This window comes from Hordeum vulgare, chromosome 1H, assembly GCF_904849725.1.
Source record: "Hordeum vulgare subsp. vulgare chromosome 1H, MorexV3_pseudomolecules_assembly, whole genome shotgun sequence".
Taxonomy (NCBI): Eukaryota; Viridiplantae; Streptophyta; class Magnoliopsida; order Poales; family Poaceae; genus Hordeum; species Hordeum vulgare.
Genome location: NC_058518.1, coordinates 281435537 through 281579715, shown reverse-complemented (window position 1 = coordinate 281579715; position 144179 = coordinate 281435537). Strand labels below are relative to the sequence as shown.

General features: G+C 44.4%; 1 pseudogene; it reads left to right on the top strand.

Moving 5' to 3' along the window:
• Positions 1-37305: 37305 nt before the first annotated feature.
• LOC123398597 lies at positions 37306-138397 on the top strand (annotated as a pseudogene).
• Positions 138398-144179: the final 5782 nt, after the last annotated feature.

Here is a 144179-nt window from a genome sequence, read left to right as displayed (position 1 = left end):
GACGCGGTGGGACACTGGATCATAGAACCGGTAACCTTTGGTGTTAGGGCGATAGCCAAGAAAGATGCAAGGAAGAGACCGAGGCGCGAGTTTATGTGGGGTGGTGGATGAGGTGCTAGGATAACAAAGACACCCGAAGATGCGGAGACCATCATAAGATGGAGGCGCACCGGAAAGAAGCTGATGAGGCGTGTAGTTCCAATGCGGACGACATGGGTGGATGTTGATGAGAAGGGTGGCGGTGGCGAGAGCATCTAGCCAAAACCACGAAGGCACATTAGAGTGGAAGAGTAATATGCGAACACAGTCGTTAAGAGTGCGTAGAATGTGCTCGGCGCGACCGTTCTGTTGAGGTGTGTAAGGACAAGTGAGGCGGAATATGGTGCCGTGGGTCGCAAGAAGGTAGCGAACGACAGTGTTTTCAAATTATTTTCCGTTATCAGTTTGGAGTGCTAGGATGTTACGACCAAATTGTGTGATGACATAGGAGTAGAAAGCGGTGAGTGTGGTGAGCACGTCGGACTTGCGACGAAGAGGAAAGGTCCACACATAATGAGAGAAGTCATCTAAAATCACCAAATAATAAAGATAGCCCGTATTGCTGGCAACTTGGTGAGGGAGGTCCGGATTAAGGGGTCCTCGGGAAGTCGTGTTATCCCTCATGGGCCGATCATATGGGTCGCGTCATTGAAGAACCGGATTATATGATGACTACGTGATCAAGATGGAAAGCTCCAAAGACCGGCATGCACTCCAAGGCCGGATGACCAGTTCGGTCCATCTACTCCTGAGCTATGTCGGTAGCATGTAATCCTAGGGGCCCTAGTGTCTAAATAAACCGGGAGCCCTTATACGTAGAGAGGGAGTATCTCATCTAGGGTTAGCTCGTACGATCTCGAGGCAGATGAACTCTATAACCATCGTTCCCCATCAATATAATCAAGGAGGACGTAGGGTTTTACCTCCTCAAGAGGGCCCGAACCTGGGTAAACATCGTCTCCCCCTCTCTCCTGCAATCCATCGATCTAAGCTCCATAGTTCGTGACCCCTACCGGAGATCTGTCGGTTTTGACACTGAAATTAGTGCTTTCATCGAGAGTTCCGGCGTTGGAGCACCACAAAGATCGATTGCTCGCTTGATCATCAACGATCGAGTCCGCTACGGGGGCATCTTCGCCCCCGAAAACATCTCCACAATCGGCCGCTTCACACCGAGCACAGACCTGACTGGCCATCCTGGCCACATTGATGGTTTTGTCCCTAGTCACCGGATAAGGTTCAGAGAGTTCGAAGTCTCCACCGACTTGCGGGGCAATCTGTTCCCCGCTAACCTCACACCCTCAACCGATGAAGTGCAAAACCCTGAAGCCTTTTGCTCTGGGTCCCCTGTTCGACCATGGTCTTGGTCCTCTCCTCCTCGGAGAGGAGGCTTCGAGCTTGGAACCGACCAATGTGTTTGGAGAGTGGGAAACATCTACTGCCAAATTGGTTCCCTTCCCAAAAGTCGTGGAGGTTAACTCCAAAAACATACAAAGGATTGGTCAGGTCAGCCTCTCGATGTTAAATGAGACACTCGACCAGATCTAGTCGCTTTAGTCCTCGCTTACCAGGCGGTATACTCTTTCGGCCTCTTCTTGTTCTTCAGGAAGTTCTCCTGTCTGAAGGAATTGGATGATGTGCCGTGCCTAGGCCGGAGCCTGTGGATCGACGGGAAGGACTAAAGGCATTTCCGCTTTCTTGGGAGCACTTGCCTCTACCACGAGAACCTGGGGTTCTGCGGGAGGGAGCAACTCACTAGGCGAAACAGAACCGCCTCCAACAACTTCTCTACCCGAGGCTCCAGGAAGCTCTGTCGGGAATTTTTTTCTCGAGTTCAGTTTTCTTCTCTTCTTGGTCATCATCGAGGGGGACACGGAGGGTTGAGTGAGGTGAAGGACAAAAACCCCTGGTTCTACAGGAAGCTTTTGCGCGGCACACTTTGACACGTGACCGGCAATGCTGTTCTGTGCATGTGGCACATGTTCAGCGTGCAACCCATCAAAGCATTCTTCCAACTTCCTCGCTTCCTTGATGTATGCCTCCATCAACGGAATTTGATAATCCTTGTTGACCTGCTTCACCACAAGCTGGGAGTCGTCTCTGATGATCAACCTCTTTATCCCCAACTCCACCGCGATTCTGAGTCCCGCAAGGAGCCCTTCATATTCAACAGTGTTGTTGGTAGCTTCTTGCCTGGTAAAATGCATTTGGACTACGTACTTGAGGTGCTCTTTGGTGGGGGCGATGAGGAGCACATCTGCCCCGGCACCCTGGAGTGAGAAGGCACCATCAAAGTACATGACCCATTCCTTGGGTGTTTCCTTGTCAGGGAGAAAGGTTTCCTGGAGTTCTTAGTCTGGTGTGGGCGTCCATTCGAAAATGAACCCCGCTAGTGCTCTGCTCTGGATGGTGGAAGTGCTTTTGTATTTCAGCTGAAAACTTGACAGCTCCAGCGCCCACTCGACTATCCTGCCTGTGGCTTCGGGATTCCCCAAGATGCACTATAGTGGGAAACAGGTGAAAGCTGTGATCTCATGTGCTTCGAAATAGTGGCGCAGCTTCCTCAAGGCCATGATGAGGCCGAAGATTAGCTTTTGTACTCTAGAGTATGTTGATCTAGCCCCCTGTATCAGGGAGCTGACAAAGTACACTTACTGCTGCACCACCTTCTTCTTTGCCAACTCCTTGGAGCCCTCATTCCTAGCCTGCAGGGTTTCTTCTAAGCACGTGTTGGGCGTTGTCGTGGATATTTTGGCTTCATCCCTGGTAGCATCTGTTGCGGCGGCTGCATCCTTATCTATCTCCCGCTGTGCCACCAAAGCCACGCTAACCACTTGATTCGTTGCCGCCACATATAGCAGCAATGACTCTTGTGGCTTGGGAGTGACCAAGGTAGGAGCGGAAGAGAGGCATGTTTTCAGATCTTGTAGCGACACATCTGCTTTCGGGGTCCACTTCATCGGGCCAGCCTTCTTCCAAATTTTGAAGAACGTCAAGGTCTGTTCGGCGGATTTGGAAATGAATCTGCTCAATGCGACAACGCATACGGTCACGCATCTCATGTCCTTGACTGTCTTGGGGGCTTGTATCTGCTTGATACCTTTGATCTTGTCGGGGTTGGCTTCAATACCTTGCTGAGACACAAATTACCCAAGTAGCTTGCCATACGGAACGCCAAACACACACTTCTTAGGGTTGAGCTTTAGGTTGATCTTGCGCAGGTTCACAAAGGTCTCTTCTAGGTCTTGTACAAGGGTAGCTTCGTCTCTGTTCTTGACCACTATGTCATCCATATAAGCTTCCACATTTCTGTGTAGCTGGGGTCCGAATCCAATTAGCACGGTTGTGGCAAAGGTAGAACCAGTGCTCTTCAACCTGAAGGGCATTCGTACGAGACAGTACGTGCCGCATGGAGTTATGAATGAAGTCTTTTCCTCATCCTCTTTGGCCATGAAAATCTGATGATATCCAGAATACGCGTCCAGGAAGGAAAGCCGATCACACCTAGAAGTGGCATCAACTATCCGATCAATGAATGGCAAGGGAAACAGGTCCTTCAGGCATGCTTTGTTTAAGTCTGTGAAATCAATGCAAAGCCTACATTTCCCATTCACTTTGCTGACCACTACCGGGTTAGCTAACCACGTTGGATGCAATACTCCTTGGACCAAACCAAATGCTTCCTGCTTCTTTATTTCTTTGGTGATAAATTGTTGTCTCTCCATGGCCCGCTTTCTAACCTTCTGCTTGACGGGTCTGGCATGAGGGCAGAAAGCAAGGTGGTGCTCAATTACCTTTGTGGGAACACCGGGGATGTCAGAAGGTTGCGAGGCAATCTGATACGTCTCCATCGTATCTACTTTTCCAAACTCTTTTGCCCTTGTTTTGGACTCTAATTTGCATGATTTGAATGGAACTAACCCGGACTGACGCTGTTTTCAGCAGAATTGCCATGGTGTTGTTTTTGCGCAGAAATAAAAGTTCTCGGAATGACCTGGAAATTGACGAGGATTTTTTGTGGAATATATAAAAAATACTGGTGCAAGAATTACCTGGAGGGACGGAGCCAGGAGCCCACAAGCCCAGGAGGCGCGCCCCCATGGTCGCGCCTGGCACGCTTGTGAGGCCCTCGTGGCTCCGCCGCCTCCAACTCCAGCTCTATATAGTCTCTTTCGCCCAGAAAAAATTAAGAGAGAAAAGTTCATTGCGTTTTACGACACGGAGCTGCCGTCACCACCTGTTCTTCCTCTAGAGGGCAGATCTGGAGTCTGTTCTGGGCTCCGGAGAGGGGAGATTTACGTCGTCGTCATCATCAACCATCCTTCATCGCCAATTCCATGATGCTCTTCACCATTCGTGAGTAATCTCATCGTAGGCTTGCTAGACGGTGATGGGTTGGATGAGATCTATCATGTAATCGAGTTAGTTTTGATGGGGTTTGATCCCTAGTATCCACTGTGTTCTGAGATTGATGTTGCTACTACTTTGCTATGCTTAATGCTTGTCACTAGGGCCCGTGTGCCATGATTTCAGATCTGAACCTATTATGTTTTCATCAATATATGTGTGTTCTTGATCCTATCTTGCAAGTTGTAGTCACCTACTATGTGTTATGACCCGGCAACCCCGGAGTGACAATAGCCGGAACCACTCCCGGAGATGACCATAGTATGATGAGTTCATGTATTCACTAAGTGCTAATGCTTTGTTCCGGTTCTCTATTAAAAGGAGACCTTAATATCCCTTAGTTTCCATTAGGACCCCGTTGCCACGGGAGGGATGGACAATAGATGTCATGCAAGTTCTTCTCCATAAGCACGTATGACTATATACGGAATACATGCCTACATTACATTGACGAACTGGAGCTAGTTACATATCTCCCCATGTTATAACTGTTTCATGATGAATGTCATCCGACATAATTATCCATCACTGATCCAATGCCTACGATTTTTTCCTACTCGTCCTTGCTAAGTTGCTTTACCGCTACTGCTGTCACTTCTACTACTGTTACCGCTACTACTGTCACTGCTGCTACTGTTACCGTTGCTACCATTACTATCACACTACTTTGCTACTGAAACTTTGCTGCAGATACTAAGTCTTTCAGGTGTGGTTGAATTGACAACTCAACTGCTAATACTCGAGAATATTCTTTGGCTTCCCCTTCTGTCGAATCAACAAATTTGGGTTGAATACTCTACCCTCGAAAACTGTTGCAATCCCCTATACTTGTGGGTTATCACAAACACATTGACATTCGCCCGTAGAAAGGCAACACACGCACTTTCCTGTTTGTCACTAAGGGTGGCACTGATGGTGAATGTACCATGAGAGCCATCCTCCCTTGCGAGGACCTTCTTCGTTGTAGGGTAGGATACCTTGGACTTCCTGCTAGAGAAACTCTCCCGTAGGTCATCGACACGTGAAGCGCACTCCATGGAGGCACGCTTCCTGGAGTCCTTGCCGGTGTTTCCGCTAGACTTCTTCTTCTTCTAGCTTCTGGTAGGAGCGTATTCTCCTGCGGCTTCAGCTGCTACGGCATCTCGATAGATCTGATCTACACAAATGATGACATCCTTCTTGTCGGAAGGGGTGGAGATTACTCCCATGGGGCCTGGCATCTTAAGAACATTGTAAGCATAGTGGGATATTGCCATGAATTTTTCCAAGGTCAGGCAACCAAGGATTCCATTGTATGGAAGGGAGAGCTCGATCACATCGAATACGACCTTTTGGTTCCGGTAGTTGAGCTCTCCACCTAATATAACCGACAAGGTTATCTTTCCCTTTGGGTGGCCTATGTCGGGGTTGATCCCTTGGAAGAAACTCGTCGGCTTGAGCTTGCTGTCAGCGATCTACAGTCTCTTGACCACCTTGGGGATATCAGATTCATCCCTACCTCGTCGTCAACTAACATCTTGCTGACCTTGAGGTTGCGGACTGTCGGAGAAACCAACAGCGGCACACACTCGACCACGGTTATGCGGTAAGGGTGATCCTCTCCGTCAAAGGTGATAGGCATGCGGGACCATTCAAGTGGTCTGCGAGACCCTGCCTCTAGTTCCATGGCGTTAACTTCGTTCACACACTGCTTGAGCTGGCGATAGGAGGAGTGCAAGGATGCACCCCCGTCAACACACATGTCATCGGTTGCCTTATGGAACTCCCTGTTGTTGGAATCCTCACCATCGTCTTCGTCGTCACTTGTGTCGTCCTCTCCTTTCCTCTCGCGGCCCGTGGCTAACGGATTTCGGGCTCCGCAAAACCCTAAGGATTTGAACACAGGGGCGTGTACGAAGATCTCTCCTTGCTTAACCTTACTTAGCTCGCTACTCGATGGGAATGACAAGGACTCACTCGCTGGTGAGGGAAAGGACATAACACAACAGTTTACCCAGGTTCGGGCCGTTGTGAAGCGTAAAACCCTACTCCTGCTTTGGTGGATTGCCTCTCGTGGAGGTTGGTGGATGAACTAGTACAGTGCTCTCGAGCCTCCGGAGGTGGGGTGGCTTTGTGTGTTGCTCAAGGGTGAGAATGAACTAATCGATCCCCCTACTAAGTATCCTATCCTATCTATTTATAGTGGAGGCCCGGGTCCTCTTCCCTCATCGCTTCGGCGGGAAGGGATCCCACAATGGCCAATTTCGACGGGGACAAGGGAACATGCTTCCCCTGTTAAAAGCGGTCTTCGCCTGCAAAGTAGTTGCCAGCGTTGCAGGGGTGGGAGCAGGAATGACGCACATCCTGCCGGCGGGAGGCCATGGTCTTGTTGCACTAGAAGGGAAACCTTTAGAAGGGAAACCTTTAGAAGACGCCTTGTTGCACTAAAATGCACCGTCTGCCGCCTGCTGCTCACCTGTCCTCTCTCTATGTCAGCCTTGACTCGTGAGGTCGGGCCTCGCCTCGGAATATCTGCCGCTCCGGAGGGGTCTTGAGGAGGCCCCTACGGATCTTGATGTCGCTCCTCTTCGCGAGGCTTGGCCGCTCGTGAGGGCCTTGATACGTCTCAAACGTATCTATAATTTTTGATGGTTTCACGCTGTTATCTTGTCAACTTTGGATGTTTTGTTTACCTTTTATATCTTTTTGGGACTAACTTACTAATTCAGTGCCAAGCGCCAGTTCCTGTTTATTCTGTGTTTTTGACTCTTTTCAGATATGATTTGGGAACAGAGTCCAAATGGAATAAAATCCCTGAAATAAATTTTTCCAGAAGAGAAGAAGATCGGGAGGCTTGAGGGCCAAGCAAGTGGGCCCACAGGGGGCCCACAAGCCCTGTTGCCGCGGCCAGGGGGGAGGCCGCGACAACCAAGCTTGTGTCCCCCCTGGCACTCACCTGCCCTAGGTCTTGGGCCTATAAATTACCTAAAAATCCAGAAAAAATGAGGGCATCCACGAAAACACTTTTCCGCCGCCGCAAGCTTCCGTTTTCACGAGATCTCATCTGGAGACCCTTCCCGGCGCCCTGCCGGAGGGGACTTTGGAGTTGGAGGGCTTCTTCATCAACATCATCGCCCCTCCAATGACTCGTGAGTAGTTCACTTCAGACTTACGGGTCCGTAGTTAGTAGCTAGATGGCTTCTTCTCTCTCTTGGATCTTCAATACAAAGTTCTCCATGATCTTCATGGAGATCTATCCGATGTAATCCTCTTTGGCGGTGTGTTTGTCGAGATCCGATGAATTGTGGATTTGTGATCAAACTATCAATGATATATATTTGAGTCTTTGCTGATCTCTTATATGCATGATTTTATATCCTTGTAAGTCTCTCCGAGTCTTGGGTTTTGTTTGGCCAACTAGATCTATGATTCTTGTAATGGGAGAAGTGCTTGGTTTTGGGTTCATACCGTGTGGTGACCTTTCCCAGTGGCAGAAGGGGCAGCAAGGCACGCATCGTGTTGTTGCCATCAAGGGTAACAAGATGGGCTTTTATCGTAGATATGAGATTGTCCATCTACATCATGTCATCTTGCTTAAGGCGTTACTCTATTCTCATGAACTTAATACACTAGATGCATGCTGGATAGCGGTCGACGTGTGGAGTAATAGTAGTTGATGCAGTAAGTATCGGTCTACTTGTTTTGGACATGATGCCTATAGATATAATCATTGCCTTAGATAACGTCACGACTTTGCGCGGTTCTATAAATTGCTTGACAGTAATTCGTTAACCCACCGTCTACTTGCTTTCATGAGAGAAGCCACTAGTGAACACTACGCCCCCCGGGTCTATTCACACCTATCGTTTCCACTTTCGCTTTTACTTTGCTTTGTTACTTTGTTGCTTTCAGTTATCACTTGGCAATCAATCTATAAGGGATTGACAACCCCTTCATAGCATTGGGTGCAAGCTCTTTGTGTTTGTGAAGGTACTTATGATAATCCTTCACTGGATCGATACCTTGGTTCTCAAAACTGAGGGAAATAATTACCACCGCTGTGCTACATCACCCTTTCCGCTTCAAGGGAACACCAAAGCAAGGCTCCAAGGCCACGGGGGAATCCTTTGCATATTTGCTAAGGAAGTCCCTAAAGGCATAGCCGTAGCAAAAGGATTCGTAGTGCCGTTGCTGAGGAGTATCAAGTCAAGAATAGTCTCCCGTCAGCACGCTTGTTTCTGGCGCCGTTGGAAGGTCTTTTGTTGCAGTAGCAGAAGTATTTCTGGCGCCGTTGCCGAGGAAGGAGAGATCTATCCAAGTAGGTCTCACAAACTCATCTCTTGCATTTACTTTTTTGTGAGTTGCCTCTCGTTTTCCTCTCCCCCATTTCACATTTGCCGTTTTCATTTGCCTTTTTCGTTTGCCTTTTTCGTTCGCCCTTTTCTCTCGCTTGCTTTCTGTTCGCTTGTGTGCCATGTGCCTTCAATATGCTTGCATCTTCGCTTGCTGAAAATCTAGTGATATGGATCCTCATCCACTTGCTAATCTCTTTGAGAGATCCACTTATGTGGAACCAATTTCTAGTGAGTTGAGTGCACTTGACTTTCTCTATGGAGTTTTGCTTGAGATGCATGAATCTAAAAATCGCGATGAAGAAATTCATGAAGTGATTCACGCGGGCTCCTTGGATGAAAAGCATGATTGCAATGGTTTCACTATAAATCCAGTTAGTGACAATCATGCTAAAAATATGCAAAACCCTAAGCTTGGGGATGCTAGTTTTTCTATGACCACTACTTATTGCAATAATCATGATTGGGGTGATGATCTTTCTTATGATCTTGAAAATTTGTTTGAACCTCATGATGAATATGATATTTGCAATAGTATTGAAAGTGGGTTTGGAGAAGTCATGTCTTTAGTTGATGATAATCCCACTATTTTTGAAGAGCGCCAACTTTACATGCATGTGGATCATGAAAAGAATATCCTATGGGATAGCTATATTGTTGAATTTGAATATGGTCCCACATGTAATTGCTATGAGAGAGGAAAAAATTTTGGTAGAAACTTTCATGTTACCAAATTACCTCTCTTTATGTTGAGATTGGTATTGTCTCTTTCTTCTTCCTTGCATTTGGTAACTATTGGTTGTCTTGCCAATTTGTTTCCCTATAAAATGCCTATGCATAGGAAGTGTGTTAGACTTAGATTCTATCGTTTTTATGCCTAGCTAAGGGCGTTAAACAATAACACTTGTTGGAAGGCAACCTAACGAATCTATCCTTTTTCTTTCTATTTTGTGTTTTCCACACTTTCATAATTCTGTTATGATTGTGTTTTTGTGTTTCTTTTTGTGTTTGTGCCAAGCAAACCCGTTATGATTTGTCTTGGGGATGATCGTTTGGTCATGCTGGAAAAGACAAAAACTTTCTGCTCACGAAAATAATTTTCATTTGTTTTTCTGTAAGAGCTTTTGAGTTGATTCTTTTTGCTGCTAATTGCTACCAAAAGTATACGAAATATACAGATTGCTACAGACTGGTCTGCTGTTAACCGATTCTGTTTTTGTTGTGTTGGTTGCTTATTTTGATGAAACTATGGATAGTATCGGGGGGTATTAGCCATGGAAGATTGAAAAATACAGTAACCCAACATCAACATAAGTAGAATTTAAGTTTGCTACAGTACCTAAGGAAGTGGTGGTTTGCTTTCTTATACTAATGTTATCACGAGTTTCTGTTTAAGTTTCGTGTTGTGAAGTTTTCAAGTTTTGGGTGAAGTTCTTATGGACAAAAAAATAAAGAGTGGCAAGAGCTCAAGCTTGGGGATGCCCAAGGCACCCCAAGTTGATTCAAGGATGTCGCAAAAGCCTAAGCTTGGGGATGCCCCGGGAAGGCATCCCCTCTTTCGTCTTCAATCCATCGGTAACGTTACTTGGGTCTATATTTTTATTCACCACATGTTATGTGTTTTGCTTGGAGCATCTTGTATCGTAGGAGTCTTTTATTTTTTTTGTGTCACAATCATCCTTGCTGCACACCTAGAGAGAGAGACATGCACTCACCGTGATTTTGTCGAGCTTTACTTATATCCTTTGGTAGACAATTCAGCTCACATGTGCTTCACTTATATCTTTTGTGCTAGTTGATTTTGCTCTATGTGCTTCACTTATATCTTTTAGAGCACGGCGGTGCGTGGCTTGGTAGTTGATCTATGCTATGAAAGTAGTCTCAAAAGGGGTAGTTATCCAAAGGGATACGAAAACTTCCACCTTCATGTGCATTGAATAGTTAGAGAAGTTTGATTCATCTCAACTAGTTTTGAGTTGTGGTTATGGTAATATTGAAGTTATATTAGTAAGGTGTTGTGGATCTAGAAATGCTTATGTTGAAGTTAGTGATTCCCGTAGCATGCACGTATGGTGAACCGCTATGTGATGAAGTCTAAGCATGATTAGTCTATTGATTGTCATCCTTTGTGTGGCGGTCGGGATCGCGCGATGGTTTATACCTACCAACCCTTCCCCTAGGAGTATGCATTGAATGCTTTGTTTCGATTACTAATAAATCTTTTGCAACAAGTATATTAGTTCTTCATGACTAATGTTGAGTCCATGGTTTAGATGCACTTTCACCTTCCACCATCACTATCTTCTTTAGTGTCGTGCAACTTTCGCTAGTGCAAAAAACCCACCGTTAGCCTCCCTCAAAACAGCCACCATACCTACCTACTATGGCTTTTTCAAAGTCGTTCCGAGATATATTGCCATAAAACTACCACCATGACATGTGCCACCACGTCTACATTGCCATTGCATGATCGTAAGATAGCTAGCATGATGTTCCCATTAATGTCTATGCCATGCTAGATCATTGTCACGGTACACTACCGAAGGCATTTCATATAGAGTGATCATTTCTCTAAGTTTTGATTTGTAAGTGTGATGATCATCATTGATGGAGCATTGTCCCATGTGAGGAAATAAAAGAGGCCAAAGATGCCCACTAAAAAAAAGAGGCCAAAGAGCCCATCCAAAAAAATGAGAGAAAAAGAGAGAAGGGACAATGCTACCACCTTTCCACACTTGTGCATATTAAGCACCATGATCTTCATGATTGAGAGTCTCTCGTTTTGTCACCACCATATAGCTAGTGGGAAATTTTCATTATATAATTTGGCTTGTATATTCCAATGATAGGCTTCCTCAAATTTGCCTTAGGTCTTCGTGAGCAAGCAAGTTGGATGCACACCCACTAGTTTTCTTTAAGAGCTTTCACATACTCTTAGCTCTAGTGCATCATTTGTATGTGTTGTAAATATGCCCTAGAGGCAATAATAAATTAGTTATTATTATATTTATTTGTTAATGATAATCATTTATTATCCATGCTATAATTGTATTGATTGGAAACACAATACTTGTGTGGATACATAGACAAAACACTGTCCCTAGTAAGCCTCTAGTTGACTAGCTCGTTGATCAAAGATGGTGAAGGTTTCCTAACTATAGGCAAGTGTTGTCACTTGATAACAGGATCACATCATTAGGATAATCATGTGATGGACTAGACCCAAACTAATAGACGTAGCATGTTGATCGTGTCATTTTGTTGCTTCCGTTTTCTGCGTGTCAAGTATTTGTTCCTATGACCATGAGATCATATAACTCACTGACACCGGAGGAATGCTTTGTGTGTATCAACGTCACAACGTAACTGGGTGGCTATAAAGATACTCTACAGGTATCTCTGAAGGTGTCCGTTGAGTTCGTATGGATCAAGACTGGGATTTGTCACTCCGTGTGACGGAGAGGTATCTCGGGGCCCACTCGGTAATACAACATCACACACAAGCCTTGCAAGCAATGTGACTTAGTGTAAGTCACGAGATCTTGTATTACGGAACAAGTAAAGAGACTTGCCGATAAACGAGATTGAAATAGGTATGCGGGTACTGACGATCGAATCTCGGGCAAGTAACATACCAAGGACAAAGGGAATGACATACGGGATTATATGAATCATTGGCACTGACGTTCAAACGATAAGATCTTCGTAGAATATGTAGGATCCAATATGGGCATCCAGGTCACGCTATTGGATATTGAACGAGGAGTCCCTCGGGTCATGTCTACGTAGTTCTCGAACCCGCAGGGTCTGCACACTTAAGGTTCGACGTTGTTTTATACGTATTTGACTTATATGGTTGGTTACCGAATGTTGTTCGGAGTCCCGAATGAGATCACGGACGTCACGAGGTTTTCCGGAATGGTCCGGAGACGAAGATTGATATATAGGATGACCTCATTTGATTACCGGAAGGTTTTCGGAGTTACCGGGAATGTACCGGGAATGACGAATGGGTTCCGGATGTTCACCGGGGGGGGGGGGGGGGGGCGGGCAGCCCACCCCGAGGAAAGCCCATAGGCCTTAGGGGTGCCACACCAGCCCTTAGTGGGATGGTGGGACAGCCCTAGAATCCCTATGCGCAGGAGAAAGAAAAATCAAAGAGAAAAAAAGGGAAGTGGGAAAGTGGAGAAGGACTCCACCTTCCAATCCTAGTTGGACTAGGATTGGAAGGGGAGGACTCTCCCCCTTGCTTCGGCCGAACCCCTTGGGGAGCCCCAAGGCAAGCCCCCTCCTCCCCACCTATATATATGGAGGTTTTAGGGCTGATTTGAGACAACTTTGCCACGGCAGCCCGACCACATAACTCCACGGTTTTTCCTCTATATCGCATTTCTGCGGACCTCGGGCGGAGCCCTTCTGAGATTAGATCACCACCAACCTCCGGAGCGCCGTCACGCTGCCGGAGAACTCATCTACCTCTCCGTCTCTCTTGCTGGATCAAGAAGGACGAGATCATCGTCGAGCTGTACGTGTGCTGAACGCGGAGGTGCCGTCCGTTCGGCACTGGATCGGAGCGGATTGTGGGACGGATCGTGGGAAGGTTCATGGGACGGTTCGCGGGGCGGATCGAGGGACATGAGGATGTTCCACTACATCAACCGCGTTTATTAACGCTTCTGCTGTGCGTTCTACAAGGGTACGTAGATCGGAAATCCCCTCTCGTAGATGGACAGCACCATGATAGGTCTTCGTGCATGTAGGAAGTTTTTTGTTTCCCATGCGACGTTCCCAAACAATGGCATCATGAGCTAGGTTCATGCGTGGATGTTATCTCGTGTAGAACACAAACGTTTTTGTGGGCGGTGATGTGTGATTTGCTGCCCTCCTTAGTGTTTTCTTTATTCCGCGGTATTGTTGGATCGAAGCGGCTCGGACCGACATTACTCGTACGCTTACGAGAGACTGGTTTCATTGCTACGAGCAACCCCATTGCTCAAAGATGACTGGCGGGTGTCGGTTTCTCCAACTTTAGTTGAATCGGATTTGACCGAGGAGGTCCTTGGATGAGGTTAAATAGCAATTCATATATCTCTGTTGTGGTGTTTGCGTAAGTAAGATGCGATCCTACTAGATACCCATGGCAACCACGTAAAACATGCAACAACAATTAAAGGACGTCTAACTTGTTTTTGCAGGGTATGCTTGTGATGTGATATGGCCAACGACGTGATGAGATATATTGGATGTATGAGATGATCATGTTGTAATAGTTAATATCGACTTGCACGTCGATGGTACGACAATCGGCAGGAGCCATAGGGTTGTCTTTAAACTAACGTTTGTGCTTGCAGATGCGTTTACTATATAGCTAGGACGTAGCTTTAGTAGTAATAGCATGAGTAGCACGACAACCCGATGGCGACAAGTTGATGGAGATAATGATGATGGAGATCATGGTGTGGCGCCGGTGACAAGAAGATCGTGCCGGTGCTTTGGTGATGGAGATAAAGAAGCACATGGTGATTGCCATATCATGTCACTTATGAATTGCATGTGATGTTAATCCTTTATGCACCTTATCTTGCTTAGAACGACGGTAGCATTATGAGGTGATCTCTCACTAAAATTTCAAGACGAAATTGTGTTCTCCCCGACTGTGCACCGTTGCGACAGTTCGTCATTTTGAGACACCACGTGATGATCGGGTGTGATAGACTCAACGTTCACATACAACGGGTGCAAAACAGTTGCACACGCGGAACACTCGGGTTAAGCTTGACGAGCCTAGCATGTGCAGACATGGCCTCGGAACACATGAGACCGAAAGGTCGAACATGAATCGTATAGGAGATATGATTAGCATAGAGATGCTTACCATTGAAACTATTCTCGACTCACGTGATGATCGGACTTGAGATAGTGGATTTGGATCATGTACCACTCAAATGACTAGAGAGATGTACTTTTTGAGTGGTAGTTATTAAGTAATATGATTAATTGAACTAATTGTCATGAATATAGTCTAATGGTCTTTGCAAATTACGATGTAGCTTGCGCTATAGCTCTACTGTTTTTATATGTTCCTAGAGAAAATTTAGTTGAAAGATGATAGTAGCAAACTTTGCGGACCGAGTCTGTAAAACTGAGGATTGTACTCGTTGCTACGCGGAAGGTATATGTCCTTAATGCACCACTCGGTGTGCTGCACCTCGAGCGTCGTCTGTGGATGCTGTGAAAATCCGACATACACGTTTTTGATGACTACGCAATAGTTCAGCGCAAAATACTTGATGGCTTAGAAGCAAGGCGCTGAAGACGTTTTGAAACGTCACGGAACATAAGAGATGTTCTAAAGAGATGAAATTGTGATTTCATGCTTGTGCCCTTGTTAAGAGGTATGCGACCTCCGACAAGATTCTTTTTCCATTAAGTAAAGGAGAAAAGCTCAATCATTGAGCGTGTGCTCAGATTGTCTAAGTACGACAATCGCTTGAATCAAGTGGGAGTTAATCTTCTAGATGAGATAGTGATGGTTCTCCAAAGTCACTGCCACCAAGTTGTGAGAGCTTCGTGATGTACTATAACATATCAAGGATAGATACAATGATCCTTGAGCGATTCGCGATGTTTGACACTGCAAAAGTAGAAATCAAGAAGGAGCATCAATAGTTGATGGTTAGTAAAACCACTAAGTTTCGAGAAAAGGCAAGGGCTAGAAGGGATACTTCGTGAAATGGCAAAACAGTTGCTGCACTAATGAAGAGACCCAAGATTAAACCCAAGCCCGAGAGTAAGTGCTTCTGTTATGAGGGGAACAGTCACTAAGGCGGAGCAACTCTAGATACTTGGTAGATAAGAAGGCTGGCAAAGTCGAAAGAAGTACTCCCTCCGTTCCTAAATATAAGTCTTTTTAGATGTTTCACTAATAGACTACATACGAATGTATATAGACATACTTTAGAGTGTACATTCAATCATTTTGCTCCGTATGTAGACCCCTAGTGAAATTGCTTAAAAGACTTATATTTAGGAACGGAGGGAGTATATTTGATATACATGATGTTGATGTGTACTTTACTAGTACTCCTAGTAGCGCGAGGGTATTGGATACCGGTTCGGTTGCTAAGTGATTAGTAACTCGAAATGAAAGCTACGGAATAAACAAAGACTAGCTAAAGATGAGGTGACGATACGTGTTGGAAGTGTTTCCAAGGTTGATATGATCAAACGTCGCACGCTCCCTCTATCATCGGGATCGGTGGTAAAACCTAAATAATTGTTATTTGGTGTTTACGTTGAGCATGAACATGATTGGATCGTGTTTATTGCAATACGATTATTCATTTAAAGAGAATAATAGTTGTTTTATTTGCTTGAATAAATACCCTCAATGGTTTATTGAATCTCGATCGTAGTGTTAAACATATTCATAATATTAGTGCCAAAAGATACAAAGTAATAATGATAGTACCACTTAGTTGTGGCACTGCCACTTGAGTCATGTTGGTGTAAAATGCATGAAGAAGCTCCATGCTGATGGATTTTTGTACTCACTCATTTTTGAAACGTTTGAGACATGCAAACCATACCTGTTGGTTTAAATGCATGAAGAGACTCCATAGAGATGGATCATTTGGACTCACTTGATTTTGAATCACTTGAGACATGCAAAACATGCCACATGAAACAAGAAGAGTAACTTGTTGGGAGTAATGCATTTTTCATGTGTGCAGTCCTATAAGTGCTAAGGCACGCAGTGGATATTGTTGTGTTCTTACTTCACTGACGATTTGAGTAGATACAGGAGTATTTACTTGATGAATCACAAGTCTGAAGTATTGAAAAGTTCAAAACAATTTCAGAGTGAAGATCGTCGTGACAAGTGGATAAACTGTCTATGATATGATCATAGAGATGAATATCAGAGTTACGAGTTTTGGTATGCAGTTAAGACAATGTGGAAATTGTTTCGCAGTTCATGCCACCTGGAACACCATAGTGTGATGATGTGTCTGAACGTCATAGCCACGCCCTATTTGATATGGTACATACTATGATGTCTCTTATCAAATTACCACTATCGTTTATGGGTTATGCATTAGAGACAACCGCATTCACTTTAAATAGGGCACCGCGTATTTCCATTGAGATGACACAGTATAGACTCAGGTTTAGAGAAATCTAAGCTGTCGTTTCTTGAAAGTTTGGGGCTGCAATGCTTATGTGAAAAAAGTTTCAGTATGATAAGCTCGAACCCAAAGCGTATGAAAGCATCTTCATAGGATATCCAAAACAGTTGGATACATCTCCTATCTCAGATCCGGAAGCAAAGTGTTTGTTTCTAGAAACGAATCCTTTCTCGAGGAAAGGTTTCTCTCGAAAGAATTGAGTGGGAGAGTGGTGGAACTTGATGAGGTTATTGAACCGTCACTTCAACCAGTGTGTAGCAGGGCGCAGGAAGTTGTTCCTGTGGCGCCTACACCAATTGAAGTGGAAGCTGATGATAGTGATCATTGGAGCTTCCGATCAAGCTACTGCAAACCTCGTAGGTCGACTAAGGTCGCGTACTACTACAGAGTGGTATGGTAACCCTGTCTTGAAGGTCATGTTCTTGATCAATAATGAACCTACGAATTATGGAGAAGCAATGGTGGGCCCGGATTCCGACAAATGGCTGGAGGCCATGATATCCGAGAGAGGATCCATGTATAAAACAAAGTGTAGACTTTGGAGGAACTACTTGATGGTTGTAAGACTATTAAGTAAATATGGATCTTTATAAGGAAGACATACAATGATGGTGATAAGTCACTATTAAGAAAAGCTCGACTTGTCGCAAAGATGTTTTCGACAAGATCAAAGAGTTGACTATGATGTGACTTTCTCACTCGTTGCGATGCTAAAAGTATGTTGTAATTATGTTAGTAGTTGTTGCATTATTTGTGAAATATTGCACATAGGAAGAAAAAACATTGTTTCCTCGACGGTTTCCTTGAGGAAAGATGTATGTGATACAATCAGAAGGTTTTGGCGATCCTAAGGATACTAACAAGTGTGCAAACTCCAGCGATCCTTCAATGGACTGGTGCAAGCATCTCGGAGTTGGAATATACACTCTGATGAGATGATCAAAGACTTTGGGTGTGTACAAGGTTTATGAGAAACTTGTATTTCCAAAGAAGTGAGTGGGAGCACTATAGAATTTCTGATAAGTATATGTGGTTGACATATTGTGGATCAGAAGTAATGTAGAATTTCTGTAAAGCATAAAAGGTTGTTTGAAAGGAGTTTTGCAAAGGAATACCCGGATTGCGCTACTTGAATGTTGAGCATAAAGATCTATGGAGATAGATCGAAACGCTTAATAGAAGTTTCAACAAGATGCATGCCTTGACAAGTTTTGAAGGAGTTCAAAATAGATCAGCAAAGAAGGAGTTCTTGCTTGTGTTGTAAGGTGTAAATTTGAGTAGGACTCAAAACCCGACCACGGCAGAATAAAGAGAATAGACGAAGGTCGTCTTCTGTGCCTTAGCCATAGACTCTAAAGTATGCCATGCTGAGTACCGCACCTGATGCATGCCTTGCAGCAAGTCTTTTAAGAGGTACATAGAGTGATCCAGGATTGAATCACTGGTCAGCGGTCAAAGTTATCCTTAGTAACTAAATGGACTAAGGAATTTTTCTCGATTATGGAGGTGGTTAAAGAGTTCGTCATAAAGGGTTACGTCGATGCAAGCTTTGACACTAATCCGAATAACTATGAGTAGTGAAATGGATTCGTATAGTAGAGTAGAAATTTGGAGTATTTCCGAATAGCACGTAGTAGCAACATCTATAAGATGGCATAAAGATTTTTAAAGCTCACTCGGATCTGAAAGGGTGTATCAAACGTCACAACGTAACTGGGTGGCTATAAAGATACTCTACAGGTATCTCCGAAGGTGTCCGTTGAGTTAGTATGGATCAAGACAGGGATTTGTCACTCCGTGTGACGGAGAGCTATCTCGGGGCCCACTCGGTAATACAACATCACACACAAGCCTTGCAAGCAATGTGACTTAGTGTAAGTCACGGGATCTTGTATTAAGGAACGAGTAAAGGGACTTGCCGTTAAACGAGATTGAAATACGTATGCGGATACTGACGATCGAATCTCGGGCAAGTAACATACTGAAGGACAAAGGGAATGACATACGGGATTATATGAATCCTTGACACTGAGGTTGAAACGATAAGATCTTCGTAGAATATGTAGGATCCAATATGGGCATCCAGGTCCCGCTATTGGATATTGACCAAGGAGTCCCTCGGGTCATGTCTACATAGTTCTCGAACCCGTAGGATCTGCACACTTACGGTTCTACGTTGTTTTATGCGTATTTGAGTTATATGGTTGGTTACCGAATGTTGTTTGGAGTCCTGGATGAGATCACAGACGTCACGAGGGTTTTAGGAATTGTCCGGAGACGAAGATTGATATATAGGATGACCTCATTTGATTACCGGAAGGTTTTCGGAGTTACCGGGAATGTGCCGGGAATGACGAATGGGTTCTGGATGTTCACCGGGGGGGGGTGGGAGCCCACCCCGGGGAAGCCCATAGGCCTTAGAGGTGCCACACCAGCCCTTAGTGGTGTGGTGGGATAGCCCAAGAAGCCCTATGCGCAGGAGAAAGAAAAATCAAAGAGAAAAAAGGGAAGTGGGAAAGTGGAGAAGGACTCCACCTTCCAATCCTAGTTGGACTAGGATTGGAAGGGGAGGACTCTCCCCCTTGCTTCGGCCGAACCCCTTGGGGATCCTTGAGCCCCAAGCCAAGGCCCCTCCCCTACCACCTATATATATGGAGGTTTTAGGGCTGATTTGAGACAACTTTGCCACGGCAGCCCGACCACATACCTCCACGGTTTTTCCTCTAGATCGCGTTTCTGCGGAGCTCGGGCGGAGCCCTGCTGAGATTAGATCACCACCAACCTCCGGAGCACCGTCATGCTGCCTGATAACTCATCTACCTCTCCATCTCTCTTCCTGGATCAAGAAGGCCGAGATCATCGTCGAGCTGTACGTGTGCGGAACACGGAGGTGCCGTCCGTTCGGCACTAGATCGAAGCGGATCGTGGGACGGATTGCGGGACGGTTCGTGGGACGGTTCGCGGGGCGGATCGAGGGACGTGAGGATGTTCCACTACATCAACCACATTTATTAATGCTTCTGCTGTGCGATCTACAAGGGTACGTAGATCGGAAATCCTCTCTCGTAGATGGACATCACCATGATAGGTCTTCGTGCGCGTAGGAAATTTTTTGTTTCCCATGCGACGTTCCCAAACAGTATGGCAATCCCTACTCATTCACATTGATATTTATTGATGAGAATCTCCACAACTCATTGATATGCCTAGTTAATGTGACCATCTTCTCCTTGTTTATCTTGCAACCTCCACCACACTCCACACCACTTATAGTGCTAAAACCATGGCTCAGGCTCATGTATTGCGTGAGAGTTGAAAAAGTTTGAGAAAGTAAAGGTGTGAAAACAATTACTTGGCCAATACCGGGGTTGTGCATGATTTAAATTCGTTGTGCAATGATGATAGAGCATAGCCAGACTATATGATTTTGTAGGGATAACTTTCTTTTGGCCTTGTTATTTTGAAAGTTCATGATTACCTTGCTAATTTGCTTGAAGTATTATTGTTTCCACGTCAATAGCAAACTATTGTTTTGAATCTAATGGATCTGAACATTCACGTCACATAAGAGGAGTTACAAAGGACATCTATGCTAGGTAGCATGGAAGCATCAAAAATTCATTCTTTATCACTTCCCTACTCGAGGACGAGCAGGAGTTAAGCTTGGGGATGATTGATACGTCTCAAACGTATCTATAATTTTTGATGGTTTCACGCTGTTATCTTGTCAACTTTGGATGTTTTGTTTAGCTTTTATATCTTTTTTGGGACTAACTTATTAATTCAGTGCCAAGCATCAGTTCCTATTTTTTCTGTGTTTTTGACTCTTTTCATATCTGATTTGGAACGGAGTCCAAACGGAATAAAATCCCCGAAATAAATTTTTCCAGAACGGAAGAAGATCGGGAGGCTTGAGGGCCAAGCAAGTGGGCCCACAAGCCCTGTTGCTGCGGCCAGGGGGGAGGCCGCGGCAACCAAGCTTGTGTTCCCCCTGGCGCTCCCTTGCCCTAGGTCTTTGGCCTTTAAATTCCCTAAAAATCCACAAAAAATGAGGGCATCCACGAAAACACTTATCCGCCGCCGCAAGCTTCCGTTTCCGCGAGATCTCATCTGGAGACCCTTCCCGGCGCCCTGCCGGAGGGGACTTTGGAGTTGGAGGGCTTCTTCATCAACATCATCGCCCCTCCAATGACTCGTGAGTAGTTCACTTCAGACCTACGGGTCCGTAGTTAGTAGCTAGATGGATTCTTCTCTCTCTTGGATCTTCAATACAAAGTTCTCCATGATCTTCATGGAGATCTATCCGATGTAATCCTCTTTGGCGGTGTGTTTGTCGAGATCCGATGAATTGTGGATTTGTGATCAGATTATCTATGATATATATTTGAGTCTTTGCTGATTTCTTATATGCATGATTTGATATCCTTGTAAGTCTCCCCGAGTCTTGGGTTTTGTTTAGCCAACTAGATCTATGTTTCTTGCAATGGGAGAAGTGCTTGGTTTTGGGTTCATACCGTGTGGTGACCTTTCCTAGTGACAGAAGGGGCAGCAAGGCACGCATCGTGTTGTTGCCATCAAGGGTAACAAGATGGGCTTTTATCGTAGATATGAGATTGTCCATCTACATCATGTCATCTTGCTTAAGGCGTTACTCTGTTCTCATGAACTTAATACACTAGATGCATGTTGGATAGCGGTCGATGTGTGGAGTAATAGTAGTAGATCCAGAAAGTATCGGTCAACTTGTTTTGGACGTGATGCCTATAGATATAATCATTGCCTTAGATAACGTCACGACTTTGCGCAGTTCTATCAATTGCTCGACAGTAATTCATTCACCCACCGTCTACTTGCTTTCATGAGAGAAGCCACTAGTGAACACTACGGCCCCCGGGTCTATTCACACCTATCGTTTCCACTTTCGCTTTTACTTTGCTTTGTTACTTTGTTGCTTTCAGTTCTCACTTGGCAAACAATCTATAAGGGATTGACAACCCTTTCATAGCGTTGGGTGCAAGCTCTTTGTGTTTGTGAAGGTACTTATGATAATCCTTCACTGGATCGATACCTTGGTTCTCAAAACTGAGGGAAATACTTACCGCCGCTGTGTGAAGCGTCTCCATTGTATCTACTTTTCCAAACTCTTTTGCCCTTGTTTTGGACTCTAATTTGCATGATTTGAATGGAACTAACCTGGAGTTACGCTGTTTTCAGCAGAATTGCCTTGGTGTTGTTTTTGTGCAGAAATCAAAGTTCTCCAAACGTCCTAAAATTTACGGGGAACATTTTTGGAAAATATGAAAAATACCTGCGCAAAGATCCACGTGAGGGGGTGGGCCAGTGGGCCACAAGCCCTGCCCCCGCCACCCCCTGGTGGCGGTGGGCAAGCTTGTGGGGCCCACGTAGCTCTGCCGCCCCCAACCTCAGCTCTATAAGTTCACTTTCGTCCCAGAAAAAATAAAAAGAGAAGATTTCGTCGTGTTTGCGATACGGAGGCGCCGCCACAACCTGTTCTTCATCTGGAGGGCAGATCTGGAGTCCATTTTGTCCTCCGGAGAGGGGAAATCGTCGCCATCGTCATCATCAACCTTCTTCCCTCTCCGATTCCATGAAGCTCTTCGTCGTTCGTGAGTAATCTATTCGTAGGCTCGCTCGACGGTGATGAGTAGGATGAGATCTATCATGTAATCGAGTTAGTTTCGATGGGGATTGATCCCTAGTATCCACTATGTTCTGAGATTGATGTTGCTACTACTTTGCCATGCTTAATGCTTGTCACTAGGGCCCGAGTGCCATGATTTCAGATCTGAAATCATTATGTTGTCACCAATATATGTGTGTTTTAGATCCGATCTTGCAAGTTGTAGTTACCTACTATGTGTTATGATCCGGCAACCCTGGAGTGACAATAACCGGAACCACTCCCGGTGATGACCATAGTTTGAGGAGTTCATGTGTTCACCAAGTGCTAATGCGTTGGTCTGGTTCTTTATTAAAAGGAGAACCTTAATATCCCGTAGTTTCCTTTTGGACCCCGCTGCCACGGGAGGGATGGACAATAGATGTCATGCAAGTTCTTTTCCCTAAGCACGTATGACGACCAACAGAATGCATGCCTACATCACATTGACGAACGAGAGCTAGCCACATATCTCTCCGTGTTATAACTGTTGCATGATGAATATCGTCCAAACAAATCACCGACCCATTTCCTACGAGTTTGTCCTACTGCTGCTATTACTTGTCTTGTTCTGCTGCTGTTACTTGTCTTGCTCTGCTGCTACTGTTGCTACTAGTGTCACTTGCTACTGTTGCTACTTGCTACTGCTGTCACTACTGCTGTTCCTTGCCACTACTATTGCTCGTTACACTGCTGCTACCTGCTACAATTTTGATACGCTGGTCGTTGACGGGAATTGACAATTTCCGTCAACGAGGCAACTTGTTGCCATTGATACAATCGTTAGAAATAGTCTGCCGTGTCAACAGATCGTTTCTGACACCGTTGTTATCATACTACTTTGCTACTGATACTTTGCTTGCAGATACTAATCTTTCAGGTGTGGTTTAATCTGACATATTCAGCTGCTAATACTTGAGAGTATCCTCTCACCTCCTATAGGCGTACCAACAAATTTGGGTCGAATACTCTACCCTCGAAAACTGCTACGATCCCACGTGCTGGTGGGCCGTCAACAACATTCTTCTAGTTTCGATTGCCGGAGAGTGCTAGCAGCAGTCTTCTGGTGCCGTTGCAAGGGAAGGTGTGCTGTTACGGAGTCAGCATTTTACTGGCGCCGTTGCCGGGGAGGTATTGCTATATTCTCTGAGTTACTTGGGATTTATATCTGCTGATCACTATGAAGAATCTGAAGGATCCAAAACCAAAGTCTTGCCCTCAACTATGAGGGGGGGGGGGTAAGGAACTGCCATCTAGCTCTGCACTTGATTCACCTTCAGTTATGAGTAAGTTTGCGACATCACCTCGTGCTAGAAATCTTGATATGTCGCCTGTGCTTGATGATGCTTATGATGATACTGCTAGAGATGCTATGCTGATACTGCTAGAGATGCGATGCTTCACACTATGCCTGATGATATGCCTGATACTGCTAGAGATGCTATGCCTGATACTGCTTTGCCTGATGTTCCACTAGGGGTGTTCCTTGATGCTCATATTGCTAGAGTTACTGCCAATGCTCGTGATGCTTCTGAAACTGTCGATACTATTGAGATAGAACCTGCTTTTGCTCCTGCTAGATCTAGCTCTCCTAGATATGAATTGCCTGATATACGTGAGGGTTAAGTTATGAAGGGAGAGATAGCTGAGGATTTTCTTGCGTGTAAGGATGCCCATGACGCTGAGAAATTACTTCTCAAGTGGAAGGAAAAATCTTTGAAAGCTAGGATGAAATACGACCCGAAGTTTGCCACTTCACCTATCTTTATCACCGATAAGGATTATGAATTCTCTGTCGACCCTGAGATAATCTCTCTAGTCGAATCTGATCCTTTTCACGGTTATGAGTCTGAGACGGTCTTAGCCCATCTTGACAACTACACGATATAGCCACCCTTTTCACTAATGAGGAGAAGATCCGCCTCTACTATATCCTTAAGTTGTTTCCTTTCTCTCTAAAGGATGACGCTAAAGCCTGGTTCACCTCTCTTGCTCCTGGATGTGTGAGTAGTCCCTAGGATATGGTCTATTACTTTTGTGAGAAATATTTTCCTGCCCATAAGAAGCAAGCTGCCTTGGAGGAAATATACAACTTTGCTCAACTCCAAGAAGAGAGTCTCCCACAAGCTTGGGGGAGGCTCGTCCAGCTACAAAATGCTTTGCCTGATCACCCTCTTAAGAAGAACGAGATACTTGATATCCTCTATAACGGACTTACTGATGCCTCTAGAGACCACCTAGATAGTTGTGCCGGTTGTGTTTTTAGGGAACGAACTGTAGAACAAGCTGAGACCCTACTGAATAACATCCCGATCAACGATAATGCTTGGACTATTCCCGAACCACCTCCTAAGCCAACTCCAAAGAAAATAGGTATTCCATTCCTCAATCCTGAAGATATGCAAGAAGCCAAGAAATCTATGCAAGATAAAGGCATTAGATCTAAAGATGTCAAAAATCTACCACCTATCGAAGAGATCCATGGTCTCGATAACCCGATACAGGTAGTAGAAGTGAATTCTCTGCGTAGGTTTGGTGAGAGTGATATTCCTTTTGACAAACCTGCTAGCCTATGCTTTGATGAATTTGACAACTTTGTTGCCAAACAACAGAGTTTCAATGATTATGTTAGCAGACATTTGGAACAAAGCACTCGTATGCTTAGCCATCTAAGTGCTTGTGTAGACAAAAATGTCAATGATCTGAAGCTTCTGAGTAAACATGCCTCTATGATTACTACTCAGGTAGAACAAGTACTTAAAGCTCAGAATGACTTGCTCAATGAATTAAATGACAACTCTGTCAGAGTCATTACTAGAGGAGGGAAAATGACTCAGGAACCTCTGTATCCTGAAGGTCATCCTAAGAGAATTGATCAAGATTCTCAAGGAATCAATGCTGAAACACCCAGTCATCCTAAGGAGAAGAAGAAGGATGATAGAAACCTACATGCCAGTTCACTAAATACTGTCACACCTGAAGAACCTAATGATATTTCTGCGTCTGATGCAGAAACACAATCTGGTGATGAACATGAACCTGGTGACAATATGGACAATGATGTTCATAATAATGCTCAACCTAGCAATGATGAGGATGTGGAGATTGAACCTACGGTTAATCCTGATAACCCACAACCCAAGAAATACGATAAGAATAACTTCACTGCTAGGAAGCATGGTAAAGAAAGGGAACCATGGGTTCAGGGATCTATGCCCTTTCCTCCTAAGCCAACCAAGAAAAAGGATGATGACGATTTTGAGCGCTTCGTTGAAATGATAAGACCCATCTTTCTGCAGATGCGGTTAACTGATATGCTCAAGATGTCTCCGTATGCCAAGTACATGAAAGATATCATGACTAATAAACGGAAGATACCAGATCTTGAGATCTCCACCATGCTTGCTAACTACACTTTCAAAGGTGGAACTCCTAAGAAACTTGGTGATCCCGGAGTGCCCACTATACCTTGCTCCATTAAAGGAAACTACGTAAGAACTGCCTTATGTGACCTTGGAGCCGGTGTTAGTGTTATGCCGCTCTCTCTTTATCGTAGACTTGAATTGGATAAGTTGAGACCCACTGAAATTTCTGTGTAGATGGCCGACAAATCAAATGCTTTCCCTAACGGCATTTGCGAGGATCTGCCTGTTGTGGTTGCTAATACCACTATCTTAACAGACTTTGTTATCTTGGATATTCCCGAGGACGATGCCATGGCTGTCATCCTCGGAAGACCCTTTTTAAACACTGCATGGGCTGTTATAGATTGCAACAAAGGCAATGTCACTTTCCATGTCAACGGTAATGAGCACACCGTGCAGTTTCTGAAGAAACGATATCAAGTACATTGCATCAATGCTATCGAAAAGACTTCATCGATTCTTATTGGGAGCTTTGAATGCCCTATTCCTCGTGTCAAGATGAAGTATGATTTGCTTGTTGGCGAGATACATATCCCCATTCAGGTGACTTAGTGGCTATTCAAAAATTCTCCATTCTCTCTTGCGATTCGAGAAGGTTTTGTCATGAGGACTTGATCAACCCCATTGACGGATTTCTTTAGATGACCATGAAATGGATGAATCAAAGAGTCACGTACCTCTGTTTTGATCTTTCATTTTCTGTTGCTTAGAAGAAAAATGATAGATTTAGTTAGTTTTCCCGTTTTCTGTTTTAGCGTTGCGGAGAAAAATACCTCGAAAATAAAAGTTCTCCGATGGTCGTGAAAATTTATTTTTTCTGGAATTTTTGAAAATTACTGGGCCTGAGAGCTGGCCTGGGGCCCAGACCAGTGGGCTGCAAGCCCTGCCACCGCCACCCCCTGATGGCGGAGGGCAAGCTTGTGGGGTCCACAGGGACCCCCTCCACTCATTCCAGCTCCCAGCCTCTTCTTCCACCTCCAGAAAAAATTGTTTTGCAGCTCAAACCTGTGTTCTTGCTCATTTGGCTGTGATTTTTGATCTCCTTGCTCAAAGCACCATTCTCCGAACCGTTTTGGGGAAATTACTCCTTGGTAAGTGACTCCTCCATTGGTCCAATTAGTTTTTGCTCTAGTGCTTTATCCTTCGCGTATTCTTGCTACCTTGGTGACCCTGTTCTTGAGCTAGAAATGTTGATTTTAGCTGGTCCCAAGTAGTTTTAGCGCGTGATATGGTCTCTAGGCACTAGTAGGATTAGTTGCTACAAGGTGTGCTGGGTCTTAATTCACTTTTCTCTTGAACTTCAAAAATTTCAGCAAAAGGAAATTATGTTCAGGAGGAAGTTTCATGGTGGTTCCTCAAGTAAGAAGGGTCCTCGTCTTTCTTTTCGGGAGCCCGAACCTTTTCAACTAAGGGACGCACCGGTACAACCATGTGAATGGCCTTTCGATGAGTTCATGATCGAAGCGGGTTTCAAGGATGAGTTTGATACACTTGTCCGCAATGCCGGGTTAGAAGAGTTCCTCTCAGATAAATGTGAAGAGTATGCTATGCTCACTGCCTCTTTCATGCGTAGATTTAAATTTTCAGTTGGCCGTGACTCATCCATACTGTTTGATCTGTAGGATAAATCCTATGCCGTGGATTTGGAGGATTTCAATAGGATTTGCAAGATACCCGATGGGAGTAGTATTAATGATCCTTCTAAGTTTTTGGTCAGAGACTTTGTCTCCAGTATAACTGTTGGAGAAACTAGAGATATCACGCAAGCCACCATAGGAAGCATCCATTCCCCTGCCTTGCGCTACTTTGCCCTCTTCATAGGTAGGTGCATTAACGACAAGGGTGCACATTGTCACCTATGCGCTTCCGACCTTAGTATCCTTAAGAGCGCAGTAACAGGTGACATGAGCTTCAATATGGGAGCTATAATAGCAAGGAGGCTGAATAAAAATGCAAGTGAGGGGGATTTCTTTGGTGGAGTTTATGCTACACGCTTAGCAAATTTTCTTGGAGTATCCATCCGTCCAGAAGACCATCCTCTCCATACAACCTACCTTGAACGTGTCGCTCTAACACGCTACCAGTTCCTTGAGAGAGATCATGGATCCCTCCTATACCGCTCGATATTTAACCGGCAGCGTGTTCTCCATATTACCCTTCCTACTCCTGCTTTCTTTGACTTTCAGGTAAAACGAAGATACTACATAACCATAGGAGAGGCAGAGGAGTATGAGAGGGAGGCGACGGCTGCTCGACTTCGTGAGGCAGCTATTCAGGCAGTGGCTGCAGCACTCCCGTATAACGCCCATTATGATTTTGGCTTTCGCCAGGACCATCCATGGGAGTAGACCAAGCTAGGCCAAAAGCCTAAGCTTGGGGGAGTACGTGTTCTCACCGACCTTACATTCATGCTTATGGTTTCACTTTGTTAGCCGGTGTTTACACTTTGCCACTGTATTATCCATGCTAGTTTATTTTCGTTTTCTTGTTTTGTGTCCTTTTGAGAAAACCCAAAAAGATTTTTCTTTCTTCTTTTGCTTGTTGGGAGCTTTCCCGTATAAATAGTTTTCTTTTTCTTTGGGTCAAGGTAGAAGATATTGGTTTCAATGTTTAGTGGTTCTTGCATGCTTACCTATTTAGCTTTCAAAGAGCCATATTACTTTGTCTTCTCCTTTGTGTTTGCCTGCAGATTCAGCTTAGTACAATGCACGAGCACTCTTATTATTGTTCACATCGTTCGATCGTGCAAATGAAAGGCAATAATGATGATATATGATGAATTGACTGAGACTGGAAAAGCTGGTATGAACTCTATCTATTTTGTTTTTGTAAATATGACTAGCTTGTCGACCTAGATTCAGCTTTGTTGTGAGAGAACCATGTTTGCAATGAAAACTTAGAGATCATAGTTTCTGATGCCATGCTTATTTAGCTGAGAGCTTATAATGGTTTGTCTTGAATGCCAACATAGATTTTGAGATGACTATGATGTAGTATGATAGGATGGTATTCTCCTTTGAATGTTTCAAGTGGCTTGACTTGGCGCATGTTCATGCATGTAGTTGAAACAAAATCAACATAGCCTGTATGATGTTCGTGTTCATTGTGATTTATATCCTGTTCATGCTTGCATTCAATGTTAGTCAAACTCATTGCATCTTGATGACTGTTGTCGCTCTCTAGTTGGTCGCTTCCCAGTCTTTTGCTAGCCTTCGCTTGTACTAAGCGGAATACTGCTTGTGCATCCACTTCCATAAACCCAAAAGTTTTTCCATGAGAGTCCACCATACCTACCTATTTGCGGTATCTACCTGCCGTTCCAAGTAAATTTGCATGTGCCACTCTCTAAACCTTCAAGAAATAATCTATTTTGCATGCCCGAACCGCTCATGTGGTGACAGGGGGCTATTGGTATCTTCCATGCTAAGAGTGTTATCCTCGACATGTGTTTATTCACTGTCATTCACGAGAAAGGGGCCGGTAATTGGAATGCCTAGTTCCACGGTTAAATAGAAAACATAACTGTAAAACAAGACACCCCCCGGGTTGATGTTAGTATGGACGGTACCCGAGGATTCGGCTAGCCGTGGAGTGTGATTGATCGGTTGTGGGGGAGTTAAAACTTTACTTTTTTGTTTGGGAACCGCCTATAGCATGAGTAGCATGGAAGATATTGAGAACTCTTGGTCATTGCGTCGACAATGAAAGCATGCAACCTAAAATTATTATCTCTGTTTTCAAAGCTTGAGCTTTGGCACCTTTGCAAATCAATGCTTCCCTCTGCGAAGGGCCTGTCTATTTATTTTCCTGTTGAGTCATCCTCTTCTTTTACAAGCACCAATTAGAGAGCACCTCTGTCATTTTTATGCTTTGCTTTTGATTGATATTGAGTATGACTATGACTGGATCTTCGTTGCTATGAATTACAATGTTTAGTCAGCCCTTGATCTTTGAAAGTGCTCTCATTTATGTTTTGCGGTCTCAGAAAGAGCTAGCGAGATACCACCTATTCATATTGCTTCATGCTTGTTTTGATTGAAGTGTTGGTATTTGAAACTCACTATTATTCGCTCGTTAGCTGATTATGTCATTGCTATTAGTTTACCGTGAGACCTTTGTGTCACTTGCTTATGTGGTTAACTTGTGATCTTGCTGAAATTCTGGTTATGAGTTAGACATAGTTGCAACAACAAGATCAAACTGAGTTTGTCAAAGTTTTTCTTTCTCTCTCAGTTTGTCAACTGAGTTGCTTGAGGACAAGCAAGGTTTTAAGCTTGGGGGAGTTGATACGTCTCCATCGTATCTACTTTTCCAAAATATTTTGCCCTTGTTTTGGACTCTAATTTGCATGATTTGAATGGAACTAACCTGGATTGACGCTGTTTTCAGCAGAATTGCCTTGGTGTTGTTTTTGTGCAGAAATCATAGTTCTCCAAACGTCCTGAAAATTTACGGGGAACATTTTTGGAAAATATGAAAAATACGTGCGCAAAGATCCACGTGAGGGGGTGGCCAGTGGGCCACAAGCCCTGCCGCCGCCACCCCCTGGTGGTGGTGGGCAAGCTTGTGGGGCCCACGTAGCTCTGCCGCCCCCAACCTCAGCTCTATAAGTTCACTTTCGTCCGAGAAAAAATATAAAGAGAAGATTTCACCGCGTTTGCGATACAGAGGCGCCGCCACAACCTGTTCTTCATCCGGAGGGCAGATCTGGAGTCCGTTTTGGGCTCCGGAGAGGGGAAATCGTCGCAATCGTCATCATCAACCTTCTTCCCTCTCCAATTCCATGAAGCTCTTCGTCGTTCGTGAGTAATCTATTTGTAGGCTTGCTGGGCGGTGATGAGTAGGATGAGATCTATCATGTAATCGAGTTAGTTTTGATGGGGATTGATCCCTAGTATCCAATATGTTCTGAGATTGATGTTGCTACTACTTTGCCATGCTTAATGCTTGTCACTAGGGCCCGAGTGCCATGATTTCAGATCTGAAATTATTATGTTGTCACCAATATATGTGTGTTTTAGATCCGATCTTGCAAGTTGTAGTTACCTACTATGTGTTATGATCCAGCAACCCCGGAGTGATAATAACCGGAACCACTCCCGATGATGACCATAGTTTGAGGAGTTCATGTGTTCACCAAGTGCTAATGCGTTGGTCCGGTTCTTTATTAAAAGGAGAACCTTAATATCCCGTAGTTTCCTTTTGGACCCCGCTGCCACGAGAGGGATGGACAATAGATGTCATGCAAGTTCTTTTCCCTAAGCACGTATGACGACACATGGAATGCATTCCTACATCACATTGACGAACGGGAGCTAGCCACATATCTCACCGTGTTATAACTATTGCATGATGAATATCGTCCAAACAAATCACCGACCCATTGCCTATGAGTTTGTCCTACTGCTGTTGTTACTTGTCTTGCTCTGCTGTTGTTACTTGTCTTGCTGTGCTGCTACTGTTGCTACTACCGTCGTTTGCTACTGTTGCTACTTGCTACTACTGTCACTACTGCTATTCCTTGCCACTACTATTGCTCGTTACACTGCTGCTACCTGCTACAATTTTGATACGCTGGTCGTTGATGGCAAATGACAATTTCCGTCAACGAGGCAACTTGGCGCCATTGATACAATTGTTAGAAATAGTCTGCCGTGTCAACAGATCATTTCTGACACCGTTGTTATCATACTACTTTGTTACTGCTACTTTGCTTGCAGATACTAATCTTTCAGGTGTGGTTGAATCTGACATATTCAGCTGCTAATACTTGAGAGTATCCTCTCACCTCCTATAGGCGTACCAACAAATTTGGGTCGAATACTCTACCCTCGAAAATTGCTACGATCCCACGCGTTGGTGGGCCGTCAACAACATTCTTCCAGTTTCAATTGCCGGAGAGTGCTAGCAGCGTTCTTCTGGTGCCGTTGCAAGGGAAGGTCTGCTGTTATGGAGTCACTATGCTACATCACCCTTTCCACTTCAAGGGAACACCAACGCAAGGCTCCAAGGCCACGGGGGAATCCTTTGCATATTTGCTAAGGAAGTCCCTAAGGGCGTAGCCGTAGCAGAAGGATTCCTGGTGCCGTCGCTGAGGAGTATCAAGACAAGAATAGTCTCCCATCAGCACGCTTGTTTCTGGCACCGTTGGAAGGTCTTTTGTTGCAGTAGCAGGCCTTGTCCAGGGTGGTGCCGCGCCAGTCGATCTTATGTCAATGAAGTGGGCAGCCTTGGGCTGCAGGCAGGCAGGTCTGGGTACCCCCATTCCCAGAACAGCGACAGTAGCCCCCGGGCCCAAGGCGCGCCTGGGTTGGCTTCTCGGTGAAGCTTTGAGAGCGGCCCAAAGCGTCACGAGCCCCATTTGCCTGCGGGCCAGGCGACCCACGTGCCCCGCAGCCGCGCAGCGATGCTCTCGCTTCTCAAGGTGCCCGGGTTGCGCCAGGCCACGACGGTACAATCCCCAAGAGTCGTGCAGGCCATCATTGCTCATTGAATGACATGTGGGCGACCTGACCACACCCAACGGCCCTCGCGGACGTGACCGCTCGGTGGACTGGTGAGGCGACGTGGGCGGTAGCGCTTCCGTCGGCCCACCTCGCAACCCTCGTGGAGCGTGCAACGCCCACGCTCCCGCGACGGTTGGTGGCTAGGGCTCGCCTATAAACTCGCCCAGCCCCCGTCGGGGGTGGGGGGATCGCCACCTCGAGCTTCTTCTCTGCTTCCTGTGCCTATCTCAAGAAAACCTCTTCTCCCCTTCTCTCTTTGTCTTCATGGCGTCCCCCGGAGACGGTTCTGGCCAGGGGAAGCGTGTGGCGCCTACGGCGCCTTGTCCCCCTGGAGGCAGAGTCGAAGAGCCCACGAGGCCTCCACGTGTCCGTCACCGTTGGGCTATGGCTGACGAGTAAGTCCCTCGTTGCGTCTCCTTTACTTGTTGCTTCATCTGCTGCCCCGTGGTTGATCTTCCTTCTTCTCCAGAGCGCCTTCCTCCAAGAAGACCAAGCCTGGAGAGCTTCAGGAGGAGGCGGAGGGGCTGCGGGCCCAACTTGCGAATGCCGAAGCCGTTCTCCACGCCGCCCGTGGGGGCGAGGCGGAGGCCATGGCTGAGTTGGCGTCGCTATGGAAACAGGTCCAGGAGGCGACCTACGCCGTCCTAGCTGCCAAGGGCAAGGCGTCGAATGCCCGAACGATGGCGTACTAGCGTGCCCAACAGTTCGCTGGCATCGTTAGGCGGGCAGTCAATGCGACGCGCCGATTTGTGGGGGAGGTCCCGACGCTGCCTAACATGACAAGCGATGGGGGCTATCTCACCTTCTTTGAGAAGGTGGTGGAGACGCTAGAGACCGGCATCTCCTGTGTCGAGGAGGATAATGTGGCCGATGCACGCGAGCTCCTGGGCCTCGCCTTGACGGTTGTCTTCTCCAACCAGTGTCGCCTCGCTCCAGAGCTCGATCACGAGTACGCCATCGAGCCGGTGCCTGCTGATTCCCATTATCTTCTCTAGGGCAAAGTCCGCCCTCACGTGGACGCCCTGGTGGAGCGGCCCGGGTGCCCGTCTCCAGCGAGGAGGAGGAATCTAACACTGAGCATGTGGTCGTCAAGGGAGCCGCCAGCGACCTCTCCTCCTAGGTGTCCCCCATTTTCTGCTTACCTGTTCCTGCGATGTCAGAATAGACCCTGCCCCATCGGGCATTAAACTTTTGCTATTATTACCTATGTCATTCTCCTTTTTCCCTTCACTCCTAAGTTGATGGCTTGCACGTCGGTGGTCGTTGCGGCTGGACTGCGAAGCTCAGGGCCCGTCGCTACACGAGCCGTGGCTCGAGAAGACGGGGGGAGCGGGACCCTCAGGAGGTCCTGCCCCCCGTGGCACCTCTCGTGTCGCTACGTGCTTAGCGGTTGGCCTCGTTCTTCGCTAGAGTCGAATCCTTAGGCCCTGCATCCCTTCGTTAGTGCGCATGTTTTTAATTCACCGTTAGTCTATCGTAAAGCGAGAGGGTCCCGGTCTCGGCCTGCGGGGCACTTAGCTCGTGGGTTCGTGTCGGCCCCTTGCATAGTCCATCCTGTGCAGCTCCTCTTTCGTAGGTGGGACGAGGTGAAGACCCTTTCGGCACTCTATGTCTGCAGGTCCCGGTCCCGCATATTTCCCTGCCTTCGTGAGGCGCAACCCATTACCAAGGTGGCTCCTCACGGGGAAAAGCCCCGGCGCCCTGAGGGCCGAGTGGCTTCGCGACCAGTAAGGCCCGTGAGGCGCGCTCCTCAGGAGCCCCCTTGACACTCAAGCTGCTTTGCATTGTCAGGCCCCGGCCCCGCACATCTCCCCATTGCCGTTAGGCTCGCGCTTCACAAGGCGGGGCACGCGACTCCTGACGCCGTCCAGGGCTCCCGAACGGCGCCAACAGTGGCGAGTGGCATTACGGCCGGTAAGGCTCCTGAGGCGTGCCCAGGAGCCCCCTTTTTGGCGCCCGAGCGATTCCGCATTTCGTTCCTTCAGTCATCGCCCTAGGGGGCCCTAAGGCCTCCCGAGACTCTCTGTGGTGATATCAAGTTTCGGTCCGGACCCCCAAGCGAGGGTTGACTACTGGAAAATGTTTGCCCCTAGAGTGGAAAGTCCTTGCTTTCATGCTCCTTGACTCCTAGGCGTGGTGCAAAGCGGTTATCTCCAAACACATCCTCCGGATGGGAGGTTTCAAAGCCAGTGAAATAAGAAACGCGAGAGAAAGTTTTCCCCCTTTTTGTTTTCAAGCGTCAGACATTGAGATTGGAAAAACCAACTTTTGAAATCGGCCAGTTTAAACTCCGGAGAAGACAGTTCGAAATCCAAGAAAAACAAGAAAACGCCGCATCCGGCACTCAGGCTGGCATAGTCATTGGCGGACTATACGGGTTTCCTTGCCAGCTGCGAGCATGGTCATTGGTGGACCGTGTTGATTGCCTTCGTCTTCTTCCTAGCGCAGAGCGTAGGGCTGCCACTTGGCGTGGGATGGACCCCTCCGCGTCCTCGGGGGCCCTGGGTGTATACAACCTCAGCTCGTTATTACGTGAGAGTGTCACTGTGGGGGTGTATATGGGAGGTCGCGAGGACGCTTTGGCCTCGCGAGTGTCCCTATCCCCGAGGCATAGGCGCCTGATTCCGGAAGTCATTGTTGGACTGTGTTGATTTCCTCCATCTGTACCCAACGCGGAGCATAGGTCTTCCAGGCGTGGGGTGGACCCCTTCCGCGTCCTGGGGGGGGGGCTAGGCGTATACAACCTCGGCTAATTATTACGTGAGAGTGTCACAGGATGAAGTAGGTTCCGGAAGGATTAAAGGATGATGCAGAGGTGCTACGGGTTGATGTAGGTCCTGCGTGCTCCTTCCCCGGAGGCCGGTTAAGGGCTTTTATGGCTTTACGTTGACAGGTCCCAGTCCAGCACATTTCCCTACCATCGTGAGGCGCCTCACGAGGCAAGGCCCCGACATCCCCCGATACCGACCAAGCCTGGACGGCATCAGGGTGCTCAAGCGGCTTGTGACCAGTAAGGTTCCTGAGGCGCGATGCTCAGGAGCCCCCTTTAATGTTCGAGTGGCTCTACCTTGCTAGGATCCAGTCCCGCACATTTTCCGATCGCCGTCGCGTGTGTTCGAGTGAACGGATGTAGCTACGGGGTCAGGCCCTCCCACCCATGACAACGACCGGATAACCGGGGATGCTGTCAAGGGCGGGAAGTGGCCTTGTGACCGGTAAGGCCCTTGAGGCGCGATGCTCAGGAGCCCCCTTTTGACATTCAAGCGACTCTGCGTCGCTAGGATCCAGTCCTGCACATTTCCTGACCACCGTCGCGTGTGACCGAGTGACTGGATGTAGCTACGGGGTCGGGCTCTGCCACCCGTGATAATTAACGGATAGTCGAGGACGATATCAAGGGCGGCAGGTGGCCTTGTGACCGGTAAGGCCCCTAAGGCGCGATGCTCAGGAGCCCCCTTTTACGCTCAAGCGACTATGATTTTATCCTGTCAATTGTGGTCCTGGGGAGCCGCGGGGCTTCTCCAGTCCCCGCGTTAGGGCGAGACCGGTTGGAGTCCCCAAGCGAGGGAGGTATATCGCCAAAATATGCAAGCAAGGTAGTGTGTCAGGTCGCCCAAAGGTGCAGTAGAAATTATGAAAGATTGCGCAAATGATACGACGGGCAGAAGCATGCCGTGAGTACTCGAAGTCCCTGCGGTCAGCAGACACTTCCTAAGGCAGTAAATCCAGAAAATTACCTCAAATGGCTCCCTTACACCTGAAGAGCGCCTTGCGAGGCCTGGCCCTCAGCGCCCACGTCTGCATCGTGGTTGCCGCGAGCGATTCACACCACTTGCCTCTCGTGGCTGCACTCGACTCGTCCTCCTGAGGCCCGGGATTTGGCCCTACATAGTTCTTCCACGAGGAAGGCGGTTGGCGCCCCGTCCCGTGGCTCGAGGGTGCCTCCCTCTCCGCGCCTCTTGGGCCCGACTCAAGGAGGGGCTCCGAAGCGTTCCTTACTCCCAAGGAGGATATGCGCCCCGGGGGGGGGGACGCCTGAAGCTCTTCCTCGTCGGGAGGGTCAGGTGATGCTGCATACTCCGACACGTACGGCTCCATGTAGGCGCTCACCTGTCCTCCGAAGCCGTTTAGCAACACGACGGTGGCGGTCCCCCTTGGTGGCAGAGGGGGATCTCCTTGGCAGTATTGCTCGGAGTTCTTCCTGCGAAAGGCCTCCTCGTGAAGTCGCTTGATCCTGTTGCCACTGTTGGTCGGCCCCGGCACCGCTTGGTGTTGATTCCCTCCTTGGTGCCCCGGCGTGCCTGTGTTGTCGTAGTTCGCCTGCGCCATCGCCTCCACCCTCTACTAGCTGCGCCGGAGGGATCACTCCTGTCTAGCCACCCTGGATTGTCGAGGGCCGACCTGATCTTGGTGATGCGCACTAGTGTGTGCATCGGTCGTCCCGCCGTTCTGCTCGCGCCCCTCGTGGTTGTCGGTGTGGTGCGCCTCGGGGCCGATCTCTGGGGTCTGGATAAGGAGGAGGGCAGCGCGAAGCACGTCTCTCTTGGCCCCACCCAGCGCAGGTAGGGCCGTGATGCTTGCAGGCCCGGGGACTGGCACGCGGTGTGAGCCCCCGGCGCCCGATGCTTGTGGCCTTGAAGAAGCATCGGGTTGGATGGTCTTCTCGGCGATGGCGATCAGCTCCATGATATGGTCCGCCCAGGCGTCGAAGGCCCCTGGCATCGGTCGATGGCGGAGCATCTCTCTTGCCATGTGCAATGCGTCGTGTGCGCCGAGGTCCCCCAAGTTGATGCGGCGCGCTGTGGGTGCCTCGGTCGCCGCCAAGCCGCCGTTCGCGTGGATGGCAGACACGGTGGAAACAATGTTGAGCACCTAGTACGAGCCGCTCGATACCACGATGCCGGCATGCGCGCTTCGAACCGCGGTGATGTGGTGGTCGGAGACCAGCTCGACGAGGCTCAAAGAAGCTGGTTGTTCGCCGACCATCGGAGCAGCGGGCCTCGGAAGGAGGAAGCTCGAAGAAGACCTTCACACGCCTCCTACCTGGCGCGCCAAATGTTGGATTTTGGGCTCCGCAAAACCCTGAGGAATCGAACACATGGACGTGTACGAAGATCTCTCCTTGCTTAACCTTGCCTAGATCGCTACTTGATGAGAACGACAAGGACTCGCTCGATGGTGCGGGAAAGCACAGAACACAACAGTTTAGCCAGGTTCGGGCCGGTGTGAAGCATAAAACCCTACTCCTGCTTTGGTGGATTGTCTCTCGTGGAGGTTGGTGGATGAACTAGTACAATGCTCGCGCCAAATGTTGGATTTTGGGCTCCGCAAAACCCTGAGGAATCGAACACACGGACGTGTACGAAGATCTCTCCTTGCTTAACCTTGCCTAGATCTCTACTTGATGAGAACGACAAGGACTCGCTCGATGGTGCGGGAAAGCACAGAACACAACAGTTTAGCCAGGTTCGGGCCGGTGTGAAGCATAAAACCCTACTCCTGCTTTGGTGGATTGCCTCTCGTGGAGGTTGGTGGATGAACTAGTACAATGCTCTCGAGCCTCCGGAGGTGGGGTAGCTTTGTGTGTTGCTCAAGGGTGAGAATGAACTGATCGATCCCCCTACTAAGTATCCTACCCTATATATTTATAGTAGAGGACCAGGTCCTCTTCCCTCATCGCTTCGGCGAGAAGGGATCCCACAACGACCAATTTCAACGGGGGACAAGGGACCATGCTTCCCCTGTCAAAAGCGGTCTTTGCGTGCAAAGTAGTTGCCAGCGTTTTAGGGGTGAGTGCAGGAATGACGTCCGTCCTGCCGGCGAGTGGCCATGGTCTTGTTGCACCAGAAGGGAAACCTTTAGAAGACGCCTTGGGAACCAACGTTCGCCTTTGCCCTTTTTGCACCTTGGGGGAAACTGCACCGTCTCCCGCCTGCTACTCACGTGTCCTCGCTCTGCGTCAGCCTTGACTCCTGAGGTCGGGCCCTTGCCTCGGAATATCCGCTGCTCTGGAGGGGTCCCGAGGAGGCCCCCTACAGGTCTTGATGTTGCTCCTCCTCGCGAGGCTTGGCCCATCGCAAGGGCCTTGTCCAGTGTCATGCCACGCTAGTCGATCTTATGTTGATGAAGTGGGCTAGCCTTGGGCCACAGGCACGCAAGTCTGGGTACCCCCATTCCACAGCAGGCTTTTTCTTTTGCTACGAGGCCTTGCCGTGGCGGCCTGCTCTGCCACCACGGTCCTTCCCGGCAGCATTATCTTGGCCCTTCTCCTTATCACGTTTCTCGTGTTCAGCCTTATGCTTCTCATCAAGCTGCTCGACTTGGCGGCATTCATGGAGATCGTGGCTCTTGGTGCGGTGAATCTTCGAGTATGGCCCATCATATTTTCTAGTTTTCTCTGCCGCATTGGCCTCCCGGCAATCAACGCATGAAGTAGCTCCCTTGCCGGGGTCTCGTCTTTCGCCTTCTTGCCGGCGCTAAGACTGCCAAATACTTCGACGGCCAACACTGCCTTGCCCTTGCACTTCTTATTACGCTTCCAGTTCCTCCCTTTCTATCTACAGGCATCATGGTCGTCGACTTTGATGTCTGCCTCCTCTCCGGGGAGTAGCCTACCTTGTTTGGTGCGTGCACATTTGTCGACCAACGTGTACACATCATTGATGGTCTTGGGGAGTTTGACGTTCATCTTGGCCCACATTCTCCTGTTGCGCACGTTCGAGTGGAACGCGGAAATCACGGCTGTTGGGTGTATCTTCGAAATGTTGCGGTGCACTCTGCTGAACCTCATGATGTATTTCCGCATGGTTTCGACCTCCTTCCGTGGGAGGACCCGCAAGTCGTTGGGATATCCAAGCTCATGGTGGCCACCGGTGAAGGCGCCAACAAACTCGTTGCATAGGTCAGCCTATGATCTCACATTTGGCGTGAGCGCTGCTACCTCTTGAGCTTGTGTTGGTTTTCCCTTGAAGAGGAAAGGGTGATGCAGCAAAGTAGATAAGTATTTCCCTCAGTTTGTTGAGAACCAAGGTATCAATCTAGTAGGAGGAACAGGAAGGCTCCAATAGTAGTACCTACACAAATAATCAAACACTTGCACCCAACGGTATAAAGGGGTTGTCAATCCCTTGAGAGTTATTTGCAAGGATGAGATCTGATAGAGATAGGTATAAAATAATAATAGATCTAAAAGTAAAACAAAAGTAAACAAATTGCAGCAAAGTATTTTTTGGTATATTTGGTTTATAGATCTGAAAATATAATATGGAAAATAGACCCAGGGGCCATAGGTTTCTCTAGAGGCTTCTCTGATAAAGGAAAATAATACGGTGGGTGAAGTAATTACCGTTCAGAAATTGATAGAAAAGCGAATAATTATTAAGATATCCAAGGCAATGATTATGCATATAGGCATCACGTCCATATCAAGTAGACCGAAATGATTCTAAATCTACTACTATTACTCCACACATCTTCCGACTCCCGCGTGCATCTAGAGTATTAATTTCATGAAGAACGAAGTAACGCATTAAGTAAGATGCCATGATCTAGAGGGATAAACTCAAGCAATATGATGAAAACCCCATCTTTTTATCCTTGATGGCAACAATACAATACGTGCCTCGCTACCCCTACTATGTCACTGGGTGAGGACACGGCAAGATTGAACCCAAGACTAAGCACTTCTCCCATTGCAAGAATTACCAATCTAGTTGGCCAAAACCAAACAAATAATTCGAAGAGACTTGCAAACATATGAAATCATGCATATAAGAATTCAGACGAGACTCAAATAATATTCATGCATAATCTAAACATAAACTCACAACTCATCGGATCTCGACAAACACACCGCAAAAGAGTATTACATCGGATAGATCTCCATGAAGATAATGAAGAACATGGTGTTGAAGATCAAAGAGAGAGAAGAAGCCATCTAGCTACTAGCTATGGACACGCAGGTCTGTGGTGAACTACTCACACATCATCGGAGGGGCAATGGAGTTGATGTAGATGCCCTTCGTGATTAATTCCCTCTCCGGCAGATTACCAGAAAAGGCTCCCAGATTGGATCTCTCGGGAACATAGGCTCCCGGCAATATAAAAGTATTTCCGTTTCTCCTTTTGGTGATACGGGAATATTTGGAAATTTATAGGCCAAGAATTAGGGTTAGGAGACCTACAGGGGCCCCACAAGCCAGGGGGCACAACCACCCCCCACGGAGCGCCCTGCAGGCTTGTGGCCTCCCGGCAACTTTCTTTCCCCATACTCCAAGCATGTTGTGTTTGTTCTGGTCCAAGAAAAATCTTTCCAGAGATTTTATTCTGTTTGGACTCCGTTTAATATTCCTTATATGCAATACTCAAAAACGTGGAAAAACAGAAACTGGCACTAGGCTCTGGATTAATAGGTAAGATCCTAAAATAATATAAAGCAACATATAAGTGCATATAAAACATCCAAAACAGATAATATAATAGCATGGAACAATAAAAAAATATAGATACGTTGGAGACGTATCAAGCGCCAAATGGAAATAGTTGGAGAGCACCTTCTCATCTCTTCCTCTGGCAGCATGGATGACAATTGTGTAGATGCCCAAGAACTCTCCCGGATTAAGCTTTTCGTCAGTGCGGGTTTGAAAGCCCGGCTCGACCGCCAACGGACCCGTCGCAGCTCGCGACTGAAGGCGGGACACCGGACCTCACAAGGTAGGTTTCTGCCAGCACTGGGCGCAGGGTTGCCAGCGTTTATGCCGCCGCGTTTCTCGGATTGACGATGTGCTTCCCGGCATCATTCGATGGTGGTACACGCGTCCTCTTTCTTCCGGTCTTCGACGACACGCCGCTTGTCTCGCTTGTCGCAGGCCGGTCGAGGCCATATATTCCTCGTCGGGCCCGTCAGTGCATGAAGCTTGTTGTGGCTGTCCTTGAGCTTGCTGTCGAGGAGGGGATGATACGTCCATTTTGCATCATGCTTTCATGTTGATATTTATCGCTTTATGGGCTGTTTTATTACCTTGTGGTACCTTACTTATGCCTTTTCTCTCTTATTTTGCAAGGTTTATTTGAAGAGGGAGAATACCGACAACTGGAATTCTGGACTTGAAAAGGAGCAAGTCCGAGTCCTCTATTCTGCACAACTCCAAATGCCCTGAAAATCAACGTGGAATTATTTGGGAATATATAAAAAATACTGGGCAAAAGAAGTACCAGAGGGGAGCTACCACGGCCCCACAAGCCTGGTAGCCGCCACCCCCTGGTGGTGGCTACAGGGCTTGTGGGCTCCCTGACGGCCCACTGGCCCCCTCTTTTGCTATATGAAGGGTTTCGTTCCAGAAAAAAAATCAAGGAGGAGCTTTTTCGTGGATTCTCCGCCGCCACGAGGCGGAACTTGAGCAGATCCAATCTAGAGCTCCGGCAGGACGATCCTGCCGGGGAAACTTCCCTCCCGGAGGGGGAAATCGTCTCCTTCGTCATCACCAACACTCCTCTTGTCGGAGGGGAGGCATCTTCATCAACATCTTCATCAGCACCATCCCCTCTCCAATCCCTAGTTCATCTCTTGTAACCAATCTCCGTCCCGCGACTCCGATTGGTACTTGTAAGGTTGCTAGTAGTGTTGATTACTCTTTGTAGTTGATGCTAAGTGGATTGCTTGGTGGAAGAGTTTATGTTCAGATCCTTGATGCTATTCAATACACCTCTGATCATGATTATGATTATGCTTTGTGAGTAGTTACTTTTGTTCCTTAGGACATGGGATAAGTCATGCTGATAATAGTCATGTGAATTTGGTGTTCGTTCGGTATTTTGATATGCTGTATGTTGTTTTTCCTCTAGGGGTGTTACGTGAACGTTGACTACATAACACTTCTCCATATTTGGTCCTAGAGGAAGGCAATGGGGAGTAGTAAGTAGATGATGGGTTGCTAGAGTGATAGAAGCTTAAACCCCAGTCTATGCGTTGCTTCGTAAGGGGATGATTTGGATCCACTAGTTTAATGCTATGGTTAGACGTTGTCTTAATTCTTCTTTCGTAGTTGCGGATGCTTGCGAGAGGAGTTAATAATAAGTGGGATGCTTGTCCAAGTAACGGCAGTACCCAAGCGCCGGTCCACCCATATATCAAACTATCAAAGTAACGAACGCGAATCATATGAACATGATGAAACTAGCATGACAGAAATTCCCGTGTGTCCTCGGGAGCGTTTTTCCTCCTATAAGACTTTGTTCAGGCTTGTCCCTTTCAACAAAAGGGATTGGGCCACTTGCTGCAACATTTCTACTACTTGTTACTTGTTACTTTTCACTTGTTACCGCTACTTTCAGTGCTTGCAGTTATTACCTTGCTGAAAACTGTTTATCAGAGCCTTCTGCTCCTCGTTGGGTTCGACACTCTTACTTATTGAAAGGACTACGATTGATCCCCTATACTTGTGGGTCATCAAGACTCTTTTCTGGCGCCGTTGCCTCGGAGTGAAGCGCCTTTGGTAAGTGGAATTTGGTAAGGAAATTTATATACTATGCTGAAATTTGTTGTCACTTGTCACTATGGAAACTGTTCCTTTGAGGAGTTTGTTCGGGGTATCTTCACCTCGAACGGAAGCACGAGGAGTTGTTCCTCAACCTGAGGTACCTATTGAAAATATCTTTTATGAAATTCCTTCGGGTATGCTTGAGAAACTGCTGACTAATCCTTTTACAGGAGATGGATCATCACATCCAGACTTGCATCTAATCTATGTAGATGAAGTCTGTGGTTTATTTAAGCTTGCAGGTTTGCCCGAGGATGAGGTAAAGAAGAAAGTCTTTCCTTTATCTTTGAAGGATAAGGCGTTGATATGGTATATGCTATGTGATGATACTGGATCATGGGACTACAATCGGTTGAAATTGGAATTTCATCAAAAATTTTATCCTATGCATTTAGTACATCGTGATCGGAATTATATTTGTAACTTTTGGTCTCGTGATAGGGAAAGCATAGCTCAAGCTTGGGGGAGGCTTAAATCAATGCTATATTCATGCCCCAATCATGATCTCTCAAGAGAAATTATCACTCAAAACTTTTATGCTCGGCTTTCTCATGAAGATCGTACGATGCTTGACACTTCTTGTACCGGTTCTTTTATGAAGAAGGATATTGATCACAAGTGGAATTTATTGGAAAGAATCAAACATAACTCTGAAGATTGGGAGCTTGAAGAAGGTAAGGAGTCAAGTATGAATTTCCAGTTTGATTGCGTTAAATCTTTTTTTGAAACAAACACTTCTAGAGATTTTAGCGCTAAGTATGGAGTTGACTCTGAGATAGTAGCTTCTGTATGTGAATCTTTTGCTGCTCATGTTGATCTTCCCAAAGAGAAGTGGTTTAAGTATAATCCTCTTGTAGAAATCAACATAGTTAAACCCAATCTATTTGAGGAGAAAGTCATTGCTTTTAGTGATCCTGTTGTTCCTTGTGCCTACTCTGAGAAACCACCTTACCCTGCTAGGAAAAAGGATTATTCTAAAGCTCCAACTGTGATACGTAGGGGTTACATTAGACCAGTTGCACCCCCTGACGAAATTAGACTTGAACCTAGTGTTTCTATTATCAAAGATCTCTTAACCGAAGACATAGACGGGCATGTTATCAAATTCTGTGAGGACTCCGCTAGAATTGCTATACCTCACGCGAAAGACAAATACGGACCTGTAGTTGGCATGCCCGTTGTTTCTGTCAAGATAGGAGATCACTGTTATCATGGTTTATGTGATATGGGTGCCAGTGTTAGTGAAATACTCCGTTCCCTATATGATGAAATCAAAGATGAGATTGCACCTGCTGAGTTAGAACCCATTGATGTCACTATTGCGCTAGCTAATAGAGACACTATCTACCCTCTCGGAATTGTGAGAGACGTAGAAGTCCTGTGTGGTAAGACAAAGTATCCTACTGATTTCCTCGTCCTTGCTACTACACAAGATAGCTTTTGTCCCATCATATTCGGTAGACCCTTTCTCAACACTTTCAATGCTCACATTGATTGCATTAAGCAGACTGTCACTGTTAGTTCCGAGGGTGTGTCTCATGAATTTAACTTCTCCAAGTTTGGAAGACAACCCCATGAAAAAGAGTCGTCTGGTTGGTATGAAATCATTGCTCTTGCTTCTATTGCCATACCTCCTACGGATCCTTTAGAGCAATATCTGCTTGAGCATGAAAATGATATGCATATGGATGAAAGAGATGGGATAGATAAAATTGTCTTAGAACAATATCCTATTCTCAAGAATAATATGCCTGTTGAACTGCTTGGGGATCCTCCCCCACCGAAGGGTGATCCTGTGTTCGAGCTTAAAAAGTTGCCAGATACTCTGAAGTATGCCTACCTTGATGAGAAGGAGATATATCCTGTTATTATTAGTGCTCCCCTCTCGATCCACGAAGAGAAGAAGTTACTAAAAACTTTGAGGAAGCACCGTGCGGCTATTGGATATACTCTTGATGATCTTAAGGGTATTAGTCCCACTCTATGTCTGCACAAGATTAAAACTGATCCTGACTTCAAACTAGTTGCTGAACATCAAAGGAGATTAAATCCTAGGATGAAAGAGGTCGTGAGAAAAGAAATATTAAAGCTTATGGAAGCAGGAATCATTTATCCTATTGCTCATACTGATTGGGTAAGTCCAGTACATTGCGTACCTAAGAAGGGACGTATCACCGTCGTTCCTAATGATAAGGATGAACTAATCCCACAGAGGATTATTACTGGCTATAGGATGGTGAAAGACTTCCGGAAACTGAACAAGGCAACCAGGAAAGACCATTATCCTTTGTTGTTTATCGACCAAATGCTAGAAAGGCTATCCAAACAGACACACTTCTTCTTTCTGGACGGTTATTCGGGTTTCTCGCAAATACCTGTTGTGCAATCTGACCAAGAGAAAACCACCTTCACATGCCCCTTCGGTACCTTTGCTTATAGACATATGCCTTTTGGCCTATGCAATGCACCTGCCACCTTTCAAAGATTTATGATGGCTATATTCTCTGACTTTTGTGAAAAGATTGTCGAGGTTTTCATGGATGACTTCTCCATTTACGGGTCTTCCTTTGATGATTGCCTCAGCAACCTTGATCGAGTCTTACAGAGATGCAAAGACACCAACCTCGTCTTGAATTGGGAGAAGTGCCACTCTATGGTTAATGAAGGCATCGTCTTAGGACATAAAATTTCCGAAAGAGGCATTGAAGTTGATAAGGCTAAGGTTGATGCAATTGAGAAAATGCCTTGCCCCACAGATATCAGAGGTATACGGAGTTTCCTCGGTCATGCTGGTTTCTATAGAAGGTTCATTAAAGACTTCTCTTAGATTTCTAGGCCTCTTACCAACCTCTTGCAGAAGGATGTTCCTTTTGTTTTTGATGAGGATTGTGAGGAAGCTTTCGAAATACTTAAGAAGGCCTTGATAACCGCACCTATTGTTCAACCACCTGACTGGAACTTGCCCTTTGAAATCATGTGCGACGCTAGTGATTATGCTGTCGGTGCTGTTCTAGGATAAAGAGGTGACAAGAAGTTGAATGTTATTCACTATGCTAGTAAAACTCTAGACAGTGCCCAAAGAAACTATGCCACTACGGAAAAAGAGTTTTTAGCAGTCGTATTTGCATGTGAAAAGTTCAAATCTTATATAGTTGACTCCAAAGTCACTATTCACTCTGATTATGCTGCTATTAAGTACCTTATGGAGAAGAAGGACGCTAAGACTAGGCTAATCAGATGGGTTCTCCTGCTACAGGAATTTGATTTGCACGTTGTCGACCGAAAGGGTGCTGATAACCCTGTAGTAGATAACTTGTCTAGACTAGAGAATGTCCTTGATGACCCACGACCTATTGATGACAGCTTTCCTGATGAGCAACTAATGTCATCCGCACTTCACATAGTGCACCGTGGTATGCTGATTACGCAAATTATATCGTAGCGAAATACATACCACCCAGTTTCACCTACCAGCAAAAGAAGAAATTCTTCTTTGATTTGAGACACTACTTTTGGGACGATCCTCACCTTTATAAGGAGGGAGTAGATGGTGTTATTAGACATTGTGTGCGTGAAGATGAACAGGGACAGATCCTGCAGAAGTGTCATTCCGAAGCCTACGGAGGACACCATGCTGGAGATAGAACTGCTCATAAGGTATTGCAATCAGGTTTCTATTGGCCCACTCTCTTCAAGGATGCCCGTAAGTTTGTCTTGTCTTGTGACGAATGCCAAAGAATAGGGAACATTAGTAAACGTCAGGAAATTCCTATGAACTATTCACTTTTCATTGAACCGTTTGATGTCTGGGGCTTTGATTATATGGGACCCTTCCCGAGTTACAATGGGTATACTCACATCTTAGTTGCTGTGGATTACGTCACTAAGTGGGTAGAATTTATCCCCATTAGAAATGCTGATCACCACACCTCTATCAAGATGCTTAAAGAAGTCATTTTCCCAAGATTTGGAGTCCCTAGATATCTGATGATTGATGGCGGTTCACACTTCATTCATGGTGTTTTCCGCAAGATGCTTGCTAAGTATGATGTCAACCATAGAGTTGTATAGTCTAGTGGTCAAGTGGAGTTGAGTAATATGGAGATCAAATTGATCTTACAAAAGATTGTCAATAGATCTCGGAAGAATTGGTCTAGCAAACTTGACGATGCACTATGGGCTTATAGGACTGCTTATAAGAATCCCATGGGCATGTCGCCGTATAAAATGGTTTACGGTAAGGCCTGTCATTTACCTCTTGAGCTGGAACACAAAGCTTATTGGGCAATCAAAGAGCTCAACTTTGATTTCAAACTTTTCGGTGAGAAGCGGTTGTTTGATATCATCTCATTAGATGAATGGAGGGACCAGGCATATGAGAATGCCAAGTTATTCAAGGAAAAGGTTAAGAGATGGCACGATAGAAGAATACAAAAACGAGAGTTCAATGTAGGTGATTATGTCCTTCTATACAATTCTCGCTTAAGATTCTTCGCAGGCAAGCTTCTCTCTAAATGGGAAGGTCCTTACGTTGTTGAGGAAGTATATCGTTCCGGTGCCATCAAAATCAATAACACGGAAGGAAATTTTCCTAGAGTGGTAAATGGGAAAAGAATCAAGCACTATATCTCTGGTACTCCCATAAATGTTGAGACCAATATCATCAATATCATAACTCCAGAGGAGTACATAAGGGATGTTTATCAGCCTGTTTCTGACCCTGAAAACGAAGAGGTATGTGTTTCGGTAAGTAATTGGACTCCAAAGCTTTTCCAATAGGAAATTTCCTCCATTTTGGAATTTTTGGAAAATTAGAAAAATAAAAAGCAGTCCGGAGAGCGCACGAGGCGGCCACAAGCTTGGTAGCCTCCACCTACCCCCTGGCGGCGGCTACAGGGCTTGTGGGCACCTCGTGTGCCTCCCGGACTCCGTTTTCTTGCGGAGCACTCCTTCTGGTCCAGAAAAAATCATTATATATATGCCCGAGGGCTTTGATCTCCGTATCGCGCAGTTTTCCTGTGTTTTCGTTTCGAGCCTGTTTCTGTTGCAGATCTAGATCGTCATGACTTCCCCAAAAGCTCCTAAGGACAAGATCTTCTAGAAGGCCATCAATCCCTATCTCATGGAAGTGCTGAAATACCCTCAATCTATCAAGATGAGTGAGGGGATTTTGCACATCCGTGATGTTGAGGGGCCTAAGAAGACCGGAAGCGTGGAGAAGCAATGGAGCAACAAGTCCTCAAGTGCCAAGGGATGGTGGAGCGTGGACTCAACGCCAACGACATGATGATCACGAAGTTCACCGGCAATCACAAGATGGATGCCATTGACATTGGGAAACACCTCTCCAGGCTCTATGACAGGGTTGATCAACTTCAGGGCCAGATCTATGACCTGCAGAACCAAAACTGTGAGTACGAGTATAGATTTAAATCAATATGGTTGGCTGCAGATTTGAGGATTCCGGTGACTCGTTCATCCTGCCATGATGGGGCACGTATGCCCTAGAAGACGGAGGATCAGACTACTCCAACAACACCACCACCATCACCACCAAAGGAAGACAACTAAGCATTGGTATGGGCAATCCCCTTGGCTTTTGCCAAGCTTGGGGGAGTTGCCCTGGTATCGTATCACCTTTATATCTTTTGCTTTTACCTTTGCTTTAGTTCTTTCCTTTTGAGTTTTTATTTCTTCTTTTAGTGGAATAAGTCTTTAGTGTTTAGTTTGAGTCTTTTGCCTTGTGTCTCTCCCGATGTATTCGAGCTTGCGAGCTATATAATAAAGAGTATCTTAGTCAAGGGCTTTGCTTTGTGCCGTGATCAAAAGTATGAAAAGAAAGATAGCATGAAAGATCATGAGATGATCTTATGGAAAGTGATAGCTTCACAAATAACAAGTATGATGATTGAAACTTGTTGAGAATAAACAAACATAGACCTCAGTCATTGTTGCAATTAATAAGAAGTAGTAAGGAAAGAGAGGTTCACAAATAAATATATCATCTTAGACACTTTCTATAATTGTGAGCACTCACCAAACTATTACATGCTTAGAAGTAGATATTGGACAAGGAAGACAACATAATGAATTGTGTTTGCTTGGTTCCAAACAATGTTATATGATTAGAGATCCCTTAGCATGTGACGATTTCTTCCACCTCATATTAGCCAAAACTCCCGCACCAAGTAGAGATACTACTTGTGCATCCATAAACCTTCAACCCAGTTTTGCCATGAGAGTCCACCATACCTACCTATGGATTGAATAAGATCCCTCAAGTAAGTTGTCATCGGTGCAAGAAATAAAAATTGCTCTCTAATATGTATGATCTATTAGTGTGTGGAAAATAAGCTTTGTACGAACCTGTGATGAGGAAGACATAAAAGCGACAGACTGCATAATAAAGTTCTTTATCACAGGAGGCAATATAAAGTGACGTTCCTCCGCACTAAGAGGACACGCATCCAAACCTCAAAAGCACATGACAACCTCTGCTTCCCTCTGCGAAGGGCCTATCTTGTACCTTTACTTTTTGCCCTTGAAAGAGTCATGGTGATCTTCACCAATTCCCTATTTTGCCTTTATCTTGGCTACCGTCACATGCTTGGGTAATATCTATATTCATATATCAACTTGGAGCTGAGTACTTATGCTTTCTTATTGTTGACTTTACCCTTGAGGTAAATGGTTGGGAGGCAAAACTATAAGCCCCTATCTTCCTCCGTGTCCAGCTGAAACTTTGATACCACGAGTACCACGTGAGTTGTAACAATTGTGGAAAACAAAAGAGATGATTGAGTATGTGGATTTGCTTTACAAGCTCTTATTTGACTCTTTCTGATGTTATGAGAAATTGCAATTGCTTCAATGACTATGGACTGTTGTTGGCTACTTCTCGGTAAGGTTTTTGCTTCATACTTTGCTTTGTGAAGGAATTGTTACTTTCCCATAAGAATCTTTATGATGTATTGCTGTTCTATGTGTGATCACGATGCCCTCATGTCCGTATTATGTTTTATCGACACCTTCATCCCTAAACATGTGGACATGTTTATGGAACTTGGTTTCCGCTTGAGGACAAGCGAGCTCTAAGCTTGGGGGAGTTGATACGTCAATTTTGCATCATGCTTTCATGTTGAGATTTATCGCTTTATGGGCTGTTTCATTACCTTGTGGTACCTTACTTATGCCTTTTCTCTCTTATTTTGTAAGGTTTATTTGAAGAGGGAGAATACCGGCAGCTGGAATTCTGGATTGGAAAAGGAGCAAGTCTGAGTCCTTTATTCGGCACAATTCCAAATGCCTTGAAAATCAACGTGGAATTTTTTGGAAATATATAAAAAATACTGGGCAAAAGAAGTACCAGAGGGGAGCTACCAGGGCCCCACAAGCCTGGTAGCCGCCACCCCTTGGTGGCGGCTACAGGGCTTGTGGGCTCCCTGACGGCCCACTGGCCCCCCTCTTTTGCTATATGATGGGTTTCGTTCTAGAAAAAATGAAGGAGGAGCTTTTTCGTGGATTCTCCGCCGCCACGAGGCGGAACTTGAGAAGATCCAATCTAGAGCTCCGGCAGGACGATCCTGCCGGGGAAACTTCCCTCCCGGAGGGGAAAATCGTCGCCTTCGTCATCACCAACACTCCTCTCGTCGGAGGGGAGGCATATTCATCAACATCTTCATCAGCACCATCTCCTCTCCAATCCCTAGTTCATCTCTTGTAACCAATCTCCGTCTCGCGACTCCTATCGGTACTTGTAAGGTTGCTAGTAGTGTTGATTACTCTTTGTAGTTGATGCTAAATGGATTGCTTGGTGGAAGAGTTTATGTTCAGATCCTTGATGCTATTCATTACACCTCTGATCATGATTATGATTATGCTTTGTGAGTAGTTACTTTTGTTCCTTAGGACATGGGATAAGTCATGCTGATAATAGTCATGTGAATTTGGTGTTCGTTCGGTATTTTGATATGCTGTATGTTGTTTTTCCTCTAGGGGTGTTACGTGAACGTCGACTACATAACACTTCACCATATTTGGGCCTAGAGGAAGGCATTGGGGAGTAGTAAGTAGATGATGGGTTGCTAGAGTGACAGAAGCTTAAACCCCAGTCTATGCGTTGCTTCGTAAGGGGCTGACTTGGATCCTCTAGTTTAATGCTATGGTTAGACGTTGTCTTAATTCTTCTTTCGTAGTTGCGGATGCTTGTGAGAGGGGTTAATCATAAGTGGGATGCTTGTCCAAGTAAGGGCAGTACCCAAGCGCCGATCCACCCACATATCAAACTATCAAAGTAACGAACGCGAATCATATGAACATGATGAAACTAGCATGACAGAAATTCCCGTGTGTCCTCGGGAGCGTTTTTCCTCCTATAAGAATTTGTTCAGGTTTGTCCCTTTCTACAAAAGGGATTGGGCCACTTGCTACACCGTTGCTACTACTTGTTACTTGTTACTTTTCACTTGTTACCGCTACTTTCAGTGCTTGCAGTTATTACCTTGCTGAAAACTGTTTATCCGAGCGTTCTGCTCCTCGTTGGGTTGGACACTCTTACTTATCGAAAGGACTACGATTGATCCCCTATACTTGTGGGTCATCAGGGGACTGCACCGTTAGTTTGGCCCCTGATACGTCTCAAACGTATCTATAATTTTTGATGGTTTCACGCTGTTATCTTGTCAACATTGGATGTTTTGTTTACCTTTTATATCTTTTTTGGGACTAACTTATTAACTCAGTGCCAAGTGCCAGATCCTGTTTTTTCTACGTTTTTGACTCTTTTCAGATCTGATTTTCGAACGGAGTCCAAACGGAATAAATCCCCAAAATGATTTTTTCCAGAACGGAAGAAGAACAGGAGGCTTGAGGGCCAAGCAAGTGGGCCCACACGGAGCCCACAAGCCCTGTTGCCGCGACCATGGGGGGAGGCCGCAACAACCAAGCTTGTGGCCTCCCTGGCGCCCCCCTGCCCTAGGTCTTTGGCCTATAAATTCCCTAAAAATCCAGAAAAAATCAGGGCGTCCACGAAAACACTTTTCCGCCGCCACAAGCTTCTGTTTCCGCGAGATCTCATCTGGAGACCCTTCCCGGTGCCCTGCCGGAGGGGACTTTGGAGTTGGAGGGCTTCTTCATCAACATCATCGCCCCTCCAATGACTCATGAGTAGTTCACTTCAGACCTACGGGTCCGTAGTTAGTAGCTAGATGGCTTCTTCTCTCTCTTGGATCTTCAATACAAAGTTCTCCTTGATCTTCATGGAGACCTATCCGATGTAATCCTCTTTGGCGGTGTGTTTGTCGAGATCCGATGAATTGTGGATTTGTTATTAGATTATCTATGATATATATTTGAGTCTTTGCTGATTTCATATTTGCATGATTTGATATGCTTGTAAGTCTCTCCGAGTCTTGGGTTTTGTTTGGCCAACTAGATCTATGATTCTTGCATTGGGAGATGTGCTTGGTTTTGGGTTCTTACCGTGTAGTGAGCTTTCCCAGTGACAGTAGGGGCAGCAAGGCACACATCGTGTAGTTGCCATCAAGGGTAACAAGGTGGGCTTTGTTGTAGATATGAGATTGTCCATCTACATCATGTCATCTTGCTTAAGGCGTTACTCTGTTCTTTTGGAATTAATACACTAGATGCATGCTGGATAGCGGTCGATGTGTGGACTAATAGTAGTAGATGCAGAAAGTATCGGTCTACTTGTTTTGGACGTGATGCCTATAGATATAATCATTGCCATATATGACGTCACGACTTTGCGCGGTTCTATCAATTGCTCGACAGTAATTCGTTCACCCACCGTCTACTTGCTTTCATGAGAGAAGCCACTAGTAAACACTATGGCCCCCGGGTCTATTCACACCTATTGTTTACACCTCCGCTTTTACTTTGCTTTGTTACTTTGTTGCTTTCAGTTCTCACTTGGCAAACAATCTATAATGGATTGACAACCCCTTCATAGCATTGGGAGCAAGCCTTTTGTGTTTGTGCACGCACTTGTGATACTCCTTCACTGGATCGATACTTTGGTTCTCAAAACTGAGGGAAATACTTACCACCGCTGTGCTACATCACCCTTTCCGCTTCGAGGGAACACCAACGCAAGGCTCCAAGGCCACGGGGAAATCCTTTGCATATTTGCCTAGGAAGTCCCTAAAGGCGTAGCCGTAGCAGAAGGATTCCTGGTGCCGTTGCTGAGGAGAATCATGACAAGAACAGTCTCCCGTCAGCACGTGTTTCTGGCGCTGTTGGAAGGTCTTTTGTTGCATCAGCAGAAGTATTTCTGGCGCCGTTGCCGGGGAAGTAGAGATCTATCCAAGTAGGTCTCACAAACTCATCTCTTGCATTTACCTTTTTTGCCAGTTGCCTCTCGTTTTCCTCTCCCCCACTTCACATTTGCCGTTTTCATTTGCCTTTTACCTTTGCCGTTTTATTTTGCCTTTTGCCTTTTTGCTGTCTTCCTTTGTCTTTTTCCGTTCGCCCTTCTTCCGCTCGCTTTCTGTTTGCTTGTGTTACCATGTGCCTTCTTTTAGCTTGCATCTTTGCTTGCTAAAAATCCATTGATATGGATCCTCACCCACTTGCTAATCTCTTTAAGAGATCCACTTATGTGGAACCAATTGCTAGTGAGTTGAGTGCACTTGAATTTCTTTATGGAGTTTTGCTTGAGATGCGTGAATCTGAAAATCGTGATGAAGAAACTTATGAAGTGATTCACGAGGGCTCCTTGAATGAAAAGCATGATTGCAATGGTTTCAGTATAAATCCTATTGGTGACAATCATGCTAAAAATAGGCAAAACCCTAAGCTTGGGGATGCTAGTTTTGCTATGTCCACTACTTGTTGCAATGATCATGAGTGGGGCGATGAAAATTTGTTTAAGCCTCATGATGAATATGATATTTGCAATATTATTGAAAGTGGGTTTGGAGAAGTCATGACTTTAGTTGATGATAATCCCACTATTTTTGAAGACCGTCAACTTTGCATGCATGTGGATCATGAAAAGAATATCCTATGGGATATCTATATTGTTGAATTTTAATATGATCCCACATGTAATTGCTATGACAGAGGAAAATATTTTGGTAGAAACTTTCATGTTACCAAATTACCTCTCGTTCTGTTGAGATTGCCATTGTCTCTTTCTTCTTCCTTGCATTTGGTAACTATTGGTTGTCTTGCCAATTTGTTTCCCTATAAAACGCCTATGCATAGGAAGTGTGTTAGACTTAGATGTGATTTTCACATGCTTTATGATGCTCTCGTTGTGCTTCAGTTCTTTTGTTTTGTGTGAGCATCATTGAATTATCAATGCCTAGCTAAGGGCGTTAAACAATAGCGCTTGTTAGGAGACAACCCAACGAATCTATCCTTTTTCCTTCTGTTTTGTGTTTTCCACACTTTCATAATTCTGTTATGATTGTGATTTTTGTGTTTCTTTTTGCGTTTGTGCCAAGCAAAACCGTTATGATTAGTCTTGGGGGTGATCGTTTGGTCATGCTGGAAAAGACAGAAACTTTCTGCTCACGTTAAGAATTTTCATTTTTTTCTGTAAGAGATTTTGAGTTGACTCTTTTTGCTGCTGATTTCTACGCAAATTCTTCAGACTATCGTAATTGTTCAGAATTTTGAAGTACCAGAAGTATACGAAGTATACAGATTGCTACGGACTGGTCTGCTGTTAACAGATTCTGTTTTTGTTGTGTTGGTTGCTTATTTTTATGAAACTATGGATACTATCAGGGGGGTATTAGCCATGGAAGATCGAAAATACAGTAACCCAACATCAATATAAGTAGAATTTAAGTTTGCTACAGTACCTAAGGAATTGGTGGTTTGCTTTCTTATACTAATGTTATCACGAGTTTCTGTTTAAGTTTCGTGTTGTGAAGTTTTCAAGTTTTGGGTGAAGTTGTTATGGACAAAAAGATAAAGAGTGGCAAGATATCAAGCTTGGGAATGCCCAAGGCACCCCAAGATGATTCAAGGATGCCATAAAAGCCTAAGCTTGGGGATGCCCCGGGAAGGCATCCCCTCTTTCGTCTTCAGTCCATCGGTAACGTCACTTGGGGCTATATTTTTATTCACCACATGTTATGTGTTTTGCTTGGAGCGTATTGTACCGTAAGAGTCTTTTATTTTTGTTGTGTCACAATCATCCTTGCTGCACACCTAGAGAGAGAGACATGCACTAACCGTGATTTTGTCGAGCTTCACTTATATCCTTTGGATAGACAATTCAGCTCACATGTGCTTCGCTTATATCTTTTAGAGCACGACGATGCGTGGATTGGTAGTTGATCTATGCTTTGAAAGTAGTCTCAAAAGGGGTAGTTATCCAAAGGGATACGAAAACTTCCACCTTCATGTGCATTGAATAGTTAGAGAAGTTTGATTCATCTCAACTAGTTTTGAGTTGTGGTTATGGTAATATTGAAGTTATACTAGTAAGGTGTTGTGGATCTAGAAATACTTGTGTTGAAGTTAGTGATTCCCGTAGCATGCACGTATGGTGAACCGCTATGTGATGAAATCTGAGCATGATTAGTCTATTGATTGTCATCCTTTGTGTGGTGGTCGGGATCGCGCGATGGTTTATACCTACCAACCCTTCCCCTAGGAGTATGCGTTGAATGCTTTGTTTTGATTACTAATAAAACTTTTGCAACAAGTATATGAGTTCTTCATGACTAATGTCGTGTCCATGGTTTAGATGCACTTTCATCTTCCACCATCACTATCTTCTTTAGTGTCGTGCAACTTTCCCCGGTGCACAAAACCCACCATTAGCCTCCCTCAAAACAGCCACCATACCTACCTACTATGGATTTTTCAAAGTCATTCCGAGATATATTGCCATACAACTACCACCATGACATGAGCCACCACGTCCTCATTGCCATTGCATGATCTTAAGATAGCTAGCATGATGTTTCCATGAATGTCCATGCCATGCTAGATCATTGTCACAGTACACTACCGAAGGCATTCCATATAGAGTCATCATTGCTCTAAGTTTTGAGTTGTAAGTGTGATGATCATCATTGATGGAGCATTGTCCCATGTGAGGAAATAAAAGAGGCCAAAGATGCCCACCAAAATAAAAAAATAAAATAAAAAAAGAGGCCAAAGAGCCCTTTCAAAAAAAAGAGAGAAGGGACAATGCTACCACTTTTCCACACTTGTGCATATTAAGCACCATGATCTTCATGATTGAGAGTCTCTCATTTTGTCACTACCATATAGCTAGCGGGAAATTTTCATTATATAACTTGGCTTGTATATTCCAATGATAGGCTCCCTCAAAATTTGCGTTAGGTCTTCATGAGCAAGCAAGTTGGATGCACACCCACTAGTTTTCTTTAAGAGCTTTCACATACTCTTAGCTCTAGTGCATCATTTGTATGACAATCCCTACTCATTCACATTGATATCTATTGATGAGAATCTCCATAGCTCATTGATATGCCTAGTTAATGTGATCATCTTCTCCTTGTTTGTCTTGCAACCTCCACCACACTCCACACCACTTATAGTGCTAAAACCATGGCTCACGCTCATGTATTGCCTGAGAGTTGAAAAGGTTTGAGAGAGTAAAGGTGTGAAAAAAATTACTTGGCAAATACCAGGGTTGTGCATGATTTGAATTCGTTGTGCAATGATGATAGAGCATAGCCAGACTATATGATTTTGTAGGGATAACTTTCTTTTGGCCTTGTTATTTTGAAAGTTCATGATTACTTTGCTAGTTTGCTTGAAGTATCATTGTTTCCACGTCAATAGCAAACTATTGTTTTGAATCTAATGGATCTGAACATTCACGTCACATAAGAGGAGTTACAAAGGACATCTATGCTAGGCAGCATGAAAGCATAAAAAATTCATTCTTTATCACTTCCCTACTCGAGGACGAGCATGAGTTAAGCTTGGGGATGCTTGATACGTCTCAAACGTATCTATAATTTTTTATGGTTTCACGTTGTTATCTTGTCAACTTTGGATGTTTTGTTTACCTTTTATATCTTTTTTGGGACTAACTTATTAACTCAGTGCCAAGTGCCAGTTCATGTTTTTTCTGCGTTTTTGACTCTTTTCAGATCTGATTTTGGAACGGTGTGCAAACGGAATAAAATCCCCAAAATGATTTTTTCCAGAATGGAAGAAGATCAGGAGGCTTGAGGGCCAAGCAAGTGGGCCCATAGGGAGCCCACAACCCTGTTGCCACGGCCAGGGGGAGGCCGCGACAACCAAGCTCGGCCTCCCTGGCGCCCCCCTGCCCTAGGTCTTTGGCCTATAAATTCCCTAAAAATCCAGAAAAAATCAGGGCATCCACGAAAACACTTTTCCGCCGCCGCAAGCTTCCGTTTCTGCGAGATCTCATCTGGAGACCCTTCCCGGTGCCCTGCCGGAGGGGACTTTGGAGTTGGAGGGCTTCTTCATCAACATCATCGCCCCTCCAGTGACTCATGAGTAGTTCACTTCAGACCTACGGGTCCGTAGTTAGTAGCTAGATGGCTTCTTCTCTCTCTTGGATCTTCAATAGAAAGTTCTCCATGATCTTCATGGAGATCTATCCGATGTAATCCTCTTTGGCGGTGTGTTTGTCGAGATCCGATGAATTGTGGATTTATGATCAGATTATCTATGATATATATTTGAGTCTTTGCTGATTTCTTATTTGCATTATTTGATATCCTTGTAAGTCTCTCCGAGTCTTGGGTTTTGTTTGGACAACTAGAGCTATGATTCTTGCAATGGGAGAAGTGCTTGGTTTTGGGTTCTTACCGTGTGGTGACCTTTCCTAGTGATAGTAGGGGCAACAAGGTACACATCGTGTAGTTGCCATCAAAGGTAACAAGGTGGGCTTTGTCGTAGATATGAGATTGTCCATCTACATCATGTCATCTTGCTTAAGGCGTTACTCTGTTCTTTTGGACTTAATACACTAGATGCATGCTGGATAGCGGTCGACGTGTGGAGTAATAGTAGTAGATGCTGAAAGTATCGGTCTACTTGTTTTGGACCTGATGCCTATAGATATAATCATTGCCATAGATGACGTCACGACTTTGCGCGGTTCTATCAATTGTTCGACAGTAATTCGTTCACCCACCATCTACTTGCTTTCATGAGAGAAGCCACTAGTAAACACTATGGCCCCCGGGTCTATTCACACCTATCGTTTACACCTCCGCTTTTACTTTGCTTTGTTACTTTGTTGCTTTCAGTTCTCACTTGGCAAACAATCTATAAGGGATTGACAACCCCTTCATAGCGTTGGGAGCAAGATTTTTGTGTTTGTGCAGGCACTTGTGATACTCCTTCACTGGATCGATACCTTTGTTCTCAAAACTGAGGGAAATACTTACCACCAGTATGCTACATCACCCTTTCCGCTTTGAGGGAACACCAACGCAAGGCTCCAAGGCCATGGGGAAATCCTTTGCATATGTGCCTAGGAAGTCCCTAAACGCGTAGCCGTATCAGAAGGATTCCTGGTGCCGTTGCTGAGGAGAATCAAGACAAGAACAGTCTCCCGTCAGCACGTGTTTCTGGCGCCGTTGGATGGTCTTTTGTTGCATCAGCAGCCCCCTCAGCACGACCATTTTTTCACGCCGCCGTTGCCGTCCATGGATGATGGGACGGACCTACTTGCTGTGATTTGCCGTCTTTGGCAAATCCAATCAAACTTTGTATGGTGTCTCTCCACTCGTCCATCTTGTCAGCCGTTGGTGGGAAGTTTAACAACAGCTGAGCCCGCGTCATTGCCTCCGTGGCCGTGTTCGGCATGGGCAAAGAGGCGGTCCGCGACGTTGCTCGACTCTTGGTAGAACCAGGAGGAGCCTCATCGAGTCCTTGTCGCCGTGCGCTGATCCTCGTGGTGGCCTGATGTGGGGGAGGCTGGGCTCAAGGATCTGTGGCTCCGCTCAGCACTCCATCTTGTTTTGAATGAGGCACGCGTCCAGCAGCCGTGCCTGTGGCCGGCACAGCTGGTGGACCATGGTTTTCCTCGGACTGGGCGCCGCTGTTTTGAGCATGGTAGTGATGTGGCAGATGCGTGGGGTCTGGGGTGTCCCTTTTGCCTGCGGCACCAGGGGAAGCTCGCTAGGACGTCGTTGTTGCTCGTCTTCGGCGCCCCTCATTCCGGCTTCGACCGCAGGGGTACGATGGCGGTGCCTCCTGCACCGACCACGTCGCCTGCGGTGCCCGTTTTGCTTGATGTCGTCGCGGTGCCAACGACATCTGCAGCTTCAAGCACCGTGGCCTTCAAAGTAGAAGGATGAGCATCTGCGCTGGTCTTCTTATTGGGAGCCATCATAAAATAGGAAAGCAACAATGAAGATAAGCACGCTGCTCGTATCCTCAGGTTTGCAAGAACGAAGATCCCTGCCTGGCGCGTCATAGATGTCGGTGCAGGCGTGCACATGATCACCTATGGGACCTTCGGGCCCCTTTGTGGTTCAGCGCGGAGGTCGTATCGCATAAAGAGCAGAGAGTACGAAACACCACGATGATGAGACTCGGGGTTTTTACCCAGGTTTGGCCGTTGTGAAACGTAAAACCCTACTCCTGCTTTTGGTGGATTGATTGCGGAAGACGAAGTTTGCACGGAGCTATACCCGGGCAAGGGTTGCCAGGGAGAGCTAGCACGCCCATACACTTACAGTTGGCTCTAATCCCTCGGGGGCCTAATCTACCAAGTGTCGAATCTCTAAGTGTTCGAATACCCAAAGATCCGAATCCTTTGCTAGGTTGCCTCGGGCCTCCTTTTATATCTCAAGGGGTATCTGCTACCTCTTGAGCTTGCGTTGGTTTTTTCCTTTGAAGAGGAAAGGGTGATGCAACACAGTAGCAGTAAGTATTTCCCTCAGTTTGAGAACCAAGGTATCAATCCAGTAGGAGTATCAAGACAAGTCACCAATGTACCTGCGCAAAAACAAACAAACTTGCACCCAACGCTATAAAGGGGTTGTCAATCCCTTCACGATCAATTGCAAGGTGAGATCTGAAGGTGGAAAGTGCAACAAAGTAAAAGTATAGAGCTGAAAATATGATGTGAAGTAGACCCGGGGGCCATAGTGTTCACTAGAGGCTTCTCTCATGATAGCAAGTATTACGGTGGGTGAACGAATTACTGTCGAGCAATTGATAGAACCGCGCAAAGTCATGATGATATCTAAGGCAATGATCATACATATAGGCATCACGTCCGAGACAAGCAGACCGATACTTTCTGCATCTACTACTATTACTCCACACATCGACCGCTATCCAGCATGCATCTAGTGTATTAAGTTCATAACAAACGGAGTAACGCCTTAAGCAAGATGACATGATCTAGAGGGATAAATTCATGCAATAGATATAAACCCCATCTTTTTACCCTTGATGGCAACAACACGATGTGTGCCTCGCTACCCCTTCTGTCACTGGGTGAGGACACCGCACGGTATGAACCCAAAACCAAGCACTTCTCCCATTGCAAGAATTATAGATCAAGTTGGCCAAACGAAACCCAGAACTCGAAGTGAATTACAATGATACAAAATCATGCATATAAGAGATCAGAGGAGACTCAAATAATATTCATAGATAATCTGATCATAAATCCACAATTCATCGGATCTCGACAAACACACCACAAAAGAAGATTACATCGGATAGATATCCATGAAGATCATGGAGAACTTTGTATTGAAGATCCAAGAGAGAGAAGAAGCCATCTAGCTACTAGCTATGGACCCGAAGGTCTGTGGTGAACTACTCACGCATCATCGGAGAAGCAATGGTGTTGTTGAAGAAGCCCTTCGTGTCTGGATCCCCCCTCCGACAGGGCACCAGAACGTGCCCCAGATGGGATCTTTCGGAGACAGAAGCTTGCGGCGGCGGAAAAGTATTTTCGTGGCTCTCTCTGGCAGTTTCAGATTTTTGGAGAATTTATAGGCGGAAGAAGTAGGGCAAAGGAGCCACGGGGGGCCCACAAGCCTGCTAGGCGCGCCCCCATGCCGCGGCTAGGGGGCTTGTGACCTCCCCCGGGGTCTTTTGCCTTGGTTCTCAAGTCCCATGCGTATCTTCTGTTATGGAAAATATCATTCTGCAGGTTTTATTCCGTTTGGACCCCGTTTAATATTCTCCTCTGAAAAAGGTCAAAAACACGAAAAAACAGAAACTGGCAATTGGCACTGAGTTAATAGGTTAGTCCCAAAAAAGATATAAAATAGCATATTCATGCATACAAAACATCCAAAGTTGACAAGATAATAGCATGGAACCATAAAAAATTATAGATACGTTGGAGACGTATCAAGCATCCCCAAGCTTAACTCCTGCTCGTCCTCGAGTAGGGAAGTGATAAAGACTGAATTTTTGATGTGGAATGCTACCTAACATATTTGTCCTTTGTAACTTCTTTCTTGTGACATGAATGTTCAGATCTGTAAGATTCAAAACAATAGTTCACTATTGAAATGAAAACAATAATACTTCAAGCAAACTAGCAAGGAAATCATGAGCTTTTGAAATAACAAGGCCAAAGAAAGTTATCCCTACAAAATCATATAGTCTGGTTATGCTTCATCATCCCCACACAACGAATTTAAATCATGCACAACCCCGATATTGGCCAAGTAATTGTTTTCGCACTCTTACTTTCTCAAACTTTTTCAACTCTCACGCAATACATGAGCGTGAGCCATGGATATAGCACTATAGGTGGAATTGAGTGTGGTGGAGGTTGTGAGGCAAAAAGGAGGAGATGGTCACATCGACTAGGCGTATCAATGGGCTATGGAGATGCCCATCAATAGGTATCAATGTGAATGAGTAGAGATTAACATGCAACGGATGCACTTAGAGCTATAAGTGGGTGAAAGCTCAAAAGGAGAACTACTGGGTGTGCACCCAACTTGCTTGCTCACGAAGACCTAGGGCAAATTTGTGGAAGCCCATCTTTGGAATATACAAGCCAAGTTGTATAATTAAAATTCCCATTAGTATAAGGAAGAGTGAAAACAAGAGACTCTCTATCACGAAGAACATGGTGCTATTTTGAAGCACAAGTGTGGAAAAAGATAGTAGCATTGTCCCTTCTCTCTATTTCTCTCTATTTTTTTGTTTGGGCTCTTTGGCCTCTTTTCATTTTTTTGGTGGGCATCTTTGGCCTTTTTTTATTTCCTCACATGGGACAATGCTCTAATAATGATGATCATCACACTTTTATTTACTCATAGCTCAATGCTTAGAACAATGATGACTCTATAGGAAATGCCTCCGGCAGTGTACCGGGATGTGCAACGATCTAGCTTAGCGTATGATGTTGAAACATCTCGCTAGCTATCTTACGATCATGCAATGGAAATATGTAAGTGACGACACAAGTCATGAGACGGAATGGCGGGAGTTGCATGGCAATATATCTCGGAATGGCTATGAAAATGCCATAATAGGTAGGTATGGTGGCTGTTTTAAGGAAGGTATATGGTGGGTTTGTGCACCGGCGAAAGTTGCGCGGTACTAGAGAGGCTAGCAAAGGTGGAAGGTGAAAGTGCATCTATACCATGGATTCACATTACTCATGAAGAACTCATATACTTATTGCGAAAGTTTTATTAGTACTCGAATCAAAGTGCTAAATGCATACTCCTAGGGGAAGGGTTGGTAGGTGTTAACCATCGCGCGACCCTGACCGCCACACAAAGGATGACAATCAATAAATCAATTATGCTCCGACTTCCTAACATAGCGGTTCACCATACGTGCATGCTACGGGAATTACTAACTTCAACACAAGTATTTCTAGATTCACAACACCCCACTAACATAAATCTAATATTACCAAATCCATGTCTCAAAACTAATTGTGAGGAATCAAACTTCTCTTACTAATCAATGCACTTGAATATGGAAGTTTTTATTATATCATCTTCGGATGCCTATCATCTTTAGGACTACTTTCATAGCACAAGCCAATTACCAAGTTACTTAGAGAGAGCACTCTCAAAAAGATATAATTGAAGATCGAGAGTTTTTTATTTCTTCAAAATATGACACCGCCGTGCTCTAAAATATCTAAGTGAAGCACTAGAGCAAAATTATCTAGCTCAAAAGATATAAGTGAAGCACATGCGAGCTAAATTGCCTAACTCAAAAGACATAAGTGAAGCTCAATGAGTATTCTAGCAAATTCACGATGAGTGCATGTCTCTCTCAAAAAGGTGTGCAGAAAGGATGATTGTGATACAACAAAAAGAAAACACTCCTATAATACATGATGCTCCAATCAAAACACATATCATGTGGTGAATAAAAATATAGCTCCAAGTAACGTTACCGATGGATTGAAGACAAAAGAGGGGATGCCTTCCCGGGGCATCCCCAAGCTTAGGATTTTTGGTGTCCTTGAATTTGGATTGGGATGCCTTGGGAATCCCCAAGCTTGAGCTCTTTCCACTCTTTATCCCATTATCCATGAGAACATCACCCAAAACCTTAAAACTTCACAACACAAAACTCAAACAGAAACTCGTGATATCATTAGCATAAGAAAACAAACTACCAACTATTTAGGTACTGAAGTAAACTTGATTTATATTTATATTGATGTTAGATTACTGTATTCTCACTTTTCCATGGCTAGTACCCCCCGATACTATCCATAGTTTCATCAAAATAAGCAATCAACACAACAAAAACAGAATTTGTCAAAAAACAGACCAGTCTGTAGCAAACTGTATACTTCATATATTTCTGGTATCTCAAAAATTCTGAAAACTTATGAACATTAGGGAAATTGGCATATCAACCAGCATAAAAAAGAATCAACTCAAAAGCTCTTTCTGGATAGGAATTATAAATAATTTTGTGAGCGCAAAGTTTCTGTCTTTTTCAGCAAGATCAAACAACCATCAGCAAAACTAGTCATAAAGGTTTTACTTGGCACAAACACAAAAAGAAACACAAAAAACACAATCATAACAAAATTATGATGGTGCGGACACAACAAAACAGAAAGCAAGAAAGTAAAGATAAATTCATTGGGTTGCCTCCCAACAAGCGCTATTGTTTAACGCCCTTAGCTATGCATAAGGCGATAGAATCAAGTATCTTCGTCTTTGGTGCTCAAACCATAAGTAGCCGTCATCATGTATTCATAAGGCAATCTTATTTGCTTTCTAGATAAATGTTTCATTCCCTTCTTTAATGGAAATTGAAATCTAATATTCCCTTCCTTCATATCGATGAGAGCACCAATAGTCCTAAGGAAAGGTCTACCAAGAATGATGGGACATGTCGGATTGCAATCAATATCAAGCACAATGAAATCTACGGGTACAAAGTTCTTATTTTCTATAATAAGAACATCATTGATCCTTCCCATAGGTTTCTTAACAGTTGAATCCGCAAGATGCAAATTAAGAGAGCACTCATCAATCTCGTTGAAGCCTAGAACATCACATAAAGACTTTGGAATAGCGGAAACACTAGCACCCAAATCACACAAAGGATTGCATTCATAGTTTTTAATATTTATTTTGATAGTAGGTTCCCACTCATCATGAAGTTTTCTAGGAATAGATATCTCCAACTCAAGTTTAGAATGGATTTCATCAAGGAAATACATTCAATCAAAGAGAAACTATCATAATTGAATTCCTTGAAATCGAAAGTAGTAATTTCATTACTACTCAAAGTTTTGATATCGTCTACTCCACTTTCAGTGCTTTTAGCATCAAGATAGATAGACTCCAAATAATTGGGGCCTTTCTCAACCAAAGTGGATTCATATCCAGCCCCATCATCATTAGTTTTGACATTAGAAAACAAGGATTCAATAGGACTCACACCAAGCACTTTAAGATCTTTGTGATTCTCATCACGAGAACACGCCTTTTTAAGCCATTCATGTCTAGCACGAATTTGGGCGGTTCTTTCTTTACTCTCATTCATGGAAACATGCATAGCTTTCAAAGTTTCATCCATATTAATCTTGGGAGGAGCACATCTCAATTTCAAAGCATCAATATCAAGAGACATTCTATCAACGGTCCTAGACAAGTCATCGATTTTGAGCAGTTTTTCTTCTATGGACGCATTGAAAATCTTTTGCGAGTTGATAAACTCTTTAATATTACTCTCAAGATCAGAGGGTAATTTATTGTAATTTCAATGAGTATTGTTGTAGGAATTTCCAAAGTTATTAGAGGGATTACTAGGAAAAGGCCTAGGAATAAAGTTACCTCTATAAGCATTGTTGTTGCCAAAATTATTCCTACCAACAAAATTAACATCCAAGCTCTAGTTGCTATTCTCAATCAAGGAAGACAAAGGAATATAATTTGGATATAGAGGAGCAACTTTACTAGCAAAAAATTTCATTAACTCATCCATCTTAGCACTCAAAGAGATAATTTCTTCTATAGCATGCACTTTTTTACTAGTAGGTGACCTTTTAGTGTGCCATTGAGAATAGTTTGTCATGATATTATCTAGGAGTTGTGTGGCTTATCCTAATGTGATTTCCATGAAGGTTCCACCGGAGGCGGAATCCAAGATATTTCTAGAAGCAAAATTCAAACAAGCATAGAAGATTTGTATAATCATCCAAAGACTCAAGCTATGAGCGGGACAATTTCTAACCATCAATTTCATTCTCTCCCAAGATTGTGCAACATGTTCATGATCTAGTTGCTTAAAATTCATGATATCATTACGGAGAGAGATAATCTTAGCCGGTGGAAAATACTTGGATATATAAGCATCTTTACACTTGTTCCAAGAACCAATGCTATTTTTGGGTAAAGATGAAAACCAAGTTTTTGCTCGACCTCGTAGTGAGAAAGGAAATAGCTTCAATTTAATCACATCATTATCCACATCTTTCTTCTTTTGCATATCGCATAACTCAATGAAGGTATTAAGATGGGATGCGACATCTTCACTAGGAAGGCCGGAAAATTGCTCTCTCATAACAAGATTCGACAAAGCAACATTGATTTCATATGGTTCCGCACTAGTGGCGGGAGCAATCGGAGTACTAATAAAATCATTATTATTAGTATTCGAGAAGTCACACAATTTGTTGTTTTCAGTCATGGTGACTCAGCAAGTAGACAAGCACACAAGCGAACAAAAAGCAAGCGAAAGAAAAGGGCGAACAGAAAAGGCAATTTTTTTTGTAAATTTTTGTTTTTAGAAGTGTGGGAGAGGAAAACGAGAGGCAAAGGCAAAAAAGTAAATGCAAGAGATGAGTTTGCGATAGTTACTTGGATAAGCTTCACTTAGAATAGTCCCCGGTGCTAGAAATTGACATGTTGAAGGGAGACTATTCTTGACTTGATACTCCCCGACAACGGTGCCAGAAATTCTTCTTGCTACCTCTTGAGCTTGCGTTGGTTTTTCCCTTGAAGAGGAAAGGGTGATGCAGCACAGTAGTAGTAAGTATTTCCCTCAGTTTGAGAACCAAGGTATCAATCCAGTAGGAGTATCAAGACAAGTCACCAATGTACCTGCGCAAAAACAAACAAACTTGCACCCAACGCTATAAAGGGGTTGTCAATCCCTTCACGATCAATTGCAAGGTGAGATCTAAAGGTGGAAAGTGCAACAAAGTAAAAGTGTAAAGCTGAAAATATGATGTGAAGTAGACCTGGGGGCCATAGTGTTCACTAGAGGGTTCACTCATGATAGCAAGTACTACGGTGGGTGAACGAATTACTGTCGAGCAATTGATAGAACCGCGCAAAGTCATGATGATATCTAAGGCAATGATCATATATATAGGCATAACGTCCGAGAGAAGTAGACCGATACGTTCTGCATCTACTACTATTACTCCACACATCGACCACTATCCAGCATGCATCTAGTGTATTAAGTTCATAACAAACAGAGTAACGCCTTAAGCAAGATGACATGATGTAGAGGGATAAATTCATGCAATATATATAAACCCCATCTTTTTACCCTTGATGGCAACAACACGATGTGTGCCTCGCTACCCCTTTTGTCACTGGGTGAGGACACCGCACGGTATGAATCCAAAACCAAGCACTTCTCCCATTGCAAGAATTATAGATCAAGTTGGCCAAACGAAACCCACAACTCAAAGAGAATTACGAGGATACGAAATCATGCATATAAGAGATTAGAGGAGACTCAAATAATATTCATAGATAATCTGATCACAAATTCACAATTCATCGGATCTCGACAAACACACCGCAAAAGAAGATTACATCGGATAGATCTCCATGAAGATCATGGAGAACTTTGTATTGAAGATCCAAGAGAGAGAAAAAGCCATATAGCTACTAGCTATGGACCCGAAGGTCTGTGGTGAACTACTCATGCATCATCGGAGAGGCAATGGTGTTGATGAAGAAGCCCTCCGTGTCTGAATCTCCCCTCCGGCAGGGCACCAGAACGTGCCCTAGATGGGATCTTGCGGCGAAAAGTATTTTCATGGCTCTCTCTGGCAGTTTCAGATTTTTGGAGAATTTATAGGCAGAAGAGGTAGGGCAAAGGAGCCACGGGGGGCCCACAAGCCTGCTAGGCGCGCGCCCCAGGCCACGGCTAGGGGGCTTTTGACCTCACCCGGGGTCCTTTGCCTTGGTTCTGAAGTCCCCTGCATATCTTCTGTTATGGAAAAAATCATTCCGCAGTTTTTATTCCGTTTGGACTTCGTTTAATATTCTCCTTTGAAAAAGGTCAAAAACACGGAAAAACAGAAACTGGCACTTGGCACTGAGTTAATAGGTTAGTCCCCAAAAAGATATATAATGGCATATTCATGCATACAAAACATCCAAAGTTGACAAGATAATAGCATGGAACCATCAAAAATTATAGATACGTTGGAGACGTATCAGTATCAATAGTGGGAACTGACATGATCTGATAGCTAACAGTGATATCATACCTAACTCTGACACTTAAGATAGAATACCATAAATGCTGCCTTAGGTGGTGAGCGGGGGTGCGTTCCCGACAAGCTTCTGTCACCTATGAGCTGGCCATGACTTGAGGTCTTGACACGTCTCTGGACACGTGTCAACAGTTTGCAACCTGCCTTCCGGCGAAGTGCCACGTACCCAGCGAGAGCCACCTAGCCACCCGTGTGCTCGACACCTGATGGAAAAGTGACTGGTGTAGCAATGACGTGGAGCTGTGGCAGGTTGGCTCACACTTGCCGGGGAGGCGCCTTGCGGGGTCTTGGTGATGATGATCGTGTCTTCACCCCCGGCATGTCTTGGGATGTTGGTGTTCGTGCTTAATCTTGAGAGGTGATGCTCTCAACGCATGTGCACAAGTCAGAGGCACTAGGTACCCCATTATTAGTGCACTAACAGGGACGATGATAGCAACTACTGAGAGTGGCACAACAGCTGTCTGTTCCATGGCGGCAGTATTATCCCTGGTGGAGGCTTCCCACAACCATGTCGAGGCCACCCACGCCTAGCTCATGGTCGTCACCGCACAAATAAAATGAAGGTTCTACGTCAACGGTCGGCAACCCACGACCAAAGAGTTGGCAATAACGGAGAGTGTTCGAGCAGCGGTTCGTTCCTTCGCGACATACCTTGCCATGAAAAAGCTCGTCCAAGCCCATATCTCGACCACCCACGCCTAGGCTGTGGCGGCCTTTTCGAAAGAGATGGCGGGCGTGGATGGCAAGATGCATGCTGAGTATGGTTTGGTGGATTCCATGGAGCCCCTTCCCGAGGAGATCGCCAGGCGCAAGATGGACACAGAGGATACTATGGAGATCGACGAGCGCTAGCCGGAGCAGTACTCTTTGTTTAATTCAGAGCGCTGCTCTTTAATTTGTTAGAGCAATGTTTCGGTCAGCTAGATCTGTTTAATTGCTGAACTTGCTTGATTAATAAGTGTGGGTGTGTTGTAGGCTCCTTTGTGTAACCAAACTATGCAATGACGTGGATGACCACTGTAACTAGGGAAATTCGGACCAAAATTTGCACGTTCAAACTCATCACACACAGGGTAAGCTATATGAATCCTTTGTGATGTTCACATATCGCACATAGTGCTGAATAAGGGACAATATCTGATGACACTTTGCGCGCAAGTTGTTTCGCTGCAGCGAGCCAAAATTTTCCGATTCCACGGAAATATATACCTCCCCACCCCCCTTAGAAAAAGCCACATTTTCCCCGTTACCTCCTTCCTTTCCAAGTTCAAACCTCCACCCTTTTATTGCAGCACCGCCTCCTTGCTGGTGACCCTCCTTCATGCTGCTCGACCTTGTAGATCTAGGCAGGTATTCCACACCCGACCCCCACCCTCCTCCTTCTACATCCCACATGCCACGGCCGCCGGTGTGACACCTTCCACCCATATCACGATCCCCTACTCCAAATAAGCGCCGCCCTAAGCCATCATGCATGCAGTATAGCCATGAGCTCAAGGGGCATTTGGCAGCGGGGAAGCAAATCGTGGCCGCACGCATGGATTAGGTTGTGATGTGTTCCATTCGTGTCGGTCCCCATATCTTGGGGAGCACCTCACCGTCTAGGCCATCGTCGATGCCTCGCGCGCCAATGCCGCGACGCGGTTGTCTGCTTTAAATGACAACTCATGGGGTTTTCTCGAGGCCACCATTGGTGCCTTCAACAAAGACTACGAGATGTTTTCTCAGTGTGCTCGTGCTTACCTCAACTCGAGAGCTAGCAGGTTGGTGCCTAGAGCGGCTCAGGCAATTCACCACTACGAGGAGGGTACCCATGATGTGGAGGCCTCGCCCTCTTCCATGTCCAAGGAGCCAATCATCATCGATATCTCTGATGATGAGGAGTATCTTGTCTTATTAGCTCACCATAAGGACATATGTTCAGTTAGCTAGCTACGGACGTATAAGCATGTCCGGTTTACCCGTTGCATGTGCCCCTATGTACTTTTACCGTGCAATCTGATCCTCGAGTGTATATGTTTTATATGTCGTGCAATGTGGTGCTCACTTCTTAACTGTTTGATTAATTTGTTGTTGTGTTCAGTTATTTGTTTGGTTCAATTCTGCAATGTGATGTTCAATTCTTCTAGGTCCAATTTTGTATTGTCTTCCATGTGAGAAATAAATCGAATTTGGCTGTACAAAATACATGAGAAACAAATACAATTGCTATATTTGCAAGTTGCCAAGCATGCTTGGTTTGGTTAATTGTCTACTCTTTAAGTATGTTATATATTGTGCAATGTGGTGATCACTTAATGTTTGGTTCATTTGTTGTGGTGTTTAGTTAATTGTTTGGTTCAATTCTACATTGCGATGTTCAATTGTTGTGGGTGCATTTTTTATTGTCTACCATGTGAGAAATAAATTGGATTAGGGTGTACTAAATACGTGAGAAACAAATACAATTGCTATATTTCTAAGTTGTTAAGCATGCTTGGTTGGCTTAATTGTCTGATCTTCTATTAGGAGTGTGTTATATTGTGCAATGTGGTGCTCAGTTAATGTTTGATTCATTTGTTGTTGTGTTTAGTTAACTGCTTGGTTCAATTCTGCAATGCCATGTCCAATTGTCGTGGGTACAATTTTGTATTGTTATGCATGTGAGGAATAAATTGAATTTGGCTACACTTAATACACGAGAAACATATACAATTGCTATATTTTCTAGTCCTTAATCATGCTTGGTTTGGATAAATGGCTCTTCCATGTGGCTCAAATAACTTTGCGGAATCTACAATGTATTTACTTTTCATCAACATATTTTATTGATAGCACGCCAATCTTCACTTAATGTGATCGATAACTACCTTATATGTGCTGCAGGGAAACAATTTGAAGCATAGAGGTTTAGAATCGAGGTTTGCACATGCATGGTCATTTTTCTAATACTCTCGCCATTCCTAAATATAAGTATTTCTAGAGATTTCACTACGGGCTACATACGGTGTAAAATGAGTGATTCTACACTCTGAAGTACGTCTATATACATCCGTATGTAGTTTGTAATGGAATCCCTAAAAATAGTTGTATTTAGGAATGAATGGAGTACCACAATATTGTGCAATTGCAGGAACCATTTTAATATTTAGATTTTTAACACTTTGGCCTTGAACATGCATCTCATGTCGTGAGAGGTTTTGACCCACTATTGGACCCTTTTAGCATATGGGGAAATGGGTTGTCCATGAATATGAATCAAGTCAAGAAACTCACAAAGATTGCTAGGATAAAGAAACTTGCGACAAAAAACAACAAGATCTTTGTGTGCACAATGAAGAAGACATCAGTGCACTACATGATGGTACTAACTATTATACCTTGTCTATTTTATTACTTTGCGCCGTTTCAAATCTAGAGAAGATATTTATGCATATCCTTGTTTTTAGGCCTTTCCAAAGCAGTTCACTCATGATTACCTCTCAAACCACCTGTGTGTCCAGGAGATGAGGAAGGTATTCATACAACACCCATGGTAAAATATTAAAGTCTTCCTCAAGAGGACGAATGATGGATGGTCAATCATCCACAGGCACTGGCCTAAAGTTGCAAAGACCCTCAACATCAATGAAAGCTCAGTATCCGCCTTCCGCTTCAGTATTTTTCCGGATGAGATTCATGTTTCTATCTACCGTCTATGATGCTAATTTCCAAAGGTTATAGATGTTGCATGTGAAACTTGGTGCTGCTGCAGTTGTGTAATGGGTAGCTAGCTATATGCCTACATGGTGTAACCGAGTGCTGAAGCTATATGATGTTGTACTATGATGTATTTCAATTACGAAATCCTCGTTCCGTAATACGATGAAATATATTGTGTGCTTAATATGAAATGTCAATTTGATTAATAAATGGATTACTAATAATAGGCCAATTGGCGTGCTAATTGGGGTTTTCTATTGCAAAATGGTTATTGAGAAAACACCATGGGCGATGACCTAAGACAATGCACATAGTTTCTAGGAAGAAAACGTGTTGGATCAATGAACAATCACACACGACTTCCCCTTCAAAACTGTTTGCGTTAGGCCACCTTACGCAAACGTTTTCCACATAAAAATGTGTGTGATAGACATCCTATGCCACATAGTGTCTTCTATGCACCGTGCGTGATGCATCCAAGAACGCAAATGATAAAATTGTTAATATCGTGTTCAATGGCAACACTATGACACACGATTTGATGGGGAAATTTGTGTGTGATGTAGGTGCGAACGGCAATATTTGTCTGGGATTCATTGTGTGGGATGTACATAGAAACGAAAACATTCTTCTTGGATTGACTGTGTGGTATGTACATACAAATGGAAACGTATTCCGTGGATTGACTGTCTAGGATGTATATATGAAGGGAAACGTTTCTCTAGGATTAATTGTGTGGGTTGTACTTACGAATAGAAACAATTGGGCATGTATGATTGCATGATATGGCTAGACCAACTACACACGAGCTCATTTTGTGCAGTGTGTGTGATCGGAGGGCCTATATCCGATGATTTCTGGTTCATGTGGGAAGGACCCCCCTATAACCCACACTCACTAGGCGACAATTTAAAATGTCGTTGCGGAAAGGGGTTAAAAACCATTTATATAGCATGTTACTGCACCAGTGATTAAATAGTAATATGTGGCATAAAACACCTTGTTCAAGTAGGAGAGTACAGCGGGGTGCGAGAGATTGGACTGCTAAAAGGAGCTGAGGGAGGTGATGAAGACGGTGATGTTCATGAAGACTATCACCACAATGATGGTTCCCCGACGGCACTGTGGCACCACCGGGAGAGTGGGGGAGAGAGCCTCCCCCTTGGGATTGTTCCTCCATGACCTCTCCCTATATGGGGAGAGGTTCTCCCGTGTGGTCCTTGACTCCATGGTGCTTGGAGGGGCGAGATCCCCTCTGAGATTGGCTCTCTCTCTCCCTTTTCTTCTGTAGTTCGCTTCTGTTTTCTAGCTTTTCGCCATTTCTTCAATATCTGGAGATCTATAACTCTGATTGGGCTGAACGTCTGAGGGGATTTTTTATTTGGAAAATATATTTCTCGTGGAGAAAGAAGGGCTCCAACCTCCTTAAAGTGTGGTCCGAAGCCACCAGGGCGCTCCCAGGAGGGTTGGGCGCGCCATGTTGCCTTGGCACTAATAGGTGTCCCTCCTCCTTTATTCTTTTCTTTGGTATTTTTAACATATTCCATAAAAAAGGTTAAAAAGATTTGGGTGATCTTGAGAATTTTTATTTTTTGCACTAAAAATAACACGAGAGTAATTGTGCTGAAAACAGTGGCTGTCCGGGTTAGTTCCAATTAAATCATATAAAGTGCATCAAAGTCATATAAAAATATTGTAAACACAGGTAAATATTGTCGGGGAACATCGCATGGGAAACAAAAAATTTCCTACGCACACGCAATACCTGTCATGGTGATGTTCATCTACGAGAGGAGATTTCCGATCTGTGTACCCTTGTAGATCGCACAACAGAAGCGTTAAGAAACGCAGTTGATGTAGTGGAACGTCCTCACGTCCCTCGATCCGCCCCGCGAACCATCCCACGAACCGTCCCGCGATCCGTCCCATGATCCGCTCCGATCTAGTGCCGAACGGACGACACGTCCGCGTTAGCACACGTACAACTCGACGATGATCTAGGCCTTCTTGATCCAGCAGGGGAGACGGAGAGGTAGATGAGTTCTTCGGCAGCGTGACGGCGCTCCGGAGGTTGGTGGTGATCTATGTCAGCAGGGCTCCGCCCGAGCTCCGTAGAAATACGATCTAGAGCAAAAACCGTTGAGGTACGTGGTCGGGCTGCCGTGGCAAAGTTGTCTCAAATCAGCCCTAATACCTCAGTATATATAGGAGGGAGGGGTATGGCCTTGCCTTGAGGCTCAAGAGAGCCCCAAGGGGTCGGCCGAAGTAAGGGGGGAAGTCCTCCCCTTCCAATCCTAGTCCAACTAGGATTGGAAGGTGGAGTCCTTCTCCACTTTCCCACTTCCCCTTTTTTATTTTTATTTTGATTCTTGCGCATAGGGCCTCTTGGGCTGTCCCACCAGCCCACTAGGGCTCGTGAGGCACCCCTAAGGCCTATGGGTTTTCCCTGGGTGGGCTGCCCCCCCGGTGAACATCCGGAACCCATTCGTCACTCCCGGTACATTCCCGGTAATGCCGAAAATCTTTCCGGTAATCAAATGAAGTCATCCTATATATCAATCTTCGTTTCCGGACCATTCCAGAAACCCTCGTGACGTTTGTGATCTCATCCGGGACTCCGAACAACATTCAGTAACCAACCATATAACTCAAATACGCATAAAACATCGTCGAACCTTAAGTGTGCAGACCCTGCGGGTTCGAGAACTATGTAGACATGACCCGAGAGACTCCTCGGTCAATATCCAATAGCGGGACCTGGATGCCCATATTGGATCCTAAATATTCTCCGAAGATCTTATCGGTTGAACCTCAGTGCCAAGGATTCATATAATCCCGTATGTGATTCCCTTTGTCCTTCGGTATGTTGCGTGCCCGAGATTTGATCGTTTGTATGCGCATACCTATTTCAATCTCGTTTACGGGCAAGTCTCTTTACTCGTTCCGTAATACAAGATCCCATGACATACACTAAGTCACATTGCTTGCAAGGCATGTGTGTGATGTTGTATTACCGAGTGGGCTCCGAGATACCTCTCCGTCACACGGAGTGACAAATCCCAGTCTTGATCCATACTATCTCGACGGACACCTTCGGAGATACTTGTAGAGCATCTTTATAGTCACCCAGTTACGTTGTGACGTTTGATACACACAAGGTATTCCTCCGGTGCCAGTGAGTTATATGATCTCATGTTTGTAGGAACAAATACTTGACACGCAGAAAACTATAGCAATAAAACGACACGATCAATATGCTACGTTCATAGTTTGGGTCTTGTCCATCACATGATTCTCCTATTGATGTGATCCCGTTATCAAGTAACAACACTTGCCTATGGTAAGGAAACCTTGACCATCTTTGATCAACGAGCTAGTCAACTAGAGGATTACTAGGGACAATGTTTTGTCTATGTATCCACACAAGTATTGTATTTCCAATCAATACAATTATAGCATGGATAATAAACGATTACCATGAACAAAGAAATATAATAATAACTAATTTATTATTGCCTCTAGGGCATATTTCCAACTGTCTCCCACTTGCACTAGAGTCAATAATCTAGTCCACATCACTATGTGATTCTAACGAATCCAACACCCTTACAGTTCTGGGGTTTGATCATGTGTTGCTTGTGAGAGAGGTTTTTAGTGGACGGTTCTGAACCCTTTCAGATCCAAGTGAGCTTTAAAAATCTTTATGCCATCTTATAGATGCTGCTACTACGTGCTATTCGGAAATACTCCAAATATCTACTCTACTATACGAATCCGTTTCACTACTCATAGTTATTCGGATTACTGTCAAAGCTTGCATCGATGTAACGCTTTACGACGAACTCTTTAACCACCTCCATAATCGAGAAAAATTCCTTAGTCCATTTAGTTACTAAGGATAACTTTGACCGCTGATCAGTGATTCAATCCTGGATCACTCTCTGTACCTCCTAACAGACTTGCTGCAAGGCACACATCAGGTGCGGTACTCAGCATGGCATACTTTAGAGTCTACTGCCAAGGCATAGAAGACGACCTTCGTCTATTCTCTTTATTCTGCCGTGGTTGGGTTTTGAGTCTTACTCAAATTCACACCTTACAACACAGTCAAGAACTCCTTCTTTGCTGATCTATTTTGAACTCCTTCAAAAACTTGTCAAGGCATGCATCTTGTTGAAACTTCTATCAAGTGTTTCGATCTATCTCCATAGATCTTGATGCTCAATGTTCAAGTAGATCTATCCAGGTCTTCCTTTGAAAAGCTCCTTTCAAACAACCTTTTATGCTTCACAGAAATTCTACATTACTTCTGATCAACAATATCTCAACCACATATACTTATCAGAAATTCTATAGTGCTCCCACTCACTTCTTTGGAAATACAAGTTTCTCATAAACCTTGTACAAACCCAAAAATCTTTGATCATCTCATCAAAGTGTATAATCCAACTCCGAGATGCTTGCACCAGTCCATTGAAGGATCGCTGGAGCTTGCATACTTGTTAGTATCCTTAGGATCGACAAATCATTCTGATTGTATCACATACAATCTTTCCTCAAGGAAATCGTCGAGGAAACAATGTTTTGACTTCCTATGTGCAATATTTCACAAATAATAAAGCAACTACTAACATAATTCCAACAGACTTTTAGCATCTGTATGAGTGAGAAAGTCACATCATAGTCAACTCTTTGATATTTGTCGAAAACATCTTTGCGACAAGTCAAGATTTTCTTAATAGTGACTTATCACCATCATCGTCTGTCTTCCTTTTACAGATCCATCTTTACTTAATAGTCTTACTACCATCAAGCAGTTCTTCCAAAGTCTACACTTTGTTTTATACATGGATTCTCTCTCGGATTTCATGCCCCCCAGACATTTGTCGGAATCCGGGCCCACCATTGCTTCTCCATAACTCGTATGTTCATTGTTGTTCAACAACATGACCTCCAAGACAAGGTTACCATACCACTCTATAGTAGTACGCGACCTTGTCGACCTACAAGGTCTGTAGTAACTTGATCTGGTGCTCAATGATCACTATCATCAGCTTCCACTTCAATTGGTGTAGGCGCCACAGGAACAACTTCCTGCGCCCTGCTACACACTAGTTGAAGTGATGGTTCAATAACCTCATCAAGTTCTATCACCCTCCCACTCAATTCTTTCAAGAGAAACCTTTCCTCGAGAAAGGACCCATTTCCAGAAACAAACAGTTTGCTTCCGGATCTGAGATAGGAGATGTACCCAACTGTTTTGGATATCCCATGAAGATGCATTTATCCGCTTTGGGTTCGAGCTTATCAGAGTGAAACATTTTCACATAAGTGTTGCAGCCCCAAACTTTCAAGAAACGACACCTCAGTCTATATTGTGTCATCTCAATGGAATTACGTGGTGCCCTATTTAAAGAGAATGCGGTTGTCTCTAATGCATAACCCATAAATGATAGTGGTAATTCGATAAGAGACATCATAGCATGCACCATATCAAATAGGTCGCGACTATGACACCATCACACCATGGTGTTCTTGGTGGCATGAATTGCGAAACAACTTCCACATTGTCTTAACTATGTACCAAAACTCGCAACTCAGATATTCATTTCTATGATCATATCATAGACAATTTTTCCTCTTGTTACGACGAACTTCGCTGTGAAACAGAATTAAACTTTTCAATATTTCAGGCTTTGTGATACATTAAGTAAATACTCTTGCATCTACTCAAATCGTCATTGAAGTAAGAACATACCGATATCCACTGCGTGCCTCAGCACGCATTAGACTCCATAATCAAAATGTATTACTTCCAACAAGTTACTATCTTGTTTCATCTCAATGGAAACAAGGCCTTTCTCATGTGGTATGATTTGCATGCCACAAGTGATTCAAAATCAAGTGAGGATAAAGATCCATCAGCATGGATCCTCTTCATGCAATTTATACCAACATGACTCAAGCGGCAGTGCCACAAGTAAGTGGTACTATCATCATTACCTTGTATCTTTTGGCACCAATATCATGAACATGTGTAACACTACAATCGAGATACAATAAACCATTTGAAGGTGATTATTCAAGCAAATAAGGTAACCATTATTCTCTTTAAATGAATGATCGTATTGCAATAAACACAATCCAGTCATGTACATGCTTAACACAAGCACCAAATAACAATTATTTAGGTTTAACACCAATCCTGATTGTAGAGGGAGCGTGCGATGTTTGATCATATCAACCTTGGAAACACTTCCAACACGTATCGTTACCTCGCCTTTAGCTAGTCTCCATTTATTCCGTAGCTTTTATTTCGTGTTACTAATCACTTAGCAACCGAACCGGTATCCAATACCCTCGCGCTACTAGGAGTACTGGTAAAGTACACATCAACATTATGTATATCAAATATACTTCTTTTGACTTTGCCAGCCTTCTTATCTACCAAGCATCTAGGGTAGCTCCGCCTCAGTGACCGTTCCCCTCATAACAGAAGCACTTAGTCTCGGGTTTTGGTTTAATCTTGGGTCTCTTCGTTAGTGCAGCAACTTTTTGTCGTTTCACGAAGTATCCGTTCTAGCCCTTGCCTTTCTTGAAACTTAGTGGTTTTACTAACCATCAACTATTGATGCTTCTTCTTGATTTCTACTTTTGCAGTGTCAAACATCGTGAATCTCTCAAGGATCATTGTATCTGTCCTTGATATGTTATAGTTCATCACGAAGCTCTAGCAGCTTAGTGGCAATGACTTTGGAGAACCATCACTATCTCATCTAGAAGATTAACTCCCACTTGATTCAAGTGATTGTTGTACTCAGACAATCTGAGAACATGCTCAACGATTTTGAGCTTTTGTCCTTTACTTTATAGGCAAAGAATCTTGTCGGAGGTCTCATACCTCTTAACAAGGGCACACGCATGAAATCAGAATTTCATATCTTTAGAACATCTCTTATGTTACGTGACGTTTCAAAACGTCTTCGGTGCCTTGCTTCTAAGCCATTAAGTATTTTGCACTGAATTATCGCGTTGTCATCAGAAACGTGTATGTCGGATGTTCACAACATCCACAGACGATGCTCGAGGTGCAGCACACCGAGTGGTGCATTAAGGACATAAGCCTTCTGCGCAGCAACGAGGACAATCCTCAGTTTTACAGAGTCATTCCGCAAAATTTGCTACTATCAACTTTCAACTAAATTTTCTCTAGGAACATATAAAAACAGTAGAGCTATAGCGCAAGCTACAACATAATTCGCAAAGACCATTGGACTATGTTCATGACAATTAGTATAATTAATCATATTACTTAAGAACTCCCACTCAAAAAGTACATATCTCTAGTCATTTGAGTGGTACATGATCCAAATCCACTATCTCAAGTCCGATCATCACGTGAGTCGAGAATAGTTTCAGTGGTAAGCATCTCTATGCTAATCATATCAACTATACGATTCATGCTCGACCTTTCGGTCTCATGTGTTCTGAGGCCATGTCTACACATGCTAGGCTCGTCAAGTTTAACCCGAGTGTTCCGCGCGTGCAGCTGTTTTGCACCCGTTGTATGTGAACGTTGAGTCTATCGCACCTGATCATCACGTGGTGTCTCGAAATGACGAACTGTCACAACGGTGCACAGTCGGGCAGAACACAATTTGACCTTGAAATTTTAGTGAGAGATAACCTCATAATTCTACTGTCGTTCTAAGCATAATAAGGTGCATAAAGGATTAACATCACATGCAATTCATAAGTGACATGATATGGCCATCATCATGTGCTTCTTGATCTCCATCACCAAAGCACCGGCACGATCTTCTTGTCACCGGCGCCACACTATGATCTCCATCATCATGATCTCCATCCACGTGTCACCATCAGGGTTGTCGTGCTACTCATGCTATTACTACTAAAGCTACGTCCTACCAATATAGTAAACGCATCTGCAAGCACAAACATTAGTTTAAAGACAACCCTATGGCTCCTGCCGGTTGCCGTACCATCGACGTGCAAGTCGATATTAACTATTACAACATGATCATCTCATACATCCAATATATCACATCACGTCATTGGCCATATCACATCACAAGCATATCGTGCAAAAACAAGTTAGACGTCCTCTAATTGTTGTTGCATGTTTTACATGGTTGCCTTGGGTATCTAGTAGGATCCCATCTTACTTACGCAAACACCACAAGGAAGATGTATGAATTGCTATTTAACCTCTCTCCAAGGACCTCCTCGGTCAAATCCGATTCAACTAAAGTTGGAGAAACCGACACTCGCCAGTCATCTTTGAGCAACGGGGTTGCTCGTAGCGATGAAACCAGTCTCTCGTAAGCGTACGAGTAATGTCGGTCCGAGCCGCTTCGATCCAACAATACCGCGGAATCAAGAAAAGACTAAGGAGGGCAGCAAATCACACATCACCGCCCACAAAAAACTTTTGTGTTCTACTCGAGATAATATCTATGCATGAACCTAGCTCATGATGCCACTGTTGTTGAACGTCGCATGGGAAACAAAATTTTTCCTACGCACACGCAATACCTATCATGGTGACGTTCATCTACGAGAGGAGATTTCCGATCTACGTACCCTTGTAGATCGCACAGCAGAAGCATTAAGAAACGTGGTTGATGTAGTGGAACGTCCTCACGTCCCTCGATCCGCCCCACGAACCGTCCCGCTATCCGTCCCATGATCCGCTCCGATCTAGTGCCGAACGGACGACACCTCCGCGTTCAGCACACGTACAGCTCGACGATGATCTCGGCCTTCTTGATCCAGCAAGGGAGACGGAGAGGTAGATGAGTTCTCTGGCAGCGTGACGGTGCTCCGGAGGTTGGTGGTGATCTATCTCAGCAGGGCTCCGCCCGAGCTCCGCAGAAATACGATCTAGAGGAAAAACCGTGGAGGTATGTGGTCGGGCTGCCGTGGCAAAGTTGTCTCAAATCAGCCCTAATACCTCAGTATATATAGGAGGGAGGGGGAGGGCCTTGCCTTGAGGCTCAAGAGAGCCCCAAGGGGTCGGCCGAAGCAAGGGGGGAAGTGTTCCCCTTCCAATCCTAGTCCACTAGGATTGGAAGGTGGAGTCCTTCTCCACTTTCCCACTTCCCCTTTTTTTTCTTTTTCTTTGGATTCCTGCGCATAGGGCCTCTTGGGCTGTCCCACCAGCCCACTAGGGCTCGTGAGGCACCCCTAAGGCCTATGGGCTTCCCCCGGGTGGGCTGGCCCCCCCGGTGAACATTCGGAACCCATTCGTCACTACCGGTACATTCCCGGTAATGCCGAAAAACTTTTCGGTAATCCAATGAAGTCATCCTATATATCAATCTTCGTTTCCAGACCATTCCAGAAACCCTCGTGACGTTCGTGATCTCATCTGGGACTCTGAACAACATTCGGTAACCAACCATATAACTCAAATACGCATAAAACATCATCGAACCTTAAGTGTGCAGACCCTGCAGGTTCGAGAACTATGTAGACATGACCCGAGAGACTCTCGGTCAATATCCAATAGCGGGACCTAGATGCCCATATTGGATCCTACATATTCTCCGAAGATCTTATCGGTTGAACCTCAGTGCCAAGGATTCATATAATCCCGTATGTCATTCCCTTTGTCCTTCGGTATGTTACTTGCCCGAGATTTGATCGTCAGTATGCGCATACCTATTTGAATCTCGTTTATCGGCAAGTCCCTTTACTCGTTCCGTAATACAAGATCCCGTGACATACACTAAGTCACATTGCTTGCAAGGCTTGTGTGTGATTTTGTATTACCTTGTGGGCCCCGAGATACCTCTCCGTCACACGGAGTGACAAATCCCAGTCTTGATCCATACTAACTCAACGGATACCTTCGGAGATACCTGTAGAACATCTTTATAGTCACCCAGTTACGTTGTGACATTTGATACACACAAGGTATTCCTTCGGTGCCAGTGAGTTATATGATCTTATGGTCATAGGAACAAATACTTGACAGGCAGAAAACTATAGCAATAAAACGACACGATCAATATGCTGCGTTCATAGTTTGGGTCTTGTCCATCACATGATTCTCCTAATGATGTCATCCCGTTATCAAGTAACAACACTTGCCTATGGTCAGGAAACCTTGACCATCTTTGATCAACGAGCTAGTCAACTAGAGGCTTACTAGGGACAATGTTTTGTCGATGTATCCACACAAGTATTGTGTTTCCAATCAATACAATTATAGCATGGATAATAAACGATTACCATGAACAAAGAAATATAATAATAACTAATTTATTATTTCCCCTAGGGCATATTTCAAACAAATATGTCTTGAATACTTCATAAATTATTGCTACGTTGGATACATATCAGCATCCCCAAGCTTAATTCCTGCTCGTCCTCGAATGATAAAAGAAGTAATTTACAAAGTGTGAATGCTAGCATAGTATATAATTTTGTCAATGATAATTTCATTCACTTTTCCAACATCAAAACAAGCAACTTTTTCTCATAAGACTTCTCATGATCATGTAGCAATCTATTCACATGTTAAAGTATATACCATAAACTCTCTTGAAAACCAATAAACTATGTTCTCAGTCATCAAACAAGTACTATTCATCTTACTTTCAGGTAGGACCCATGTAAGAGCTTTGTTTTAGCAAATTCCACATACTCAGCTATCATTTAATCTTCCATGATTGTTAACACTCAAAGCATATTTATAGAACAAGCAGTTTCAATAGAACAAATAGGAAGATAGGGGCTTAATGTTTCACCTCTAAACTTATTTATCTCCGGGATAATGTCAACAATAGTGAAGCATGTTCACCTATATTCAACCTGATATATCGTCCTTGATCTTTTCCCAACACATGATACTTGCCAACTAAAGAATCAATTGATTGGAATAGGGATGGACATTATTGACTCTTCCATGAAAGTAAATATATAAAAGTAAATACATCAAAGTAAAAGATAGGCCCTTCACAAAGGAAAGCAGATGTTGTCATGCAGTTTTTATTTTTGGATGCGCAAACTCTAAATGGAAAGGAGCGCCACTTTATATAGCCCCTTGTGATAGCAACCTTTATTATGTCATATTTTTCTTTTATTTCTTCACTATCACAAGTTCGTACAAAGCTTATTTTCCCTTCCAATAAAAGATCATATATATTTTTGAGCATTTTTATTGCTTTTTTGTAGCGATGACAACTTACTTGAAGGATCTTATTCAATCCATAGGTAGATATGGTGGATTCTCATGGCAAGTAGCTGGGTTTAATGGTTTTTGGGTGCACAAGTAGTATCTCTACTTAGCACAAATTTTTGGCTAGCAAAAGATTCTAAGCAAGCACCACATGTTAGAGGATCGATGAAAGTATAGCTTCTACGTGAATATAAACAAAGACAATCATTACATTGTCTTCCTTGTCCAACATCACCAACTTGATCAAGTTTGAAAATAATTAATCGGCGCTCACAATCATAGAAGATGTCCAAGATAGTATATTTCTATGTGACATCTCTCTTCCTTCAATATTCTTTCATGAATTCTTCAAGTGACCAATTCTATGTTTGCTAAATTCCAATAAATTTTATCTCTTATGCTTGTAGTATGTTAAGTCATTACTCCCAATGGGACAAGCATATGAAGCATATATAATTTGACATTTATGACATTAAACTCGTTCAACATTTTCTCTTAGGATATAAGTGAAGCACAAGAGTGAACATCAAACTACTCCGAAAGATATAAGTGAAGTTCATAGAGCATTCTACAATGAATATATGGAGACCAATATCCAAGCTCAAAATATATAAGTGAAGCACACGGAGCATTCTGTAAAGACATACTCAAAATATTTCAGTGTAGCGCATGAAGCATTCTATAAAGCCATACTCAAAAGATTTATGTGAAGCGCATGAATCCTTCTATAAATAAGCCAATGATTAACTCATAGTGTTGGAAATAGGCCCTAGAGGCAATAATAAATTAGTTATTATAATATTTCCTTGTTCATGATAATCGTTTATTATCCATGCTAGAATTGTATTGATTCAAAACTCAAATACATGTGTGGATACATAGACAACACTCTGTCCCTAGTGATCCTCTAATGGACTAGCTCGTTGATCAAAGATGGTCAAGGTTTCGTGTCCATAGTCATGAGTTTTCATTTGATAACGGATCACGTCATTAGGAGAATGATGTCATGGACAAGACCCAAACTATGAACGTAGCATGTGATCGTGTCAGTTTATTGCTAAAGTTTTCTGCATGTAAAGTATCTGTTTCTATGACCATGAGATCATGCAACTCCCAGGCACCGTATGAATGCAAACATCACAACGTAACTAGGTGACTATAAAGGTGCTCTACAGGTATCTTCGAAGCTGTCTGCTGGGTTGGCATGCATCAAGACTCGGATTTGTCACTCCTTGTGACCAAGAGGTATCTCGGGGCCCACTGGTAATACAACATCACAACATGCCTTGCAAGCAATGTGACTAATGAGTTAGTCATGAGATTTTGTATTACGAAATGAGTAAAGAGACTTTCCAATAAAGAGATTAAACTAGGCATAGAGATACAGACGATCGAATCTCGGGCAAGGAACATACCGATGGACAAAGGGAATAGTGTACGGGATTAATTGAATCCTTGACATTGACTAGAGAGTGTCTCTCGGTCATGTCTGCATAGTTCTCGAACCCGCAGGGTGTGCACACTTAAGGTTCGGTGACATTTCGGTATAACTGAGTTATGTATCTTGGTGACGAAAGGTTGTTCGGAGTCCTGGATGAGATCCCGGACGTCACGAGGAGTTCCGGAATGGTGTGGAGACGAAGATTGATATATAGGAAACGGTATTTTGGCTCCGAAATTTTTTCGGGCATTTCCTGTAGTGTACTCGGAGTGATGAATGGGTTCCGGGGGTTCACTGGGAGGGGCCAACCACCCCGGCAGGACACACAGGTCTAAGAGATGGCGCACCAGCCCCTAGGGGGCTAGGTGGCTAGCCTCATGGGCCTATGCAGCCGAAATATGGAGATGGGGAGGAGTTTGACTAGTAGGAGGAGTTCGCCTAACGCCTCCACCAAACCCACTTGGAGGAGGACTCCTCCTCCTCTTGGGTGCGGCCGGCCAACCCTAGCGGAAACCCTAGGGCGCCACCCCTTCCCCTTCCCTACTATATATACTAGAGGGGAGAGAGGACGGCCAGCACACAATCAAAGGCGCAACCCCTCTCCCTCACTCTAATTCGTTCTTCCTCTAGATTAGGTTCGGGAGTGCACGATGAAGCCTTGCTGGATCAGCTCCACCACCATCGCCGCCACGCCGTTAGGCTATCGGAGAACTCATCTACCTCTTCGGCCCCTCTTGTTGGATCAAGAAGGCGAAGATCATCATCGAGCTGTACGTGTGCTGAACGCGGAGGTGTCGTCCGTTCCGCACTAGACCGGGATGGATCGTGATGGGATCGCGGGACGGAATGCAATTTGGATCGGGAAGATGTTGGACTACATCAACCGCGTTATATACGCTTCCTTTTAGCGATCTACAAGGGTATGTGGATCAGATCTCTCCTCTCATAGATAGTCATCACCATGGATAGATCTTATGTGTGTGTAGGATTTTTTTTTGTTTCCCATGCAACATTCCCCAACAGTGGTATCAAAGCTAGGTCTATGCGTAGATGACATCTCGAGTAGAACACAAAGGAGTTTGTGGGCGTTGATATTCATATTGTTGCCCTCCTTAGTATTTTCTTGATTCAGCGGCATTGGTGGATGAAGCGCGAGGACCAACCTTACTCATACACTTACGAGAGACTGGTTCCATCGACGGACATGCAACTTGTTGCATAAAGATGGTTGGCGGGTGTGTGTTTCTCCTACTTTAGTTGAATCGGATTTAACAAGGCGGTCCTTGGACAAGGTTAAATAGCAACTTGTGTATCACCATTGTGGTTTTGCGTAGGTAAGAATCGTTCTTGCTAGATACCCATTGCAGCCAAATATAACATGCAATAACAAATTAGAGGACGTCTAACTTGTTTTTGCAAGGTATGTTGTGATATGATATGGCCAAAGACATGATATGATATATTTGATGTATGAGATGATCATGTTGTAATATTTAAATATCGACTTGCATGTCAATGCTACGACAACTGGGAGGAGCCGCAGGGTTGTATTTAATTATTTTGCGCTTGGTGATGCTTTGCTTTATCGCTAGTTTAGTAGCTTTAGTAGCAACTGCATAGTTAGTGCGACAACCTCGATGGCAGCTCAATGATGGATATCATGATGATGGAGATCATGGTTTGGCGCCGGTGACGATGGAGATCATGTCGGTGCTTTGAAGATGGAGATCAAAAGCACAAGTTCATGGTCATATCATGTCACTTATGATTTGCATGTGATGTTAATCCTTTTATTTACCTTATTTTACTTAGGACGACGGTAGCATTATAAGGCGATCCCTCACTAAAATTTCAAGATAAAATTGTATTCTCCCCGAGTGTGCACCATTGCGAAAGTTCGTCGTTACAAGACACCACGTGATGATCGGGTGTGATAGACTCTACGTTCACATACAACGGGTGCAAGACACTTGCACACACGTAACGCTCGGGTTAAACTTCACGATCTTAGCATGTACAGAAATGGCCTCGGAACACAAGAGACTGAAAGGTCGAACATGAGTCCTTTAGTAGATATGATCAACATAGAGATGTTCACCATTGAAGCCAACTCATTTCACGTGATGACCGGACTTGGGTTGGCGGATTTGGATCATGTACCACTCCAATGACCAGAGGGATGTCAATTTGACTAGGAGTTCTTAATATGATTAATTGAACTCATTATCATGAACATAGTCAAAATGTATTTGCAAATTATGTTGTAGATGATTAGCTTGCGCTGTAGCTCCCTTGTTTTTGATATGTTCCTAGAGAAAAAGTTGAAACATGATAATAGCAATTATATGGACTAGGTCCGTAAACAGAGGATTGTCCTCATTGGTGCACAAAAGGCTTAGGTCCTTAATGCACCACTCAATGTGCTACCCACCTGAGCGTCGTCTTTGGATGTTGCGAACATCTGACATACACATTTTTGATGGCTACATGATAGTTCAGTGCGTCATGCTTTATGGCTTAGAATTGAGGTGCCCAAGATGTTTTGAATGTCACAGAACATATGAGATGCTTCAAGATCTGAAATTAGGATTTCGGGCTTGTGCCCGTGTTGAGAGGTATGAGACCTCCGACAAGATTCTTTGCCTGCAAAGTAAGGGAGAAAAAGCTCAATCGTTGAGCATGTGCTCAGATTGTCTGGGTGCTACAATCTCTTGAATCGAGTGGGTGTTGATCTTCGAGATAAGATAGTGATTGACATAGTTCTCCAAAGCCACTGCCACCAAGTGATATGTCCCAAACGTATCTATAATTTCTGCTTGTTCCATGATCTTTTGGATGACATTGTTACATGTTTTGCTACACTTTTATATCATTTTACACCTATTTGGACTAACCTACTAACTCAGTGCACCCAGTGCCAGTTTCTGTCTGCTTATGTCCATTTTTGTAGGGGCTTTTACCCAATTTTCCGAAGCCCAAAAAAATCCAGAAAATATATTAAAAAATCAGCGAAACAGAAGCTTGGGGATCACCGAAGGGGGGCCACGGGCCTCCCAGGCGGCCTGCTGGCGCGGCTAGGGCCCAGGCCGTGCCAGGAGGTCGCCTAGGTGGGCCCCACCTCCTCTGGTGCCCTCCTTTGGCCTATATTTAGTGTTCCATGAGGAAACCCTTGCAGACTTTATGGAATTGCGAATTTCCCCATCGTTCCACCGCAGCAGCGCTTCCGAGATCGGGAGCGTGAGGAGACCTCTTCCCGACACCCTGCCGGAGGGAGGATTGACCTCTAGGAGCTTCTCCACCACCATGGACGCTTCCCTGATGCGTCGTGAGTAGTTTCCCTTGGACCATGAGTCCATGACCAGTAGCTATGTGATGTATTCTCTCCAATCTTGTGCTTCAATGGTTAGTCCTTGTGAGCCGCCTTACATGATCAAGGCATCTATGTAATTCACTTGGTATTGCAATGCTCGGTTTGTTGGGATCCGATGGATTATGAGATTATGTTCAGATTGTTATGAGTTATATATTTGATTATACTTTTATATTATGTTTCTTAGTGATTCATGCATGTTCTCCGTTGCTTTTTATTGCTTTGGCCAAGTAGTAGATCATAACTCCAAGAGGGAGCGTTATGCATGATCGTGGGTTCGGGCCCCTCGATGTCTAGCTTGAGTGATAGAAACATGAGACTAGGGGATGTGCTTGTTGCCACCAGGGAGAAAACAACGGTGCTTGTTACCATGGTTGCAAGGATTGTTTACCTTACACATAGTTCGTTAATGCAGTTGTCCGTTGCTTTGAATATACACTTTGGGTAGGGCTCGCAACTTAATAACGGAGAGATGTTCTGGATAGATATCTCAAGGTGGATGATTAGTAAGTAGATGTTGATGAATAAACGGTCTACTTGTCTTGGCGTATTGCCCATTACTACTGAACCTCATACTATCAAGGAGCATAATTAGCATTGCGATGCGATCATAATTCTATCAGTTACCCAACTGTGATTTGCTTACCCTAGCATAGTTGTTTATCGTCTTTTGGGAGAGAGACATCACTAGTGAACATCATGTGACTCCGGTCCATATCACCATCATTGCTTACACCTCCACCATTTACCGCTTTATTTACTTTTCCGTTGCAATCACTATTACCTTCCCGCTTGTGTTTTGATCCTTTGCAAATTACAAGGCCATAGAGATTGACAACCTCTGTGTACTCGTTGGGAGCAAAGTTATTTGTTGTGTGTGCAGGTCCACGTCTTCTGCTAGCGCCAGGGTGGAAGACACCTACTTGTTGAGCCTAGGAGTCCTCCTGGTTCGATAAACCTTACAGTCTTTGTGTGAGGGAAATTTGCTGCTGGCCGCATCTCCACCTTCCACTTGGGGTATCCAACGAGGGGCGAGAAGTATATACATCACCTCGTCATCACCAAGCTACTAAGCTTCATGTTGAACTATAACATATCCGGGACATAGATGATGATCCCTGAGCTATTCGCGATGTTTTACACCGCGAAGGTTGAAATCCAGCAGGAGCATCAAGTGTTGATGGTTAGTAAAACCACTAGTTTCAAGAAGGGCAAAGGGAATGAAGGGAAACTTCGAGAATGACAAGTTAGTTTTCACTCAATGAAGAAACCCAAGGTTGAACCCAAACCCGAGACTAAGTGCTTCTGTGATGAGGGGAATGATCACTAAGGCGAAACTTCCCTAGACACTTGGTAGATAAGAAGGCTGGTAATGTCAACAAAAGTATATTGGATATACGTGTTATTGATGTGTACTTTACTAGTACTGTTAGTATTACATGGGTATTAGATACCGGTTCAGTTGCTAAATGTTAGTCACTCGAAATAAAAACTATGGAATAAACGTAGACTAGCTGAAGGTGAGGGGATGATGTTGTTTGGAAGTGTTTCCAAGGTTGATGTGATCACCATTGCATTATCCCTCTACCTTCGGGATTAGTGTTAAACCTAAATGTTGATTAGTGTTTGCGTTGAGCATGAACGTGATCGAATCGTGTTTATTGCAATACGATTATTCATTTAGAGAGAATAATGGTTAGTCTGTTTACCTGAATAAATCCCTTCAATGGTCATGCACCTAATATAAATGGTTTATTGAATCTCGATCATAGTGACACACATGTTCATAATATTAATGCTAAAATATACAAAGTAGTAATGATAGTACCACTTACTTGTGGCACTGCCGCTTGAGTCATATTTGTATAAAATGCATGAAGAAGCTCCATGCTGGTGGATCTTTGGACTCACTCGTTTTTGAATTGTTTTGAGACATGCGAACCATGCCTATTGGTATAAATGCATGAAGAAACTTCATGCAGATGGATTGTTTGGACTCACTTGATTTTGAATCACTTGAGACATGCAAATCATGCCACATGGGCAAGATGACTAAAGGCCTCGGTTTCAATAAGATGGAACGAATAAGTGACTTATTGTAAATAGTACATTTTGATGTATGTAGTCCAATGAGTGATGAGGCACGCATTGGATATCATTATGTTCTTATTCACAGATGATTTGAGTAGATACAGGTGTATTTACTTGCTGAATCACGAGTCTGAATTATTGAAAAGTTCAAGCAATTTCAGAGTGAAGTTGAAGATCATCGTGACAAGAGGATGAAATATCTACGATGTGATCGTAGAGATGAATATTTGAGTTGCGAGTTTGGTATACATTTAAGACAATGTGGAAATTGTTTCACAATTCATGCCACCCGGAACACCATAGTGTGATGGTGTGTCCTAACATCGTAGCAGCACCCTATTAGATATGGTGCATACTATGATGTCTCTTATCGAATTACCACTATCGTTTTGGGGTTATGCATTAGAGACAACCACATACACTTTAATAGGGCACCACATAGTTCCTTGAGATGACACCGTATGAACTATGGTTTGGAGAAACCTAAGCTGTAGTTTCTTAAAGTTTGGGCCTACGATGCTTGTGTCAAAATGCTTTAGCTTGATAAGCTCAAACCCAAGCCGAATAAATGCATCTTCATAGGATACCCAAAACAATTGGGTACACCCTCCTATCTCAGATCCAAAAGCAAAGTGTTTGTTGCTGAAAATGGGTCCTTTCTCGAGAAAGAGTTTCTCTCAAAAGAATTGAGTGGGAGGATGGTGGAACTTAATGAGTTTGTTGAACCATCACTTCAAACAGAGTGTAGCAGGGCACAAGAAGTTGTTCCTGTGGCGTCTACACCAAATTGAAGAGAAGGCCAATGATGAAGATCATGAAGCTTCAGATCAAGTTACTTCCAGACCTCATAGGTCGACAAGGACACACACTATTCCAGAGTGGTACTGTAATCCTGTCTTGGAGGTCATGTTGTTGGGCAACAATGAACCTACGAGCTATGGAGAAGCGACGGTGGGCCTGGATTCCGACGAATGGCTGGACGCCATGAAATCTGAGATAGGATCCATGTATGAAAACAAAGTGTAGACTTTGGAAGAACTACTTGATGGTTGTAAGACTATTAAGTAGAAGTGGATCTTTAAAAGGAAGATAGACGATGATGGTGAATGTCACCATTTAGAAAGCTCGACTTGTCGCAAAGAGGTCTCGGACAAGTTCAAGGAGTTAACTACGATGAGACTTTCTCACCCGTAGCGATGCTAAAATCTGTTGGAATTATGTTAGCAGTTGCTGCATTTTTTGATTATGAAATCTTGCATATGGATGTCAAAAAATTGTTTCCTCGATGGCTTCTTTGAGGAAAGGTTGTATGTGATACATTAGAAGGTTTTGTCAATCCTAAGGATGCTGACAAGTATGGAAGCTCCAGCGATCCTTCTATGGATTGGAGCAAGCATCTCAGAGTTGGAAAATAGACCTTGATGAGATGATCAAAGTTTTTTGGGTTTATACAAAGTTTATGAGAAACTAGTATTTACAAGAAAGTGAGTGGGAGCACTATAGAATTTCTGATAAGTATATGTAGTTGACATATTATTGATCAGAAATGATGTAGAATTTCTTGAAAGCATATAGGGTTGTTTGAAATGTGTTTTTAAAAGGAAAACCTGGTTCAAGTTACTTGAACACTAAGCATCAAGATCTATAGAGATAGATCAAAACGCTTGATAAAACTTTCAATTAAGATATGCCTTGACATTTTTTTGAAGGAGTTCAAAATGGATCAGTCAAAGAAGGAGTTCTTGACTGTATTTTAAGGTGTGAATTTGAGTAGGACTCAAAGCCTGACCACGGCAGAAAAAGAGAAAGGATGAAGGTCGTCCCCTATGCCTTAGCCATATGCTCTATAGTATGCCATGTTGTGTACCGCACGTGATGTGTGCCTTGCCATGAGTTTGTCAAGGGTTACAAAGAAGTGATCCAGGAATGAATCACTAAACTTCTATCAAAGTTATCCTTAGTAACTTGAGGACTAAGGATATTTTTTCTTGATTATGGAGGTGATAAAAGAGGTCGTTGTAAAGGGTTACCTCAATGCAAGCTTTGACACCAATCTGGATGACTCTGAGTAGCAAAACCAGATTCGTATAGTGGAGCGTACATTTGGAATGGTTCCAAATGGCGTGTTGTAGCAGCATCTACAGGATGACATAGAGATTTGGAAAAGCACACACGAATGTGAACTGTTAAGACCCGTTGACTAAAAAACCTCTCTCACAAGCTAACATGATTAAACCCCAGAACTTATTGGGTGTAAATCACATAGTAATGTGAACTAGATTATTGACTCTAGTGCAAGTAGGAGACTGTTGGAAAAGTGCCCTAGAGGGCATAATAAATCAATTATTATTATATTTCCTTGTTTGTGATAATTGTTATTATACATGCTAGAATTGTATTGATTGGAAACTCAAATACATGTGTGGATACATAGACAACACTCTGTCCCTAGTGAGCCTGTAATGGACTAGCTCGTTGATCAAAGATGGTCAAGGTTTCCTGGCCCAAGACAAGAGTTGTCATTTGATAACGGGATCACATCATTAGGAGAATGATGTGATGGACAAGACCCAAACTATGAATGTAGCATGTGATCGTGTTAGTTTATTGCTCTATTTTATGCATGTCAAGTATTTGTTTCTATGAGCATGAGATCATGCAACTTCGTAACTGGGTGTATCAAATTTCACAACGTAACTACGTGACTATAAATGTTCTCTACGAGTAACTTCGAAGGTGTTTGTTGGGTTGGCATGGATCAAGACTAGGATTTTTCACTCCGTGTGACGAAGAGGTATCTCGGGGCCCACTCGGTAATACAACATCACAACAAGCCTTGCAAGCAATGTGACTAAAGCGTTAGTCATAGGATTTTTTATTACGGAACGAGTCAAGAGACTTGCCGGTAACGAGATTGAACTAGGTATAGAGATACCGACGATCGAATCTCAGGCAAGTAACATATCGATGGACAAAGGGAATATTGTACGAGATTAACTAAATCCTTGACATAGGGGTTTGACCGATAAAGATCTTCATAGAATATGTAGGAGCCAATATGTGCATATGTGGGGACCCCGACTTACAAGTCAAGATCGCTGAATGAACGTGCTCAGTGATCCACAGATCAATGCTCACCGAACACACATATACTGAATATTAAGAGTCTTACATCCAACATAACGATTAATACATCAAATGACCATTGAGACCAAGTTCACATAGGTAGGGCCTATAAGGCCAATCACACCGATACATCTAATAGCGGAAATCTTGGGGCTAAGTGGGAGCCCATGCCATCAGCCTACACCAAGAGGCATTCTGACTGGGAAGCGTCCTAGTTCGGAAGTCTGTCTCCGATGATGAATTCTTCTCCAAACTCTGGTCCTTCCATGTCTGGTCAATAACATAACCAGTGGCAAGCCAGTGAGTACTTTGAATGTACTCGAAAACAACCCATGATATGGATAATGCAGTTGGTATATTAAAAGTAATATGCAGTATTGGTGGAAAAACTTGAATGAAGGTAAACATGATCATAGATGGGTGTGCAACATAAGTTAGATGGCATTTAGAAGAACAGGTTACAGATATCAACATATATGTTGTGGGATGAACACTTCGGGTTCACCCAGTATGCCAAGTCACCAAACTTGGTCATATCATATCTTACTCAGACAACTCCTTGAACACACACTCACACTTGGTTTATGCGGAAACGACTGGACGTAGTTTAAGGAGGATTACCCAACTGTCCTTGACCATGGACACGGCTATTCGAATAGTTTTACACTTGGCAGAGGTTGTAAGTTGTACCCAGGAGATCCGGGAAACTTCCATGTCATCCACGACTCGTGGTATATAACATACCCGAGGTAAGTACCCAATCAATGCCTTTCCCCTGACGATACTAGACAAAGAGTTCCACTCGATTGGTACCCAGACCACATGATGTACGTCTTACGAGCACCAACTCTGGACAGTATCATCCACAGGGGGACCAACGGTGCGCCCGGAACACGTAAAAACGGCATAGTCGACCTACCTGGTACAACCCCGTCACGAGAGTGACCATATATCACTCCCGCCACTAGTAACATGGCTCTTTGCTAGCACCGACCAAAGTAATCAACAAAGCCTCGTTCCATAAAGGGGTAACGTGGTCGCACGTGAAAGGTTGGGACGGTCGACACATCAAAATCTAATCCTGTTTCCGAAACCACTCAGACGAAATATACCCGGTGCACCACTTCTTCACAAGTGGCCACCTAACTCATCATCACCCTCGGGCATTAGTGGCACCCGACGGGGTTTTCATAAACCTTTGATATTTACCATCGTCATGCTCATGCTACTACTATGCTTAGCTCTACTTGTCAACATAATATTAGCGTGACCCTCATAGGTGGTAGGATCATGCTCAAATGCAAGTGCTCCGGAAGAGCCATCGGAAACATCATATCGATGATTTACCGAATACTCATGATCATATGCAACGGGAATAATTGCTTTACTAGCATGCAACATAATATTTGATCAAACATGGTCAAAGGGGCAGCTTGCCTTGATCAACTAAGTATCCGGGGTCTTCGGGGTCTTCGAGTCCAACTCCTTCGTCAAACGTGGAATCTATCATCGTAATAATAATAAAATAATAAGTAGCTCACTCAAAAACAGAACACAAACTCACTTTAGAAATGTTATCCTATTCTGATAAATCTATATTATAGTTTAAATAAATATTTGTCTCTGGTTTTGGTGAAAAGATAATTTTTAAATAAATTTATCAGGAGCTAAAATATAAAAAATAAGCCTTTTAATTTAGAGCCATACAGAGAAGTTGTCATAAAAAATTGTTTAACAACTCTATTAAATTCTATATATTTTTAGAAGAATTGTGGTGAAAAAATAATTAAATTCAATTAAACAACAAAATCTACAAAAATCTTTTAAAACAGAAATATAACAAAATGAAAAAGGGCTCAGCCCTGGCCTGGCTCGGCATGTGGTTGGGCCGGCCCAGCTAGCCAACCAGCCAGCCCAGGCGTGCGCGTCGCCAGGTTCAAACCTGACTCGCAGGCCCCTGCGGTCAGCGGTTGAGAGAGGAGAGAGGGAGAGAGATGAGCCACCGATAGGTGGGGCACACCTATGGGGGTCGTCTTCCTCCTCAGGACAGAGGGGAGGGGAGGCACATCGGCGGCGACAATGACGCCCTCAGGCCCCAACGATGGCAGGAATGGAACTAGCACGTCGCTGCCTACCTGCTTGTGGTCAAAGGAACGACGGGCAGGCCCTAGGTCACCGGCGACGAGGTGGCAGCAGAGGAGCCGATTCGGGAGGTGGATGAAGTGGGTGCTACGGGTAGGGATTAGCTCGGGGAAGAGTTGGGAAGCTCCTTGAGCTCACTATGGTCACGGAGGAGGAGAGAGGAGCGCGAGAGCTGGCCTGTAGCCCGAGATCGACGGAGCTCTCAAGCGGGGGGGGGGGGGGGGGGGCTCGGTCGATCTCGAGCACCGGAGCTCGCTGTGCTCGAATGGGGTGGCTAGGGGCTCGATTTAGGCTCTGGAGGAGTGGAGTGAGGGTGCTGGAGCAAGGGGGAAGGAATATAAATAGGCCCTCGACGGTGCATCAAGCGGGAAGCACCGATGGTTTGACCTTGGCTCGCAGGAGAGGCAGAGAGAGCTCGGGGTCGAAACCACGGTATTGCGGACGCGGTTTAGGACCCATGTAACTCAGTGAGGGGGGGGGGGGGGGAGAGCGAGGAGCATGCATGCATGTGTGGCCGCATTCTTCTGGCCAAATCTAACACGAGCGGGAATGCATCGCTCCGGTCAACAGAGCGGGGGAGGAGGAGCCCTGAGGCTGCCCTGATGCAGGAGGGTTGTCGGGGACGCGAGGGGCATCAAGGGGAGTCTTGAACCGCCCGGGGCTGGCCACCTTTGCCTCGGGTGCGCCTTGTAGCGTGCCCAGAGCGCAGTTTTGGCATGCCATGGCATGCTGGCGCGCTCTGGGCACCTTGGCTGTGTCTGTCGTGTCTTGGGGCTGGGTTAGATGATCCCTAGCCGTTTGAGAGCCGAGAGACTCAATGTTAGTCAAAGGGAGTGATTATAGAGATGGTGCCAGACTTGAGCCAGAAACTAAAATGGAGATTTTGGCTCTTGTGCTTGTAACCAGAGAGGGGCCACTCGTGTGCAGCTGAGGAGCGCTGCTGGCTGCTTGGTCTATGAGTTTGGAGGAAAGTGCATGGGCGTAGATTGAGATAAGTGTTGTTTTACTAAGCTGGCAGAAGGTGTTCGACAGGTGTTTGGGGGTAGTTACACTTCACCACTCGTGATGAAAGTTAACAGGATTAAGTTTGATGCAAGAATAGGATTCTCCATCAATTTTGATCTTCATTGGACAAGTTTGGCAATGCAAACTTGAAATCACCCCCAAATGGGCACTCCTGTCCATTCCAAAGGGAATGTGGGTAAATTAATCCCTACAAACACCATTTTTGGTAGAGACTTCTCATTTGGGGTGTTGAGCACTCCTGCAAAGTTTTAAGCCATTTGAACAAACTTTGCTATGTAGAGTTGCTTCAACTTGATTTTGGACAAAGAAGATTTTAGGATTATTTGGTGAACCAAACCACATTGTAATGAGGTGAAACTTGGCATGGCCACCAAATATAGCTTGGGAAGAATGCTGGAATTTTCTGGAAATTTATTGGTTTCAAAAGGTCAAAACAGATAGAATACGCTTTCAGGGATTTGCTCAAATATTTTGAACATAAATATGGGTTGAAAATCTTATGTATGGAAAATATATGTCCTCTGAGTATCTCAAATTTTTGTCAGATTTTTATAAGGCAAAAAAGTAATTTTTCATACAAAAATATCAGTTCTGGCATCAGAAATGGACATGCAAATAAAATAGGAAAATAATTCATAAAATAATTATTTTATGATATTGGAGAGTTGAAATAGTGCTAAATCCAGAATACAACCTTTGGGTGAAGGCACTCCCTTCTCATCAAGGACTTGTAGTGCAAACCCAAAGCAATGTTTTGAAATAGTCAAAAATGAGAAAAAGGTTTTTATGAAAATGTCATGTTATAAAAAACTGTTTTTGGGGGTCACTCAATCAATCATACACACAAACAATGACAATCATGTCACTCATAGCATTTGTTTAAAAAGTTTTAATAAATTCAGATTTCAGAAACTACAATTGAAGTGAGATGAAAATTAGGGTGTGACAGCATCCACGTCCCGCTATTGGTTATTGACCGGATAGTGTCTCGGTCATGTATGCCTAGTTCTCGAACCCACAGGGTTTGCACATTTAAGATTCGGTGATGTTTCGGTATATTTAAGTTATGTATATATGTTGGTAACCGATGGTTGATCGGAGTCCCGGATGAGATCCCGGATGTCACGAGGAGTTCGAGAATGGTCCGAAGACGAAGATTGATATATAGGAAGGGTATTTGGGCTCCAGAAATTTTCCGGCATTTGCGGTAGTGTACCGGGAGTGATGAATGGGTTCCGGGGGTTCATCGGGAGGGGCCAACCACCCTGGGGGCCACATAAGCCTAAGAGGTGGCGCACCAGCCCATAGTTGGATGGGCGGCCAGCCTCATGGGCCTATGCACACAAAATAGTGGAGAAGGGGAGGAGTTTGACTAGATGGAGGATTCCTGCTAGCGCCTCCACCAAACCCACTTGGAGGAGGACTCCTCCCCCTCTTGGGTGTGGTCGGCAACCCTAGGGCGCCACCCCTTCCCCCTCCCTCCTATATATACTAGAGGGGAGAGAGGGCAACCAACAAACAATCAAAGGCACAACCCCTCTCCCTCCCTCCAGTTCGTTTTCCTCTAGATTAGGTTCTGTACTGCACGATGAATCCTTGCCGAATGAGATCCACCACCATCGCTGCCACACCGTTAGTCTGTCAGAGAACTCAGCTACCTCTTCGCCCCCTCTTGCTGGATCAAGAAGACGGAGATCGTCATCGAGCTGCACATGTGCTGAACGCGGAGGTGCCGTCCGTTTGGCACTAGATCGATATGGATCGTGATGGGATCACGAGACAGACTGCGATTTGGATTGCGAAGATATTCGACTACACCAAACACGTTATATACGCTTCCGTTTAGCTATCTACAGGGGTATGTGGATCTGATCTCTCCTCTCGTAGATGGTCATCACCACGGATATATCTTATGTGTGCGTAGGAAATTTTTTGTTTCCCATGCAACGTTCCCCAACACATACTAGCATGGTGCTTAAAATAAAAAGGAAGAACATACACAAAAGCTACTCCAAGAGTAGCACATATTATGTGAACGAATGAAAACTTACGATCAACATAGGCTAACCAATAATTGTTTGATGAAGAGAGGTGGGATGCGTAGCATCCCCAAGCTTAGGTGCTTGAGACTTCTTGGAATATTTACTTGGGGAGCCTTGGGCATACCCAAGCTTGAGCTTTTGTAACCTCTTTAATCCTTGATGACCCAGGGATCAATCATAGTCCTTTCAATAAGTAAGAATGTCAAACCCAACGAGGAGCAAAAGGAAATGATAAGTACTTTTCAGCAAGGGATTCTCTGCAAGTGCTGTAAGTAACAGTGATAGATAGTTTTGTAGCAAGATAATACGTAACAAGTGACAAGTAACAATAGTAGAAAAGGTGCATCAAGGTATCCCAATCCTTTTTATAGCACAGGACGGGCATGAAAGTTCTCTTATATAAAGCAAGCGCTCCCGAGGACACATGGGAATTTTTTCCAGTTATGTTCATCATATTAAGTTGATTCACTTTATCTACTTTGATAATTTGATACGTGGGTGGACCAGTGCTAAGGAGATGTTCTTACTTTAACTAACAACGTACTTATGATTAGCCCCTACCGCAAGCATCCGCGACTACGAAAGAGGAATTAAGAATAATCTAACCATAGCATGAAACATGTGGATCCAAATCAGCCCCTTATGAAGCAACACGTAAACTGGGGTTTAATCTTCTATCACTCTCGCAACCCATCATCTATTTTACTCCACAATGACTTCCCTTAGGCACATAACGTGGTGAAATGTCATGTAGTCGACGTTCACATGACACCTCTAAGAGAAGTAACAACATCCATATCATCAAAATTTCGAACGAATACCAACTTTACAAGATTACTTATAACAAGACTTCTCCCATTCACTTGGGAAAAATAATTACTACTCACACATCATCAACATGTTCAGTTCACAGGTGTAATAATAATAATTAAGGATCTGAATGTAATATCTTCCGCCAAGCAATCTAACAAGCATCAACTACAAGATGTAATCAACACAACAAGTAACCCACAGGTACCAATCTAAGGTTTTGAGACAGAGATCGAATACACGTGACGAACTAGGGTTGGAGATGAGATGGTGCTGGTGAAGATATTGATGAAGATTGGTCCTCCCACGAAGGAGGAAGCATTGGTGATGACGATGGCTTCGATTTCCCCTCCCGGAGAGGAATTCCCCCTGTAGAATCTCTGTGCTAGAGAGCAAAAGGGCCTGTGCCCAGGTTTCCACCTGTAGAATCTCTGTGCTAGAGAGCAAAAGGGCCTGTGCCCAGGTTTCCACCTCAAGAAGGCGGTGCTTCATCCCGAGAAATCAATTATGATTTTTTTTCTATTGTAAAACACACCATATAGGAGAAGATGGCCACGAGAGGGTGAGCTGGGGCACCACGAGCCATTAGGGCACGACCGAGGGGCGGCCCTTTGGCTTGTTCCCAGGTGGTGGCCCCTCTCTGGTATATCTTTGTCTTAAAAATTCTCAAATATTCTAGAAAAAATATTCGTGAAGTTCTAGGTCAGTTGGAGTAAGTTGATTTTTCTGCCTTTTTCTCGGTCTCCTAGTCTAGAATTCCAGTTTCCTGAAATTTTCCTCTGAGTGATGTACCTTTCATATCTAGAGAGAAAAGGCATAATATTTGTATGATAATAATGGATAATGGACATGATCAACACAAATATCAATAGTAATTCACGATGAAAAATGAGCGCATCAACTCCCCCAAGCTTAACCTCACTTGTCCTCTAGCGAAAGGCAAGCTGAAAAATGGTGACCTCATAATTCAAGAGATATGTGTCGATAAAGACAGAATACGAGAATGAGAGCATCATGAATATTAGCTTAGCAGAAAGTATTTTATCATGTAACTTCTCATAAAGAAGTGACGATCCTTTCACAAAGATTGGAGCATGAAACATAAACTTTACTGATAGTCAACAAACCATATTCTCTGTTATTGGCGCAATCATAATTTATCATAATTCAAGTGAGATCTATATAAGAGCTTTCTTGTTGGCAAGCTCACATACTCAACAATAATTTAATCTTCCATGATGGCTCATGCTCAAGGCATATTTTAGAGCTCATATTTGCATAGGACACATAAGATGATAGGCTTGAATGGCTCGCCAGACAACTTATTTACCTCTAGGATAATGTCAACAATAATGAATTATGATCATCTACATCCACTTGGATATATGAAAATAAATCTTTCCTTGACACATGGTGATTGCTACAATAGGATAAATAGGTTGGAAGAGGGATAAATTTATTGACTCAAGCAGAGAGTTGAACTCCTGAAAGTAAAAGATAGGTCCTTCGAAAAGGGAATCAGAAGTTGTCATTCGGTTTTAATTCATTGGATGTGTGAACTCTTAATGCAAAGGAACGTCACTTTATATTGCCTCTTATGATAGAAAACTTTATTATGCACTCTGTTGCTTTTATTTGTTTGCCATCACAATATCGTACAAAGCTTATTTTACCTTGCAATAAAAGATCATACATATTTAGGAGCAATTTTTATTGCTTGATGCATCGATGACAACTTTTTGAAGGGTCTTACTCAATACATAGGTAGGTATTGTGGACTCTCATGGAAATAAACTGGGTTTCAAGGTTATGGACCCACAAGTAGTATGTCTACTTAGTACAGAATTTTTGGGATAACAAAGGATCTAAAGCAAGCATCACATGTTGAAGGATCCAAGACCATATAACTTCTATGTGAATGTAAACTACCATGATCATTATCTTGTCTTCCTTGTCCAACTTTAACACTTGATCATTGTATAATATTTGATGAAGCCTCACAATCATAAAATATGCCCAGAATAGTGTATTTATAGGTGAGTCTCCTCTCCTCTATCATAAACTTTCTTAGATTGCAACAATGACTAATACTATGTTTGTTTACTATAAACAACTTTTATGACTTATACCCTTTTTGTGTGAAGTCATTACTTCTCATGAGATAAGCATATGATCTATATCTTTATTTTTATTGCCATGCTATGATGATGGGTGCTCACAGGTAAACCAGAAAAACTCAACTAATCTTTATTATATAACTCGCATACTTGATTACAAGGATAGGTGGAACTCAAAGAAAAAATTCTAAGCAAAGAAAATCTGAAATTTATCTCTCTAATTCACGAAACAACTAAGGATCAAACTGAGACAGATAGTAATGATGGTGATACGATACCAGGTAGCTCTCCCAAGCTTCGAACAAGCCAAGGATGGTGCCCATACCCATGTACTCTAGTGTCCTCTTCAGGTGATGGTGGTCGTGTATTAGGAGTGTCCTCAGTACTACAGGGCGTAAAATCCCCGTCATAGAAAGAATTTTTTGTCTCAGGAGTCCTAAAACCAGCAGTGAAGCTCATCCTGTGAAACCTAGATTAATACTCATAGTTTTGGCCTTGGAGTTCATACATTTGATCTTGGAGGTGTTCGATACAATCTTGAAGCTTAGAGAGAATCTCCCCCATATTCTTTGTGTCCAACTTGTTTTCCCGGATGAAATCCATGATCATGGAGTGTTTAGCACTCAGACCACGCTCCACCATCCCTTGGCACTTGAAGATCTCCTTTTCCACTGTTGCAACTCTGGCCTTCTCGCTTCCCTCCTTCTTGGGACCTTGAACATACCGGATGTGAAGCACCCCCATGCATCTCAATGGCTTTAGGGTGCTTCATCACCTCCGGTAGGTAGGGGTTGATGATGTCATGGCGATCTAAATCTGTTAGAAAAAATAGCTCGAAACTAGAACAGAGGAAAATCTAGTGATGCGGTGATCACAACACACGGGAGTATATATAATGTATTTTTCCACGTAAGAATATGTGTTCGGGAAGAATCCAGAGTCTAGGAGGCGCATGAGGGCCCCACAAGCCATCAGGGTGCGACCACGGGGCGTGCCCTATTGGCTTGTGGCTCCCTCGTGGGTCTGCTGGACTCCCTTTTATTTTTGTATTTTTTCTAAAATACCAAAACCAGTAAACAATATTTTTTGGAATTTTTGGAGTCGGTGTACTTAACGTACCACGTATCTACCCCTTTCTTAGGTTTGTGGAGTGTTCTGGAAGACTTCCTTTATGTGTTCCTCTAGTGTTATGACTTGGATGACATTAGTTTTCTCATTAATGGATGTACCTGAAATATAATGCTTGATTCTTTGCCCATTCACCACTCTTGAGTTTTTACCTTCGAAGTTACTAATTTTTATAGCACCGGAGCGATAAACCTCCGTGACCACATAAGGTAGTTCCCATTTGGAGAGAAGTTTCCCTGCAAAAAATCTAAAACGTGAATTGTACAAAAGCACTAAGTCTCCTATATTCAATTCTCGTTTTTGAATTCTCTTGTCATGCCATCTTTTAACCATTTCTTTAAATAACTTAGCATTTTCAAAAGCTTGTGTCCTCCATTTATCCAGTGAGCTAATATCAAATAACCTCTTTTCACTAGCAAGATTAAAATCGTAATTAAGTTCTTTAATTTCCCAATAAGCCTTATGTTCTAAATCAAGAGGTAAATGACAAGCCTTTCCATAGACCATTTTATATGGGGACATCCCCATGTGATTCTTATAAGGAGTCCTATAGGCCCACAAAGCATCATCGAGTTTCTTAGACCAATTCTTTCTGGACCTATTGCGAGTCTTCCGCAAGATTAGTTTTATTTCTTAATTGCTCAGTTCAACTTGACCACTAGATTGAGGATAATAAGGTGATCAAATTCTATGGTTAACATCATATTTAGCTAGTAGCTTACATAAAGCACCATGAATAAAATGTGAACCATCACCAGTCATTAAATATCTAGGGACACCAAACCTTGGAAAAATAATGCCTTTAAGCATTTTAGTAGAATTGTTATGATCAACACTACTAGTTGGAATAGCTTGTACCCACTTAGTAACGTAATCAACATCAACTAGAATATGAGTATAAGCATTTGAGATAGGAAAAGGTTCCATAAAATCAAATCCCCAAACATCAAATGGTTCAAGAGCAAGTGAATAGTTCATAGACATTTCCTGATGTTTACCAATATCGTCAATTCTTTGGCATTCATCACCAGGAAGGACATACTTACGAGCATCTTTAAAAAGTGTAGGCGAATAGAAATCGTATTGTAATACCTTGTGTGCAGTTCTATCACCGACATGGTGTCCTCCGTAGGGCTCGGAATGAAACTTCCTTAGATTTGTTCCTGCTCATGCTCGGGTATACAACATCTAATAACATCATCTACTCCTTTATAAAGATGTGGATCATCCGAGAAGTAATTTCGTAAATATCTATTCCTATAAAAAGCTCACTTGGTGATAATAGTGTATCTTCCATCTAGCAATTTGGCCATTCGATCAACATCTAACGCATCCGAGGCGATATCTGGCACATTTGCAAAAGGATGCCTGCCATATATCTCTTCCAAATCGATTCGGACCCATCCACATCCATCTTCCTCCAGCCAACCATTGAACTTTGATCTGGTGCGATGGCTGCTGCCTCTGTCAGCATCGTGTGCCCTAATGCCTCGGATGCCTCCTCTCTATCGCGAGAGTCCATGACCACCATTATCTCTCCCTCCTCATCGCCTCCTCTAGACCAACCCCACATCTACTCCGACGCCACCCACTGCAAGTATGTCAATGACCGTGTGTTACTCATCGTAGACGTCGATGCTCTGCCACATACTACGGATTCCCCTTGCCATCGGCCATCCCCACCACCCTAGCAAGCCCCCGCTGCCACGATCCCCACCTCCAGTGTTGCATGCGAGTGTAGCAGCATTGAACGTGTCTCGCTGGCTCCATGCCCGACTTTGTTGTATCGTGTCCTCGCTGATGCATCCTAGCTCATGCGCTCGTCATCGCACGAAGTGGTCGGGTATTTGGGCCAACATCGATGAGCGAGACAAGGTCGCGCCGAACTGCGAACGAGCAGTAAGGAGGTTCCTCCGGCATGACAATGTCGGGGTACACGGCACGGGGCAACCATGTGGTGGCTTGTGAGAGGAGTACAAGGCATGTTGCGAGGATGTACATAGCAAGTCAATTCCTCTCGCACTCACTTGGCAGTGCTCACTATCACTGCCAACCTGCAAGGTCTCCTTTGGATGCTAGCACCATCGCGCTTGCTCACGGGCACCATCACCAGCCGTATCACATACCTCTAAGAGCCCGAAAGTCCTGGCCGCATGAGATGCAGGCTGGAGAGGGAGCTGCAGGTTGGTGTTCGGCGGTCAGCAATGCTACACATACATAAGTTTTCATAGGTTTTACAAAGAGGTGGATTTTGATTGGAGATTAAGGGGAATGAGGGCCCCACCCCCTTGAAAATCAGGGGGAGTAGTTTGTTAGAAAGAAAGAATCCTAATCAGCGTGTAACCTTATCTATATCTTTGTATGTCTAGCATTTTTGGTTCGGCGGCGGTGAGATGGGAAGCAGTACACCACGACGCGGCTGGTGCCCGTCATGCTCATACTACGTGTGCGCTCGCACATAAACATTCTGATTTTCTCAAATTCAGATGTACATCAGGCGTTCCGCGTGCACACGTGCATATTTCAAATTTAGATAGATATTCAGAAGTATCTTGAGCCCAAAAGATTGACATTCAGATGTCGATTTGTTCAGATAGAGATCAACATAGCAAGTTCGGTTTATTTTGAGCCCGAAAGATTGCCAATCGGAAGTTAATTTTTTTAGTTTATCTGAACTATGGCAAGTTGTTTTGGTCACCGTCGATTGGATCAGCTCACACCACCAACACCATTAGTCACTGTAGTTCGTTCGCCGTACTAAAGCTTACTTATAACTTTTGTAAGTTTAAGGAGATATTATGGTTAACTTGCAAACTCAAATAAATTTGAGTAATTCATTTTTACCTAATTGGCATGTTAAAAATCATCGTAGATTCTATGAGATTTGAAGATTAATTTTGTCCCTTAGAAATGGTTTCTAAATTTATTCTCAATCTCTTAATTTTCATATTCAATAGTGGACCGAAAATGTTAGTTTCTCTTTTGGCTTATACTTAGGCCTCCTTTGATTCATAGTATAGTATTATCGTAGGAATAAGAAACTTGTAGGAAATGAGATGACATATATCTTAAATCATGTGAGAAGAACTGTAGTATTGGAAAACAGATCTCATTTGGTTCACATCATAGGAATTTTTCCATTTAGTCCAGGCTCATGTTTATTTTCCTTTAAAATGTGGATGCTATGAACCAATCCTATGTAGGAATAGAAATGCATTCCCATGAACCAAATGTCTCTAAAAGAAAATTTCCCACAAAAATCCTATCCTACACAATTCGAATGAAATTCCTTCAAACCAAAGAAGGCCTTAATATATGGTAGAGGAAGCTGTCTGTCGTTTTTCTGCAGTAGTTGTTCTAAGGCTGCAGACTAATATGTATTAGAGATCGCTTGCCTTGTTGTTATTTTGGGAGATCTGGTGTGTTTACAACTGTCACATTTTTTATAATTAAGGTTTAGCAGTTGTGACACTTGCACGCATTACCATTTCTGAAGCCATTTTTGGAAAGAGGCAGACATAGGACACATCATTTTGCAATTGTACTATTGCTTAGTGGGACTACAATGCACTAGCATATTAGCAATATTTAATATTGGTTGATCACACTCGCAGATTGCTATGCTTGAATAATACTACTATATGATATGATATTTGGAGCCTGTTCGATTGTTCACCGGCTCCGCGGATTTGTGGAGCACCTACTTTCCAACTCCAGTATTTCAGGTTGCAGCTCCGCCAACTCCAGGAGCTGTGTGTGGAGCGGAGGGACTCCAAACAACGCCTTAATACTGGTTGATCGATTTGGATCCAGAGAAAAAGCTGGTAAGCATTTGCCTTATGTGTATGGATGAATATTCTATTAACTACATGCTATTTGTTTGAACGTACATTGGGAGAAGAGAACAAGTCAATGAATTATCATTTGGAAGAATTATGTTTGATTGTGCTTGTTGTATACCTATCAATAATATATCATGACTTGATCAATGGCTCACATCTTCTTTTACTGTTTTGTGACAACATAGACTGTTCACTATAAACAATGTTTCAACTAATCTTTGTGATCCCGTAGCGTAGCACGCGCATCTTCCTTGTCAAAGAAGAATTTTTTATTTTGTTGATAGGTGAATCTAGGCAGAATAAATTTAGCAACAATGTAATTGGCACAATTCGCATGCCAAGGAGTACTACGCGAAGTGTCTATAACACCAAGTTGCTCATGAGGAAAATTATCATCAATAGGTAGTGGGTCATCAAGAACATTTTCCATCCTAGATAAGTTATCGGCTATAGGGTTATCAACTCCCTTTCTATCAACGATATGCAAATCAAATTCTTGAAGTAAAAGTGCCCACCTAATGTGTCTAGGGTTAGCATCTTTCTTTTCCATAAGGTATTTAATAGAAGCATGATCAATGTGAATAGTTACTTTAGAATCAACAATGTAAGGCCTATACTTATCAAATGTAAACACAACTGCTAAAAAATCATTTTCAGAAGTAGTATAATTCCTTTTAGCGGTGTCTACTCTTTGCCCTAAAACAACACCAACAAAATAATAACTAGCATCACACATAATTTCAAGGGGTAGGTTCCAATGAGGTGGTTGGACAATATGTGCTGAAATTAAAGGTTTCTTAAGTATTTCAAAGGCTTTTACACAATCATCATCAAAAACAAAAGGAACAACTTGTTGGAGAAGATTAGTTAGTGGCCTATAAATCTTAGAGAAATCTTTAATGAAATGCCTATAGAAACCAGGATTAGCAAGGAAAAATCTTATACCTTTGATATCTCTTGGGCAAGGCATTTTCTCAATTGTACCAACTTTGGCCTTATCCACCTCAATACCGCGTTCAGAAATTTTATGCCCAAGCACTATACCTTCATTCACCATAAAGTGACACTTCTCCCAATTCAAGAAGAGATTAGTTTCTTCACATATCTACAAAACTCGATCAAGGTTGCTAAAGCAATCATCAAAGGAAGTCTCGTAAAGAGAAAAATCAACCATGAAAACCTCAACAATCTTTTCACAAAAGTTAGAGAATATAGCAGTGATACATCTTTGAAAGGTTGCAGGTGCATTGCATAGACCAAAAGGCATACGCCTACAAGCATGATTCCCAAAGGGTCAAGTAAAGGTAGCTTTCTCTTGGTCCTCTTTTGACACATGTATTCAAGAGAATCCAGAGTATCCATCAAGAAAGCAAAAGTGTGTGTTCTTATATAATCATTCTAACATTTGATCAACAAAAGGCAAGGGGTAATGATACTTTATAGTAGCCTTATTCAATTTCCTGAAATCAATTACCATCCTATAACGAATTACTATCCTTTGTGGAATAAATTCATTTTTATCTTTAGGAACAACAGTTATACCACGTTTCTTAGGAACACAATGAAAAGACTTACCCTTATACTATCAGCAATAGGATATATTATACCTACCTCCAGAAGTTAAAGTATTTCAGTGCTTACCACCTCTTTCATCTTCGTGTTGAGACAATGTTGATGATCAACAACTGGTTTAGCATCAGGTTCCATATTAAAATTGTGTTGATCGAGAGTGGGGCTTATGCCTTTAAGATCATCAAGAGTATATCCAATAGCATCTCTTTGCTTAATTAAAGTTTTGAGTAATATCTTTTCTTCATGTATGAAAGGTTAGCACCAATAATAACATCGTATATCTCCTTGTCATCAAGATAATCATATCTCAAATTATCAGGTAAAGCCTTAATGTCAAATACGGGTTCTCCCTTGGGTGGAGGAGGATCACCTAAAATTTGAACTTGTAAATTGTGCTTAAGGATAGGTTGTTGATCAAGGAGTATCTTATCTATTTCATTACTTTCATTCAAATGCATGTCATTCTCATGGTCTAGCAAATATTGTTCTAATGGATCGGTAGGAGGTACAACAGTAGAAGCAAGACCAATTATTTCATCCTTACTAGACAATTCTTTTTTATGTGGCTATTTTCTAAATTTAGAGAAGTTAAAGTCATGAGAAATATCACCAAAGCTCACTTCGACCTTCTAAGTAGCACAATTAATTTCAGCATTAACCGTATTCAAGAATGATCTACCAAATATGATGGGACAAAACTTATCTTGTTCCGAACCAAGTACTAACAAGTTAGTGGGGTACTTGACTTTTCCGCACAAGACATCAATATATCTAACAAACCCAGGGGGTGAAATAGTATCATGGTTTGCAAGCTTAATAGTGACATAAATATCTTCAATTTCACAGGGTGCTATATCGAACCTAATTTCTTGATATAATGTAAAGGGTATAACACTAATACTACTCCCGATATGACACAGACCATGATAGAAATGATCTCCACTTTTAACTGAGATGACATGTGTACCTACCACCAGTTTATCTTTATCTACTTCATCTTGTTTGTTTCTAACAAGTTTTCCAATTCTAGCACCTTCATCACATAGGTAAGTAACCTACCTGTCGGTGTTCTCGGAATGGGGGTACCCAGACCTGCCTGCATGCGGCCCAGGGCTAGCCCACTTCATTGACCTAAGACCAACTTGCCCGGCAGCACCCAAGACAAGGCCCTCGCGAGGAGGAGGAGCGTCAAGACCCACATGACCCCTCCAGAGCGGCGGACATTCTGATGCGAGGCCGAGCCTCAAGAGTCAAGGTTGACGCAGCAGAAGGACATGCGAGCAGCAGACAGCGGGACGAAGCAGTTTCCCCTTTGGTGAAAAGGGGGCAAGGACGCACGCAGGTTCCCAAGGCATCTTCCAAAGGTTTCCCTTCTGGTGCAACAAGACCATGGCCGCCCACCGACATGACGGACGTCACCCCTGAACACACCCCTGCAGCGCCGGCAGCTGCTTTTCAGGCGAAGACCACTTTTGGATAGGGAAAGCATGTTCCCGTGCCCCCCTTTGAAATTGGCCATTGTGGGATCCCTTCTCGCCGAAACAATAAGGGAAGAGGACCCGGGCATCCACTATAAATAGAGAGGATAGGATACTTCGTAGAGGGATCGGTTCATTCACTTATTAGCGACACACAAAGTCACCCAGCCTCCGGAGGCTCCAGAGCATTGCACAAGTTCATCTACCAACCTCCATGAGAGGCAATCCACCAAAGCAGGAGTAGGGTTTTACGCTTCACAGCGGCCCGAACCTGGGTAAACTGTTGTGTTCGGTGTTTCCCTCACCATCGAGTGAGCCCTTCGTCATTCCCATCGAGTAGCGTGCTAGGCGAGGTTAAGCAGGGAGAGATCTTCGTACACGTCCCTGAGTTCGAATCTTTAGTGTTTTGCGGAGCCCGAATCCAACATTTGGCGCACCAGGTAGGGGCGTGTTAAGGTCATCTCCGAGCTTCATCTTCCCTAAGCCCGCTGCTCTGATGGCCGGCACCCAACCAGCTTCTTCGAGCCTCATCAATCTGGCCTCCAACCACTACGTCACTGCGGCCTGAAGCACGCACGCCAGTGTTGTGGTATCCGGTGGCTCGTACCAAATCGTCAACGTGGTCTCCACCGTCGCCACCGCCCGCACACCCAGGAGAACGACGGCTGGGTGGTGCCCCCGACACCTATGACGCGCTGCATCAACTTGGGGGACCTCGGTGCGCATGATGCATTGCAGATGGCGAGCGAGATGCTCCGTCAACGACCGACGCAAGGGGGCTTCGACGCCTGGGCATACCACATCATGGAGCTGATCACCATAGCCCAGAAGGCCGTCCAACCCCGCTCTTATTTAAGGCCGCCAGCGTTGGGCGCCGGGGGCTCGCACCTCATGCCGGCCCCCGGGGCTGCGAGCAACGGGGCCCCTCCTATGTTGGGCGGGGCCGAGAGAGACGCGCCTTGTGCAGGCCTCCTCCTCCTCCAGGTTTCGGCGGCCGGCCCTGAGGCGCATCACGCTGACAACCACCAGGGGCGCGAATAGTCCGACGGAACGATCGATGCACACACCGGTGTGCATCAACAAGACCAGGCCGGCCCTCCGCCAGCCCGAGGCGGCCAGACAGGAACGCTCCCTATCGCCACTACAAGAAATATGGTCATAGATGACGTTCTTCAAGATGTCGTTGATGAATTCGTCATAAATCTATGACGATTTCTTCCGAGATTGTCGTATGTCGTTTGAGGGGATCAAACCTACATATAAATTACGACAATGTGAGTCAAAAACGTCATAACCGCATAAGATGAGATCGTCATAACTTTTACGATGATTATAAAAATGTCGTAACATGTTCTAACTATGTTGACATGTCACTCGTGGGTCCATTTTATCCCAGCTCATCCTAGTTTGTGAAGAAACCTACTATTCTGTCATTTCAAAAATTCTCAAAAAATTCTCATAAATACTTTGGATCATATATTCCTAAAATATGTGAAAACCCTTCCTTACATAGTTCAAAAATAATTCTGCAATATTGATTTTCCTATTCCGTTCAAAATAGCACTTTGTGAAGGAAGTGCTATTTCTATTTCTTTGATTACCCTCATATTTTTTGGGCACTCTTTCCTATCCAACTCATTGCCTCATGAAAACTTTCGTAACGATTTGCCAAATAGATCTTTCTCAGCAAATTTCCAAAGATTGTGTTCAGCTAACAGCTTTGTAAAGGAAGTACTAGATAGGAATATCCTGATGAGTTGAATTTATTCCACATTTTCTATGTACCCAAAAGATAGCTCTCCACAAAATTTTAGCCCCATCTAACAATACATGTGAGCTCATCATCCAATCTTTGTTTCTGGTTATATTTTCATTTTGTGAAGCAACTACATTTTATATTGCTTTATAGTTGATGAAAATTTACCACGGAATGAAACTAACCATATAAACTCACTCCACCAAATTTTAGCTCATTTATTTCAGCCAGTTGCCCTCAATATTTTTCCCAATATTTTGTTCAGTAGAGAGCATTGTGAAGGAAGTACATTTTTTGTTTATCCAAATTTTAGGAAATTTTACAGTGCCTTAATGTGCCCAAATTATCATCCTCCTCCAAATTTCAGCTCAACCCAATCATCTATGTGAGCCCAGTTTCAATTACCATTTTTTGTCCAGATTGGCACATTGTGAAGGAAGTGTCACTTTGGCATGTCCAAATGGTAAAAAAAATTACAGTGCCTTCATATGCCCAAATTAACATCAAACGTCAAATTTTAGCTCTATCCATTCAATCATTTGATCCCAGCTTCAACGTCCATATTTCTGCACAGTGTGTTACTTTGCAAAGCAAGTGCCACCTAGGTTCATCCATTTGAGCTAAATAAAATCCAAGAGAGTCTCATTAGTTGATGATCATCCTCATCCCAAATTTAGACCTATTGTTTATGTGCATTATTCGCACCGCTAATCAAACACTTGGCTATTGATTCATGTTTGAGCTTATAGTTCAGTCTCCTCGTGAGATTATTCTATTGTATTCTTTTTCCTAACACATACCGAGGAATTGTACAACCTACCAGACATGCCTATTCCACCCAGAATGCGTGGAAACACAACAGTGAGGCGGTGATCATGCGACTGGCATGCAAGTTCACGCACTCTGGAGTTGGGGCCCTCGACCACCATCCAAACCTCGACGTCAAGTCACCACACCATGTATTTCTGATTAAACACATACTTATGTACCTATAAATGATTTTTGGGAAAAATAAAGAGCAAACAATAATGCAACTTCAGTTCAAATTTGACCCGCTTCCACCTGAATCGACATAAGTTGTCTTTTTCACGAGAGGTGGATAAAAGCTTTTAACACCCAACCATTTTGTCCTTCTCACATTAAATATGGCCTAGTATTTTAGAAAAATGATTTGGTCCAATTTTGAAACAAATATATGGTAGGTCCTTCACAAAAAAATCATTTTGGGCACTTGAAAAATGGAAAATGATTTTTACATACAAGGAAAATGAAAACTTCCTTAAACAACATTGTTTCCCATTCCAATATGCACCCTTGTGCACAATATTAGATCGTTTGCAAAAACTATGCCATGAATGTGGCCATAAGATTAATCATTTGGCTTGAGAGCCATGAATCTTCACACATGATAACTCATTTCCGAGAACACTTCTTAAAAATAATTACCGTATTACAAGTTTATTATTTTTTCTCGTAACTTGGTCACATATAATGACACAATGCGAAGGTTTTCCAATTTTTTTATTATTGTTTTTGAATTTTCATGCCCGTTCCAAAATGCGGTCAAAACGGTGGGCATGACCGTTCCTAGCTAGTGGTTGAATACTAGAACATTTTTGGTGTTTCTCTGATTAAATAGATACCTATCTACCAAGAAATTATTTTTGAAAAAAATCGTGAGCAAACTACGAGGGAGGTGCAGTTCAAATTTGACCCGCTTCCAACTGAATCGGCAAAAAATTGTCTTTTTCACGAGGAGTAGAGAAAAGCTTTTAACACCCAAATATTTTGCCAATTGTACATTGAATATGGCATAGTATTTTAGAAAAATGATTTGGTTCAATTTGGCAACAAATATATGTAGGTCCTTCACAAAAAAAATCATTTTGTGCACTTTGAAAATGGAAAATGATTTTTCATACAAGGAAAATGAAAACTTCCTTAAGCAGCATTGTTTGCCATTCCAATATGCACCCTTGTTCACAATATTAGATCATTTGAACAAACTATGACATGAATGTGACCATAAGATTGATCATTTGGCTTGAAAACCATGAATCTTCACACATGATATCTTATTTCTGAGAACACTTTTTAAAAATAATTACCGTATTAGAATTTTATTATTTTTCTGATAACTTGGTCACATAGAATGACACAATGTGAAGGTTTTCGAATTTTTTGATTTGTTTTGAATTTTTTATGATCGTTTCAAAATGCGGTCAAAACGGTGGGCATGACCGTTCCTAGCTAGTGGTTGAATATTGGAAAAAATTTGGTGTTTCTATGATTAAATAGATACCTATCTACGTAGAAATTATTTTTGAAAGAAATCATCAGCAAACTATGAGGGGATTGCAGTTCAAATTTGACCCGCTTCTTGCTGAATCGACGGCAATTTGTGTAAATGACCAAAAATAGCTAGAAAGGTCGGAAATGCATACAACTCGGTGATCATACATAAAATGTGGTCTAAGTTGAGTGAAAGTTTCAGTGATGCCCTTTTGCACCATATTTTTGATAGCTCGTTCACAAAATCTACTTATTTTTAGCACTTAAAACTAGTATTTTAAATCATAGATGTTTCCAACCAATGATAACTCTTCCCGCGGATTACCCCACTATATCCAATGTAAGCCGTCCACACTCGATGGATCCAACGTCTCTCACTCCACTCTCAGGAAGCCAACCTAAACCCTAGGAGCCCGTGGCTAACTCTCCTTACTTGTCCCCATCTCCCTCCCTCGCTCCCATCTCCTCACCGCTGCCACCTCCTTCCTGTCCCCGACCTCCTTCCACCGCGTCACCGCCCTCGTTGGGGTTGCGTCGCAGTCACCACCACTGCGTCGCTTGCCGGCCACCCTCGCTGGGGTCGCGTCGCAGTAGATCTCAGCATTGCTGGCTCAGCCCCATCGCTAGTGCTGCGTGCCGCCCGACGAGGACGCGTAGAAACCCTAGACGGACCGTCCCTCGTCTGCTTCCTTCCCCGAAGTGACAGGCGAATCCAAGGTGAGTTCTGCCCGATCCGCCCTGCCTTCCCTGCCCGCTTCCCCGCCCTCCCCACCTAACGACGTGCCCGGCTGGTGCAGATTTCGCGGCGGTCGCACGCGCAAGATATGATGCGGCAACTCCCGACGGAATCCTACTACTGAAAATGTGTCATTCATTCTTGCATATTTGTGTGCTATTCCACTCCAATGTATAGAATAAATAATTATCAGATAGAACTAATCTTTAGTCTAAGAAATGTTTATGAAACCATATTTATACAACGTCCACTGATAACCCACAAGTGTAGGGGATCGCAACAGTTTACAAGGGTAGAGTATTCAACCCAAATTTATTGATTCGACACAAGGGGAAGCGAAAGAATATTCTCAAGTATTAGCAGCTGAGTTTGTCAATTTCAACCACACCTGAAAGATTAGTGTGTGCAGGCAAAGTATCAGTAGCAAAGTGGTATGATAGCAACGGTGTCAGAAAAGGATCTGTTGACGACAGACTATTCCTAACTTGTTGTATCAATGGCGCCAGTAAAAGTGTTGCACCAAGTAACAGCCAAGTAGCAAGTAACAGCAGTAGTGATAGCAGTAGCAAGGAACAGCAGTAGTGACAGCAGTAGCAGCAGAGTAACGTAGCAAGGACCAGTAGTAAAAGACTCGTAGGAAGTGGATCGGTGATGGATGAGTATACCGGATGTGATTCATCATGTAACAGCTATAACACGGAGATATATGTAACTAGCTCCCGTTCGTGAATCTAATGTAGGCATCTATTCCGTATGTAGTCATACGTGCTTAGGGAAAAGAACTTGCATGACATCTATTGTCCATCCCTCCTGTGGCAGCGGGGTCCTAATGGAAACTACGGGATATTAAGGTTCTCCTTTTAATAAAGAACCGGACCAACGCATTAACATTTGGTGAATACATGAAATCCTCATACTATGGTCATCTCCGGGAGTAGTTCCGTCTATTGTCACTCCGGGATTGCCGGGTCATAACACATAGTAGGTGACCACAACTTGCAAGATAGGATCTCAAACACACATATATTGGCGACAACATAATAGGTTCAGATCTGAAATGATGGCACTCGGGCCCTAGTGACAAGCATTAAGCATGGCAAAGTAGTAGCAACATCAATCTCAGAACATAGTTGATACTAGGGATTAATCCCCGTCAAAACTAACTCGATTGCATGATAGATCTCATCCAACTCATCACCGTCCAGCAAGCCTACGATGAGATTACTCACGAATGGTGAAGAGCATCATGGAATTGTCGATGGAGTAAGGTTGATGATCACGATGGCGATGATTTCCCCTCTCCAGAGCCTAGAACGGACTCCACATCTGCCCTCCAGATGAAGAACAGGAGGTGGCGGCGCCTCCGTATCGTAAAACACGATGAATCCTTCTCTCTGATTTTTTTTCCGGGCGAGACGGAATAAATAGAGCTGAGTTCGGGGGCGGTGGAGCCACGTTGGCCCCACAAGCCCTCATGGCGCGACCAGGGGGGTGGCCGCGGCCTAGGGGCTTGTGGCCCACTGCCACACCTCCTCCGGTGGATCTTTGCGCACGTATATTTCATTAATTCCTGAAAAATTCTCCGTAAATTTTCAGGTCATTCTAAGAACTTTTATTTCTAAACAAACACAACACCATGGCAATTCTACTAAAAACAGCGTCAGTCCGGGTTAGTTCCATTCAAATCATGCAAATTAGATTCCAAAACAAGGGCAAAAGAGTTCGGGAAAGTAGATACGACGGAGACGTATGAACTCCCTCAAGCTTAAAGCCTTGCTTGTCCTCAAGCAATTCAGTTGACAAACTGAAAGAGACAAAAGAAAAACTTTGACGAACTCTGTTCGATCTTGTTGTTGCAACTATGTCTAACTCATAACCAGAATTTCAGCAAGATCACAAGCAAACCACATAAGCAAATGACATCTAGGTCTCACGGTAAACTCATATCAATGGCATAATCAACTAGCGAGCGAATAATAAGAAGCCTCAAATGTCAACACTTCAATCAAAACAACATGAAGCAGTACGAATAGATGGTATCTCGCTAGCTCTTTCTGAGACCGCAAAACATAAATGTAGAGCACCTTCAAAGGCCAAGGGCTGACTAAACATTGTAATTCAAGGCAATGAAGATCCAGTCACAGTCATACTCAACATAGTTAAAAGCAAAGCATAAAAATGACAGAGGTGCTCTCTAATTGGTGCTTTTGTAAGAGGAGGATGACTTAACAAGAACATAAATAGACAGGCCCTTCGCACAGGGAAGCATTGATTTGCAGAGGTGCCAGAGCTCAAGCTTTTAAAACAGAGATAATAATTTTGGGTGACATGCTTTCATTGTCAATGCAATGACTAAGAGTTCTCAACATCTTCCACGCTACACATGCTATAGGCGGTTCCCAAATAGAAAAGTAAAGTTTTGACTACCCCACCACCAATCAATCACACACCACGGCTAGCCGAACCCTCGGGTACCGTCCATACCAACATCAATCCTGGGGGAGTTTTGTTTACAATTATGTTTTCGATTTGAGCATGGAACTGGGAATTCCAATTACCGGCCCCTTTCTCGTGAATGATAGTGAATAAACACATATCGAGGATAACACGCCTAGCATGGAAGATACTGATAGCCCCCTGTCACCACATGAGTGGTTCGGGCATGCAAAACAGATTATTTCTTGAAGGTTTAGAGAGTGGCACATGCAAATTTACTTGGAACGGCAGGTAGATACCGCAAAAAGGTAGGTATGGTGGACTCACATGGAACAACTTTGGGTTTATGGAAGTGGATGCACAAGCAGTATTCCCGCTTAGTAGAAGTGAAGGCTAGCAAAAGACTGGGAAGCGACCAACTAGAGAGCGACAACAGTCATCAAAACGCATTGAGATTAACTAACATTGAGTGCAAGCATGAGTAGGACATAAATCACCATGAACATGAACATCATAGAGGATATGCTGGTTTTGTTTCTACTACATGCGTGAACATGCGCCAAGTCAAGCCACTTGACTCATTCAAAGGAGGATACCATCCTATCATACTACAACACAGTCATTTCAAAATTCATGTGGGCATACAAGACAAACCATTATAAGCTCCTAGCTAAGTAAGCATGGCATAAGCAACTATGATCTCTAAGTTGTCATTGCAAACATGTTTCTCTCGCAAAAAAGCTGAATCAGGCACGATGAGCTAGTCATATTTACAAAAACAAAATAGATCGAGTTCATACCAGCTTTTCTAGGCTCAGTCACTTCATCATATATCGTCATTACTGCCTTTCACTTGCATGACCGAACGTTGTGAACAATAATAAGCGTGCTCGTGCATTGGACTAAAGCTGGAATCTGCAGGCAAACACAAAGGAGAAGACAAAGTAATATGGTTCTTTGAAAGCTAAACAGGTATGCATGCAAGAGCCACTAAACATTGTAACCAATATCTTCTACCTTGACCCAAAGAAAAATAAAACTATTTACACGGGAAAGCTCCCAACAAGCAAAAGAAGAAAAGAAAATCTTTTTGGTTTTTCTCAAACTAAACAGACACACGAAATGAAAACGAGAAAAAGAAAATAAACTAGCATGGATGATACAGTGGCAAAGTGTGAACACCGATGAACAAAGTGAAAGCATAGGAAAGAATGTAAAGTCGGTGAGAACACGTACTCCCCCAAGCTTAGGCTTTTGGCCTAAGTTGGTCTACTCCCAAGGATGGTCCTGGCGAAACCCAAAATCATAATGGGGGTTATACGGGAGCGCTGCAGCCATTGCCTGAATAGCTGTCTCACAGAGACGAGCAACCTTTGCCTCCCTCTCATACTCCTCTGCCTCTCCTCTGGTTATGTAATATCTCCATTTTACCTGAAAGTCAAAGAAGGCAGGAGCAAGAAGGGTAATATGGAAAACACGCTGCCGGTTAAATATCAAACGGTATGGGAGGGATTCGTCATCCCTCTCAAGGAACTGGTAGCATGTCAACGCGATGCAGTCAAGGAAAGCTGTATGGAGTGAGGGATCTCCTTCGCGGATGGGTACTCGAAGAAAATTTGCTATGCGAGTGGCATAGATCCCACCAAAGTAATCCCCTTCATTAGCATTCTTATTCAGCCTCCTTGCTAGTATAGCTCCCATGTTGAAGCTTTTGTCACCCGTCACTGCGCTCTTAAGGATACTAAGGTCGGGTGCGCAGAGGTGACAATGCTCAATCTTTCCATTAATGCATCTGCCTATGAAGAGGGCAAAGTAATGCAAGGTAGGAAAATGAATACTCCCCATGGTATCTTGCGTAATGTCTCTAGTTTCTCCAACAGTAATACTAGAGCAAAAATCTCTAACCGAAGATTTAGGAGGATCACTGAGGCTACCCCAAATAGATATTTTGCAAATTCTATTGAAATCCTCTAAATCCATGGTATACGATTTATCACGGGTTTGACCTGCGAAATGATTTTTTTCTGGAAGTAGGAGAACCAGATGAGAGCAAGAATGAGTGGAGGGGGTGCCTGTGGGCCCCACAAGCCTGGGTGGCGCGGCCAGGTGGTGCCCACGCCGTCAGGGCTTGTGGCCCACTGGTGCAGCCCCCAGACAAGCTCTTTGTCTCAGAATTTTTCAAAAAATCCAGAAAAAATCATACTTGATTTTTAGGACGTTTGGAGAACTTTTATTTTCGCGGTAATTTTCCACCGGACGCTAAAATAGAAAATAGGGAAAACTAAACTAAATCTATCATTTTTCTTCTAAGCAACCTAAAGTGAAAGCTTGGAATAGAGGTTTGTGACTCCTCGATTCATCCATCTCATGGTCATCGAAAGAAAATCCGTCAATGAGGTTGATCAAGTCTCCTCGACAAACTTTTTCGAATCGTAAAAGAACACGGAGAATTTTCGAATAGTCACTAGGTCACCTCAATGGGGATATGTATCTCCCCAACAAGCAAGTCATACTTCACCTTGACACGAGGAATAGGGCATTCAAAGCTCCCAATAAGAATCGATCAAATGTTTTCGATAGCATTGATGCAGTGTACTCGATATTGTTTCTTCGGAAAGTGCACCGTATGCTCATTACCGTTGACATGGAAAGTGACACTGCCTTTGTTGCAATCTATAATAGCCCCTGCGGTGTTTAAGAAGGGTCTTCCAAGGATGACCGCCATGGTATTGTCCTCGGGAATATCCAAGATAACAAAGTCTGTTAAGATAGTGACGTTAGCAACCATAACAGGCACATCCTCGCAAATGCCGATAGGGAAAGCAGTTGATTTGTCGGCCATTTGCAGAGAGATCTCAGTGGGTGTCAACTTATCCAGTTCAAGTCTAGAATAAAGAGAGAAAGGTATAACACTAACACCGGCTCCAAGGTCGCATAACGCAGTTCTAACGTAGTTGCCTTTAATGGAGCAAGGTATAGTGGGCACACCGGGGTCACCTAGTTTCTTAGGAGTTCCACCCTTGAAGGTATAATTAGCGAGCATGGTGGAAATCTCAACCTCAGGTATCCTCCTCTTATTAGTCACAATATCCTTCATGTACTTAGCATACAGAGACATTTTGAGCATATCTGTCAAACGCATTTGCAGAAAGACAGGTCTGATCATTTCAACGAGCGCTCAAAATCCTCATCATCCTTTTTCTTGGATGGTTTGGGAGGAAAGGGCATGGGTTTCTAAGCCCATGGTTCCCTTTCTTTACCATGCTTCCTAGCAGTGAAGTCATTCTTATCATATCTTCTATTCTTAGGCTGTGGGTTATCAAGATCAACAAGTTCTGTCTCCACATCCTTATCATTGCTAGGTTGAGCATCATCATGAACATCACTATTGATATTATCATTAGGCTCATGTTCATCACCACATTGTGTTTAAGCATCAGAGACAGAGGCATCATTTGGACTCTCAGGTGTAGCAGCAACAGGGTTGCTAGAGTGCAGGTCCCTCTCATCTTTCTTCTTCTTTCTAGGATGACTAGGTGCATCAGTGCTAACTCCTTGAGCATCTTGTTCAATTCTCTTCGGATGACCCTTGGGACATAAAGGTTCCTGAGTCATTCTACCGCCTCTCATAATGACTTTAACAGAATTGTCATTCAACTAATTGAGAAAGTCATTCTGAGCTTTAAGTACTTGTTCTACCTGAGTAGTAACCATGGATGCATGTTTACTCAGAAGCTTAAGATCATTGACATTTCTGTCCACACAAGCACTTAAATGACTAAGCATACGAGCATTCTGTTCCAATTGTGTGCTAACATAATCGTTGAAACTCTGTTGTTTGGCAACGAAGTTATCAAATTCATCCAGGCATAAGCTAGCAGGATTATCAAAAGGGATATCACTCTCATCAAACCTACGCAGAGAATTTACCTCTACTACCTGTATCGGGTTATCGAGACCGTGGATATCTTCGATAGGTCTCTTCAGATTTAATGCCTTTCTCTCGCATAGATTTCTTGGCTTCTTGCATATCTTCAGGACTAAGGAATATAATACCTCTTTTCTTAGGAGTTGGCTTAGGAGATGGTTCACGAATAGTCCAAGCATTCTCATTGCACAAGATGTTATTCAATAGGATCTCAGCTTGTTCTACAATTCGTTTCGTAAAAGCACAACCGACACAACTATCTAGGTGGTCTTTGGAAGCATCGGTAAGTCCATTATAGAAGATATCAAGTATTTCATTCTTCTCAAGAGGGTGATCAGGCAAAGCATTCAGTAACTGGATGAGCCTCCGCCAAGCTTGTGGGAGACTCTCTTCTTCAGCTTGACAAAGTTGTATATTTCCTGCAAGGCAGCTTGCTTCTTATGGGCAGGGAAATATTTTTCAAAGGAGTAGTAGACCATATCCTGGGGGCTACACACACAACCAGGAGCAAGAGAAGTGAACCAGGTCTTAGCATCATCCTTTAGCAAGAAAGGAAACAACTTGAGGATGTAGTAGCGGCGGATCTTTTCCTCACTAGTGAATAGGGTGGCTATATCGTGCAGTTTGGTAAGATGGGATACAACCGTTTCAGACTCATAACCGTGAAAAGGATCAGACTCGACCAAACTGATTAACTCAGGGTCGACAGAGAATTCATAATCCTTATCGGTCACAAAGATAGGCGAAGTAGAAAATTTCGGGTCGTATTTCATCCTAGCGTTCAGAGATTTTTCTTTCCACTTGAGCAGTAGTTTCTCAACATCATAGCTATCCTTACACGCAAGAAAGTCCTCAACTATCTCTCCCTCCATAACATAACGTTCATGCATAACAGGCAATTCAGGCATAGGAGAGCTAGTTCTAGCAGGCAAAGTAGCAGGTTCTACTTCAATAGTATCAGCAGTTTCAGAAGTATCTTCACATCTAGCAGCAACTCTAGCAATTTGTGCATCAAGGAATGCACCTAGTGGCAAAGCAGTATCAGGCATAGCATCATAAGGCAAAGCAGTATCAAGCATAGCATCATCAAGCATAGTATCAAGCATAGCATCATCAGGCATAGTATCAAGCATAGCATCATCAGGCATAGTATCAAGCATATTATCATCAGGCATAGTATCAAGCATAGCATCATCAGGCATAGTATCAAGCATAGCATCATCATAAGAATCATGGGCACCAGAAGTAGCATCATCAAGCACATGCGACATATCAAGATTTCTAGCAGGAGGTGATGTCGCAAACTTACTCAAAACTGAAGGTGAATCAAGTGCAGAGCTAGATGGCAGTTCCTTACCTGTCCTCATAGTGGAACGCAAGATTTCAGTTCTTGGATCTTTCAGATTCCTCATAGTAACCAGCATACGTCAATCCCAAGTGACTCAGAGAATATAGCTGTGCTTCCCCGGCAACGGCGCCAGAAAATAGTCTTGATAACCCACAAGTGTAGGGGATCGCAACAGTTTTTGAGGGTAGAGTATTCAACCCAAATTTATTGATTCGACACAAGGGGAAGCGAAAGAATATTCTCAAGTATTAGCAGCTGAGTTTGTCAATTTCAACCACACCTGAAAGATTAGTGTCTGCAAGCAAAGTATCAGTAGGAAAGTGGTATGATAGCAATGGTGTCAGAAAAGGATCTGTTGACGACAGACTATTCCTAACTTGTTGTATCAATGGCGCCAGTAAAAGTGTTGTAGCAAGTAACAACCAAGTAGCAAGTAACAACAGTAGTGATAGTAGTAGCAAGGAACAGCAGTAGTGACAGCAGTAGCAAGTAACAATAGTAGCAGCAGAGTAACATAGCAAGGACCAGTAGTAAAAGACTCGTAGGAAGTGTATCGGTGATGGATGAGTATACCGGATGTGATTCATCATGTAACAGCTATAACATGGAGAGATATGTAACTAGCTCCCGTTCGTCAATCTAATGTAGGCATGTATTCCGTATGTAGTCATACGTGCTCAGGGAAAAGAACTTGCATGACATCTGTTGTCCATCCCTCCCGTGGCAGCGGGGTCCTAATGAAAACTACGGGATATTAAGGTTCTCCTTTTAAAAAAGAACCAGCCCAATGCATTAACACTTTGTGAATACATGAACTCCTCATACTATGGTCATCTCCGGGAGTGGTTCCGGCTATTGTCACTCCGGGGTTGCCGGGTCATAACACATAGTAGGTGACTATAACTTGCAAGATAGGATCTAAAACAGACATATATTGACGACAACATAATAGGTTCAGATCTGAAATCATGGCACTCGGGCCCTAGTGACAAGCATTAAGCATGGCAAAGTAGTAGCAACATCAATCTCAGAACATAGTGGATACTAGGGATCAATCCCTATCGAAACTAACTCGATTACATGATAGATCCCATCCAACTCATCACGGTACAGCAAGCCTACGATGAGATTACTCACGAACGGTGAAGAGCATCATGGAATTGTCGATGGAGGAAGGTTGATGATGACGATGGCGAGGATTTCCCCTCTCCGGAGCCCGAACGGACTCGAGATCTGCCCTCCAGATGAAGACCAGGAGGTGGCGGCGCCTTCGTATCGTAAAACGCGATGAATCCTTCTCTTTGATTTTTTTCCGAGCGAGATGGAATAAATAGAGCAGAGTTTGGGGGGGGGGTGCCACGTGGGCCCCACAAGCCCTCATGGCGTGGCCAGGGGGTGGTCGCGGCCCAGGGGCTTGTGGCCCACTGGCACACCTCCTCCGATGGATCTTTGCGCAGGTATTTTTCATTAATTCCAGAAAAATTCTCCATAAATTTTCAGGTCATATCGAGAACTTTTATTTCTGCACAAAAACTACACCATGGCAATTATGCTGAAAACAGCATCAGTCCGGGTTAGTTCCATTCAAATCATGCAAATTAGAGTCCAAAACAAGGGCAAAAGAGTTTGGAAAAGTAGATACGACGGAGACGTATCATCCAATTATTCCTTACTTTTGTTTACCTTTCCTTATTGCGCTGGCAGGACTTTTTCGGCCGACCTATTGCTAGTGCACCCGATGCTTGGTTTGATGTAGTTGAGCATCAATCAAATGACGGCAATAAGACTCTCAAGTATGTTTTCCTCAAATTTGACTCCACACCTAATTAGCAAAGCAAATCTTATCCGAGGATGAATGTCGACCTCTAATTTAGTGCATATTTAATGCACACGTACCACAAAAACATCCAAGTGTCTTAACTTGGGTTCCTACAACTACCTTGGTTTTGCTGCAGCACATGAGTACTGCACTCCTCATGTTATCGAGTCACTCAAGAAATACTTTGCCAGTAATTGCAGTGCCCGAGTTGATGGAGCTAGGTACTTGTATGTCCTTTCCATATGTTTGCCTCCACTTGATACTGCAATAATATTGTCACTGTTCAAGAATTCGTCCGATTAACCAGTTAACTTATGAGTTAATCGCTACTCTTGGGGTGACCGAATCGAATAACACCTATTCATCGTGTTAACTTGCCATGCCGATTAATTGGCCAGTTAGACCAATTAATGAGTTGTCATACCGATTAATTAGTTGCTAGACCGATTAATTACTACTGGCCTATTAACTGGTCGGCAAACGAATCCCAAAATTTTGGCACATAATGCCTCCCACCCTTCTTTCTACTAAATATCGAAGGTTTGGCCCTCGTCGCGCTTCCTCATGCTCCTTTCATCCCCTCATAACCTGGCTGGTGGCTAGTCGTGTTCTCACCATTGCCAGTCTCCACACTACACCCGGAAGATCTAGTTGCTCCACCATTCTGGTCGCTTGCCTCGACCCCACCCCCCTTGGACACTCCCCATCCTCTCCCATGGGATGCTCCCCAATCTCTTCCTCAATGGCGTCAAGTACTACCATCTTCCCCCATTCCTTACCTGGAGAATGCAGCATTCATATATTAGTAGATTATGAATTACAATTTTGTAGATGGATGGATGGAACTATTGGTTTTGGTTGTTATCTATAGTATATTATGTGATGTATGTTAGAAAGTATATGGATACGTTTAAATGTTTAATTGCTCAATTTGAATTTTGAGCTTTTATATTTAAATGTATAAAGATTATTATTTTTACCTCTTATCTATTTTTTATATGCCTACAATAGAATATTTTGGTATATTACCTAGCTAGGTGCATGGAATTATGGTATGATACATAAAAAAATTAGATATAAGTTGGCAAGTTTCTGTTTAATCTACCGATTAATGGTCGACCAATTAATCCAGTTAATAGGCCGATTCACCAATTAATCGCTACTCCCAAGCCGACCGAGCAGCTACTAGTTACTGATTTCTTGAACAATGAATATGGTAATAGTAACGCTAATTGATCTGTATATAACCTTAGGAAATACTAAATTTCACACGGAGCTCGAGAAGCTAGTTGCATGATTTGTTGGCAAGCCTGCAGCTATTCATTTTGGCATGGGTTATGTGACAAACTTTGCAACCATTCCTATTTTGATTGGGAAGGTCTGTGGTGAGCTGAGTATTTTATTTGTCCTCTCTTTTTCTGATACATGCTGGACTAATGTATTTTGATGATACCAGGGTGGGATGATAGTTCGTGATTCATTGAACCAAATTTATATAGTGAATGGAGCCAGGGGTTCAGGGGCTACTGTCCGGGTTTTTCAACATAACAGTAAGCTTGCTAACAGCTCCATCTCATGTAGTACACTTAACGATGAGGCATGAAGTTTAATGCTTCCCTTATTTTCTTCCGGACCCTGCACATTTGGAAGACGTACTTAGGGAGCAGATTACAGGGGGACAACCTCGTACACACATTGTTGGGGATATTATCTGTTGTGTGACCCTCCCTAGTTGGGCCGGGTCACCAAGCGGGCGACTCATTCTTTGGAGATTCAAGCTTTGGCCTGTATGCCCAAGAGTTAGACGGGCGGTTCAAGATCCTCGTGGAGAATCAATCATTGGGAAGATCTCCAAGTCTTGGAAATCATGGCGACTTAGAGATAGAAAGAATCATGACTTGCATGATGGTAAGGACTCTTGTTAACCCTAAGGGCTCGACCTATATATAAAGGCGAGTCCCGGGGAAGGAGAGGGCAGGTTAGAAATTATCGAGTGCTAGGTCAGGCGAGTTACACCCTCCTTGTAATCGAAACACCATCAATACAACACAAATCAGGACGTAGGCTTTTACCTCCTCTCGAGGGGCCAAACCTGGGTAAATCTCTGTCTCGCTCCCGTTCAACCCCTTTGAGTCGCCATCAAGGTGCGATGGCTCCAACACTAAGTCCTTTCACGAGGACATCTGCCGTGACAAAACCACGACAGTTGGCGCCACCCGTGGGGCCTGCGCACGGTGGAGTTGAGTTCTCAAAGGGAGCCCTACCAGGGTCAGGGAGCTATGTGGTGGGGCTCATGACTCGGAGCCGCCGCGGAAAGTACTACATCAATAACTCGCTGTGGGGGCCCGAGGCCGATTCAATCGAATCCGGCTACAGAGTCCCCTTCAGCAAGATCAACATCTTTGTCGGCATGGTTGGATCGCGTGTGCCTAAGCCGGACATCTTCACCGACATCGTCGAGCCGGCCAGGTATGTACGCCCTGTCGCAACGTCAAACCTAACCCGCCCGGTCTTTGTTGGTTTCACACAGGGATCTGAGGAACCAGAACGATCGGCGACTCAGGAGACTACGTCGGTCAACACTGATGACGAATCATCCATGGGAGACTCAGATTCAATTCAGTCTCTACACGGGGGCTGCCTCGGAGGCCTGTCATTGGCAATGGATCCCGAGGTCCTCGACTGGACCCGCCGTCAGATCGCCGTGTACATGGCAGGGGCGACTCAGCCCCAGCAAAACCGTGCAGGCAATGACGGAACTGGCGAAACATCCAGAAGCCCAGCTGCGATCTTGGTGGACTTGACGGTGGAGATAACAAGGATCATAGTGACCCGTGTAACAGCAAAAAACCAGGACACGATAAATGCCTAGTTGGCAAAGCTAAGAAATGGGGTGGCAAAGGCTCAGTGAGATGCAGAAGCAGAAGCCGCCAGGATCGAGACTCGGCAAGCTCAGATCACCGCCGAGATAGCCCGCTTGAACACCGAAAACTGGCGGCTTGAGAGGCATCAGCGCGCATCCGACGCTGTTGATTAGAGGAGGCACCAGGGGCATTTACCCCCTGATCTCAACCCTACCCGCATATTCGACACTCCACGCACCCCAGGGGCAGGAGACGCTCCAGGAGGAGGGCCGGGTCAGCCGCCAAACCCGCCGCTTCAGCCAGCGGTTGATCGCATTCCCCGCTTCTAGACACCTTGGGGTCACTTTTCCAACCCGGTGGACAACGTGCTCGCTGCGACTCGCCATTTAGAATCCCTTCCGATTCATGGCAACACCCTGGCCGAAATAGAAGAAAGAAACGCCATTGAGATGTTGAAGACAGCGGTGGTTCAAAAGGCCCAGTTCTCGCACAGCCTCGATCGGCTGCACTCCACCCCCCAAGCAAGCCGCACCAGGAGCCGGCCAGAGGATGAGCCCGCCATAACCAGTGGACCGAGGCCCCTTCCCCAGGTTAACCCGCCAGACCATCGGGACCCGCCGGGTCGGGATCACCCAGACATCCAAACCGGCCCAGCACCACTTGTTCGAGGCGACAGGCAGGTAGGGGTGCCATGCTTGGCCCCCGCCCTTCGCAATGAGCGGATGCCGAAGGATTTTAAAGGACCAAGGAAGGTGCCTAACTACACCCCGGACCTTGAGCCGGCGTCAGGGGTTGAGAGTTACGAAATCGCCATGGACATGCTCGACGTTAACGAAGCAATCTGCGCCAGGTACTTCACAATGATGCTTGAGGGGACGACGCGTAGTTGGTTGAAAAACCTGCCCCCCAACTCTATCCAAACTTGGGCTGAATTGAAAGAGCGTTTTATCAAAAACTTCCGGGGAACTTGCAAGCGCCCAATGACAATAGTCGATTTACAGCACTACGTTCAGCGCCCCGATGAGTCCGCTCACCAATGGACGCGGCGGGTCGCAGAAATCATCCACTCGTCGGACGGCATCATGGCGGCTCAGGCTGTGCTATTCTTGGAGCAAAACTGCCATTATGTACCCTTGGTATAGAAGTTGGGGCGACTCAAGAGAAAGGTCCAGGACATGGGGGAACTGATGGACACCCTCACTAGGTACGCCGAAGCGGACGATACCAAAGATTCAGGAGAGGATGACGGCAAGGCCAACACACCGAGGAAAGGTGAGTCATCCAAAAATCATACCCGGCTTCAGGGACGCGCCCACCATAATCATGGGGGGAACGACAATAGAAGGCAGAAGGAAGGATCCACAGACTTCGTTGCCAACACCAATGCCAACAACGGCAACCAACGTGAGAAGAAGAGGGGTTACAGTGGCAAGTAGCCGCGCAATTATAACGAGATACTCAAGGGCCCATGCCCGCACCATGTCACGGCGGACGGGCCGACGACTCACTCTTGGGAGGACTGTTACGTGATGCGTGAATTTCGGGCAGAGGCAATTAAAAAGGGCCAAAACAGCGACCCGGGCCAACGGCAGGAACAGTTCGGTGCACCTAACCAACACCAGAGCCCGTTCGGCGGCTTCCCCGAATCAGGGGCTCAGGGCGGCTCACAGCGAAGCAGCGGCCAGTATCCGGTGCATAACCAACAGGGTATAACCCACCCGGAGTATTTCAGCAGCCACCCCCGCAGGGGGCTCCACAGGGGCAAGATGATCATGGCGGGTTCCGCAAATATCCCAAACAATTAAGCAACGGGCAATACCACGTCTTCACCACCAATGCCTGCAAGCGTGATAAAAAGGTGAGTCATCGAGCGTACAGTATATCTGAGTCGGCGCTCCCTAGGTACCTCCATTTGTCCGAGCAGACTATATCGTGGAGTAGGGAGGATCACCCACCCATAGTTGACAACCCCGGCGACTTAGCATTGGTCGTGGCTCCTCAAGTCGGGGGATATACCTTATCGAAGGTGCTGATGGGTGGTGGTAGCAGCATCAACATACTGCGTTGTTTGGGTGACCGGCTTACGCCCGTTTCATGGCTCGCCCCTGCTATGTTTACCTTAAACTCAAGATGCCCGGTCCTAAGGGACCCATCACAGTTGATGGTGACAGGAGGATAGCAAGAGAATGTGAGGAAGGGGATGTGGCTTACGCAGAAGTTGCCTGCGCTGCAAAAGAGCTCAAGTATATCCAGACCAATGTTGATCCAGCAGATATGTGACCTGCAAAGAAGCCAACAATAGACGCTGAGCCGCCCCTCAAGTTCAAACCAACGGATGACACTAAGATGGTGGATTTCGTCCCTGGCGACTCATCCAAGCAGTTTACTATTGGGGCGGGTCTGGATCCTAAATAGGAAAGCGCGCTCATCGAATTCATCCGTGAGAATTGGGACATCTTCGCGTTGAAACCTTCTGACATGCCTGGTGTACCGAGAGAATTTGCTGAGCACCATCTTAATGTTGACCCAAAAGCAAAGCCGATTCAGCAATATCTTCGCAGGTTCAGTGAGGAACGACGCAAGGCAATCGGGGAAGAAGTCGCCCGTCTTTTGGCCGCCGGATTCATCGTCGAGGTCTTCCACCCCAAGTGGTTGGCTAACCCGGTCCTGGTGCTCAAGAAGAACGACAGCTTCCGCATGTGCATTGATTACACAGATCTTAACAGAGCTTGTCCAAAAGACCCTTTCGCCCTTCCCCGCATCGATCAAATCATTGATTCAGTGGCGGGCTGCGAGTGTCTGTGTTTCCTGGACGCTTATTCCGGATATCACCAAATCAAGATGGCCGTGGAAGATCAGGAGAAGACATCTTTTATAACCCCGTTCAGGGCTTTTTGTTATGTGTCCATGCCGTTCGGGCTCAAAAGCGCTGGGGCGACATACCAGCGCTGCATCCAAAATTGTCTCCGTGGCCAAATCAGACGCAACGTCCACGCTTACGTTGATGACATTGTGGTTAAGACTCGCAGGAGGGAGACGCTCTTGGAAGATCTAAGGGAAAATTTTGAGAACCTGCGGGTATGTCAGATGAAGCTTAATCCCACCAAATGTGTCTTTGGCGTTCCCGCGGGAAAGTTGCTGGGTTTCCTCGTGTCCGAACGCGGCATTGAGGCCAACCCGGACAAAATTGAGGCAGTTACTTCGCTTGGGAAGCCAACAAATATTAATCAAGTTCAACGCATGGCGGGCCATATCGTGGCTTTAAGTCGCTTCATAAGCCGCCTGGGGGAGAAAGCTATTCCCCTCTATCAGTTGCTTAAGAAATCTGACCATTTTGTTTGGACAGACGAGGCCAATGAAGCTTTTGAAGGCTTGAAACAGCAGCTGGTAAACCCGCCAGTTTTGGCCGCCCCGACTGAAAAAAAACCTATGCTTCTGTACATCGCGATGAACTCTAGGGCGGTGAGCGTGGCAGTAGCTGTCGAACGGAAGGAAGAAGGGAGGGAATACCCGGTACAACGCCCGGTCTACTTCATTAGCGAGGTGCTAACCCTCTCGAAGCAACGTTACCTGCACTGGCAGAAGCTGGTCTACGGGGTCTTTATGGCAAGTCGGAAGCTCAAACACTATTTCCAAGAACATCCCATCATGATGGTTAGCTCCGCTCCTCTCGGGGAAATCATTCAAAACCGAGAAGCGACACGGCGGATCGCCAAATGGGCGATCGAACTTGGACCGCACCACATGCGGTACACCCCTCGCACGGCCATCAAATCCCAGGCATTGGTCGACTTCGTCAACGATTGGACCAAATTGCAGATTTCGGAAGACAGGCCCGACCTCACGTACTGGACTATCTACTTTGATGGGTCTAGGCAATTAGAATGCTCGGGGGCTAGCGTGGTGTTTATTTCGCCCGAGGGAGACAAATTTTGTTATGTTCTCCGACTCATGTTTCCATGCACCAACAACACTACAGAGTATGAAGCCTTTCTTCATGGTTTGCGACTCGCCAAGGAGATGAACCTTACGCGTGTCAGATGTCTTGGCGATTCTGATCTGGTGGCCCAACAAGTTTCAGGTACTTGGGATTCTCGGGACTTCCTGATGGCGGTATACAGAAGGGTTGTGTCTTATATGGCGGGTCATTTCCATGGCTATCAAGTTGATCATATCGACCGATGCCTTAACGAAGCAGCTGACGCCCTTTCGCGTCTCGGCTCACAACATAAGCCGGTTCCTCCCAATGTCTTTCTGGATATTTTGCATAACCCTTCCATAAGGTTGCCCTCAGAAGAGGAGTTGGCAATACCAGACCCTGAGTCCCAGTTTGTGGCGGCTCTCCGTGTTACGCCGGATTGGGTTCTTCCTTATTTGCCATATCTTGCACGAGGTGAGTTACCTTTGGATGAGGTGTTGGCTCGCCAAATTATCCGTCGGAGCAAATCCGTGGTCATCATCAATGGCGAATTATACAAGCGAAGCACTTCTGGGGTATTCCAACGATGCGTTTATTCCGAAGAAGAATGCGTAATTCTGAACAACATCCATGCCGGAGATTGTGGGCATCATGCCGGGTCACGTTCCCTGGTCTCTAAGGCGTTCCGTCACGGATTCTTTTGGTTGACGCCTCATGCAGATGCAGAAGAGATAGTTCATCGATGTGATGGTTGCCAGCGTTACGGACGACACGCTCATGTGCCGGATCAAGAACTAAGGATGATACCTATTACTTGGCCTTTTGTGGTCTGGGGCTAGACATGGTTGGCCCCTTTAAGATGTCATCCAACAAAAAAACTCATCTACTGGTGGCGGTTGATAAGTTTACCAAGTGGGTCGAAGCAGAACTTGTTGGTGCTTGTGATGCGGAAACAGCGATCAAGTTCTTGCAAAAACTGATCTTCCGGTTCGGATATCCACACAGTATTATTACTCATAATGGTACTAATCTATCACAAGGAGCGATGCTGGAGTTTTGCCACCGTGAGCACATCCGGCTTGATGTATCTGCGGTTGCTCATCCACAATCTAATGGGCAGGCGGAACGGGCGAATCCGGAAGTGTTGCGAGGAATCAAGCCCCGACTTGTGGTTCCCCTGGAACGCACCCCAGGGTGTTGGGTTGAGGAGTTGCCTTCAGTACTGTGGAGCATCCGAACCACCCCAAACCGTTCTACGGGTTTTACTCCTTTTTTTCCTGGTATACGGAGCAGAAGTTGTTCTTCCCGCCGACATTAGGCATGACTCGCCCAGAGTTTCTGCTTATGTGGAACAGGATAACGAGTTGGCGCGTCAAGATTCTTTGGACGCTTTGGAGGAAGCACGCGACTTGGCTGCCACCCGATCGGCTATTTATCAGCAGGACTTGCGGCGTTACCATAGCCGCCGGGTCAAGAGCCGAACTTTTCAGGAGGGCGACTTAGTGCTTCGATTGATCCAAGACCGCACTGTCATGCATAAGTTATCACCACCATGGGAAGGACCGTTCGTCGTCAGCAAAAGCCTTTGCAACAGGTCATACTATGTGGTGGATCTTCGGCCTGATCGGCCAACCACGGAGGCTGAGTCAACTCGCCCCTGGAACATAGCCCACTTGGAGCCTTATTACACTTGAGCTAATGGCTCTGTTTTTTCTTCTCTTGAAAATTGTAAGTCTTTCATTTTTTATGAAGCAATAAAATTGATGCCCACGAACTTGGGGGCTTTCCTGCTATTTCATCTTATTGAAAGTTTGGATTTTTATTGCTCCTTGACAAGTCGCCCAAGCATGGACGCTATCCATACCAGAGAGCATAAGTCGCCATGATGCACTTATTACAACACTGGGTATCAATAAGCCAAAGAGGATCAAGTCGCTACAAGTGCGCGATCCAAACATAGGCGCCTTATATGATTATGTGGATTAGGCCGGCTTACTTGGGGGCTATTTGTTCCCAAGTCGTTTTGTCGTAAGAGCGTATACGCTTCTACAATCCTATGACTGGTCTTTCCCCTAATCATAGGTCACTTGGGGGCTTCCTCTCACTGAGATCAGCCTTACTACCCATTTGGCCTGCGAAAAATGACCACATTACAAATGGTTATACTGGACTATGTGTTGGCCGAATCGCCATATGGACCCATGAACTCTTGGCGAGTTACTCCGCTTTATGGACCCTGAACTCGCCTTGGTTAAAACATGTCTGGTACCGGCTAGTGCCCCACATGGAAAATTGAGAAACCATTGGTTCACTGAAGCTCGACTCGTGCCTGATCAGCCGGTCTAAATACTTGAGATTTTTTACACAAAAAGTCTCCCTCGGGTAGCACTTGAGTTTATATAACTCATCCTATCCTGTCGCGACTTGAACGAGCCGACAAAATTCTTAATTTCACCTTTCTGGCACTGCCACAAGGTTTTGCAAATTTTTCCGACTCACCGAAACATCCTGAGTCGGTTATCATTTATTATCATCCATTACTCACTGAGGTGGTTTGATGTATGTTTTTAGCCTAACAGATTGATGATCAAAATCACTACTGCCATGGCGGGTTAAGCATCATAAGGCGCCCTGAGGGCGACACAAGGGTTTTAAAAGAAATCACGTAACAAGGTTGCTTTCTACAAATAACCTATTACATGGCTCTGATGTTCAAATCCATGAAGAACTACTCTGCTGATGTCCCCGGGTCAACTTGCTTTGAGCTCTGGCCGACTTCAAACTTTAAGTCGCCCAACACACAATTACACTTGGATAAGACGGCGAATTCATCTTCATCATTCAAAAAATGTCGAGAGATCCGCCTCCAAATCAAAAGGGTTCTTGGGTCGACGCGGAGTCAAGCTGGTTGTCACAAAGGTTGGCGGATTTATTTTCTTATTTTTGTCATCATAAGCAGCTTGATACTTTGACAAATCCAAGCTTGCTGCAAGCTGAGTCATCGCCGAGCGATATTCTTTGACAACACGCTGATAATCATCTTGAGTAAATTTTGACCCGTCGTCCTTGAGCTGGGGAAAGCCTGCTGCTACTTCTTCGGGTTTTAGCTCTGGAGCGTATGCTAAGCACCAACTCAACGTAGTCAGTACCCCTTTCCGGGCAGCTGATCGGATTAGCTCACCTATTTGAGGCGGAAGGGTAGATAAGCAGCCAAGCATCTTTTTGATTGATGTTATGGGCTCCTTGGCGCCCATCACTGCCTTCACGGTCAGCACGCTTCTGGTATACAGTTGCTCTGTTAATGTGTAAATCACCTTTAGCATCAAGATACAATCATCCTGAAGGTTGGCGGCTCTTGGACCTATATAAGGGATCATGATGGTCAGTAACTTCTTCATACTAAGTTGTTTTTACAAAGTACAAGATCAGGGTTTCCTTCTTACCAAAGATAACCTATGCCATATTGGAGATATGTTGCTTTAAACCGGCCAGCTCTTGTTGCACGGCTTCCATTTTCGCTTCAACTTTTTCCGCTCGCTTTACCGCGGCGTCTTGATCAGCTTGAGCCTTCTTGTGGGCGGCCTTCAGCTTCTCCATCTCAGATAATATCACTTGACATTTTTCTTCTGATTTTGCCCGCGCGCCTTGCTGGTCCGCTAAACTTTTCTTAAATCGCCAAACACCGAATCAGTTTGGGCAAGAGATTCCTGTCAAAATATATTATCAAGGGGCAAGTATCAGAATTATTGCAAGCAACATCCCTGACACTTGGGGGCTAATGTATAATGTTTTAGACAAAATTATACAAGATCAAGACCCGGCTCGTCTTTCAACAGATGACCCGACCCTTGGGGGTTACAGGTCGAAAGTTTTTTTCTAAATATCAAGATCCGACTCATCTTTCAACAGATGACCCGACCCTTGGGGGTTACAGGTCGAAAGATTTTTTCTAATACCAAGACCCGGTTGATCTTTCAACAGATGACCCGGCCCTTGGGGGTTATAGGTTGAAAGTTTTTTCTAATATCAAGACCCGGCTCATCTTTCAACAGATAACCTGACCCTTGGGGGTTAATGAGGACGGTATGCATTAAGGCATACCTCATGTCTATTCTTCATCATAAGGAGTAGACTCTTCTCCATTTCATAACTCGCCTCCAGGCGACTTGCAAAGCCGGAGCAGAGCTCTTTAAATTCAAGATTTTCGTATTGGGATAGTTTGGCCTTGGAAATCTCATGACCAATAGAAGGCTGGGTTGATGTTGATACGTGCTTCGACAAGACTGCCGAAGCCGGCTTAGAGAAGCTAGTACGAGTGATGATTACAGCATCTCGATCCTCTGCCGTTTTCAATGGACTCGGCGGATTGGGCGTTTCCGTGCATTCCTTGGGAGAACTTGGGAGATCCGCTTGGTCATCAGATTTACTCTTTGTCGGGTTATCCTGAGTCGGCGCCGGTTTTTCAATAGGCTCCGGAGTTGTAGTGGAAGTTGATCCACCAATTTTCCTTTTCTTCGCTTATGCCCTAAAAAAGAGAAGGGGATGTGCTTAAAACAGACATCATCATCATCAGGACAAATGTAAGTATTATATGAATTTACCCTGGAACACGAATCATTGGTAGAAGGGCTGACATCACTGAGTCGCCTGACGAAGGGGGAGAATTCTGCAAAAATAATACCTCAAGATATGAGCAAGTTATAAGTATGATCCAAAAGGAAGCAAAAGGGGACGCTGTTAAAAGGATACCTCATTCTGCCTCTTCTTGGTAGGAGTTTTCGCTGGTAACCCGGACACCAAGTCTCCAGAATGACTCCGAGTTTTCCGATAGGAAGCATGTTGTGCTTTCTTCAAATGGAAATTAGGATCCAAACAACCATTTGGGTGAGACATGGGAACCTTCCCACAAATTCGCCTGGCTGGCTTAGGCGGAGGAGAAGATGAGTCGGAGGAAACAGAAATTACCTCTACGGAGTCTTCTTGGCATTCGTTGTCATCATTCTACACATAAGAGATACAGAGGTGTAAACACAAAATTATAGCAATGGATGGCAAGAAAAAAAAGTAAGAATTTTACCTCTGAAGATACGTCGCCGACTTGGGATTCGTCCACATCAAACGGTTCAGTAATGGCGGCTTTGCTTTTGCTCTTGGATTTCTTTTTTGGGGGCGGCCTTGCTTGCTTCACGGCCACCTTTTTTGGCCTCTTGGACCAGAATTTGTCACCATTCTGAAGTGACATTTTTATTATGAGAATCAGAATTCAAGTAAGTCGGAAAGAATAAAGTAAAGGCGGGTTAAGTTATTTACCTTAGTAGTCGGGTTGATCTTGCAGAATGGCTTAAGACCTATTTGGCTACACTTGGCCAAGGGCTCACCGGTCATCTTCTTGGTGATGGTCACAATATCATTTTCTGTCAGTGTTGTACGGAAGTAGCATTGGGGATGGTCCAAGGTGCCATCAAACTCACACATTAAGCCGTCTCGGTGACTTAAGGGAAGGATGCGCCATTCAACCCAGCAGCGGATCAAATCAATCCCAGTAAGAACATTGTTTGTCAGAGATCGTAACTCGGATAGCACCGGAATAAAATCTGACTCCTCTTCTTTAGTAAGCTTTTCTGGAAGTTTAAAGTTTGTAGGAAGGCGTTCCTCCCTATAGCCAAGGAGGTTATTTTCACCCTCAAGAGAAGTTTCTTGGCAATAAAACCAAGACTCGCCCCAGCCTTTGGGATGGCTTGGCATGGCGAGTGATGGGAATGAGCTGTCCCTACGGCGTTGAACGTTGACGCCTCCAAGTTCCAAGCTAGGGCCATTGGAAAATTCGGTCTGGCGATTCAAATGGAAAAAATACCAGAACAAAGGAACTGAAGGTTCCATCCGCAAGTAGGCTTCGCAGAACACTTGGAACTAACATAAGTTACTAATCGAGTTACGTCCTAAGTCTTGGAGGCGGACGTTCATGAAAGTCATGGCATCTCTAAGGAATTTTGACCCTCGCGGCTTAAAACCCCGTTCGAGGTGCTCAACAAAGACAACTATTTCCCCTTCCTTCGGATTGGGAATTTCTTCTCCAAACCCAGATCGCCATCCGATAACCTCTTTCAGGTAAAGATTTCCCGTCTTCACACAGTCGTTGAGAAAAGCTTCATTAAATTTGGTCGGGAGCCAATCGGCTTTGAAAACGGTACCCATGGCTACAAAGGAAAAGACTACAGATAAATTAACTCGCCGAGTGCTTACTAAGTGGTTAAGAAGGTCAATTAACTCGCCGAACATTTGTCAGGTGACTAAAGGAGTCTGTTGACTCGCCAACAAGGAGCCGAGTCAGAATACAAGGGCGACTTAGGAATTTCCTACTGCTCCAAGGGAGACAACTCGGAGCTTCAGAGATGTTTGCTAAAAATGGTGAAGTATGGATCTACAAACAGGTTTTATACAGCAGGCAGTAACACATAGATCTACGGAGCAGGCGAAAGTGAATGAAAAAAGGCCTGGATAAAGTAGAACAGCCTATGGCTAGGGTAAGAAAAGTAAAGCTGATTTGATAGAAGCCTTTTTTAGATCCTCAAACAGGAGCTAATCAACTGAGAATATGGTCGATGCTACCGTACCTACTATTATCGTTGTGAACTAATCAGCGTCTATGGGGGCATTCGAGGTGTTCTAAGAAATCGGCAAGCGATGAACCTCGAGGAGCTAAGATCTACCTCTAATGGCGAAGGACTAACCTGATGATGGCGACCGGAGGCGACCGAGGAAGATCCGTGGCGAGGGTAGCGTGCTTAGTCGGCCTGGGGATGCGTTGGACGCGGTGGCCGGAGACAGAGGTCCTCGGGCGGTGATGGAGTTCTTGGTGCAGTCGCGAGGAAGAAGGGGTCGACGAAATGGGTAGGTGGGGATGTTCCCTGCCCCCTTCCACCAGACTATTTATTGGGTCGGGCGCTGGAATCAAGGCGTGTCGCTCGGGAACTGATGACAGGGTAAAGATTCACTATAATGACGCTAAGATTTTTGGGATATCTGTGCCGAAAGATCCGTTGGGGATTGCGTCATCATTTCTTACGAGATTAAAGGGATAAGATGATGTCAACAAGAAGCGGTTCGGCGACTTGGATATTTCTGCGACAGGGTGGCGGATTAAGTGTATGATGCGTAGAAAGAGCAGAGTGAGTCGCCCTTGCCTAGGTATGAGTTGGCATGAATAGGTTTAGGTCAATCTGGGGCCTAATGTTGGGGATATTATCTGTTGTGTGACCCACCCTAGTTGGGTCGGGTCACCGAGCGGGCGACTCATCCTTTGGAGATTCAAGCTTTGGCCTGTAAGCCCAGGAGTTAGACGGGCGGTTCAAGATCCTCGTGGAGAATCAATCATTGGGAAGATCTCCAAGTCTTGGTAAGCACGGCGACTTAGAGATAGAAAGAATCATGACTTGCATGATGGTAAGGACTCTTGTAAACCCTAAGGGCTCGAGCTGTATATAAAGGCGAGTCCCGGGGAAGGAGAGGGCAGGTTAGAAATCATCGAGTGCTAGGTCAGGCGAGTTACGCCCTCCTTGTAACCGAAACACCATCAATACAACACAAACAGGACGTAGGCTTTTACCTCCTCTCGAGGGGCCGAACATTGGTAAATCTCTGTCTCGCTGCCGTTCAAACCCTTTGAGTCGCCACCAAGGTGCGATGGCTCCAACACTAAGTCCTTTCACGAGGACATCTGTCGTGACAAAACCACGACACACAGGCCATGGAAGAAGGTAATTGTGATTGTTGAGGGAATTTGTAGCATGGAAGGGGAGTTATGCAACCTCCCTGAGATTATGGCTGTCTGCAAGAAATACAAGGTGCGAGAATTACGCATATTGACTCCTTGTCCTGTTGTTAGTAACGAAAATTGTAGTTCCTTTGCATGCTAGAACTGTTACTTGTGTCATATATAGTACTAAAGTTCACAAGTTGTTCAAAAAATTCCAACTGTTAGTGATGTATCGGTGTATTGACTCGTAGTTCTTATAAACATCTTAATAGGCACACAGTATTGGAGCTGTTGGAAAGACTGGAAGAGGTGTATGTGAACTACTAGGAGTGGATCCAGCTGATATGGACATCATGATGGGAACATTTACAAAATCATTTCGATCATACGGAGGTTACATTGCAGCATCAAAAGTATGAAAGATACATCTATCAATCTTGACTGAACTTTATATTTGATAAATCTGACCCCTATATCATTCTATGCTCTTCGCTGCATCGGAGTGTAAATGGTCTAATTCTCCAAGGCTGAGTGCTAATCTTTTACCTTGCTCTGCAGTTTTGTGTCTTTTACCTTGCTCTGCCAAGTAGACTCGCCTCCGGAGCCTCCGGGAGAGCCTTGGGGCCACCTTCTCCTCCCATTCCAATGAGCTCATTTCTCTCTTTTCCTGTTGAGGACCTCAAAACATGTCTACCTCTATGTGGAACTAACCTCTGTTATGGTACCAAATCAGGTTGGAATGGTATATATTTTATCCCTGTCTTTATTTAGTTTTCGTTGACACGGCAACACGAACATCAGAAGTTGATGCATGCATATCTTTGATAGGTCGTAGCCAGGGCTAGAGGAATCTGGATCATTTTGAGATGTTACATGTTCTTAGCTAGACTATACTTCAGTATACTCTCGGAAACAGGGTAGTGCTGCTCACGTGGTTCAGACATCATAGTGCCGACTAGAGGAATTTGAATCATGTTGAAATGTTATATGTTTTATCTAGACTTCAGTATATTCTTGTAGTCATGGTAGTGTTGCTTATATAGTTAGGTCATATGAAAAATATGAGGTGTAGCACTATTTTTTTTTTTTGAAAAATACCAGTCTTTGCAGGTATGTTCACCAGGGCAAAGGCATGCTTCAGCGCCACCAGCTCTCCCGTCGTCTCTCCAAGACCCGCAATTGGATTGTAAGTTCCATTCCTATCCATTTACGGTTTTGATGATGTTTCCTTGGATGATAGCTTGATCGCATGCATTTCAAACTCTTGAATGGTATCTCTCTTCCTGTATAATGAGACTGGCTCTAGTGGCCTCTTAGGAAGCGTTCAGTAGCAAGTTGTAATTGTTGTATTATGTTGCGAGTCTGTAGCTTCCCTTGTAAGATGTAGTCATTTTGCTTTCTTTCTCATGGATGCAAACTGTTTCTCAATGCATCCATTATCTTTGAGACTGGGATTAAAGAGAAGATGACTACTCTTGTACAAGAAGGCGAAGAGCAAAAGTCTTCTTTTTTAGTTGTTGCGGAAGTTCTCACCAAGCATCGGCCATCAGGCAAAACATATTTTGGTAGCAGTTTTTGTGCACTTGATAACATATTTTATGATAGCACTTGGTTTGGTAGCAGATTTTGTGATAGCACTTGGCTTGGTAGCAGATTGTGTGCACTTGGTTGTGTAATTTTGTACCAGATTGTGCTACAAGTTTGGTAGCAGATTTTGGTTGTGCTACAGGTTTTGGCTATATTATCAGATCTTGGAATGTGCTTCACATTTGTGGTGTGGGCTGTCATTTAGAGATGCTTCAGATTTATGTGTATGGGCTTCAAACTTGTATGGTTGTTATTTATAGATCCATTAACAGCATAAAAGAAAAGAAAAAGTTGATGAATTCAAAAATGAAAAAAGGCCAAAACTGAACGGGACCAAATGTATTTGGGCCCTAAAAGGCGAGGGCCCAAATTAAAATGATAAAGAAAATTCGAAAAAATACTAGAAGTGGGTGTAAATAGGCTAAGGCCCCAAAAGAAGCCCAATAAGAAAAAGCACCAAAAAATAAAATGAGCCCATGTGATCAATTGAAATGGTTGGGCTGATTTCAGTCATGACATTTTGATTTCGTCGTAATTTTGCCACGTAGGACTGCCACATAGGATTGGGTTAGATTGCCAACGACGATTTAGGATCATCATAAAGGTTACGATGATCCAGGAATCGTTGTAAAAGTTACGACGATTTCGATCAAAATCTCGCTGTTGTCAGTTTTGGACGTCTCATTTTTGACGCTTGGTTTTTCGTCGTAAGATCGTCATAAATTAAAAATCGTGACGATGTAGCGATGAAAATATAGCGTCGTGTATTAGCATATTTCTTGTGGTGGGCGCAGCCAGCAGAGGGCGGAGGCGCAGGCGCAGGCGAACAACGACAACGGAGACATGCCGGCGCACGAAGGAGGGAATCAGCACCGGCGGTGCCGGGACCAGCCAATGGCAGCAACAGGAACAAGCAACTTTGCATGGAGTCTTATCGTAGGAATATCTCCGAGCCGTACGGCCGGGGGGGGGGACCTCTCAACCACCAAGAGGGGCCGCCACTGTTGCGCTGCTGAATGACCACGGAGGACGATCGAACACCTACATGGAGTCGTACATGCCGGAGTACGCGGCATCACCTGACCCTCCCAACGAGGAAGAACTTCAGGCGTCCCCTCGGGCGCCTATCCTCTTCATGAGTAAGGAACGCTTGGGGGCCCCTTCTTGAGCCGTGCCAAAGAGGCGCGGGCAGGGATGCGCCCCCAAGCCGCGGGGCGTGGCGCCAGCCGCTTTCCCTGCGGTGGAACTACGAAGGGCCAAACCCTAGGCCTCGCGAGGCGCTCCTCGGGCACAAGGAAGCTATTCGAGGTAATTTTTTGGATATACTGCCGTAGGAAGTGTCTGCTGACCGCATGGACTTCAAATATTCGAGGCATGCTTCTTCCCGTCGTATTGTTTACGCAATCTTCTATAATTTCTGCTGCATCCACTTGGCGACCAGACACATTGCTTTGCTTGCATCTTCGAGCGATCTAGCCCCCTCGCTCGGGGGCTCCGACTGGTGCACGTCGCCCCGGCATGGGGACAGGGGAAGCCCCACTGCTCCCGAGGGCCACAATCGACAGGAAAAAATTAGAGTCACTTAAGCGTCAAAAGGGGGCTCCTGAGCATCGCGCCTTGATGACGAGTTGATAAATATACTTCTCGCCCCTCCTTGGTTACCCCAAGTGGAAGGTGGAGATGTAGTCAGCAGCAAATTTTCCTTACACGAAGACTGCAAGGTTTACCGAACCAGGACGACTCCTAGGATCAACAAGTAGGTGTCTTCCACCCTGGCGCTAGCAGAAGACGTGGACCTGCACACACAACAAATAACTTTGCTCCCAATGAGTACATAGAGGTTGTAAATCTATCCGGCCTTGTAGTTTGTAAAGGATCAAAACACAAGCGGGAAGGTAATAGTGATTGCAACGGAAAAGTAAATGAAAGCCGTAAATGATGGAGGTGTAAACAATGATGGTGATATGGATCGAAGTCACATGATGTTCACTAGTGATGTTTGATACGTCTCCATCGTATCTACTTTTCCAAACTGTTTTGCCCTTGTTTTGGACTCTAATTTGCATGATTTGAATGAAACTAACCCGGACTGACGTTGTTTTCAACAGAATTTCCATGGTGTTGTTCTTGCGCAGAAATAAAAGTTCTCGGAATGACCTTGAAATTTATGAGGATTATTTGTGGAATATATAAAAAATACTGGCGCAAGAATTACCTGGAGGGATGGAGCCAGGAGCCCACAAGACCAGGAGGCACGGGCCCTCCTGGCCGCGCGTGGCACGCTTGTGAGGACCTCGTGGCTCCGCCGCCTCCAAGTCCAGCTCTATATAGTCTCTCTTGCCCAGAAATATTAAGAGAGAAGAGTTCATCACGTTTCACGACACGGAGCCGCCGCCACCACCTGTTCTTCCTCTGGAGGGCAGATCTGGAGTCCGTTCTGGGCTCCAGAGAGGGGAAATCGACGTCGTCGTTATCACCAACCATCCTTCATCGCCAATTCCATGATGCTCTTCAGCATTCGTGAGTAATCTCATCGTAGGCTTGCTGGATGGTGATGGGTTGGATGAGATCTATCATGTAATCGAGTTAGTTTTGATGGGGTTTGATCCCTAGTATCCACTATGTGCTGAGATTGATGTTGCTACTACTTTGCTATGCTTAATGCTTGTCACTAGGGCCCAAGTGCCATGATTTCAGATCGGACCATATTATGTTTTCATCAATATATGTGTGTTCTTGATCATATCTAGCAAGTTGTAGTCACCTACTATGTGTTATGACACGGCAACCCCCGAGTGACAATAGCCGGAAGAACTCCTGGAGATGACCATAGTATGAGGAGTTCATGTATTCACTAAGTGCTAATGCTTTGTTCCGGTTCTCTATTAAAAGGAGACCTTAATATCCCTTAGTTTCCATTAGGACCCCTCTGCCACGGGAGGGATGGACAATAGATGTCATGCAAGTTCTTTTCCATAAGCACGTATGACTATATACGGAATACATGCCTACATTACATTGACGAACTGGAGCTAGTTACATATCTCCCTATGTTATAAATGTTACGTGATGAATGTCATCCGACATAATTGTCCATCACTGATCCAATGCATACGAGTTTTTCCTACTGGTCCTTGCTAAGTTGCTTTAGCGCTACTGCTCTCACTACTGCTATTGTTACCGCTACTTCTGTCACTCCTGCTACTGTTACCGTTGCTACCATTACTATCACACTACTTTGCTACTGAAACTTTGCTGCAGATACTAAGTCTTTCAAGTGTGGTTGAATTGACAACTCAACTGCTAATACTCGAGAATATTCTTTGGCTTCCCCTTGTGTCGAACCAAAAAATTTGGGTTGAATACTCTACCCTCGAAAACTGTTGTGATCCCCAATACTTGTGGGTTATCAAGACTATTTTCTGGCACCGTTGCCGAGGAGGCCTAGCTCTATTCTCTGAGTCACTTGGGATTTACGTCTATTGATCACAGGTAAGGAATTTCCATCTAGCTCCGCACTTGATTCACCTTCAGTTATGAGTAAGTTTGCGACACCACCACCTACTAGAAATTCTGATGTGTCTCCTGTGCTTGATGATGCTGCTTCTGCTATCCATGATGCTTATGATGATGCTTTGCTTGATACTGCTTTGCCACTGGGTGCATTCCTTGATGCACAAATTGCTAGAGTTGCTGCTGAATGTGATGATACTTCTAAAACTGCTGAAATTATTGAAGTAGAACCTGCCATTTCACGTGTTAAACTAGCTGTCCTAGATATGAATTGCTTGATATACCTGAGGGTTATGTTATGGAGGGAGAGGTAGTTGAGGACTTTCTTGCTTGTCAGGATAACTATGATCTTGAGAATTTATTGCGCAAGTGGAAAGAAAAATCTCTGAATGCTAGAATGAAATACGATCCTAAGTTTGCTACTTCACCCATCTTTGTGACTGATAAGGATTATGAATTCTCTGTTGATCCTGAGTTGATCACTTTGGTTGAATACGATCCTTTTCATGGTTTTGAGTCTGAAACGGTTGTAGCACATCTTACTAAGCTGAATGATATAGCCACCCTATTCATGAGTGAGGAAAAGATTCACCATTACTATATCCTTAACTTGTTTCCTTTCTTGCAAAAGGGTGATGCTAAGACTTGGTTTACTTCTCTTGCTCCTGGTTGTGTGCGTAGTCCCCAGGATATGATCTACTACTTCTCTGAGAAATATTTTCCTGCCCATAAGAAACAAGCTGCCTTGCAGGATATATATAACTTTGTGCAAGTTGTAGAAGAGAGTCTCCCACAAGCTTGGGGGAGGCTTGTCCAGTTACTGAATGCTTTGCCTGATCACCCTCTTGAGAAAAATGAAATACTTGATATCTTTTATAATGGACTAACCGATGCTTCTAGGGACAACCTAGGTAGTTGTGCTGGTTGTGTTTTCAGGGAACGAACTATGGAACAAGCTGAAATTATATTAAATAATATCTTAAGCAATGATAATGCTTGGACTATTCCCGAACCACCCCCGAAGCGAACTTCGAAGAAAAGAGGTATTATATTCCTCAGTCCTCGAGATATGCAAGAAGCCAAGAAATATATGCAAGAGAA